At 31.6% G+C, this 144179-nt stretch overlaps 3 protein-coding genes across 12 annotated transcripts; all 3 read right to left on the bottom strand.

Annotated features, from left to right (window-relative positions):
* Positions 1–7655: 7655 nt before the first annotated feature.
* LOC143046000 (transmembrane channel-like protein 7) lies at positions 7656–45490 on the bottom strand. The gene is made up of 17 exons (XM_076218922.1): positions 45357–45490; positions 34889–35276; positions 34013–34064; positions 30273–30354; positions 28078–28346; positions 26367–26686; positions 24894–25038; positions 24260–24421; positions 23568–23728; positions 21933–22077; positions 21022–21119; positions 20053–20163; positions 19409–19484; positions 15698–15828; positions 13179–13346; positions 12594–12675; positions 7656–11735 (listed from the first exon to the last, which is right to left on the bottom strand). Exons 1-17 carry the CDS (start codon positions 45424–45426, stop codon positions 11625–11627), a joined length of 2571 nt encoding a protein of 856 aa, XP_076075037.1. The 5' UTR covers positions 45427–45490; the 3' UTR covers positions 7656–11624.
* A 9789-nt stretch (positions 45491–55279) lies between these two features.
* LOC143045997 (transmembrane channel-like protein 7) lies at positions 55280–86919 on the bottom strand. Of its 9 annotated transcripts, none has more exons than XM_076218918.1 (19): positions 86759–86919; positions 80185–80362; positions 79397–79735; positions 75898–75909; positions 73821–73872; positions 72608–72689; positions 71748–72010; positions 69554–69711; positions 67783–67927; positions 67041–67202; positions 66399–66559; positions 65268–65415; positions 64507–64604; positions 63939–64052; positions 62819–62894; positions 62006–62133; positions 59576–59743; positions 58646–58724; positions 55280–57745 (listed from the first exon to the last, which is right to left on the bottom strand). In XM_076218918.1, exons 2-19 carry the CDS (start codon positions 80313–80315, stop codon positions 57650–57652), a joined length of 2412 nt encoding a protein of 803 aa, XP_076075033.1. In that variant the 5' UTR covers positions 80316–80362; positions 86759–86919; the 3' UTR covers positions 55280–57649. The 9 variants fall into 9 exon arrangements, with proteins under 9 accessions (XP_076075033.1, XP_076075032.1, XP_076075031.1 ...); XM_076218917.1 differs by lacking the exon at positions 86759–86919 and adding an exon at positions 86638–86739; XM_076218916.1 differs by lacking the exon at positions 86759–86919 and adding an exon at positions 83646–83714.
* A 2676-nt stretch (positions 86920–89595) lies between these two features.
* LOC143045996 (transmembrane channel-like protein 7) lies at positions 89596–116395 on the bottom strand. 2 transcript variants are annotated; one of them, XM_076218912.1, is made up of 17 exons: positions 116251–116395; positions 111924–112293; positions 108311–108380; positions 106214–106295; positions 103280–103527; positions 102739–102884; positions 102053–102203; positions 101448–101609; positions 99444–99613; positions 98860–99010; positions 98053–98150; positions 96884–96997; positions 96063–96138; positions 94410–94540; positions 93195–93359; positions 92831–92909; positions 89596–90947 (listed from the first exon to the last, which is right to left on the bottom strand). In XM_076218912.1, exons 1-17 carry the CDS (start codon positions 116300–116302, stop codon positions 90873–90875), a joined length of 2340 nt encoding a protein of 779 aa, XP_076075027.1. In that variant the 5' UTR covers positions 116303–116395; the 3' UTR covers positions 89596–90872. The 2 variants fall into 2 exon arrangements, with proteins under 2 accessions (XP_076075027.1, XP_076075026.1); XM_076218911.1 differs by lacking the exons at positions 111924–112293; positions 116251–116395 and adding an exon at positions 108862–110090.
* Positions 116396–144179: the final 27784 nt, after the last annotated feature.

Raw genomic sequence — 144179 nt, 5'->3', positions numbered from 1 at the left:
TTATATGATTTTGAAGTGCGCGATTTCGATTAATACTGTTTTTTCCTATATTTTCTAACTATAGAAGATTTATTTCTGTATTTAACTCTGCTAACTTGCGTGGGTCTTCTATTTTCTAGAAAGGTTAATTTCTTGAAAGCTAAGTAAATGTGAGAGAACATTTTTTTCTATGTTTGACATACTACGAAACGAAAGGGTACATATTTATCTATTGAATTTCATTTAATAAATACACTAATAGTTCTCGAAGGTACAAGAATTATAATTTAATACGCCAGACGCGCGTTTCGTCTTCATAAGACTCATCAGTGAACCTCATATTTTTAAATATAGTTATAAAGTCAATGCAAACAATCATAAAGAGCATTTAGGACCCAAAATTCCAAAAAGTTGTGCCAAATACGGCTAAGATAATCTATTCCTATGATAAGAAAATCCTTAGTGTTACGAGAAATTTACAGTTTTGTCAACAGGAAATTTACTAAAATGAACATATAATTGATATTCATGTCAACACCGAAGTGCCGACTACTAGGCAGGTGATAACCTCGGGGACGAAACGTCCACCAGCAGTTGCATCGGCCCAGTGGTGTAAATAGTTATCAAAGGTACCAGGATTATAATTTAATAAAGTGTACTGTCGATTTTGATTTGTGGATTGGAAGTTTATGGTATGGGCAATAACTCTACTATAAAAAGTACGAATTATTAAATTTTGGGTTAATTTGTTAACCGTTACTCAAGAGAAACTTCCTGCAGTTCTATATAGGTCATCCCTATGTGGCATACATTTATCATATCAATAATATTTAATTAAAGTGGTTGATCACTTGTATGGAACACATCACATTGTGTGAGCACTTCCTGAATTTATTCAACTAGAGAAATAGAGTTAATTATCCCTCTCTATTTGCCATTTAGGGAGCTACCATTTGATTTTTATGGGGGGGGGGGCTAGGATGAAAAATTTTGTCCTGCTTTTTTTTTAGTTGTAATCTCTGTCCTGCCTTTTTATTTTTTACTCTATTCGGTCCTGCCTTTTTTTTACTAGTTTATCCTGACTTTTTTTACACAAATTGTCACCCTGCCTTTTTTTTTTTAACAAATTTCTCATCCTGCCTTTTTTTTTTAACTCAAAACTCCTGTCCTGCCTATTTTTTTCAAATTTCATCCTAGCCCTCCCATAAAAATCAAATGGTAGCTCCCTTAAAAATAGACTATTAAAGTTCGTTTTGAGAATTTCTCACTTCCGTAGGTGAACATGAAAAAACACCTTCAAATTATTTTGAGATAAACATGAAAAAAGAACATTAATGATGTATCAATTGGACATACAGTCAGCTATGGTGACAGTCGAACCTTTGTTTAAGTAAACAGTTAAAATCAACAGTCGCTAATAAATTGGAAAATAACCGCTTTGATTATTCAAAAATATGATTTTAAAATACAGCTCGTGGTTTGAAATATGTATACCAGATATTGACAGATTTAGTTTGTAACCCGGATTTGTTTTTATCTATCGATTTATGAGTTTCGAACAGCGGTATACTACTGTTGCCTTTATTTTAAACCAAAAATAACCAAACCTGATTTTCGTGGTATACACAACTAGATTCAAAAACACATAGCATATACAAACGATAGGAAACCATCGTGATATAGCATTGTATAGTGTGTGTGACATGGTGTTAGTTCTCAGTAGGTACAAGATTAGTTTTTAGGTATGAAGGCATATATAAATGTGGAATACAAAATGACAACGAAAAAAATCATCCAAGATACCTGGCTAATTATTTAGCGCATTAGACTCAAAACAGGCTGCATTCATTAAAAGGGATAGACGTTTTTGACAATTAAATAAAGGCAACAGTAGTATAGACTTGGTACTGGACATTTTAAGAATCTGTTTTTATGGCTATTCAAACCTCGGGCTCATATGGCAATGTTAGAAATATCTTATCGGACGGATATGTATCTCGAAAATTTCCAAAAAAACATTATCCATTAAACTATCAGAGGTTAAGCCGTGTGATGTGTTGAAGAACTAATTCGAATTTTCGTTTAACAACCATGTAATCCTGACTTTAAAGATTTATAGGTTTGGTTTTCGCAATTTCACATATTTTGATACGCCCCACAAAACATCCGAGATTTCTCTGGCGTCTGACGAATAACGATTTAAGATTAACTTATGAATAAAATTTGTAACATGCAATCAGTTCATCTAGTGAAGTCACGAAAATACCTGCTGGTAAACTCTTTCAGGTTTACTAATGCTGTTTATAAAAAGTAAAATCAGAAAAATTCTTAACTCCGAGGAAAATTCAAAACTGAAAGTCCCTAATCAAATGGCAAAATCAAATGATAAAACACATCAAACGGATGGACAACAAGTCATATTCCTGACTTGGTACAGGCATTTTCATATGTAGAAAATAGTGGATTGAACCTGGTTATAGCGCTAAACCTTTCACTTGTATGACAGACGTATCAAATACCATTATATTTAAAAAGATGTGTGAACAAAACAGACATAATAGGTAAAATAGTCACAATATGGTTACAGCAGTCATCATCGTATATTTTTATGTTGCCTTACAATGGGTGAACTTTGATTTTATTCTATTTTACATGCGTCAGAATAGGCTGAGGGTATTCAACATTTCATTAAGATTTAGACTTAATTTTAACTGAAATAATTTTAATGTACAATTCGTAGACGTTTTGTGAAATATGAATATCACAAAAATTGTTAAGATTGTCTGCTGATATTGGATCACAAAATCAATTTTGTAAACTGCCTGACAACACATTAAGATATTGCTTTAACTCGATATATATATGATTTAGATTCATAAAACTTATCAAACACACAAGGCAATATCAGTTCACGAGCCTTACACCTACATAAGACTCACCATAGACATTTGAAGGCCGTACGGTGACCTACAGTTGTTAATGTCGGTGTCATTTTGGTCTTTAGTGGACAGTTGTCTCATTGGCAATCATGCCACATCTTCTTTTTTTATAATTGGTGCTCAAATCAAAACATTTGTTAAGGAAATCCTCCGAAGTTACAGAGTTCAAAACTGAACAGAAAATGCAAAGAAACTGACACTTTTGATGATAGTTTATGTCAGCATATAAGTACTGCATACTCAACTGGTAATATCATCCTGAACAAAACATCTACCTGAACAAAACATCTACCAGCAGTGGAATCCACTCAGCAGTTATAATATCTCATCAAAGATGCCAGATTTGAGATCTCTATACACCAGACGCATGTTTTTTTTTTCTACATAAGACTCGACAGTGTTATTAAAACAGTTGGTAACCCAAATCAATAACAAAGTTAACGAGCATTGATAACCAAAGATAAACCAACAAATTGCACCAATACAACCATTTATACATGGGTGTAGGCGAAAAAATGTTTCAAATTATAAAGATAATTAATTAGAGTGAACATTAGACTGCATTACAACATATATAAAAGACAAAGTTTGTATTATTTATTATTAAAACATATAAATGTTGCTTGTACTGGTTTAAGCAATATTGATACAATAAGTTTAATACTGTTATATTGATAAAAGATTGGTAAAATGTTAAAATATTAGCCCTAAAAAATATAAACATTTAAAAGCAAATATTGTATATAACATATGTAAAAGTATTTAATCAACAACAGTTTTTCAAGACAAAATCGTAAAGAACAGAAAAAAGTAAAAGTATTTAACCAGCAACAGTTTTTTAAGACAAAATGGTAAAGAACAGAAAAAAGTAAAAGTATTTAATCAACAACAGTTTTTCAAGACAAAATGGTAAAGAACAGAAAAAAGTTACCATTAAAACAATTTATCATGACACTTTCAAAGCTGATACAAGACAAAACATGACAGTTATAAAAGATTGATTATAGTGAAGCTGTTAGGATAAATCCCAAGACTTCTCAATACCACCAACTTAAATAAATGTCAATTCCAGTCGAGATATCCATTACTTTTACTCTTCTCACCAAAATGTGCAAGTGTTACCAATTTGACTAGATTAAATTTTTATTTTTGAATTCTTGCAATAAAGCCTACAATATAACAACAAAACAACAAACCAGGGAGGTATACTATACATGTATAAATATTTCAATATTGCATTGTTTCTATTCTGTTAATAATAAAAAGGTACTAGTATCCATAATTGCATTTTTTTTCAAAATCCTGCTCTTTTGTTAGTAGTTCATCAACAATATCCTTAGCATATAAACACTGAAGTTGTGAGTACAAACTCAGCACATGGTATTTTCTTTTAAATTGGAATATATCTTCACAAGTAATATAAAGGAGTATTAGACATTTCAAAATCCCACTATTTGGAATGTATCTTAACAAGTAACATAAATGAAAATGAGATATTTTAAAATGCCACTATTTGGAATGTATCTGAAAGAGTAATGGCAAATCCCATAATAGCTACTTCAGAATATCATTATTTGGAATGTATTTAAACATGTAATAGAAAGGAAATTTAGATACTTTAAAATGCCACTATTAGGAATGTATGCTAACATTCTAAAAATAATAGATACCATAGAATACCACTATTTGGAATAATATAAAGTAGTATTGTACACTTTAGAATGCCTCTATTTGGTTTGTATCTTAAAAAGTAATACCAAGGAATATTACATACTTTTAATAGAATGCTACTATTTGGTTTGTTACAAATGAATATTACATACTTTAGAATGCCTCTATTTGGTTTGTTACAAATGAATATTACATACTTTAGAATGCCTCTATTTGGTTTGTTACAAATGAATATTACATACTTTAGAATGCCTCTATTTGGTTTGTTACAAATGAATATTACATACTTTAGAATGCCTCTAATTGGTTTGTTACAATTGAATATTACATACTTTAGAATGCCTCTATTTGGTTTGTTACAAATGAATATTGCATACTTTAGAATGCCTCTATTTGGTTTGTTACAAATGAATATTACATACTTTAGAATGCCTCTATTTGGTTTGTTACAAATGAATATTACATACTTTAGAATGCCTCTATTTGGTTTGTTACAAATGAATATTACATACTTTAGAATGCCTCTATTTTGTTTGTTACAAATGAATATTGCATACTTTAGAATGCCTTTATTTTGTTTGTTACAAATGAATATTGCAAATGAATATTACATACTTTAGAATGCCTCTATTTGGTTTGTTACAAATGAATATTACATACTTTAGAATGCCTCTATTTGGTTTGTTACAAATGAATATTGCATAACTTTAGAATGCCTCTATTTGGTTTGTTACAAATGAATATTACATACTTTAGAATGCCTCTATTTGGTTTGTTACAAATGAATATTACATACTTTAGAATGCCTCTATTTGGTTTGTTACAAATGAATATTACATACTTTAGAATGCCTCTATTTGGTTTGTTACAAATGAATATTACATACTTTAGAATGCCTCTATTTGGTTTGTTACAAATGAATATTGCATACTTTAGAATGCCTTTATTTTGTTTGTTACAAATGAATATTGCAAATGAATATTACATACTTTAGAATGCCTCTATTTGGTTTGTTACAAATGAATATTACATACTTTAGAATGCCTCTATTTGGTTTGTTACAAATGAATATTACATACTTTAGAATGCCTCTATTTGGTTTGTTACAAATGAATATTGCATAACTTTAGAATGCCTCTATTTGGTTTGTTACAAATGAATATTACATACTTTAGAATGCCTCTATTTGGTTTGTTACAAATGAATATTACATACTTTAGAATGCCTCTATTTGGTTTGTTACAAATGAATATTACATACTTTAGAATGCCTCTATTTGGTTTGTTACAAATGAATATTACATACTTAAGAATGCCTCTATTTGGTTTGTTACAAATGAATATTGCATACTTTAGAATGCCTCTATTTGGTTTGTTACAAATGAATATTGCATACTTTAGAATGCCTCTATTTGGTTTGTTACAAATGAATATTACATACTTTAGAATGACTCTATTTGGTTTGTTACAAATGAATATTGCATACTTTAGAATGCCTCTATTTGGTTTGTTACAAATGAATATTACATACTTTAGAATGCCTCTATTTGGTTTGTTACAAATGAATATTACATACTTTAGAATGCCTCTATTTGGTTTGTTACAAATGAATATTGCATACTTTAGAATGCCATTATTTGGTTTGTTACAAATGAATATTGCATACTTTAGAATGCCTCTTTTTGGTTTGTTACAAATGAATATTACATACTTTAGAATGCCTCTATTTGGTTTGTTACAAATGAATATTACATACTTTAGAATGCCTCTATTTGGTTTGTTACAAATGAATATTACATACTTTAGAATGCCTCTATTTGGTTTGTTACAAATGAATATTGCATACTTTAGAATGCCTCTATTTGGTTTGTTACAAATGAATATTACATACTTTAGAATGCCTCTATTTGGTTTGTTACAAATGAATATTGCATACTTTAGAATGCCTCTATTTGGTTTGTTACAAATGAATATTGCATACTTTAGAATGCCTCTATTTGGTTTGTTACAAATGAATATTGCATACTTTAGAATGCCTCTATTTGGTTTGTTACAAATGAATATTACATACTTTAGAATGCCTCTATTTGGTTTGTTACAAATGAATATTGCATACTTTAGAATGCCTCTATTTGGTTTGTTACAAATGAATATTACATACTTTAGAATGCCTCTATTTGGTTTGTTACAAATGAATATTACATACTTTAGAATGCCTCTATTTGGTTTGTTACAAATGAATATTGCATACTTTAGAATGCCTTTATTTGGTTTGTTACAAATGAATATTGCATACTTTAGAATGCCTCTTTTTGGTTTGTTACAAATGAATATTACATACTTTAGAATGCCTCTATTTGGTTTGTTACAAATGAATATTACATACTTTAGAATGCCTCTATTTGGTTTGTTACAAATGAATATTACATACTTTAGAATGCCTCTATTTGGTTTGTTACAAATGAATATTACATACTTTAGAATGCCTCTATTTGGTTTGTTACAAATGAATATTGCATACTTTAGAATGCCTCTATTTGGTTTGTTACAAATGAATATTGCATACTTTAGAATGCCTCTATTTGGTTTGTTACAAATGAATATTACATACTTTAGAATGCCTCTATTTGGTTTGTTACAAATGAATATTACATACTTTAGAATGCCTCTATTTGGTTTGTTACAAATGAATATTGCATACTTTAGAATGCCTCTATTTGGTTTGTTACAAATGACTCTATTTGGTTTGTTACAAATGAATATTGCATACTTTAGAATGCCTCTATTTGGTTTGTTACAAATGAATATTACATACTTTAGAATGCCTCTATTTGGTTTGTTACAAATGAATATTGCATACTTTAGAATGCCTCTATTTGGTTTGTTACAAATGAATATTACATACTTTAGAATGCCTCTATTTGGTTTGTTACAAATGAATATTACATACTTTAGAATGCCTCTATTTGGTTTGTTACAAATGAATTTTGCATACTTTAGAATGCCTTTATTTGGTTTGATACAAATGAATATTGTAAATGAATATTACATACTTTAGAATGCCTCTATTTGGTTTGTTACAAATGAATATTGCATACTTTAGAATGCCTCTATTTGGTTTGTTACAAATGAATATTACATACTTTAGAATGCCTCTATTTGGTTTGTTACAAATGAATATTACATACTTTAGAATGCCTCTATTTGGTTTGTTACAAATGAATATTACATACTTTAGAATGCCTCTATTTGGTTTGTTACAAATGAATATTGCATACTTTAGAATGCCTCTATTTGGTTTGTTACAAATGAATATTACATACTTTAGAATGCCTCTATTTGGTTTGTTACAAATGAATATTACATACTTTAGAATGCCTCTATTTGGTTTGTTACAAATGAATATTGCATACTTTAGAATGCCTTTATTTGGTTTGTTACAAATGAATATTGCATACTTTAGAATGCCTCTTTTTGGTTTATTACAAATGAATATTACATACTTTAGAATGCCTCTATTTGGTTTGTTACAAATGAATATTACATACTTTAGAATGCCTCTATTTGGTTTGTTACAAATGAATATTACATACTTTAGAATGCCTCTATTTGGTTTGTATCTTAACAAGTAATACAAAGGAATATTACATACTTTAGATTGAAGAGACATATATTGTCGAAATGTGCATCTGGTGCAAGAAAATTGGTACCGTTAATTTTATTAGAATGCCTCTATTTGGTTTGTATCTTAACAAGTAATACAAAGGAATATTACATACTTAAGAATGCCATTATTTGGAATGCACCACAAAAAGATGGAATATTCATATCTCTAATGCATAATACAATGTGATGGCATTTTCGGAAATGGCAAATCCCATTATCAATGCTAGGCATATTGAAATTGCAAAACTTTATGTACATGTCATCAACCAAGCATGTAAAGACTAAAATTTGAAATTTTCTTTAAAGAATATATACATAAAGTACATTGAAAATATTAAACAATTTATCAATGCCCATACAATGTAAATAGAATGCATTCTTATAAAATAACAAGTGGTAACACACATTCTGTAATGCCACTATTTGGAATGCATCATAAAAAGAGAAAATTAAAGGGATAGGAATAACCTCTTGCAGTATGTATATTTCTCTCCATAATGTTTATAATTTATTTTGTCATGAAAATAAAAATATACAGGTTGAGTTTGGTCTAAATTGTTTATCATAAAATTAGGGATTTCTATTCACTCCTCTATGTTTTATGTTTCAGAAAAGAATGAGTTTTAAGAATGTGAATTGACCTATTTACTTCAAAAGGATTATCTAAGACTATAATCAAAGATTGTTTGAGAGAAAACTTGTGTCTGGATATGAAAAAAAACAAAGAAAAATATGGTATGATTTTGTTATATTTTTTCAAACAGTCTAGAAAATCACAATTTTCCATATCTTAATTAAGATGCACCAATTGCTCCTTTCAGAGTTCTGTTTTTTTTTCATGTCCCAGCTGCTAGGAGAAGATAGCAATAAGTGTCACCCTTGTCCATCTAACCATTTGTATGTCCAAAAATTTGTTTTTGTTCTATCACTTTTGTTTGCATCAACCAAATGTTATGAGCTGATACACAATGTTTATAACCATAAAACACAGATCACGTTCACTGACTCACTTTTACAGTTTTTTAGTTATGTTTCTTTATAACATAATATGCAAGTGGGGCTTAATATGTGTCCCATAAACACATTCTTACAACTAATGACTGCCAAGCACTGGACTAAATATGAAGTCCTTCTGTTTTTGTTCCTAAGTACTACACAAAGTGCGACGGAATATTTAAGTTCATTCTTTTGAAAATTCTAAATGTTGGCAAATAAAATATAGATCTCTGACAGATCTGATAATTACCCACATCTTACAACTTATCCATGTCAAGCTGCTGACAAAAGATGAGGTAATTCTGTTCTGTTAGAAAAGTGTGATAGAAATATGTGTTGGATGAACAGATGGACAATGTAAAATAGTGACAACTTCTAAAATAAAAATGTCAGTTAAAAATCATGAATGGTAGATAGATATAGGAAGAAGTGGTATGAGTGCCAATGAGACAACTCTCCATCCAAATAACAATTTATAAAAGTAAACCATTATAGGTCAAGGTACGGCCTTCAACATGGAGCCTTTACTCACACCGAACAACAAGCTATAAAGGGCCATAAAATTATAGTGTAAAACCATTCAAACAGGAAACCAACAATTTAATCTAAATAAAAAACAAGAAACGAGAAACACATATAAATTACGTAAACAAACGACAACTACTGTACATCAGATTCCTGACTTAGGACAGGTGCAAACATTTGCAGTCAGATTAAATGTTTTAATGGTACCAAACCTTCACCCTTTTTCTGAAACCATAGTATAACATCACATTTTCAACAAGTAACTGACAACTTCTAGCACAAGACTTATGGTAAATCAATGACTTTTAGAAATTACTTAACAAAAATAGCACCAGAGTGGGCATTATCAACTATCCACATGCAGTCAAGCGCTATCAGAAACACCTAGGATAATTAATTTATCTTATGTGGGAAACTGACAAATTCATTTAATTAAAGAAAAAAAAACCTTCAAAAAAATAAAAGCAAAAAAGTATTATAAATAAGTATCTTAAGTAGTTGATAATTATAAAAACACAAACACAAAAAAAAACAAGCAAGATATAAAAAACTCGTTGATAATTATAAAAACAAAAACACAAAAAATACAAGCAAGATATAAAGAACAGCCTTCTCTTATATCAATACAACACAATGTATACTTAGTATAAAAATAAATAGTTGACTATATTTTAATATCACTTATACAATCATCACAACATATATTTTAATATCACTTATACAATCATCACAACATCTATCTTATTATCACTTATACAACCATAACATCTGTATCAGATCTTAATAATACTGAACAAGACTTAAAACATTGTTGAGTTACTAACAATTTTAAACAACCTTTCATCACTAATTTACAAAAGAATACTTTGGAGATAAGACTTCAATGGCACTTTTAAACTAATTGAAATCTAATAGTACACGTTTGTCATTAGAAAGCCTACCTTTGAAAATATAGGGAAAAAATCCAAACAAATAATAAATGTATGGAGGATAACACAACCCCCCCCCCCCCAAAAAAAAAAAATCATGTAAAAAATACCAGATAAATATATCAAACCCCCTCCCCAATAAATACAAACATAACAAAGCAGATCTTCTTTCCATTATAGTTTTTCTCTTATAAGACCATTCTCAAATGGGGCAATAATTTAACAACCCATTTTTACACAAAACTGCATTGATTTTGTATGCGTTGCAACCCATTTCAAAAAGTTTCCTTTATAATGTCTAATAACATAGGCTGTGATGGTCTTATAAGAAGGACTACTATTTAAACATCTCTTAAGCACCATAACATAATAATGCAGTTGTATCACAAAATTGTTCCGATTATTGAAGTGCCAAAAAAAAAAACACACTTTAAGCCTCAACATATATATATATAAGTTATCTGAATCAATTTATTTAATAAATAACTAGTTCATAAAAATCTTGCTAACTATTATTAACAGCTTTATACTAATATAGCATGCTCCAATCACTTTGGAAAGGTAATTCAACATCCTTAATAACTTGTGAAGTATTTATTTAATGTTATGGTATAATTTCCAATGCTTTTATTCTACTGGTACATTCTGTAGACAGCATTAGGAACTTGAACTGTGGATGGGTAAATAATGCTGCTGGTACAACTAATGCTGAATGATTTAAACACAGAGCTCTGATTATCAACAATTGTGGTCTGAATATCACATTACTGAATAGTGTTCGTAGAGTGGTTTCACTATCAACAATTAATTCAGATTCTCAATTCCTTATAGCTGCATACTGTTCGTAGAGAGGTTTCACGGTCAACAATTAGATTTTTAATTCCCTATTGCTGCATACTGTGCATTGAGAGGTTTCACTATCAGCAATGAGATTCTCGTTTCCCTATTGCTGCATATTGTTCATAGAGAGTTTCTACTGTATCTTTCTCTTCCTTTAACAACCTTATCAAATAGTTTTTATCTTTAGCTTCCTGTTCAATTGAAAATAAAATAAGAATGAAATAAAAACGTCAGTTTCAACATTAAATGTCACTTACAAGTATTTTTTTTTTATATGCAAATGTTTAAAATATACAGTGTAACCTGTCTTATTCAACTTACTGGGGGACCACAAAATGTGTCGCTTAAAGTAGGATGTTGGAATACTCAGGTATTGGATTAGGCAGGTTGCACTGTGCAAATATAAAATGATATTCACTTTCAATATTTTAAAGGTAGCTATATTGAAACTAGGTGGAATTGTTTTAATGGACAAAAACTAATGTTTCCTCCTTCACCTCCAAACATCATTCCACTTACAACCTTACAATATACACAATGATACTTACCCAATATTATAAGATACATAGTGACCTAATACAATAAATACAGTAAATTCCATATGGGCTAAGAGTGAAGATCAGATCTACATGTGGCATTTATTGACCCCATATATATTGTATTAGATCACTAGCACACTATGTAACAAATTTATCTTACTGACTATCTTGTGGTATTTAGACAAGTGGCTTATCAAAGTGATCAAGTATTCAGAACCTACTTTGTCTATACAAAAACAATGCCAACAATAACAACTTGTTAGCTATAAATGTATTTTATGAATTTATTTCATTCGTTCATTAACAATTTCTTCATCTGTTGACACCTTTAAGATTGTGGTTTTTAAAGGGATGCAACAACACCATAACCATGTATTGAAATAAGCCCTGCCTACTAACCTACTATGGAATATTCACGGTCTCCGCACAGTTCCTTTTAACCAATCATATTCATAGAAATGTATATAAGGTAGATAAAATTATTTGTACCCGGTTTTATATAATACATACCCAATATAACTCATTTGACAGATATTTTTGTTTTGTCTTTAAACCATTGACAAATATTATCCATGAAGAAGTACATCCTACTCTGAAAAAAGCAACATTGTCTTCTCAAATAATACAAATTCTTAAAAATCAAAACAGACAATACTTTAATATTGGGCCATATCAAACAGTTTCTTGTCTTGAAGATATAAAATAAATAGCATCCATCATTATCATTCTGATGATCTGAGCATGATATATTACTGTGGATATCTGTTTAAAGATAAACCATGAATTAACTTGTTCAATGATGTATCAATTGTCTATAGGCTTGTATGCATACAATGGCAAAACCTCAAAAATTCTGAGATAATTATGCTATAGATATTGTTATAGATGTGTTGCTATCTGAGATAATTATGCTATAGATATTGTTATAGATGTGATGCTATAATTCCAAGAAATAAGATATTTTAAAATTCACGGTTTACCAGGATGCTGTATGAATTTTGTGGGGAGAACACTATTAATAAACCGGTTCAGTTATTAGTTTCAAAGTAATATTTGGCAATATGAAACCAATATTGTGATATAAGAATAACTCACATCAGTATGGCAATAACAATGGACCAAAAACCAACACTGAACAAATAGGAAAGGAAATTTTGAATCCAGTTTGGCCATGTTATGACTTGAAATTTAATGGAATCAAATATAACAGTAGACTCTCCATTGTATAGTCTGTAAGGTCCACAACTTTGGCTTGGTTGTAATCTGTAAAATATGTGAACATTACAATTATATCACAGCACATTATGGATTAATCATAAACTGTAACCCAATCTTAATATCTGGTACTTTTTTTTTACTTTTAGTCCTTTCACAATTTTCAAATCCATAAAATGTAGTTAAATAAGGAAAGATCCAAGTTTAACATGTTCACGACGATTTATATAAGCATAATTTTTCTATTTGTGAAAGTTGAAAAATAAATCACTCATGAATTTCAGTTGGTTTACAGTATTATCAGGACACCTGCAAATCATTTTTATAAAAGGAAACCTTAACGTGACTTAAGGTGGTACCTAACACTACAGGGAGATAACTCTGTAAAATCAGCTAAACGTTTTAATTACGTTGTGTTGTAAAGGGAATGTCAAGCTTCTCAATGATCAAAATAAGTGTTTGTCAAACTGCTATATAACCAGTGTAATTTTTCTGATAAAACGGTTGGTTCAAATTTTTTGAAATGTTTATATTTTTGTAAAAGGGTCAAAGAAAATACTTTGTCAAAATTTTAAGAAAATTAAACGAGTCAAATTAATTTTAGTTAAAGTGTTGGGTACCACCTTAACTGCAGAAATCAATTGAAATTCTTGAAAGATACATTTCAGTTGACCCTTGTATCAAATGTTAAATGACCTTGAATCTTTTTTCTAATGTCCAGAACCATTTAGATGTTGATACTGCTCTATATCTACATCTAATTTGGAGCTAACAAATATTGGAATCTTTCCAACATTATATTTTAGATGTTTTGGTTCAATTTTTATCTTGTAAAACGGAATCGAAAAAAAGACTCCTTATCTTCATTTTTTTTACTTAAAAAATTGAGAAATTCAGATGAGAGTGTTCAGGCAAAATGTAACACAATACATGCACACACATAAAACACCCAACAAATAGCACAGAATGGTCAGAGTTGAATTGAAGTGTAGGCAGAACTTCAGTAGAATTTCAAGTTCAATGACTTCCTCCTCATTTGGTAGAGATATATGTGCATTTGTATTAAAAAATATCTCCTCTTTCAAAAACAAATCTTTAAAGATGGAAAAGAAATCTTTAATATATTTCAATCTAAAGCAAAAAGGTTTATAATCAGTCCTTTATAGATCAAGGTGAACTTTGATATTTCATGTAACAGAAAAAGAACCTTGAAATAGAATATTGAGAAACAAAAATTTGAAGTGTGCAGTAACTTTTTGAAGTATACTAAAGTGTGCAGTAATTTGTTTTAAAGTGTGCAGTAATTCGTTTAAGTATCCTACTGTTTAAACATCTCCAAACTGAAATTTAATCCAATTTAACCTCATAATTTAAAAAAATAAACGTCATTCTTGTGAAAATTGGGCTTCTGATTTTACACTGATCAGATACAGATAAAAAAAGTTCCATGTCTGAATTTAATTGTAGTAAAAGATGATATCAACTCTTACAAAACTAAGGTAGATCTTTTAAGGATGAATCTAATACAGGTATCTAAAAGCATAGGCACGTTCCCTAAATAACATATCATTCATGAAACATAAATATAGTTAACAAAGACATGCATTGAACAGCTTTGTGAAAAATCATGCTCAACTGAACTGGAATGTGAAGTCTTCCAAACAAATACTTTTACCTTTTTTAAAATCCTGAAATTAATTATCCATTTTTTAAAAATCCTGAAATTAATTATCCATTTTTATTATCATATTGTCAATGTAACTTTTTCCCTACCTGGTTGCAATACATAATGTGATTTTCATAACCCTGCAATAATTTATCATTGACAAGAATATTAAAGTATACCTGTCTGTCTTTTGACATTTTTTTCCAATACCAAAAGTACAGATTTTTGGGTTTTCTACCCATTTATATTGCAAAATATAAGCTGCGAACAATTGTACCTATTTGGTAAGTGAGCATATAAACAAACAAAATAAGCTTCACATTGTATCAAGCCACTGATATTCTATACTATCTGTGCGCAGAAAACCTGATTATCTGTTATTCTTTCTATAACTGGTCTTTTCCCACTCCTTTAGACAGTTTTAACAATTAAAGCAAGCTGGATATAGATTAATTGTCTGACCATCCTTTTTTTTTTTTTTGGTTTAGTGATTGAGACCAGATTGAACACATTTTGACAATTCAATGTCTATTCTGTAGTCTTTTGAGTGTCGCTCTATGGTTTTCTACTTAAAATCCCTTTTTATTACAGTATGGGGACAGTAGTCATTCATTTTCCCGACATATCTATTTCATACAAATTTTAAATTATTAAACCAAAAGAATATTTTAGCTCATTTCTCCGCCAATTTTCAAGAAATTTTCACTGCATTCTATTTTTTAACAATACTTACGATTTAATAACATATACTAATGGTACAACAGCTAACATATATGACCACAACAGTACGGTCATAAATAATGATATTGACCGGGATGTTCTGTATGGACGGTCTTCTGGACGACAATTATGTACTAATGTTAACTGAAATATAAACCACCAGGATAGGTTCAATGTATGTGGTAATCCTAGCACGAGAATAACAATATTCTGTCTTGTTAAGAAAAACCTGTAATATTTCTTTAAACAAGAGTGCACACACTGAAATGTCTCGCCTTCTTTACTAATCATTGATATTATGTTGATAGTCCTAAGTATAAAGCTTTATTACAACTGTCACATAAACGTTACATTAACCAAGATAACTAAACAAAGACCAATGAACCATGAAAATGAGGTCAAGGTCAGATGAACCTTGCCAGGCTGACATGTACAGCTAACAATGCTTCCATAAAACAAATATAGTTGACCTAATACTCATAGTTTAAGAAAAATAGACCAAAACAAAAAAACTTAACACTGAGCAATGAACCATGAAAATGAGGTCAAGGTCAGATGACATCTGTCCGCTAGACATGTTCACCTTACAATCATTCCATACAACAAATATAGTAGACCTATTGCATAAAGTATGAGAAAAACAGACCAAAACACAAAAACTTAACTATAACCACTGAACCATGAAAATGAGGTCAAGGTCAGATGAGACCTGCCAGTTGGACATGTACACCTTACAGTCCTTCCATACACCGAATATACTAGCCCTATTGCTTATAGTATCTGAGATATGGACTTGACCACCAAAACTTAACCTTGTTCACTGAGCCATGAAATGAGGTTGAGGTCAAGTGAAAACTGTCTGACGGGCATGAGGACCTTGCAAGGTACGCACATACCAAATATAGTTATCCTATTACTTATAATAAGAGAGAATTCAACATTACAAAAAATCTGAACTTTTTTTTCAAGTGGTCACTGAACCATGAAAATGAGGTCAAGGACATTGGACATGTGACTGACGGAAACTTCGTAACATGAGGCATCTATTACAAAGTATGAAGCATCCAGGTCTTCCACCTTCTAAAATATCAAGCTTTTAAGAAGTGAGCTAACGCCGCCGCCGCCGTAGCCGCCGCCCGATCACTATCCCTATGTCGAGCTTTCTGCAACAAAAGTTGCAGGCTCGACAAAAACCTGCTTCAAATGCAGTCAACTTTTGAAATGTTGACAGGACAGCAATAAAATTTTGAGTGAACATAAAATTGACTCATATGAAAAAGGAAATAAGCCTGAGGATGCACCATGAATAACAGGATTTAAAATTAGAATGGCTTGTCCTGTTGATAGGATTAGACAGTGTACTCTTGTACATCAATCCCAATTATGTGTTTTATTTTAAGTGGAATTTTCGTTTTTTTGTACATACAGTACTCCGCCATAAGTATTCGTAAATCAACAATGGCGGTCACGTCACGGAAGGGTGAACAAGATTTGATCGTCGTCTCCATGTCACAATCGGGATGGCAATGAATCTATATATAGATGATCATGTGGTTGTCATGTGACACGTGCGTGATGACGTCAGAGGCGTTGTAGCCAATGTAAACAAAATGGGTCGCAAGGGAAAAGTCTTGCTGCATTAAATGATGCAGGTTACAGAAAAAGTAATATCGTCAAATTGACAGGCATTAAACAGAGTACTGTTTACAGTTTTTTGAAGAGGTATGAGCACCGGGGTAATATAGAAAACATTCGTAGAACAGGCAGACCAAATCCAGGGACATGAGAAAACTTTTCCATTGTGTAAAAAAACATCGCCATAAATCTTTATCTAAAATTACTAATACTTTTAATGAGAGAATTGATGGACCTTTCTCTAAACGAAATGTTGAACGTAAATTACATTCTGATGGGTTCCACAAGCGGTCAGTAAGGAAAAAAAATTGTATCCGTGAAGTCAACAAGAAAAAACAAGTGGCATATTGCAGGGGGAATTTACATAAAACTGTTAATGCACACTGGAGTAAAGTGATATTCAGTGATGAGTGCAAGGTAGTCATTGGGCAGGATTCTCGTGTCAGTGTCTGGAGAAAGGTCGGATAAGAGTGGCTGACGGATTGTATTTGCCCTCCATCTCAGCGCAAGTATAGTTTAATGATCTGGGGATGCATCACTTACCATGGTGTTGGAACTATTACTGATGTTGAAGGGAACATAAATGCCTTAAAATACATTGACATTATTGACAATAATTTGTGGCCAGTGGTTGTTAGTCATTTTCCAGATAATAACTACGTTTTTCAAGATGATAATGCCCCCGTCCATCGAGCCCGATCTGTTCAAGATTTTTGTAGGGAAACGGGTCTAAAAAGCATGAACTGGCCAGCTCAGAGTCTGGACCTCAATATTATTGAGAATTGTTGGTGGGTATTAAAAAGGAAACTGCAAAAACGTACTCAGAACATAAATAATACCAAAGTCCCAGTGTGAAATTCGTGACGTATGGGACAAATTAACTGTTACTTACCTGAAATCATTGTATAACAGCATTCCTAGAAGGATGTTACGAGTAATGAGGAACAAAGGAAACATTAAGTAATATTAAGGTAGGATTATTTTATTTTGTTACTTGTTCAATAGTCCAATTTTTTTCATGTGCAGATTTACATTGAATGGTGGTCATTTTGTTTTACGAATACTTATGGCGGACGACTGTACTAACATACTATAATTTTCTAATAATTTTGCTATTTTTATCTTTTTTGATGTTGTTGTCAAAGGTTGTTTTTGATGGACCCCTTAGTTTTTCTTTGTTTTTATTACCATTAATAGAATTATTGTTGACTTTTATATCGGAGTCCGTTTATTTAATAAAGAGTTGAATAAATCTTTTCTGGACAGACAAAAACACACAAATCAGCCTGATTTTATTTCGGCATAATTATTTTTATAAGTCAGCCTTAGAAGTCAAAAAAATTCAATGAAGACAGTTAATTCAAGAACTCCTTGTTTTATACCAAGAGTAACATATAGTGCACATGTCATCCATCCCCTCACATGTGTGTTCAAGTGCTGCTCAACATATAAATTTTGTGTTAAATCATCTAACAGGCTATTAATTGAACATGGAATTATTTTCAATTATGGAATTTGCATAATTTCTTGTGTTCAAAATTTTTAATAAATTCCAAGTTTATTTGGTATCATAATCTTTTGAGCGGTTAATAACACTTTCCATGCAATGTATTTTGGTTAGATAGTGTTGTGTGCGGCACAGTACATTCTATTGAAAATATACTATTTTCTTTGTAATAGAAAGTGCTGTGTGCAGCACAGAGCATTTCGGTACAGAATAAACATGGAATTTATTAAAAATTTCAATAACAAGAAATCAAGCAAATTCCATAATTAAAAATAATTCCAAGTTCAAATAAAAGCCTGTTATTTATTATTGTTTTAAATATTTATATATTGTTGATGGCATTTCAAACAAAAGGATGTATTTCAGCTACAATCTCATCAAAGGACAATAGCTGAGAAACATCCTTGAAAGACCATAGATAATCTGTTTATCACTGCTTTCCTGACATAGGCTTATGACATCATACATTCTCTTTCTAATGACTGAGAAAATATGAGATAATCTTCTACCTCAAGTGAAAGATATAAAAAAAATATCATAGAAAAAAATCAAAGGAAAAAGACACAAAATAGTGATAAGTACCTTTTTCAAATAAAATAAAATAAAACATTTGAGAGCTGTCATCAATGGTATCCATGGACAGAAAAACATTCCCAACCTAAAAATAAAAGAAACAATTTGTAAATAGAAATAAGTAATATTATGTATGAAAAGGCTTTTTGACGGACATTTATACAACACCCTGTTATGTTCTAATCATCCTGGGAAAAATAATCACACTAAATAAGTAGCTCATATTGAAAAGTGTTAAATATTTTCAAGGTCAAAAGAATAAAAAAATAAAAACTAATTTCACTAACCATGCAATGAAATCAGGTTAATATTGGTAATGAGAATATGTCTACAAACTTTAGGTGAAGGACTTCAAAAACCAGGAGGAAAAAGCGTCTCCTAAATAAATTTGTGAATAGTTTTCTTTCACAATCAACAATGGTAACTTTTGATGAGGTCTTCAATTATGAAACTACAGAGTCTATTTATATCTAGGAACAGGAAAGACACACACAATCTGATCACACAATTTGATTTGTTTGTTGAATGCTATTGTTTACATGAAACTTTTACAATGTAACTGCAAAACACTAGGATAGGACTCTGTCTACCACTCATTCCAGATTCTTTGTTATTTCAAAATTGAAGATAATTTTTCATTTATACACACTTACCAACATAAGTATTGAGAATAAACTAAATCAACAACATTTCTTGGTAAATCAAATTCTTGTTCTCCCAAAAACTTTACAATTTTGAAGCTTTTCCATCTGTCATAGATCAACCTAAAATTGAAAAAAGGGCACACATATGCGTATTGTTTAAAAATATCAAGTCAAATAAACACATATTTTAATCAAGTGAACATAATTTGATGAAACATCTTTTTCAATCAAATTAACAAATTCTGGTGGAAATTTCTCATTGGCAATCATACCACAACCAGTTTTTTTACAATTTAAAAGTATCTTACACATAGATCACATATTTTTTTTATACTGAAAACAGTAGATCAATTGTTTAAAAATGCTTAAATAAATCTTGAGGATGTTTGCTTGTCATGTTTTGGAAATTTTGTCAGATTTTTGAAATCCCCTGGTTTTATCCATTTGAATGCTTTAAACAATTTTGCCAATGAAATCCCCATTTTTCTTTTTATAAATCTTTTACATGTATAATTATAAGCCATTTCTAAAAGTCTTATAAAATCTTATTTAATTTTTAATAGTTTTTGAGAACTTTAACTGGTCAATGATAAAGCTATGAAAAATCAAGTGAGAACATTTTCCGCCAAAATTACGAATGGCTAATATCTCGAAATCAAGCACATTGACCCCTATATTTTTTTGCTTTTTTGATTCCGCAATTAAACCCTTTAAATATATACTAGTGTCATGGAAAACTATTTTTTTTTAAACTGAGCAGCAAACTACCTTAAATGTATTCAAAATCTAATAAAACTTTTAACTGGTTAACACAACTAAATTAAGTGGTCAAATCACTGTATGAATATGAATATGAATATGAATATGAATATGAATATGAATATGAATATTAATATGAATATAATTATGAAGGAATATGAAAATGAATATGAAAGAATATGAATATGAATATAATTAAGAAATAACAGATAAACTTACTTTCTAGGAAAATTTCCACAAAATATAACAAAAGTAGTAACAATCAAATCCATAAGAGCTAATCTGTACAACTGTTGTCCTATGTAGTTTTCCCAACACTAAAAATAAATAGAAGAAAAATCGTATAAATAAAATAAATACACATAAAAAGTGAAAGGAAAAAGGATATCATTGTAAAAAAATAGCAAAGAAACACATTTTCTTTCATATTTGTTATTTTTAAGAACAGCTGATAAAGTTTTGCATGATGTATAAAATTCATACATTCTGACACTTCCTTTTTTCTAGTATCATATAACAGCTCAGTATTAGTTTAAACATATTTATTTATAGTGGATTGGGAAACAAGTTTTGCAACTTATATTAATCCCTTTCCTCTTTGTGGGTGCGAGTGCTGCCATGTAGCGTCATTAGCCTGCTCTTTTTCGAAATCTACAAGGGTGTCTTTTACGTGCAAGAGATATGGCTCTCTCTTAACACGGGTCAGCCTTTTGTCTTCCTTTTCCGACGGACTATCATCATTTCCTCAAGACTATACTCGCATATGGTGTCAAGGGAGAGCAGAAAATTCAGTCCCTGAAATTTTCATCCAGGAACAGAAGTTGAACCAGGAACCTTTGTGTTAGTTGTCCGATGCACTAACCACTACACCAAGGCTTTCATATTTAAATGTGACATCTACCTCAGTTTATTTAAATGTGACAACAATTAATGTCTTCTAGGACAATTTTCATGAATTTAATTATCAAATAGCAGAAAAATATTCAAACTATATACTATGAAGCCAGCTTAATGAAGCAAATCTCTTGAATTTGATGTATCATATGCCAGTTTTTGTACACCAACCAGGATATCAATTCTTCAGAATAATAAGCATGTAAAAAAACATTTTTTTACAAACTTGATCTTACCTTTATTACAATTTTTTTAGTAAGTCCAGATGAACTGTCCTCCCATCTTTTATTTCCACAGACAGGAGGTGTGTCAACATTTATTATTTCTACATATATAGATGCTAACAGAACCATGGGTGATGCTAATCGTAACAGAATGGCTCTGCATGAAACAAAAAAACATTTTAAAAATACTAAACATGTTACAAACAATTTGTATCAATTTCAGCCATAATCTTTCATCTTGTAACAGTATTAAAACATTTGACTTTTCTACTCTTTACACAAGTATTCCACATTCCAAACTAAAAGACGAATTAGAAGAGTTGGTATTGCTTTGCTTCATAAAAAAGAATGGCCACCGCAGATACAAGTATCTTGTCTTAGGGAGGGATAAATCCTACTTTGTAAAGGATCACTCTGATTCAAACATAAATTTCTCTGAAACTGATATTATCAAGATGGTTGATTTCTTGATTGACAACATATTTGTTACGTTCTGAGGACGTGTTTTTCAACAGACTTTCGGCATTCCAATGGGAACAAACTGTGCCCCTCTACTTCCCAACTTGTTTCTTTATTAGTATGAAGCTGACTTCATGCAGAAACTTCTTAGGAAGGAAGACAAGAAGTTAGCAATATCCTTTAACTCTACTTTCCGCTATAAAGATGATGTTCTTTCACTAAATAATTCAAAATTTGGTGATTATGTGGAACGCATCTATCCCATCGAACTAGAGATAAAGGATACTACAGATACAGTTAAGTCAGCTTCATATCTTGACTTACATCTAGAAATTGACAAAGCGGGTCAGTTGAAAACAAAACTTTACAACAAAAGAGATGATTTCAGCTTTCCATTGTGAACTTTCCATTTCTAAGTAGCAACATTCCAGCAGCACCTGCATACAGTGTATATATCTCCCAATTGATACGATATTCCTGTGTTTGCATTTCCTATCATGATTTTCTTGATAGAGGGTTTCTGCTCACAAGGAAGCTATTAAATCAAGAGTTCCAAATGGTGAAGTTGAAATCATCCCCTTCCCTTTCATGAATGTGACCTACCGAATTAGACTATTTACCGGATTTGTTATCACATAAGCAACACGACGGGTGCCACATGTGGAGCAGGATCTGCTTACCCTTCCGGAGCACCTGAGACCACCCCTAGTTTTTGGTGGGGTTCGTGTTGTTTATTCTTTAGTTTTCTATGTTGTTTCATGTTTACTATTGTTTGTCTGTTTGTCTTTTTCATTTTTACCCATGGCGTTGTCAGTTTATTTAAGATTTCTGAGTTTGACTGTCCCTTTGGTATCTTTTGTCCCTCTTTTATAGTACTGACCCAAAGGCAACTTGGAGATGCTGGGACACCATTCAATAGTAAAATAAACAAAAACAAAAAAGCTAGAAACAACAAAGTCTTCCACTATAGGAACTAAGTTTATACTGCAAGTCAAGCTCTACATTGCTCTGCATCTAGAGAAATTGTGAATAAATTTAACAGACACAATAAAAAAACCTTATCTATGATCAGTTATGCTTGCTGTTAATTAATACCTGACAATCTATAAATTTATTACATTCCTTTGAGACTGCTTCAAATTCCAGAAAAGATATTTTTCAGACTTCTACTATAAAAGTCATACCCACCTTGTTATAGACATTTTGATCTCAGTTTCATGGAGGTAGCTTTCATATAAAGTCAGTCTCCAACACACTTTCGGTACAACAAAATTCAGTACAGTTATTGTTAGGTATGGTGCAAAGCTTATCATTAAACTGTTCAACTTAGACTGGTACATGGAATTTAACTGGAAAATAGATACAAAATATCATGTTAATTCCTATTTATGAACAGTCTTTTTTCTTTATTTCATAAATCAAAATTAGATAAAATCTGCAGCAATTAGTTTAAACTAGTTGGTTGAAGTTATGTTTCTTTTTTTTTAAACTTTCTATTGACACATAGGTATAAACTGCATAAAGAACACATGCAATTTCTGTGTATGGTATTGACAATCATAAAGGTTAGTCTGAACATATATGGTATTGACAATCATAAAGGTTAGTCTGAACATGTATGGTATTGACAATCATAAAGGTTAGTCTGAACGTAATTGACAGCATCTCCTACAGTATGATTTAGGCAAATGTTGGTTCAATTTGTGGTGGTCATTATGATGAAGACATATTGAATTGCAGCCTGAAACATACAGACAATCAAACTAATAAATATAAGGCTTAATTGAACTTTTTTTTCCAAATACTCTTATAAAAAAGCAAATCTGTTTATAGAATTTTTATTCTTGATTCCATAATGTTCATTTTAATATAATACCTACCTGCATCATTTGCTCTGTAACTTTATATATAGCAGCTAAGCTGAGTCCTAATAGGATTGTGATCAACACATTAATGACTATTCTTAAACCATATACCATCAATTTATCTGTTAAAGATCTCCTTTTCCATAGGTCCTTCTTTTTAGTATCCAGCATTTCTGCCTATTCAAATTGACAAATATTTGAAAGCATTAATTAACTTTATAAATAATAAGCTTGATTTACTCTAAATAAATATATAGGATGATAAGTTTTTGCTTATTCAAAGCCAGTCCATACTTTCTCCAACTGTTTAATATTTTTTATATAATCAATGTGTGGTTTATTTGATCTCAGTTCTTCATAAGTCAAAATTCAATTATGACTTAAAATTTACTTGATTTTCTATGAATTTGCAATTATGAAGTCACAAAACAGGCAATTTGCATATTCTTGCTGACAGTAATCCTACCATGTCTTTGCAATCATAACCTATCAAACATCTATAGTTACTACTTTATCTATATGTAAGTAAAGTAATAAGATCCTGTACAAAGCAACAAAAATGTAAGCCACAGTCATTCCTTGCCTACATATACTTGGTCTTGAAATCAGTACAACTATCCTTCCCAGAAATGATTAATGAAAAACTTACAATAAGATCTGTTCTTATACTGGCCATTTTAGATTTAGCATGTTTCTCCTTGCAAATACAGAAATCCCATCCAGCCCACACACGACTACTGTACTTGGCTGGCTTGCCTTCTCTACCATAGGAGGCTTTCATATTCTTAGCTGAGCTACAAAAAATAAAGTCAAGGTAACCACTTTAAAAATTAAAATCTGATAGGTTACTTTTATAAACTTAAAACAACCATTATTCATTGTCATGCTATTGTTTTACTAAGATCAACCTGATTTTCCATTTGTAAAATAGAAAGATATGGTATGATAGCCATGAGTCAACTATCCATTGGAGACCAAAGAGTCAACTATCCACTGGAGACCAAAGAGTCAACTATCCACTGGAGAAATGACCTTGATGTTAGTAACTATTGAAAACTGTCCAGCCCTCAACAATAAGCAAAGTCCATACCACGTAGCCAGCTACAAAAGTCCTGACATGACAAAATACCAAACAGTTCAAATGAGGAAACCAACAGCCTGATGTATAGTTCCAAATTTACATTTCAACTCTTTTCTACCTTGCAAGTGCTATTAAAACAAGAATTTCAATTGTGAGATAATATATTAGTGAATATATCATACCACAAACATGCATTGGTTTACAGAACATGAATTAAAGCCCACACTTAAAAAGATTGCTATTTGAACAAGTATGATTAAACAAACTGACATATGGTTGTCAACATGTAGGGATATTTAGTATCAGGATACAAATTTTAGGTTATAATCAAGTACTGACTACTTTCTTTTAGTTAATAATCAAGCACTGGCTACTTTCAATAATCTTGAAGTTTTCTAAGGTCTGTGTTCCAGTCTTTAGCATAACCTTTCTATTGTTAAATGTGATTGGAAAGCCTGATGTCTGATTCTAATATGGTCTGTCCTATGTACAATATAAAAAACATATAAAAAATCACCAGTATCAGACATCAAAAGTAAACCATTTGACAAATATCCAAAATTTATTTATTTAATTTTTGTTTTCATTCTGGTAACATCTTGTGAGCCTTGATCATGATATTACACTATCTTAATTATTATAAAGTGTTAAAGCTTATATATCACTAATTGTCACATGGGACAAGAGTACATTGTCATTTACTTGGTACATAGCAATGAGATAAGCATTACTAACAGCACTGAATTAATGGCTACTAAAATCAATAGTTACAGAAAGGTCATCAATAATGGTATAGACTGCAGACGTGATGTCATGAACCCCCTATGAAACTCATAGGGGGTCAAGTCACGTGATGGCTTTAAACCAATCAAAACCTGATAATTTACCCGTGGTGTGATAATGAGTACTATTAAGTCTACAAACTGAGTGCTATATGTATTATATCTAATCTGAAAAGTAATTTTATTTTTTAAATCTGTTGTTTTGAACTTATTGCATAGTAGCACCAACATATTTTTAAAGGAATTGACAAATACTTACTTTCTTACAACTTTGACAAAGCTGATAATTAGACATACGCCAACAGCAGAAATATAAGCCACACCCATATTATAATTCAGCTTATAATCACTTTCACCTTCTGTTGTATTAGACTTCTTTGATTCGTTTCCTTCCCCCTCCCCTACTATGGTATAATGTACTATAGCTTCTTTATCTAGAACATCTCCAACATCTCTTTTTGGTCTTTTTGTTGTTGGTATTTTTATATTTATTGACTTATGTTTCTTTGAACTGAATTTATTAAATGTTGTCTTGTTGAAGTATGCTCCATAAAATAAGATCTTTGTTTCCATCCAACCCTGTAATGGAATACAAAATACATGTTACACAGAAATACAAATAAGTACCACATTCTACTATAAATTCAAAAATTATTACGAAACGCACAAATAAGAACTCCCAATCTGATATCTGATACAAATATCTATGTCCAGATTTTCAAGAATTCACATGCATTTTTGTCCTTTTTTTCAAAAATCACAATAATAATTGCAGAGTAATTTCTGAATTACAGTACCCTGTAAAAAAAGTATTATATACAAGCTTAACAAAAACATGTAGGTATTTCTATATAATATCACTTAATAACATATCAATAATTAAAATTGAGGTGGATCATTGCAGGCAGATATTTCCTCAGATAGAATTTTCTTATACTTTGTCAGAACATAGATTTTTCCATGCTTTTCGCAAAATTATAATTAAAAAAGTATGGGTCACCATGCTATTTTTCAAGCTACAAGCCGTGCAAAATTGCTCAAATGTGCAAAGAGATTTCATGAAAAAACACTTTTCTGTGAATAAAAAGAAATTTCATGAGATAGATTTTGAAATAAAGTATGATAAGCTGGGTTTTGAAATATGCGCTAATAAAATATAAAGAATAACAGTGTCACTGACCTCATTTTCTTGCTACAAGTAAAATTTTAAAATTTCTCTATCGTTCCTTTCCTTTTTATAATTTTACTATTTAAGTTATCTCCCCTCAATGGCTAAGTTGTTAATTTGCTTTGAACTAATGTAAATATTTGGTTTTTCATTAGTTAGTCTGAATTATGCAATAAATCACTCATCTTCAATTCCATTGCAATAAACAGTCTAACTTATTAATGAAAATGTAGTGAAAATAACTCTTTCCATCTTTGCTTTGTCAAAATCAGAAAAATAGCTGAATTCCACTTTTAAAACAAAACAAAATAACAGGTATAATTACAATATAATTATTTACATGAGATTACATTTATTGTTATGCAGTTGCTTTTTAATTTGCAGTTGATAGACATTTCATTTTTGTATTTTCATTGTTGAACAGGGTACTTTTATTGACAGGAGAAATAAATATGAAATTTTTTATCATATTTTTAAAGTAATGAAACAGTAAATGCACACAAACTATTTCATAATGTTGAAAGTGAGTTTTATGTTATACCAAAAAAAGGCCATAGCTTTCTGAATCAAACAAAAATTGGCAAGATTAAATTAATCAGAGGCAGATTGAGGGTGGGGTGCCCCTTCTGGAGCTATATGTACAGATAATATTATCACTTTTAATATGTCCCTCTCCAAACGTTGCTTACTTTTAAAACTGGCCCCCTGCTTTTTTAAATCCTGCATCCGCATCTTCCAGTTTTATTTAATACATGTGCACATGCATTATTCATTGTAATTTTTAATCAAATACAAAACTTACAGTTCCTTCTAAGAAATCCAATATTTTGTCAACTGTTGTTAGCTTCCGTGTAAAACCATCAATATAAATTTTATACTTTTCAGAACACTTCATTGTATCTTTATACTCTGTAATATTACTGACAGTAAGAGATTCTTCAAATTCCGACGGTAACATTAAACTTCCTGGTATGATGACAAAGGCAAACATAATAATGGAAAGGTAGATGTTCAAGAAAAATAACCAACGGATAAATTTAAAGTATGTCATGATTGCCATTCCATACCGACCTGAAAAGACAAATGTATACATCTGAAGTGTTATAAAAATTGTCCTTCATGAAAAAACAACAAAGCATAGAATGACTTAACTACAATGGCTACTGTTGATTCCTTTATGTGTACTTACTATCATACATGTAAATTATGTGTACTTACTATCATACATGTAGATTATGTGTACTTATTATCCTACATGTAGATTATGTGTACTTACTATCATACATGTAGATTATGTGTACTTACTATCATACATGTAGATTATGTGTACTTATTATCCTACATGTAGATTATGTGTATTTATTATTGTACATGTAGATTATGTATACTTATTATCCTACATGTAGATTATGTGTACTTACTATCGTACATGTAGATTATGTGTACTTACTATCGTACATGTAGATTATGTGTACTTACTATCGTACATGTAGATTATGTGTACTTACTATCATACATGTAGATTATGTGTACTTATTATCCTACATGTAGATTATGTGTACTTACTATTGTACATGTAGATTATGTGTACTTATTATCATACATGTAGATTATGTGTACTTATTTGTACTTACTATCGTACATGTAGATTATGTGTACTTATAATCGTACATGTAGATTATGTGTACTTATTATCCTACATGTAGATTATGTGTACTTACTATCATACATGTAGATTATGTGTACTAATTACTATCATACATGTAGATTATGTGTACTTATTATCCTACATGTAGATTATGTGTACTTACTATCCTACATGTAGATTATGTGTACTTACTATCGTACATGTAGATTATGTATACTTACTATCCTACATGTAGATTATGTGTACTTACTATCGTACATGTAGATTATGTGTACTTACTATCGTACATGTAGATTATGTGTACTTACTATCGTACATGTAGATTATGTGTACTTATTATCCTACATGTAGATTATGTGTACTTATTATTGTACATGTAGATTATGTGTACTTATTATCCTACATGTAGATTATGTGTACTTATTATCATACATGTAGATTATGTGTACTTATTTGTACTTACTATCGTACATGTAGATTATGTGTACTTATAATCGTACATGTAGATTATGTGTACTTATTATCGTACATGTAGATTATGTGTACTTATTATTGTACATGTAGATTATGTGTACTTATTATTGTGTACTTATTATTGTACATGTAGATTATGGAAACAGTACATTTTAGTGGATACTTCAATTGATGGTTTTGTCAAAGTCTGCATACAGGGACTATAGAAAACTTGTACTTAGTTGAACATTCAAGTTTGTGGTTCAACTTAACCTGCAAAATTGGTATCCCTTGAATAATAATGAATTCAAAGTAAACTGAATTAGATGTATATAAACGGAGATATAAGGATACTTATTTTTTTTTAAATATGTAATTAAATGCAGTTCATGTATTTGCTTGCTGTTCTGAATTATTATTTTTTTATTTTCTTGTGAGTAATTTCCTAACAAAAATCTAACATATCTTGATGTGCCCTTTGGTTGCTTGGTTTCTTAATTTTACAGACCTGTGCTAAAAGCCGGCATGAGCTTCTAATGAGGCAAGAATTTTTACTCCATGTTGAAGTCCTCTTAGTGATAATGAAATGGAGGGCAAGAAACCTTTGTTGCTGTTTATTTCCTATGAGTTGATAGTTTTGTGTGATTGATTTATACACCAAAATCTTTCTATTCTATTTTTTAGGAGTACAGTACCAAATAAAAATAGATTTCTTAATTTCCTAAAGAATTTGTCTACTTCATATGCTTTCACTAAAAAAAATTTGAATCTCTACAAAACATCCATTTTGGAGTTTATTAAATTAGTCATACAACTTTTCTGTTTCATTCAGGGATAATTGATTTATACCTTTATGATCACTACTTACAGTTTAATGACAATCTTGATAATCTTACCTTCTACCTCTCTTATAGAAGCTGTCCATAAGGTAAATTTTTCTTTTAAATCTTCTAATTTCATTTTGAATCTTTCCCATTTCTGTGGACACAATCAGTATACATTATTTTCATAAGACTCTTTAAGATAGACTATTTATCATATTCTCAATTGCTAGGGAATAGGAAGAATATTGAATTTGTCATTTTTATGCATAAATATTTTTCTAACAATGTATCTTATTTTGTCTTTCAAGAATGACCTATTTTGTTTGGAATCTCCACATTCAAAGCAGAAATTGCTTAACTGTTTTGGTATAAGAAACCCCATTTAACACTCAATAAAAATTCCTGAATAGCAGGTGTTCATTTCTTATCGAAGAGTCTGTGCATTGAGTTAGGTTGCATTTTGTCAAGCAGTTACTAGTAATGGAATTAATAACAGTGGGATTCTACCTTCTGAAATATAAAGCTTTATATGCAGCCCTCAATGGATTGTAATCCCTTTGTCTCGCATTCTGTGACAAAAACTAATAAAAATTTGTAAGGGTTCCGTGGAACCCAGTGTCTCGCCTACTTTTGCTGATAATCACAGACTCAACAAAAATGACGAAAAAAATCTATAAAAATATTCCTCTTGATACTATCTTTTGATTGAAAAAAGCTTGGATAGTTTCTGAATCTTATTAATATTTTAAAAACTTTAAGAGCAGACTGTAAATAATGTTAACTGGAAAAAAACTAAGTCCATATATAAGTGAAATACAGATAAACAGGTACAAAATTTTAACAAAATTTCCTTCTAGATACTAGCTTTTGATCATATTAAAACAAGCTTCTTTCCAACTTTAGTACAAATCCAGGATAGTATAAGAAAGTTATTAAAATTTTAAAAACTTTAACCTCAGAGTGAATGTATTGTTTCCTGGCAGAAAAACAAAGTCCAGTTATAAGTAAAATACAGAAAAATGGAATTTTATTTTTACAAAATTTACTTCTGGATACTATCTTATGATCATAAATATGCTTCTGTCCACGTTTTGTAGAAATCCAGGATAGTTTAAGAAAGTTATCAAAATTTCAAACACTTTAACCACAGAGTGAATATTTGTAGACGCCGACGACACCAACAACGATGGAATTTAGGATCGCTATGTCCCACTTTTTTGACTAAAGTCAAAGGCACAACAAAAAGCAAAGAAAAAACAGAAACTTAGATACATCATGGTTTGTTGCAATGAGAGGGGGGGGGGGGGCAATAAGGGTCTGTTAACATGTTAACAACACCTCAATTTTAGCAAAAACAGTTAACAAAAAATGCAAAAAGTGCTGATAACAGATATCAAAGTGGGTTGAAAACAGTTAACAACTTAAATTGATCTCAGATAACAGCTAACAACACCTTGAAAAGGTCCATAGCAGGTTAACACAAAAAGGTATTGCCCCCTCTGCAATGGTAACCTTTCTTGTCTATAATTTGTTATTATTTCTTGAACACCTTCAGGCTAGATCATGTAAGGTCAAATTTAAGATCATGTTTGAACACTTTTAGAACTAATTTTATTCCAATACAGGACTTATGTCCCTACTCCTCTAGTTGGTGACCCATCCTTCAACTGTTATCAATAATCTTTGATTATTAGTAGGATATATTAAGAGAACTTCTACAAAAAACATATTAAACAGAAGTTTGGCAAGTGTTTAAAGCTAGAGGCTCTAAAGAGCCTGTGTCGCTCACCTTGGTCTATGTGAATATTAAACAAAGGAAGCAGATGGATTCATGACAAAATTGTGTTTTGGTGATGGTGATGTATTTGTACTTCTTACTTTACTGAACATTCTTGCTGCTTACAGTTATCTCTATCTATAATGAACTTGGCCCAGTAGTTTCAGTGGAAAATGTTAGTAAAAGTTTACAAATTTTATAAAAATTGTTAAAAATTGACTATAAAGGACAATAACTCCTTAGGGGGTCAATAGACCATTTCAGTCATGCTGACTTATTTGTAAATCTTACTTTGCTGTACATTATTGCTGTTTAAAGTTTATCTCTATCTATAATAATATTCAAGATAATAACCAAAAACAGTAAAATTTCCATAAAATTACCAATTTAGGGGCAGCAACCCAACAACGGGTTGTCCGATTCATCTGAAAATTTCAGGGCAGATAGATTTTGACCTGATAAACAATTTTGCCCATGTCAGATTTGCTCTTAATGCTTTGGTTTTTGAGTAATAAGCCAAAAACTGTACTTTACCCCTATGTTCTATTTTTAGCCATGGTGGCCATCTTGGTTAGATTGCCGGGTCACCGGACACATTTTTTAAACTACATACCCCAAAGATGATTGTGGCCAAGTTTGGATTAATTTGGCCCAATAGTTTCAGAGAAGATTTTTGTAAAAGTTTACTAAGATAAATTTACAAAAATGGTTAAAAATTGACTATAAAGGGCAATAACTCCTAAAGGGGTCAACTGACCATTTCGGTCATGTTGACTTATTTGTAAATCTAACTTTGCTGAACATTATTGCTGTTAACAGTTTATCTCTATCTATAATAATATTCAAGATAATAACCAAAAATAGTAAAATTTCCTTAAAATTACCAATTTAGGGGCAGCAACCCAACAACGTGTTTTCCGATTCATCTGAAAATTTCAGGGCAGATAGATCTTGACCTGATAAACAAAATTACCCCGACAGATTTGCTCTTAATGCTTTGGTTTTTGAGTTATAAGCCAAAAACCGCATTTCACCCCTATGTTCTATTTTTAGCCATGGCGGCCATCTTGGTTAGATGGCCGGGTCACCGGACACATTTTTTAAACTAGATACCCCAAAGATGATTGTGGCCAAGGTTGGATTAATTTGGCCCAGTAGTTTCAGAGGAGAAGATTTTTGTAAACGATTACTAAGATTTATGAAAAATGGTTAAAAATTGGTTATAAAGGGCAATAACTCCTAAAGGGGTCAACTGACCATTTCAGTGATGTTGACTTATTAGTAAATCTTACTTTGCTGAACATTATTGCTGTTTACAGTTTATCTCTATCTATAATAATATTCAAGATAATAACCAAAAACAGTAAAATTTCCTTAAAATTACCAATTCAGGGGCAGCAACCCAACAACGGGTTGTCCAATTCATCTGAAAATTTCAGGGCAGATAGATCTTGACCTGATAAACAATTTTACCCCGTCAGATTTGCTCTAAATGCTTTGGTTTTTGAGTTATAAGCCAAAAACTGCATTTTACCCCTATGTTCTATTTTTAGTCATGGTGGCCATCTTTGTTGGTTGGCCGGGTCACCGGACACATTTTTAAAACTAGATACCCCAATGATGATTGTGGCCAAGTTTGGTTTAATTTGGACCAGTAGTTTCAGAGGAGAAGATTTTTGTAAAAGTTAATGAAGACAGACGACGGACGCAAAGTGATGGGAAAAGCTCACTAAGGGCCAGATGAGCTAAAAAGAGGGGAAAAAAAGTGTTGAAAGAAGTTTCCTCAGCATTAGTTTACAGTTAAATTGATGTGTGTTGATTGACAATGAACAGGTGGAGTTTTGCTTTGATTACATAACATACTGAAATTTGATTGGACAAATGAGAGTATCATTGTCTCAATTCAAATTGCAATTTTTAACCAAACTTCCACACAAACAAACATCATTAGATGCAAACATACAGAATTACTGTTGATCATATTATTGAAGATGGGTTCTAAAAACCTGAAAAACAGAAATTATCATATATTTACCTTTGGTGGTTTTTTATCTTTTATTGTCCTGTATGCTCGAAAAGTGGCATTTCTGAAACAGCGGGAAAAAAACATTTGATGAAAAATAAATATAATGTGCAACAGTGTAATTAAAGCAATGAAATGTAACGGTTTTATTTTATTCATGTTTCTATGCCACATAGTTTATCATTTAACCCTGAATACACTGTGAACTATCTAAAGAAAATAGTACTTCAAACTTTTGATGGGGCTTAAAGAAGGTAAGGATACGAACAATGCTGTCATATTCACAAATTTCATCAAATTCAACTATTATCAATAAATAAAACTTATAAGTGATAAACTACTCACTTTAAAACATTTATTATTGTAAACATGTGTTAGCATAGAAATCAAAGATGAGGGTTATTTTCATGAATGTTTCAAATCAAATAATCAAATTGGGACAAACATATGTCAAAACTCGAAGGCAAAAAATTCAAATGTGAAAATAGAAATTCAAATACATTTGTTGAAGTTATTAAAGGAATATGACTATGTTCTTTTAAAGTATTTAAGTGTCATATTAAGTCCATTTTGAATATTGAACAAAATTATGTAACATGATTTGGCATCTTTGAATTTTGTCACATACATGTACATGGCAATTGTAAAAGAAAAAAAGTTTAAAGACATTAAAGAAACAATCAGACTAACTAGAATGGATGGAAATTAATTTTTTTAAGTGTTAACCCAGCCAACAGTGTACATGTGTATATGATCGATACAAGCAAACACGTGAAAAATAGTAGTGGCCAGCCTCAAATTTCAGGTGCATGGGCTCTGGCGCCCATGATTTGTTTATATCCCTGCTACTAAAACATTGACAACAAAAATGATCTAAATAAAATGTACCTAAAAGATGTGACAAAACTACCAATATTCTCTCTGACTGATTTCTGTCTTCTGTATAATCTTTGTCTTCTTTCATGTAGAGGTGGTGGTTGTTCTGGTGGCTTAGAAACCCGACAATAAACTTTATCATGTTGACGTATTGTTCTTCTCTGATCCAATTTCAGATTGCTTGCCTTTTTCTTTCTAATCTTGACACTTGGTAAACTGGCATGGATGTTATCCAGGGATGACATTCTCCAATCAGCCACATTCTCGTAACGTTTATATGCATTATTGTTGAGAGTACCATTTTCATCGTCTTCTTCTGGAACATCAGGTAAGATAACTCTGGAAATCTCATTATCTTCATTTTCTACTGATTCAACAGTTATTTGGGGAAATGATTCATCTATAAATGAGAGATTTCACAGGTTAATGGTTAATATTTAAAAGTAAATGAAACTAAATGGAATCATACACAATTGTTTTAATTAAACACTTATTAAAATAACATATATAATAATTCAATGTATATTTTACTTTACTATATTAAATATTATTCATATTTTCTTCTAATTATATACGCAATCTGTTTAATTTATTCATTCAAATAATGTCAAACTCTGAAACTAATGAATGCATCCATTTATATATAAAAATTTATCAACACATCTCAGGTATTTTTAAAATAAGCATTCTTTTAATAAAATTGTGAGTTTTAGATAAATACATTTTAAGACATCATATTTATATCTGAATTAACATTCTACCTTTTTGCTGGTGACATTAATATTAAAACTAATGTTAATGACTTCCAGTGTCATATAATTAATAGACTGAATAAAATAAAGTACAAATGGATGTTTAGACTAGTCATCCAACTTATTTAAAGGTTTTGGAGTTGTTAAACAAATGTTACAAATTCTTCTATCATTATGACTTCTAATAAGCATGATAAGAAACTGGAAATTTTCATAAAGAAAATGGGGCCCTAACTACCCAATGCTTGGATTGGAACAGATAAAAAGTCTATATTAACCATAAATGTAGCTTTAAAGGGAGGCCTGGCAACCCTGGCCCCCTTTTAAATCAATCTGCTAAAAAAAATACAATGTAGTATTTATTGTACTTTATCTGACTGTTCTGACATGTCTGAACAGTTTCGATACATTTTTTACATGTAATATGAATTCATTCTAAAAGAAAAAGAAACTAAGTATAAAATGTGACATACCAGCTGAGAAACCACAATTGAACATATCTAATAAATTCAATCCAAATATTTTATGCATATAATTTTAGAAATTAACCAATTTTCATGTTCATCAATATGTCATATTTATCAATCAAAATATACAAGTACATTAATTACTATATGTATCATCGATGACTGAGGGCTAAAATTCAATGCATTAATCATATAAAAAGAAATAAATTTGGAACCAAAAATTATTGTGTTATGGCTGTATGGTATATTGATGTAATTACAGGTCAGTTAGACAAATGTAAGTTAGAAAATAAAATAATTTTCTAAATTTCTGAAATTCTTTTTTTCTTCCTGCATTGTTGATTCATTTCTGAATTTGTTATTTCGTTCATTTCATCTGAGTTTTTCAAAATCTATTTTAATACCTACCAGATTATAATATTTAAATATTTATGATAATGGAAATAAATTTGCCTTATATTTTTAAATTATAAAAATTCCTAAAGGAGATAATGAAATTTCAACAGATGAAATTTGGTATTTGAATTTTTTTTTATTGAGATCTAGATCTATATATAGCATTAGAAATAATTGAGAAAATGAAGATTTTAAGTAAATAAAGAGATTTTAAAACCTTAATTCAATTTTTTTTGATAGAGAGAAATTTTTAAAAATTGTTAGCATGATATAAATATGGGGATTAGGGGGTGACCTATAGTTATATGATGCTTTATTTTCAAACATAAACATGTCAAATTTCCTTAAAAGTAACCTGGTGACCTGAGGCAATTTTGAAACATGACCTTGTGATCTAAAAGTGTTCTCTACTGATGTCCCCAGATTATATGTTCATTGAGGTCAACAAAATGAACTGACCTTAGAATTGCAAAATTTCCTGACTTTGAGTATACATGATATTCAAAGGAGGTTTGATAATTACATTGTAGATGCCATGGGATTACAAATGTACTAAAAAATGCAGCAAGGTGCTGAAGTTTGAATTAATCAGTGGTTAACATTCTGTCAATATTTACATTGAAGATGCCATCATGTGATCACAAATGTACTAAAAAATGCAGCAAGATGCTGAAGTTTGAATTAATCAGCTGTCAACAATATTATATATACTGCTTTAGGTAGACAGGACATAGGAATTATAACACAACAATGTTTTATGACTATAATAAAATACAGGAAAGGATAATAAGTGAGATTGAATTTGTTTTTCTTGAGTACTCACTGTTCTTGTGTAGTAGATATTTGGCCAGCAGTAAGCGGTAGAGCTAGGGAAGTACTTCTTTAAGTCAGTTTGTTAGGAGTGCTGACTTCAAATAGAGAGGTCTCTGTTTCAGTTCTAAAGGAGGTAATGTGATTAGGTAATGAGAATAACAGTGCTCTCCAGTTACCATAGCCTCACCGGACTCAATTACACGATTTTTGAACTGTGATTAATATTTTTTTATGTAGACTACTTTTCTTGAATTGTTTGAATGATGGCTGTCCATTTTGCATCATATCCCACATAAATTTTTATTCACGTTAGGATACTTTGGTAAGGTTTGCGTAACCTAGTTTTACGGGTCAAGAGTGCCACATATGGACGCATTTCCGAACAGCACTGTATTGATATATCTTGCAGAAGAAATCAATGACAACAGTCTAGATTGATAAAGCATACATTAATCTTTATCTCAAACACATTTTCATAGGAAAATAAGATGCACAAGTTTGTTTTTTACTTCAATTACTTCAGCAGTGGTTGCAGACGAAATGTCGGTCATGTGTAAAGGAAAGATTTCTGATTTTTTTTCGTTTTTATGTAAGATCCTCCTTTATAAAAAGAGCACTAAATTCAAGTTTATCCATTTCGGTGGTGTTCTTATCTTCCTCTATGAATTTATTTAAATAGGTCAACATTTCTTTTGGAGTTCTCTGCACTTTTCAATAAAATTAACATAATTTCTTTTGACCATAAATATGGTCACAAGAGTCTAAATCAAAGCGCTGTAAGCGCTGAAGGCAGTTAACCAAAAACCAAGGCAACCGTCATTATGAAAACTGTGGCAATGTTGCCTCAACATTAAACATTCATATATAGTACATTCATGTTTATCTAATCATTTATTTATTAAGGCAAATAATTTATATGTTATCAAGGTTTCAAAAGCAATCCATGTATCAATGTATATTTTTTATAGTGTGTCTGCAGTGGTACAAGTTCCCAATGATTGCAGTTGTTCTACTTGGTAGTTAACCTTGGTTTTATTTGACTGCTAGAAGTTCAATTTGACTTAGTATGAACATGTAATAGTATGAATGGACTGGTTTCCCTGGAAAGAAAACTGAGTTTGTGTTCTATAGTACAAAAGTTATGAGACACGAATCAGACAAATGTTCACTACAACAGGGATCAAAGATGAGGTCTGACTGACTTGCCCATAGTAAATGTAAATGATTTGTTATTTTGTCCCATACATATGAATATATATAATTTAGGGGTGGGGATCTCAACGGTTTTTAAGTTCTCAAACAGGTAGGGGTAGGCAGAGGATTTAGGGGGCAGGGGCCCGGCCCCCCCTTTTAGGGAAAAAATTTGGTTGCTTATATAGGGAATCACTGAAGCGTGACTGGAGCGGGCCCCTCTTAGGTCAGTCAGTGGGCCCCACTTATGAAAATTTCTGGATCCGCCACTTGGGGTAGGGTGACCCTAGGGACTTCCCCTACATTTCATTTTATTTGTTATATTGTCCCATACATGAATATATATGGTTTAGGGGTGGGGATCTCATTGGTTTCCAAGTTCTCAAACAGGAAGGGTAGGGTGACCCAAGGGACTCCCCCTATATTTCATTTAATTAGTTGTATTGATCCATACATGAATATATATTGTTTTGGTGTGGGGATCTTGACCGTTTCCAAGTTCGCAAACAGGAGGGTTGGGATGACCACAGGGACTTCCCTTATATTTCATTTGATTTGTCATATTGTCCCATACATGAGTATATATGGTTTAGGGGTAAGGATCTTGACCATTTCCAAGTTCTCAAACAGGAGGGTGAACAGTGACCTCAGGGACTCCCCTATCTTTCATCTGATTTGTTATATTGTCCCATACATGAATATATATGGTTTAGGGATGGGGATCTCGACCATTCTTAAATTCTAAAACAGGAGGGGTGGGGTGACCCCTAGCGACTCTTCCTATATTTCATTTGATTTTTCATATTGTCACAAACATGAATATATATGGTTAAGGAGTGTGGATCTCGACCGTTTCCAAGTTCTCAAACAAGAGGGGGTGGGGTAACTCCAGGGACTCCCCCATATTTCATTTTTTATTTATTATATTGTCCTATACTTGAATATATGCAGGGGCGGATTCAGACGGGGGAGGGTTGCGGGCTTGCACCCCCCTTAAATTTGCAAAGCATGGGTTGTTCTCAGCTTAATAAAGAATATTCCGATAATTTTACCTCAATTTTTTTTTAGCCTCGCTCTGCTCGGCGAAAATTTAAGTTTGCACCCCTCCTAACCTAAAATCTTGGATCTGCCCCTCATATGGTTTAGGGGTGGGGAGCTCGACCGTTTCCAAGTTATCAAACAGGAGGGGGTAGAGTGGCCCAAAGAATGCCACCTATATATCATATGATTTACTTACATTAAGGTATATATAATATAGTTGCATTATTTGTGAAAATAAAGAATGAAACTTTCAGCTACTTTAATTGACCCTTCAAAATTGAGAAAAAAACAAATAACCCCTCGAAATTGCAGTAATATGTTTACACTTTAAAAGCATCTCACATGCATTATCATCATTTATCATTTATAAAGAAAATTTAGACTGTGACCATGAACATGTATATTGTTAGATATACTGTTCCCAGCTGTCACGTTGTATTGGATTTTTAAATTAAAATTTATCAAAAAGTAATTTTTAGTTTCTGAATAAAATATTTTTCTGCTTTTTCTTTCTTTTACATATATCTTTTGGTTTACAATACTAATGTTTATATTCATTTACCATGCATAGATGTATTTTTTCACCTGCTTGGATTTATTTTGTAAATGATCGTCAAACCCGGAATTACCCTTATCCGCTTCCGGAATCGGATCAGATTTTGTAAAATTTTGTCTTCACGGCCGCCATTGTTATGTGTTTACAATGTTGTTTTTGTCAATCAGATACGATTTTACTCGAATTTATACAATATTTGTCGGCGATTTTCTGTATAAAGCTAGCGGTTGAACAAAATGAACATCACCGTCACGAATAATAATGATAAAAATAAGTTTTTAGCTCGTTTAATTGGAGACTTTGGTGAACATGGTGAAAAGGTTTGCAAAGTAATTTCTTATTTTCTTTCAAATGTAAAGCGACTACGTCGGGCGTAGCTAGAAACCAACTATCTTAGTCGAAATTCCGCTTGCAAAAGTGGAAGGTCGCGGACCTCGGACCACCGCTAATTTGCACACCTGCCTCCAAATTGAAAAGCTACGAAAATTTCTTTTTCTAATTTGAAATTGCCGCCAACAGCATGAACAGTTGAACTTATTATATAATAGACTACTGACGTAGTTGTACTACGTATTGATGACAAACAATATTCCTACGACTTTTGTCATTTGGGAAATCTAAACTGCTTGTCTTAAGAGATTTTCGGCGATTAAATATTTCATACAATTGTTCTTTGACATCTTAGCTAAAAGCACAAGTCATAATGAACTACACAAGGATTCTTAATAAGCACTACTTCCTATGTGTAACTTTAAAACTTTTGGATAAATCGACGATCATTTAAGGTTTTTCTGGTCATTTTTTTTGTAATTCAGAATAAAAAGTATTAAAAAAGTGTTCAATTAGTTATATATAACATAGTAACAAGCTAGATAATAACAATGGCAAGTATTTCAGGATTTATTAGGTAGAACACAAATCTATGGTGCTCGCATAATGCAGCTTAACTGCATAAAAATGTCAATTGTGGGGTTATTACCCCTGCAAAATGGTGTCCTGAAAAAATCTTGTCTTTCAGGATATCCCAGGAAGTCCTGGGATATCCTGAAAAATCCCAGCACTGGTAATTTTGTAAATCCTGAAATTTCAAGTGTCCCAGGAAGTCCCATGAAGTCCTGAAATCTGTTGTCCTGATATTTCAGGAATTTCCAAGACTTTAAATTTGTTTCAGGAATTTCAGGGATATTTCAGGACTTACAATATTTGATGAACACAAGTTTATCCTGATTTTTCAAGAACTCTTAGGACTTTAGATTATTAACAGGAATTACTGGGATATTTCAGACTTTAAAGATATGGGTTTCTTTTCAAAACTTAGTCTTTTTTTGCAATTTGAATTCCACTTAAGTATATTTACAATTCCATTTAAAATTTAAGTTCCAAGAACTGTTTGTGCACAGTTCAACTTGTATATGATCATATTGATGAAAAATGTTAGAACACAATTTTGGAAAATGCAAAACTCACATATCACAAATCATGTCACATGTCCCAAGCCAAAATATGAGTAACAACATGAACAACGCAACATGATTTTTTTTAATTAAACATTATTTATTTTCAAAGCCCAATATTAAAGACATGATCATACAACCATAGATGTAATACCCAAGATAATAGATTAAATGTAAACAGGTTAAATTATATAATTGCAAGTATCTAAATGAACACACAAATAATTTTCATGCTTTAATTCTTTATCTTTGAAATGTGAGCCAGAGTGAAAGAAATGTATAAATGTGCCATCTGGTTAATACTTATTTTAGTGTAGACACTGGACAGGAAGTGTGAGGCCAAATACAGGGGATCACATATGGCTAAATTATACATTTTCTGCAATTACTATTATAACCTTTAACATTAAGATGGTAAATAAACAATAAATGGATATTTTTTTATTATAATATATATGTATCAAATATTCAAGATAAATTAAATTTATTCAACCAGGGAACCTTTCAAAGAAAATAGAAATTTAACTCCTTAAATAACCCCTGACACAATTAGAATTTGAACTTGGACAACAAGCAAAGATGTCTAATATATCCTAAACACAAAGTGAATGCAGATAAATGAAATTAACTAAGTTCCAACAGTTCTATATTTTAACATTATATTAATAGTGCAGATGTTTTCTTCTGGTGACATGACTTTGATTTTAAGGAGCATTAATTTGATGATTTCATGCATTTTGGATAATATCTTTTGGTAAGTACAAATACATTAGATTCCACCATTTTGAATATGTGCATGTTACAATAAGAGTAAAGAAAACAGTTATAGAATGTTTACATAAGATCTACTTTCATCACAATCATAAGGAATTAGCAATACATTGTTTTTACTTATAATGAAAAAAATATTTAAATTGTATAGGTATGCTTTTAATAATAATATAAAAACTTAAACATAGAACAGTGAGAAAACTCACATTAAGATATATACCACAAACAGTTTGCTGCAATATCTCTGAAATAAGTTGCTTAATTCATTACTAGTACATGTTTAATTTTACAAATTTTAAATAAATGATTGAGTAGGGGGAAAAAATGCTAAAAATAATTGTCAGGAGATATTTTAAAGTCTATGATATATGAATGAATCAAATGTCCTTAATGGCAGGGTACATTTATACACAAAATATATACATGTATGTACTCATTTAAATAAAGAAAAAAGCATGTTGACTTAAACAAATCTGACATACTAATGCATGAGATTTGGTATATAATTTTTTTTATCAAACTTTAGATCCAAAACTTTTGTTTTGTTTCAGATTTACTGTTAAAGACCAGCAGCTCTGAGTTATAAAAAAAACTATAGTGAGGGCCAAGATACATTTATGTGACCAGCTTAAACTAGTCAAGACAAGACAGCTTTTTGGAACATTTGAGAGAATAGAAGATGATAACAATGAACAAAACAGTGACTGTACTATAGAAAATAAATTTGTTTTCAAGTAATTTGATTTTAAAAATGCCATCAAATGTGCTGTGAAGAAAAAAGTCGGAAGAATGATCGAATACTGTCTTTTCATAGATTAAAAGGATAAGAGTCCATGTTATCCCCATGGCTTTTTTTTGTTGATTTTTTGGTATGTCTTGAAATATCCCAGGACATCCCAGGAGTTCACAGGACAATATTAAAATAATTTACATGTAAACAAGTCCTGAAAAGTTTTTTAAACCTGGGACTTCTCAGGACAATCCTGGGATATTTCAGGTTTACTAGTCCTGAAAAGTCCTGAAACCCTGGGACTTCTCAGGACAATCCTTGGATATTTCAGGTTTACTAGTCCTGAAAAGTCTTGAAATGTCCCAATTGGTTCTATGCTTTTAGGATCAGGACTTCCTGGGATATCCCAGGAAATCCTGTTCCAATACTCTTCCTAAAATTCCTGAAAAGTCTTGAAATTTCATTTCAGGAAGTCCTGGGATATCCCAAGAAAATATCTCAGGAAATCCCAGGAAGTTCTTGGGATATCCTAGGATATCCCAATAGATTCTTGCAAGGGTAGGGCAAGATAAAAGGCTTCACCCATATGAACAGAATCAGGAGATATTTTTCTTTCTATATATATATTAACAAAAGAAGGCAATATGCTCTTACCTTTATTTTTTTTTATATAACTTGCAGGCCAGATTGCTGTTCTTATAATATTTTCAGAATGATTTTGTCATCGTCATCAACATTCACCAAGTGCACATAAATTGTATTATCATGAAAACAAGGGGATTTTAATAGGGTTTTTATTTATAAAAACATTTATTGATAAATATAAATGAATATGATCTTAGAGGGCAAACATTGGAAATCGTTCGTAATTGTGTCCAGTCGTAATTGCGTCCTGTGGGGCTACATAAATTTGGCACACAACTATAACTCAAAGTGGTTAGAGAGGAATTTGAGTCAAGGCACATGTACATGTATCTGTTGACTGTTGTGAGAGTATGGTATGATGACTCTTGTGATAAAATTACTTCACTTTGTACAAGTAGTGATTGACTTAGCCAGGGGTAAGAGGTTGAGCTATTGATGCCATATAATGGCCCTGCAACATAGTCGTACTCATTCAAAGAAAGTGATTCTTAAACTCAGTTGGTAAAGCGCTGACTTGAAGAGGATACACTGTGATTTTTGTAATATAAATCCTTTTAAATATAGGAACTACAAGTGAAACTGCGAGCTACTGCTCACTGATGATACCCCCGCCGCAAGTGGATAATATTAATAGTGTAAAAATATACAAGTGTTCGGTAAACAGGAAGTTGTCGAGTGATGAATCTGAAAACGCATCACACGGTATAGCTGACTTATAAAAATCCTGAAACCAAATTTCAGAAATCCTTGTATTGTAGTTCCTGAGAAAAATGTGACGAAAATTTTTAACTTGGTTATCATGTGTAAAATCATACAAGTGTTCGGTAAACAGGAAGTAGTCGAGTGATGAATCTGAAAACGCATCACACGGTATAGCTGACTTATATAAATCCTGAAACCAAATTTCAGAAATCCTTGTATTGTAGTTCCTGAGAAAAATGTGACGAAAATTTTCAACTTGGCTATCATGTGTAAAATCATACAAGTGTTCGGTAAACAGGAAGTTGTCGAGTGATGAATCTGAAAACGCATCACACGGTATAGCTGACTTATATAAATCCTGAAACCAAATTTCAGAAATCCTTGTATTGTAGTTCCTGAGAAAAATGTGACGAAAATTTTCAACTTGGCTATCATGTTTAAAATCAGACAAGTGTTCGGTAAACAGGAAGTTATCAAGTGATGAATCTGAAAACGCATCACACGGTGTGGCTGACATATATAAATGTTGATACCAAATTACAGAAAGGGTGGATGTGTAGTTCCTGAGAAAAAGTGACGAAAGTTTCATGGGAGGGACGGACTGACTGACTGACGGACGGACTGATGGACGGACGGACTGACAGACAGAGGTAAAACAGTATACCCCCCCTTTTTTAAAGCGGGGGTATAATAATAAAATTGAGAAAGGAATATATCATGCATATGGGATGCGTTTAATTAATGAATTTCATAAGTGACTTACCATATCCTTGTAACAAAATTGCAATGTACTCTTTGTGCACATCGAGAAAAGGAAAACTTGAACCGAAAAACAAATAAGTACAACAATGCTTATGCTAACACTACATGTACCAAGCCCAAGGGTATAGTATTTAAAGCTTGACTCATAAACTGTTAAGTGATTCACCAACGTTTCTCTTGTTTCTGATATGTAAACCTACCGTTTTTCTTCAGTAAAGGAGAATAGACATCATCCTCTATGTCTTCTTCCTTATTATTGGACGATGCCATTTCATTGCTAGTTATATGATCAGTTATCTAAAAGTTGGAATAGAAAAACAAAAACAAAGTTTCCTTTTTATAATAATGAAAACGATTCCGGTTTTTTCGGGGTTATAAATCCGGAGCGAAATTATTAGCCTGGGGTATTTACTAAGCTTGCTATATTAAACAGGGGACCCTCATTAAACATGCGTACTATTTAAACAGTCTTGTCAATCTTACTGAAATATCAACTGTACTTAAACAAATTGCAACAAAAATTAAATAGGGCTAATTCACAAAGTCAATAGATTTATACCCTATCAACTACAGTATATATATCATGCAGAAGTCCGACAAAATCGTATACGTGATCATTCTGAGACATAATTATATGCCGTCTGTTAAAAACCATGAAATATAGTAATTCCTTTTTAGTCAAACAATTATTTTGGGGATTGAAACGTTAATCTTTATTGAAACTGAGACAACTATATAACAGGTTGGAAAAAAAAGTAGTTCCGAGTCTTAAAAATACATCTAAAAATATGTTCATTGTATCTCGGAGACATATAATACCAGAAGTCCATTCTAGTAATGGGACTCTGATAATACACATATGTGTATATTCTCTCTGATTGTATCTATGATGCCATGTGCGGATCCCGAAACTATTGCTAGGAAATGCCAGAAACAGCATCTACACCAGAGACCAAATTGTTCGCGGATGACAGCCTACTCTTTCGTACCATCACCAACCAAGCTGACAGTGAACTACTTCAAAAGGACTTAACAGCATTGGAAGACTGGGAAAACAAATGGCAGATGACTGAGTTTTAATGCCAAAAAATGCCTTGTCATCAGAATATCCCCCCAAAATAGACCAGTGATACAAACATCGTACCACGGCTACACGGTCATACTCTAGACACAGAGGAAGCAAGTAAATATCTTGGAGTAACCATCAGCAACAACCTAACATGGGATAAACACATAGACAATACAGTAGGCAAAGGAAACAGAACATTGGGATTTATAAGTAGAAACCTTAAAGGCTGTACAAAACCTGTAAAGGCAGCTGCGTATGTATCCATGGTAAGACCTGCAGTGGAATACGCAAGCACAATATGGGACCCAACCGCCAAAAATAAAATCAAGGCAATTGAACAGGTCCAGAAAAGAGCTGCACGATTTGTGAATAACAACTACACAGACAGAACACCTGGCTGTGTCACAAATATGGTTAAAAATCTTTAATGGGAAAGTCTAGAAGAACGGAGGAAAACAAATAGATTATGCATGCTATTTAAGATCCAGCTTATAGATATAGACCGTCACCAATATTTGACACCGAATGATAACCGGACCAGAGGTAAAAACCGCTTCTTCCAAGAAAGAACAAGTACAGACACTTACGGCCAATCTTTCTTCCCGAGGACAATCAGGGACTGGAACAACCTACCAACAACAGTTTCAGCGACCAACACCGTTGAGGGATTCAGAGCTGCCCTGAAGGCATGCTCTGAAAGGAAGTAGGAAAACCCAGTTGTAGATAATTTTAATTGTATATTTCTGCTTCAAAACAAGTCGGCGAGAAGGGATGCTCAATTATAGTACCCATTGGAAATCTAGCTTCAAAGCAAGCCGGGGAAAAGGGATGGTCAATTAAATTACCCATGGGAAATCCTGCTTCTAAACAAATCGGTGAGAAGGGATGCACAATTATAGTCCTCATTGGAAATCATGATTCAAAACAAGTCGGTGAGAAGGGATTCACAATTATAGTACCCATTGGGAATCTGTTTCAAAACAAGTCGGTAAGAAGGGATTCACAATTATAGTACCTATTGAGAATCTGCTTCGAAACAAGTCGGTAAGAAGGGATTCACAAATTATAGTACCCATTGGAAATCCTGCTTCAAAACAATTCGGTAAGAAGGGATTCACAATTATCGTACCCATTGGGAATCTGCTTCGAAACAAGTCGGTAAGAAGGGATTCACAAATAATAGTTCCCATTGATGATCCAGCTTCAAAACAAGTCGGTGAGAAGAGATTCCCAACTATAGCACCCATAGGAAATCCAGCTTCAAAACAAGTTAATAAGAAGGGATGAACAATTATAGTTCCCATTGGAGATCCAGCTTCAAAACAAGTCAATAAGAAGAGATTCCCAACTATAGTACCCATAGGAAATCCAGCTTCAAAACAAGTTAATAAGAAGGGATTCCGAACTATAGTACCCTTTGGAAATCCTGATTCAAAACAAGTCGGTAAGTAGGGATTCCGAACTATAGTACCCTTTGGAAATCCTGATTCAAAAGAAGTCGGTAAGTAGGGATTCCGAACTATAGTACCCTTTGGAAATCCTGATTCAAAACAAGTCGGTAAGTAGGGATTCCGAACTATAGTACCCTTTGGAAATCCTGATTCAAAACAAGTCGATAAGAAGGGATTCTCAATTATAGTACCCATTGGAAATCCTGTTTCAAAACAAGTCGATAAGAAGGGATTCCCAATTATAGTACCTATAGGAAATCCAGCTTCAAAGCAAGTTAATAAGAATGGATTCCGAACTAAAGTACCCATTGGAAATCCTGATTCAAAACAAGTCGGTAAGAAGGGATTCCGAACTTAGTACCCATTGGAAATCAAGCTTCAAAACAAGTCGGTAAGAAGGGATGCACAATTATAGTAACATTTAGAAAGTCTGCTTCAAAACAAATCGGAGAGAAGGGATGCTCAATTATTTCTACATTTGAAAATGCCTGTACCAAGTCAGGAATATGACAGTTCTTGTCCATTCGTTTTTTATGCTTTTTGATATTTGAAACTGCCATGTGATTATGGACTTTCCAGATTGATATTCCTATAAGTTCAGTATTTTTGTGATTTTACTTTTTATACCACCCATTGGAAATCCTGCTTCAAAACAAGTCGGTAAGTATTCCCAACTATAGTACCCATTGGAAATCTAGCTACAAAACAAGTCGATAAGAAGGGATGTACAATTATAGTTCCTATTGGAAATCCTGCTTCAAAACAAGTCGGTAAGAAGGGATTCCCAATTATAGTTCCCATTGGACATCAAGCTTCAAAACAAGTCGATAAAAAGGGATGTACAATTATAGTTCCTATTGGAAATCCTGCTTCAAAACAAGTCGGTAAGAAGGGATCCACAATTATAGTTCCAATTGATGATCCAGCTTCAAAACAAATCGGTAAGAAGGGATTAACAATTAAATTACCCATTGGAAATCCTGCTTCAAAACAAGTCGGTGAGAAGGGATTCACAATTATAGTTCCCATTGAGAATCTGCTTCAAAACAAATCGGTAAGAAGGGATTCACAATTATAGTACCAAATGGAAATGCAGCTTCGAAACAAGTCGATAAGAAGGGATTCACAATTATTGTACCCATTGGAAAACCAGCTTCAAAACAAATCGGTCAGAAGGGATTAACAATTAAAGTACCCATTGGAAATCCAGCTTCAAAACAAGTCGTTAAAAAGGGATGTACAATTATAGTACCCATTGGTATACAGACTCTGTTGTCGGTAAATATAAGTCCGTCATTTTGATGATATCAGCCTCGATGTATTTATTCTTTGAATCAGCTAGACGTGCGTTCTTTCACAAAACCAAGGGAGAAGACAGCACAATTACCTTTCGATTGTTCAACCAAGATACATTTTATTGTGCTGGTCTTTGTGTGTAAATGTACTCTCTGAAGTCTTACCTGCATTTTGACGAAAATTTTTATGTATTTCGACTTGTCTAAATTTCCTATAAATTGCATTTTTTCGTCCATGCATGTTGCACATTACAAATATAACTTTATCTCAGAAGCACATATCTTGTTTTGATTAAACGTGAGCCGAGTTGATGATACTATATAACTTAATAAATTGTTTTGACATATTTCATATTACAAGTGGCAAATACTTATGTCAATCCGGTGTATGTATATATTTTATACGACAGAAGTGATGACCTTACCATCATTTTTAAACTGAATGAAGAAAAGAACATGATCAAAATACTGTTATGACCGTATTGTAATTTTTCATGTAAATTACGGCCTCCAGGCAAGTTCAGTTCCTTAAATGTATTTTTAGGAAATTGAAAAACGTTGTCATTTTATGTACCGTGGTGCTTTGTTTTTATGATTGATTGATTAATTATCTGGTGTTTAGTTTTACTTTCATCACTGCTGGCTATTTCGAGGTGACCAGTTTTTGTTGATGAATGTGCTGATGACAATTTTCCAATACGTGTACTCGAGTACCAGTGAGCACTACGAGGACATAATTGCAGGATACAGACAAAATTGAACAGTCAATACTGATTTTACAATGTGGCAACATTTTTTTAGATTTATGGCGATTTAGTATTTGACTTACGGCTCGGACTCGTGTATCTATCGTTTGAGCTCATACGAAGACACATATGATGTACCATTGCAGACAGTTGCACGAAATAATAAAACAAGATTGCGCAAGCTGACATGTCTCTCCTTCTTTACTAAACATTGATATCATGTTGATAGTCCTAAATACGAAGCTTTACTACTACAACAATCACATAAAGTAACAATGGTCTACGAAAATGGGGTCAAGGTCATATAAACCAAACGAGAAATACATGTATACCTTACAATCATTTATTACATTAAATTTAGTTGATCTATTGCTTATAGTTTCTAAGAAACAGACTTGACCAAGAAAACTAAACACTGACCAATGAGCCATGAAAATAAGGTCAAGGTCAGATGAACCATGCAAGGTAGACATGTACAGCTTCCTTCCTTCAATACAACACATATAGTTTACCTATATTGCTTATAATTTAAGAAAATCAGACCCAAACACAAAAACTTTCCACTGTGCAATGAACCGCGGAAATGAGGTCAAGGTAAACATAAACCTACGAGACTGATCATGACATATACATCAGAATATATTTCCATACACCAAATATAATTGACTAATTGCATATAATATTAGAAATAAAAGCCCAAAATTCAAAAACTTAACTCTGATTATTGAACCATAAAAATGAGACCAAGGTCAGATGACACCTGCCAGTTGGACATATACACCTTACAATCATTCCATACACCAAATAAAGTAGACCTATTGCTTATAGTATCTGAGATATAGACTTGACAACCAAAACTTAACCTTGTTCACTGATCCATGAAATGAGGCCAAGTGATTACTATCTGATGCGGACCAGGGCCTAGCAAGGTTATCCTATTACTCATAATAAGAGAGAAATAAATATTACCAAAAATTTAAACTATTTTTACAAGTAGACACTGAACCATGAAAATGAGGTCAAGGACAATGAACATGTGACTGGCGGAAACTTAGTAACATAAGGCATCGATATCCAAAGTATGAGGCATCCAGGTCTTCCACATTCTAAAATATGAAACTTTTAGGAAGTTAACTAACGCCGCCGTAGCCGCCACCACCGGATCACTATCCCTTTGTCGAGCTTTCTGCAACTAAAGTCGCAGGCTCGACAAAAAAATTCTGTCAAATTATCCTGATTTTTAACTGTCATCGTTTTACTTATTCAACATCTAAGTATAGTAGGCTTACTGAAAATTTGAACTTGTATCTTATCCACTGATTACACAGACATTTGTCGTGTAGGATGCACATCCGATATTGCCGGTCTGTAGATTAATTCATTGTCAGACTACCGAGATAGTCGATGATAGATTGTTACAGCAAGTTTATCTACCAAACGAAAGCCAATGCAAAGATGGAGCCATTATATTTTACAATCCCAAAATACTTAGGAACACTTATATAAACACCTGCAGATGGTACATCTAAAGCTTTTTTTTAATTTCATACACCTTTCCATGTTTCACGATGTCATCTAAAGAAAAGTAAACATTTGGTTTAGTCATTTTTTTACATAAATAAGGCCGTTAGTTTTCTCGTTTGAATTGTTTTACATTGTCTTATCGGGGCCTTTTATAGCTCACTATGCGGTATGGGCTTTGCTCATTGTTGAAGGCCGTACAGTGACCTATAGTTGTTAATGTCTGTGTTATTTTGGTCTTTTGTGGATAGTTGTCTCATTGGCAATTATACCACATCTTCTTTTTAACCGGATTTTTGGGACAAAAATGTCGGTTATTGATTTGGGGATGTACGGCGGGCGGCCGGGCGGGCGGGCGGGCGGCAATCAAATGTTGTCCGTGCATTAACTCATGAACCGTTCAACCAAAGCTTTTAAAATTTTAATATGTTGTTACTGACAACTAAATGAAGGTCAAGTTCAATAATGGCGATTTTGACTTTTACCATTTAGGAGTTATGGTTCTTAAAAGATTGAAAAATGAAGTTTCCAGTCGTGTCCGTGCATTTACGCATGAACTATTCTACCAAAGCTTCCCAAATTTTAATATGTTGTTACTGATGACAAAATGGAGGTCAAGTTTAATAATGACGATTTTGACTTTTACCGTTCAGGAGTTATGGTTCTTGAAAGATTGAAAAATGGAGTTTCCAGTCGTGTTCGTGCATTTACGCATGAACTGTTCTACCAAAGCTTCCCAAATTTTAATATGTTGTTACTGATGACAAAATAGAAGTCAAGTTCAATAAAGACGATTTTGACTTTTACCGTTCAGGAGTTATGGTTCTTGAAAGATTGAACAAGAGTGCACACGCTGAACTGTCTCGCCTTCTATACTAATCATTGATATTGTGTTGATAGTCCTCAGTATAAAGCTAAGCTTTAATACAACAGTCACATAAACTTAACATTAACCAAGATAACTAAACAAAGACCAATGAACCTTGAAAATGAGGTCAAGGTCAGTTGAACCATGCCAGGCAGACATGTACAGCTAACAATGCTTCTATACAACATATATAGTTGACCTATTACTTATAGTTTAAGAAAAATAGACCAAAACACAAAAACTTAACATTGTGCAATGAACCGTGAAAATGAGGTCACGGTCAAATAAAACCTGTGCGACTAACATAAAGATCATAAAATATTTCCATACACCAAATATAGATGACCTATGGCATATAGTATTAGATAAAAAGACCAAAACTCAAAAACTTAACTTTGACCACTGAACCATGAAAATGAGGTCAAGGTCACATGACATCTGCCCGCTAGATAGGTACACCTTACAATCATTCCATACAACAAATATAGTAGACCTATTGCATATACTATGAGAAAAACAGACCAAAACACAAAAATTTAACTATAACCACTGAACCATGAAAATGAGGTCAAGGTCAGATGACACCTGCCAATTGGACATGTACACCTTACAGTCCTTCCATACACCGAATATACTAGCCCTATTGCTTGTAGTATCTGAGATATGGAATTGACCACCAAAACTTAACCTTGTTCACTGATCCATGAAATGAGGTCGAGGTCAAGTGAAAACTGTCTGACAGACATGAGGACCTTTCAAGGTACGCACATATCAAATATAGTTATCCTATTACTTATAATAAGAGAGAATTCAACATTACAAAAAATCTGAACTTTTTTTCCAAGTGGTCACTGAACCATGAAAATGAGGTCAAGGACATTGGACATGTGAATGACGGAAACTTCGTAACATGAGGCATCTATATACAAAGTATGAAGCATCCAGGTCTTCCACCTTCTAAAATATAAAGCTTTTAAGAAGTTAGCTAACACCGCCGCCGCCGCCGCCGCCGGATCACTATCCCTATGTCGAGCTTTCTGCAACAAAAGTTGCAGGCTCGACAAAAATGGTGTTTCCAGTCGTGTCCGTGCATTTTCTCATGAACCATTCAACCAAAGCTTTTGAAATTTTTATATGTTGTTACTGATGGCAAAATAGAGGTCAAATTTAGTAATGACGATTTTGACTTTTACCGTTCAGGAGTTATGGTTCTTGAAAGATTGTAAAATGGCGTTTCCATTCACGTTGTTGCATATACTCATGAACCATTCAATCTAAGCTTTTCAAATTTTAATATGTTGATACTGATGACAAAATGGAGGTCAAATTTGATATTGACGATTTTCACTTTCACCATTCATCAGTAATGGTTCTTGTGATATTGCCAGGACACAAATAAATATTAATAAATCCGGTTTGCTGTCGTTGTGACAGCCTCTTGTTTATATATTAGTCTACAAATGCATTACTGCAGTTGCACTCAGAATACAATCACATTCGTCGATTGGTATCACTATATTTTAGTGGACGTCTTGTAGGTCTGTCAGTAATCATTTGTGGACACTTTAAGATGTGCATTCTGATTTAAATCGAGAGACACTAATATAAATTCAGAACCCCAAAAGAGACTGCTATTTTCCCCCTATTTCCACCTCAATTTTGTACTCCCTGTCAGAAAGGGCAATTCGAAGACACATTTGCTGTTTTTTTTATTCAGTAGAGACTCAAACGAATATTTTAAAACGTTTCTGTCAAAATCTGATTTTTTTAGGGGTTGCATCTGAAACATTAACTTCCCACCAAAGTTTCTCGATTCTAATGCAAATTGTAATATGAGATTTCTGATTCTAGTTTTCTAGATTTTGAATTTCTGAAAGTAAGACCTCATTTCACTACAGGATAACAAACGATCATAAGTCCTCAGTTCCCTACAGAATGACTTATGACCAGAAGTCCTCATTTCACTACAAAATGACTTATGACCAGAAGTCCTCATTTTACTACAGAATGAGTTATGACCAGAAGTCCTCGTTTCACTATAGGATGACTTATGACTGGAAGTCCTCTTCTCACTACAGGGTGACTTATGATCAGAAGTCCTCATTTCACTACAGGATGACTTATGACTGGAAGTCGTCTTCTCACTATAGGATGACTTATGACTGGAAGTCCTCTTCTCACTACATGATGACTTTAAACCAGAAGTCCTCTTCTCACTATAGAATGACTCAGACCAAAAGGCCTCTTTTCACTACAGGATGACTTAGACCAGAAGTCCTCTTCTCACTATAGGATGACTCAGACCAAAAGGCCTCTTTTCACTACAGGATGACTTAGACCAGAAGTCCTCTTTTCACTATAGGATGACTCAGACCAAAAGGCCTCTTTTCACTACAGGATGACTTAGACCAGAAGTCTTCTTTTCACTATAGGATGACTCAGACCAAAAGGCCTCTTTTCACTACAGGATGACTTAGACCAGAAGTCCTCTTCTCACTATAGGATGACTCAGATCAAAAGGCCTCTTTTCACTACAGGATGACTTAGACCAGAAGTCCTCTTCTCACTATAGGATGACCCAGACCAAAAGGCCTCTTTTCACTACAGGATGACTTAGACCAGAAGTCCTCTTCTCACTATAGGATGACTCAGACCAAAAGGCCTCTTTTCACTACAGGATGACTTAGACCAGAAGTCCTCTTCTCACTATAGGATGACTCAGACCAAAAGGCCTCTTTTCACTACAGGATGACTTAGACCAGAAGTCCTCTTCTCACTATAGGATGACTCAGACCAAAAGTCATCTTTTCACTACAGGATGACTTAGACCAGAAGTCCTCTTCTCACTACAGGATGACTTTAAACCAGAAGTCCTCTTCTCACTATAGGATGACTCAGACCAAAAGTCCTCTTTTCACTACAGAATGACTTATGTTTAAAAGTCCTCATTTTACTACACAAATCTAAAGACCAGAAGCCTTTATTCACTACAGAATGACTTATATTTGTTCACCTGTACATTTAAACTCAATGAAGATTGGTAAGTCACAAATGATAATGTATCAACAGGGTTGGTCATTGAATTAATCAAAATACTTCAAATACATTTACTTCTCAATAACAACTTCACCAAAGAGAAAATTATAAAAGATATGAAATTGAATAAGACAGCATTGTTATTAAGTTTTTAATAGTTTGATTATAAAACAATACTAACAATGAACTGTGGAAGACAAAGTACATTTAAAGTTAATTAGTAAAACACTAAAATTTTACATTTATAATAAATAGGTCTGTTAATCATACAGTATATTGCATACAAGTCTTTGTAAATATGTACTATAATCTGACCTTACAGTGAATACTGTAAATCAATGCATTATCACAATTATCAAGGATACCAAAACTACACAGGGTATCAAACTTATTCAAAAAAGTTCGTCTGCAAAGCATATTTGTAAATTTAAACGAGTAATTTAAAATAAATCAAACACAGAACATTCGTAAATACCAAAGAAGATAAGAAAAATATAATCTCTTTTGTGTAACAGCAGAATTTATATCACAGAATTAATCTTTTACTGCATAGCAATTTTTGAGTATTTGTAAGAACAGTTTTCTATTGATCAGAGGTGGATTTAGGGGGGGGGGGCTTTTCTGGGAAATTTTTGGTCGATTATATAGGGAATCACTGAAGCATGACCAGAGCAGGCCCCCTCTTAGGCAGTCATTGGGCCCCTACTTATGACAATTTCTGGATCTGCCACTGTTAATGTAATTGGAGGAAGAGTTATTTCACTGTGTCACTACTCCCACGCAGCGACCAAACATAAAAAATGAGCGAGTGAGGAGATTTAATTTTAATTAGATTGCCTTAAGACTACAGTGTTATAGAAGTTTCAGGTCAACCAGTGGTCAATCAATGTGGTAGCCTAGGAAAATAACAAAAAATCAAATTATTTAAATTATGTATAAAAACTATTGATGATCAGGTATTCTTTAACTGAACTGTGAAACCTAATTGACCTTGACCTTGATATTTAAAGAAAATGTATCAAAGTCTGTTTTTGTCATTTTTTAAATTTGCAAAACTTTTGTTCCCCAAATATGTAATGAGACTAATAATAAATATGAATATAAGTGTATATTATACTACATGTACTGACAAACTCATATAATGCATAAAATAATTTAAAAAATGATGTAAAATCACTTCATTTGGCAGTCTGTTGGGCTTTGGGTTATTGTTTCAAGTGATTGTCTAAAACCATGTATGTCATTGATATACGTTTTAAAAAGAGGAGCCGTCTTGTGATTAAATCAAACTTCAGAAATATATAAGATAACCAAGCAATTGAAATTGACAATGTCTTTAATAAACCAATTTTAGTTTAAAGAGCCATTTTGATCCTAGCGTTATCTGAAATGTCTGAAGAGAAAAAGTTGAAGACCTAGTGATATGTACAGATATTTATCAGATGTTCTCCTTGTAGGGATTCAATAATGTTCGGAGGTTTTTTTTGCAGAGTAACTAGTATTAATGTAACCTATCATTTTATATAAACTATAAGAAATGATTTGATCTACTGAACATTCAGACAAATGACTGAAAATAACTTATTGTACTGAAGCAAAGTATGGTTCCTGACTGCCACTGTGAAAACCACTGGGAGTATGTCTGAAACTGAAAACACCTCACTAATTTACTGTCCAGTCTTTAAAGACAAATTCAGATAAAACTGAATATTACAATTCAAATGTGTAGAAGGTGTGTTAGATATTGGAGTATATATCAACAATTAACCATCAAAATAATAACAGTTTTTGAGATTCATTGTGCTGTACTATATCACAATAAAATTTAAAATATGTTTTTTTACATTATCACATACATGAAACCTGTTTATTAAAACACAAGAACTTTAAGCCTCTTTTGAGTTGCACATGCAATTTCAAAACATAAAGGCAACCATTCACTTATGTTTACTCTTCATCAAAAATCAAGTTTTGATGTAAATGGGACTTTTGGAAAGGTTTATTCAGCACTATTTCATAAAGTATAATACCCGGTATATATATGATAATCGCATTAAATATAACTCTTATTCAGTGTTAATCAATTTTCAATTTCGTGTGCAAGTGTACCGGTATATGATTTCTTTCTTTTCTGATAAAACTTTTTGTTTCCATAAACTTATATAAAACAACTAGATAAATGTTTAACATTTCTGAGTACAAAATAAACTATGAAAGAAAAGGTAATGTGTTCTCAAAAACTGAAAACTATGAAAAATGGAATCTGACCCACTCTCAATGATATGTTTTATATTGTTTAATCTTGAATTACTCAAACATGATGTGAAGGGAAGGCATTTTTCCATTCACTGCATTGTTTGAAAACTTCCATATTTTTTTTTCTCTAGACAAATATGATGTAAAAAGTCAGAAGAGATTTCAATAATACATGAACAAATCTTGCTATTTTGATTGGTCAATATTTTCCTTTTTACACAAATCTTATTATAGAACTTAGAATGTTGGTTTTATAAGGCAGCATTATGCAGAGTATTCTGATTGACTTCTGTACTCTCTAGGAATTCTGTTACTCTGTCCATGAGGTATCTCTTATCTTGTCCTTCCTGAAAAACAAGTTTTATTTTATTTAACAACAAGTGTGGACACAGATCAGTGTGGATAGTTTGACATGGTGTTTTCTGTCAAAAACTGTTTTCTCTCTTTGTGTGTGTTTTAATTAATCATAGTAGGAAAATTCTCCAGATAATATAAAATAGAGTAAAAAAATTAAAGACAATTGATAATCAACTAAAATATACCTCTGTTTAGAAAATATAGAATAAAGTAAAATAAATAAAGACATGAAATGGATATCAAAACGTGTCAGAGAATATCGCTGGTCCTCAATGCTCTTCAACTTCGTACTTTATTGGGCCTTTTAACATTTTTTGATTCGAGCGTCACTGATGAGTCTTTTGTAGACGAATCATGCGTCTGGCGTATATATAAATTTTTATTCCTGGTATCTATGATGAGTTTATTCAGAAAGTGCAGTCTCCCTCGCTATTATCTATCAAAATACAATCAAAATATTTTATAAAACAATGTGTGTTCATAAGTCAATACTTTTTAATACATAACAAATTTCATGGGGCTTTATAAAGGGAAAACTTATGGTAGAATCAAATATCAATTCAAGCCCTCATTATTAATTTGTATTGTGATAGGACAAAGACAGCAATTCTTCTGACTGTGGTTTCCTTCAGCAGTTGGTAAAAATTTCTAATCAGTTAAACATTTTGGTTTGACAAAACAAATTGCAATTCAGTTAGAATTTTGAATAAACTGCAATAGGTGGGGATCAACAGTCAGGTCATAGTAACATACATATATTCATTCTAAGACACAGAGTATTGAAGATTAAGGTAGACAATATCCCCAAAATCTTATTTAAAAACATAAAAATGTCATACAAATAAACCCGTACCGGCAGTGTACCAATAATCTTATCTATTATATCTTACCAGTTTTAGTTGATGTTGTAGAATTTTTTCTGTCTTTTTGTATCCTTGACCTAACAACCAGTAATAGTACATCAATAAACTGTAATAGAAAGTGACAGTTCATTATCGTACTTAAAAAATAAAAAACACTCCAAAGTCTGTTTGATATAAATTTTCAAAACTGCACATTGATTAAATTTTGTTCATGTAATTTCAAGCCATATTCCTATACATTCAGAACATCGCATTGTACATTTTTAGATGTTCATTAGAGAAACAGATTATAACTTGTGAATAGTTTTACATTTGTCTTTAATAGCTGAATATGTGGTATCGATTTTACTCATTATTGAAGTCATATGGTGACCTATAGTTGTTAATTTCTGTGTCATTTGGTCTCTTGTGGACAGCTGTCTCATTGGCAATCATAACTCATCTTCTTATTTTTATATAACACTCTACCCCATTGACTTCAATGTTAATTACCTCTTGACAGCTTGATATTAAAATTTAAAATGCTTGGTAAACCCTCACATTTCAAAGTTAAAAAAATTACCAATCTTGAGTGATAAATATTAGAAGCAAGGAGGTGGTGTTGTTTAATCTATATCCATTAATCAGGGGGAAATACAGGAAGGGCTAGATGACAGGTCTTCATTTCTTTATATATAAATAATTTTTCCCTATTCTTTTTCTTTTTTTGTCAATTTTCTCATTTCTATATTTTCGCCCTATTTTCCTATTTTTTATTTTTTCTCTCTATTTTTTGGTCGACTTGGCTTTTATTCTCAATTTTGTTAACCCATTCCAATTCCTCATTCATGTACTTCAGTGTTGATCAGAAACTTACTGCAAATGCATCATTTATTTCAGTATTGACTGTAAAATTTTAATTAATATATAACAGTATATTGTAATATTTACTTAGTAGTAATCGCTATACTAACTTACCATAAAGCTATAATGACTGGCACAAAAAATCCAACAGTTCCAAGAAAACTGAATATACCTCTTAAAACTCCTGGCCAACTAGCTACTGTATATGATACTGTATTAAACATAACAACATTGGCATCAGCATATAGCCTGAAGGGACCACAACTCTGGCTAGGCTGCAGACTGTGAATGGAATAAATTAGATACTGTATTTAACATAACAACATTGGCATCAGCATACAGCCTGAAGGGACCACAACTCTGGCTAGGCTGCAGACTGTGAATGGAATATATTAGATACTGTATGAAACATAACAACATTGGCATCAGCATACAGCCTGAAGGGACCACAACTCTGGCTAGGCTGCAGACTGTGAATGGAATATATTAGATACTGTATTAAACATAACTACATTGGCATCAGCATACCGTCTTAAGGGGGTTCGCGGGTCTAAATCATTTATATAGGATTTCTCTATATTTTTCTATAAATGAACTTTATCTTATAGTTAATAGAAAATTAAAATAAAAAAGTGGGGTCACCGTTCATTTGCGCTCACAATCTGCCTTCGAAAGAAGCTTACATTTTTGTAAAGGTGGTTGAAGTAATAGGAGAAATATAGGTAATATCGAAATAAAAAAAGAAATTTATTACAGAAATCGCTCAAATTTTACAATAATTTAGTTTAAGTACAGCTTATGTGGAAATTATATTAAAAATTATATGTCACCGATGATTTAAAAAAGATATTTCAATTTTAAAGCCAAAAAAGGGCATTTTTCCACCAAAGGGAGATAATTTGGAACTTTTTCAATGATGTACACATTTTAAATGTCATCTGGGGCCAACACGAATCGATTGTTTTGAATGATTTTTGTACCATATGATAAAGTAACAACTGCAAAAGGTAATAAATAAAATTTGTAGTGAAAAACAAATGTTTAATTTTTTCTGAAATTTTTATACCCTCGAGCCTCCTTAAGGGCCAAAATTTGGCATGGAAATTCTGAATAGGGAATATATTAGAAACTGTATCATGCATAAAAACATTGGCATCAGCATATAGTCTAAAGGGGCCACAACTCTTGCTTGGCTGGAAATTGTAAAGGGAATAAATACGATACTGTTTCAAATTTAGGACATTGTGATCAGCATACAGTCTAAAGGGATCAAAACTCTGGCTTGTCTGGAGACTGTAAAGGCAATAAATTAGATACTGTATCAAAATTTAAAACATTGTTGTCGCTGGCTGGAGACTCATACCTGCCAACTGTCACTATTTGCGGGGGATTTCCCCCATGGAGACTCCCAAATTGAAATTTTGAAAGAGCATTTTTGTCCACAATTTTAAACAAAACAATTAATTTTACAATGACTATAGGCTAGTAAAAGTATGAAGAAGCCAAACAACAAAATTAAAATGTATTTGAAGGCCCCCTTGAAGTTTTTTTATGACTATGACAGCCATCTTGCACGCAAAACCCCCATGGGCATTTTGAAAAGTTGGCAGGTATGGAGACTTATTAGGGAATATATAAGGGGGGTGGTAGGAGGGGTCCTGATCCCAAAATCCCGGGCTTAAAAAACACGAAATCCCGAGGTCCAAAATTTAAATAAATTTATATCCCGAAATCCGAAAAAAGAATTCCCGGATCCCAAAAGGGTCAATCCGGAAATCCCGAGCTTAAAAACACCCAATCTCGGAGTCCCAATAAAGTTCCTATCCTCCCTCCTATAAGATAATGTATCAAACATAACAATATTGGCGTTAGCGTACATGAAAAAGGGCCACAACTCTGGCTTGGCTGGAGTCTTTATAGGGCATAAGTTAGAAACCATACCACTTTTCTTCTTGAAAAAATTAACATAATATTGTGGGCCAAACAGGGTTGTTACCAAACATACTCATTGATTGTTGATGCATTAGAAGATGAAGTATACAAAAAAATCTTATCAAAACTTTCTCCCTATTGAAAATGAAAGCAACATTTATCTTACTATCTTCTACAAAATTCATTGGGCTTTTCCAGGATTTACCTTCATCATGGACACTTTAACAAAATCATTAGAAATGTATGGTCCTAGATGGCCAAAAAGGGACATAAAAGAATAGCCACAATTTAAAATTATTTTAAAGGTCAACTTTGCCCAAGGAGTTGGAAACTTGGAACATTGGCTTCTTAATATGTTTTTAAAGTAAAACTGTTAAATTATCAGACAAACATTTTCAGTAATTTACTATGGAAAATATGATTTACTGAATGTAACAATATTCTCTATCACCTCATCCAGTAAAGTGTCTACAGAAGAGATTAAAGTCCATGAAAACAGTACCCCCCCCCCCAAAAAAAAAACAACAACACAAATGTATTTGCATTACATGATTACAAGCCTTAAATCTTTCAAGTATTAGCTAGTATATTTATGTTTATAATTAAACTTACCGGCCAACCATATACCCTATAGGTGCTGCTGCAAACACGAAGGATAATAATAGCACTAACATGAATAATGAATTAGATCTAGATGTACGATATGGACGCTCTTGTGCTTCGCAATACTTCAATAAAAACTGAAAAATAGAAGAAAATTTAAGTTAACTCAGTAATCATAGTGTGTATTAAATCTTATTTCTATATTTACCGCAGGGTTTGTTACTTGTGCTATGTGGATGCAGTAGAATATGTCCCAATGCTTGTAGTATATGCCCTTATATTTTACAGTAAGCATTTATTGCTTGTGAGAGAGTTGTCCACATATTCCTTTTGTTCTACTTCTTTTACTGTAAGTGTAATTTGGTCTCTTGTAAAGAGTTGTCTCATCAGCAATCATACCACATCTTCTTATCTTTATATACAGATTAATCTGTAAAAGTTTTGTTCATAAAACTTAAGCCAATACAAAGTAAGAGATTCCAAATGGAATAATTAAAATCACAATGGGATAGTTAAAATCATGATAAAAAGAAACCAGACAATTCCTGCTTTAAAAAAAAACAAAATAGAAAAACAAACAAAAGTCTTTATAACAGTTCATTTAAGCAACATGACACGTTACCAATCTTTTCTCTTACTCCTGAATGCTGAGCGCTTAGCTGAGAAACAGCAAATACCAATTTGAAAGTCTATGGTTTAATCTGGCCAGGGTTCAAACCCACAACCTCCTGCACTTGAGTTACACGCTCCCAAAGTGGCAATATGAAGTATAGTAAATTACCACTATTGTATAATATATATTATATATGTACCTATACTTACTTTTTTAGAATAAAAGAAGATTAAAATTTTCAGAAATGTCATAAATGGAATTAAAGGACTAAACATCATTCCTAACCTAGAAAAGAAAATATATATCTATCATAATGTGTAAAGTAAAATATAACTTGTAATGTCATTTGAATTCTTAAATATTCGTATTTTAAATAAATTGCATTATTTAAGAAGCAATCAATAACTGATAAACTTGTCATAAATCAAATTATAGCTGAATATCAATGGATGGAACAAAGAAAATAATTTAAAAAAAATTGGGAATGTGTCCATGGAACACAGATGATGCCCCTGCTTTTATATTATGTTAAAAAGGACATAACTCAAAATCTGTTAAAGGGTCATCACCAAAATTCAAACTGGATCTGTGTTTTGTGGTAATAAGCATTGTGTATAGATTTCAGAACATTTTGTTGAGGCACACTTAAGTTTATAGAGAACGGAAACGAAAATTTCAGCAATTTTTCCATTTGTAAAGGGCATAACTCTTGAATGGTAAAAGTGACACCCCCAAAATTCAAACTTGATCAGTGTTTTGTAGTAATTAACATTGTGAATACGTTTCATATCATTTGGTAGAGACAAACTAAAGTTAGAGAACATGGAAACCAATTATAGGTAGTTAGGATGGACACACTTAAGTGCTCACTGATGATATTCCTGCCGCAACTGTATAATTTGAATAGTATAAAAATATGTAAGTGTTTGGTAAACAGGAAGTTGTTGAATGATGAATCTGAAAATGCATCACACAGTGTAGCTGACTCATATAAACCTTGAAATCCTTGTGATGTTGTTCCTGAGAAAAATGTGACAAAAATTTTTAACTTGGATGTCATGTATAAAATGATGTAAATGTTCGATAAACAGGAAATTGTTAAGGGAAGAATCTGAAAACACATCACATGGTATAGCTGGCTCATATAAACCATGAACCAAATTTTAGAAATCCTTATGATGTCGTTCCTGATAAAGATGTGAAGAAAAATATTGATGGGACGGACAGACGGATGGACAGACTGATGAAGAGACAGAGGTAAAACAGTATATCCTTCCCTTTTTGAAGCAGGGGTATAATCATGTATAAAAAGGCAAAATAGTTACTTACCAACATATATTTTGTGAGTATACAATGTCTACAACACTCTGAGTCAAATCAAATTCTTGAGGACCAACCATCTTGATGACTTTTGACTTGTCCTTGAATTTTCTATACACTATACTGTAAAAGAGAAATTTATGTTAAAATGTTAAAATTTACTAGGACTGCATAATCTGGAAGGTAATTCTTTGTCCAACTTTAATCCTCTGTGTCTTAAATCAGTAAAGGTGTCTCAATAAATTGCAATGATGTGAATTAAAAAAATGTATAATAATTTAGTTCAAGTATAAAATCAATGATGTACAAGAGAAATAAATTATATAACCACCAAAAGGTGAAGAATGTAGGGATCTAAGTGGTGCCAATAAATGACATTGATCTTTTAAAGTACCTTTATTTCTGTAGAAAATCAATATTTTTAGATGTTTTACACTTTCTAAAAATTAAAAGAGCTGATTCAGTACAAACAGGAAAAATGTCAACTACTAGATTATAGATTGAAACAGCAAAACAAACAACCTGATGCTATTTTTTATTCGATTTGTTCTAAATCTAAGGTGATTCTATATCTTACCTTCTGGGAACATTTCCAAAGAATAAAATACCACATTCTACAAACAGATCCAATAGGACCAACTTGTACACCTGTTGTCCTACATATGTCTCCCAACACTAAAAATAAGGGAAATATTTTAGATTTAGTTATAATACTTTTCCGTTCATGGACTTTCTTTCAATTATCTGTGTATTGCTATAAGTTGAATATTTGTCTTTTTCTGTACAGCTTTTATTATTGTTAATGTCATTTTACCTTTAAATATGTTATATCAAAATATCTTGTTTAAGAAAAAATGATTTGTTTGTCCATTGATATGAAGCAATTAAGATGTCTCATATTGACTTTTTTTTAAATCTATAAATGTAGCAAATTTATGATATATATTTCAAACTAATAAATCATCTTTGTTTAGCAGTTATTTTATCATTGAAAAAAAAAACATCCACATATTTTCCCTATCACTGTAATACACAATAGTTTGACCCAAGATGGTTTTGGTTGTTTTGTTTAGAGCCTTTGACATCTCCCTTTGACCCTGTGGATGATAATCTATTATTGTCATATTTCCCATTTGGTTATCTCCCTTAAAGGGAAACTTACTTTGACGATTTTGACATCTCCCCTTATTCCTGACTGTGGCTGATCATCTATCATTGCCACATTTACCACTGTGTTATCTCCCCTGAAAGGACACTTACTTTGACATCTCCCCTGTGGCTGACCATCTTTTATTGCCACAATACCTCCAAGTTATTTCCCATAAAGGAAAAACTTACTTTGACATCTCCCCTGAGTCCTGATCCTGTGGCTGACCACCTCACATTGCCACATTTGCCACTGGTTGAGTCCTTTGATGTGACAATCAGTTGCTGATACAGAATAGCTAGGAGAACTATTGGTGAAGATAGACGGAGCAAAACTGATCTGTAAGATGAAATATAATGTTTCAAAAGAGATTTGAACATGGGTAAACTACCCCCGGTATACTGTTTCCTTAATGTTTGACCATTCAAAAAATGGCATTCAGACGGAAATTATATAAATAGATTATAACATGATCTTTTCCATATTAGCTCTGGTATAATTAGGGGACTCCAATATGAGCCTGAGGTGCTAGCTAGCAGCTCATATGGATTGAGGGTTGATATAAGGGCCCATATGAAAAAGAACATGTTATCTTTTTATCACATATCATACTGCACCCGTTCTATCAGAGCAGTCAAAGTGCATTGACTGTATATCTCTATGTCATATACAGTCACTGACCCATATCACTTTTCCTCATGATTATTTAAATATAGATGCTGGAAAACTATTCATAACAACCTCTTCAACCTTTCTTTGTATCCAATATAAACTAATGTGTTTGTTCCATATATCGCGATAAGTGTTAATGTTTTTTTTTTAAAACACATAAATTATAATGTTTTATGCTTATTGTTGATATTTTAGTCCATACTCAAGAATTTGTTCACCATCATTTCAACAGATCACATTTTAATGTTTTATAATTTTATGAGGCCTTTTAGACAGGGGATTTTGCCCAATATTTAAATCTAATAAATAATAATAACACAATAAAAACAAAGCCTCGCATTTCCCTGTTTCTAAGCCTCATCCTTATATTGTTGAGTCAATAAACAAATTCTGCAGTCATTTTTATTAACCTTACTTGCCAGTCATTGTTGTTATAAAAACTTATGACGTCATAAGATAACAGGGCACCATAACCAGTTATTTGCCCTGGGCAGGAATATGACAAGGGCAATCTGTAGTTATTGCATTTGCAAAACACAATGTTTTCGTAACAAATATTTAATAATACCAGTTATACTCTAATATAAATCTATCTGACCATATACATTTAAAAAAATAAATACTAGTAAATGGATATTCTGATAACTCACCTTGCTAATGTTAATTTCAGTTCAGTTTCATATTTATACATTTCAAACTGTACCAGTTTTTGAAAGAGAATAGGTACAGCCAAATTTAATATGGTGATCGTTAGATATGGCACATACTGAATAATCAATATAACTATCTCCTCAAATTCTTTCTTCTGAAGCTGAAAGTATATTAATAGAAGAAGTAACAATAGAGAACAATGAAAGGATTGTTCATATGGTGTAAAAATAGACCATAACATTGTCTTCACAAATCATTACAAAAATGTATATTCTTAATAATCAGATATTAAAACCTTTTGGTTACTTTTGTACTGTGTTTAATAGTACTAGTGTATTTGTGTACTGGTCAAAGACTTGCAACAGTCAATTACTGTCACCTGGCATTTTGATTTAACGGGCACAATACGTGTAGTCGGACTAGTGTTTCAGACAAACACTTTTTTCTTACTTAAAAAACTCTTTTCAGTTTATCAAATTATAACAAGGAACTGCTGAGTTTTCCTAGTTTTTAATATGTAGTAAGAAGAAACATATCTGAACAGTCTCAAGATCTCCTTTGTGGAAATTAAGCAAATGAGGATCTAAAGCATATCATATACCTCAGTAATATTATGCCTGACTGGTACCTATATGTTTTACCTCTATCATCTGTTGAGCTGTATAAGCTATCAATGCTAGAGAGCCTCCCAGTAATATTATGACAAGAAGATTGATGACAACTCTCTTGAAGTATATTGCACATCTATCACTAAACTCCTTCCCATCCCAATCTATTGTTCTTTTCTGTTCTTTTAAATCTGCCTATATTTAATATCAAATGTAATTCATGTCAGTAGTTGTACATATACTGGTATTTGGTCTGGATCATATATAAAACTCAAATGTATTAGCTTTCTGTATGCTTAATCTTTTCTTGATACCACTCAATAATAACTAATTGAAATTAATGTCCAGCAGCTAACATTACATGCAGAGTTACGAAATATGTTAGTATCATAGTTCTTGCTTCATATTAGATCACAAGGTAACACTAACAGTTAACATGACTAATAAACAACCAATACAGAGATTCAGTTATACTCATAAAAAATAAATAGAAATTAAATAATTTTCCTAAATAAAGGTTAAGTTTTTAAAGAAAATTTTCCTCTTGATGAATGTGCTTCAATTTTATTTCCATTAAACCAAATACTACCTAATATGTTAATTCAAAGTTAAAATGTTCATGTTATGTTTTGATTACTATTATTTGTCTGTTTGTCTTTTTCTTTTTTAGCCATGGCATTGTCAGTCTATTTTTTTATATTTATGAGATTGAATGTCCCACTGGTATTTCCCCCCTATTTTGTAAAGTGTCCTGCTGTATAAACAAATTACTTACCGTTATTTCAAATTTAATGCCCACAGATTTGACTTTAGCATTTTTCTGATTATTGATACAATAATCCCAGGCTGCGAACACTTTATTTGTATACATAGCTACTGATGATTCCAAACCTAATGATACTTTCGCACTTTTAGATGCACTGAAAATAAAAAGCACAATGGTATTTAACTAATAGAGAATTTTAAATCATATGTGAGGGTAAGAATATTGTGAATTCATGTATTTTCATAGATACCAATTTTCATAGATATAGGAAGATGTGGTATGAGTGCCAATGAGACAACTGTCCATCCAAGTAACAATTTATAAAAGTAAACCATTATAGATCAAGGTAAAGCCTTCAACACAGAGCTTTGACTCACACCAAATAGCAAGCTATAAAGGGCCCCAAAAGTACTAGTGTAAAACCATTCAAACAGGAAAACCAACTGTCTAATCTAAATAAAAAGGAAAAACCAGAAACACTTATGAACCACATAAACAGAAGACAACCACTGAGCATCAAATTCCTGACTTAGGACAGGTGCAAACAAATGCAGTTGGTTTATACATTTTAATCGTACCAAACCTTCTCCCTTAATGCAATAGTATAACATCACAACATAGATAGACACAGCTGTAAAATATCAATTGGAATGACTTAACTCATTAAAAAAATTTAGTACAATAATTTACAAATGCATATCTTATTTTGAGGTTTTGCCAAAGTTTGCTTTCAATCTAATAGAAAATACATACTTTGGTTGAAAATTTAAAATTGACATTTACCCATACCCACCAAAATTTGTTACCCAAAATAATCTTGAATCAACAGTAAATTAATGAAATGAAACAAACAAACATCTCAAAAACATCTTAACTTTTTAAAATCAAAATTGATGGATGGATGTTTAAATTTGATCGGATAATTGTATAACCATAATCAGGAGAAGAACAAGTTAATGCCATATAAAAATATACACTGCTTTGTATTAAACTTCATATTACTCCATGTAAAATTTTAGAACAGAAACATATGCCCTTAATCCACCTCTTCCCCATTGTATTTACTCCTTTTTTTATATAGAAATTGTTACTGCAAGAATGACAAATTGATCATCAGGGTCAATTATCTGATTAAAAACTAGGATAGATAGAAACTTTTTATGCCTGACAAGATCTATCAGTACAAGATATGAAGATGGCTGAAATTCCTTTTATGCTTTATAGCCTTTTACTGATGATTTTTACCAATTATATCCTAGTCTACAATGGTGGAGAGTGGTCATTGTTGAATATGTAAATAGAAATAGGTGAGTGACACAATCAAATTCTGTTTTTTTAAAAAAAATTTTTAATTCTTTTTATTCCTGTTGTGTTTGAAGATATTTCAAAATCAGAAAAACTATTTATTTTCATATATATTTTTTTCATGTTGTTATTATATAATGGTGGACGTTTCGTCCCCGAGGGTATCACCAGCCCAGTAGTCAACATTTCTGTGTTGACATGAATATCAATAATGTGGTCATTTTTATAAATTTCCTGTTTACAAAACATTGAATTTTACGAAAAACTAAGGATTTTCTTATCCCAGGCATAGATTACCTTAGCCGTATTTGGCACAACTTTTTGGAATTTTGGATCCTCAATGCTCTTCAACTTTGTACTTATTTGGCTTTATAAATATTTTGATATGAGCGTCACTGATGAGTCTTATGTAGACGAAACGCGCGTCTGGCGTACTAAATTATAATCCTGGTACCTTTGATAACTAATTACTTACTTTTTAACAATAAGAATGAAACAGATGATAAAACTACATCCAACAGCTAGTAAATAGGCTAATGACATGTTATATATTTTCTCTGTCTTTTCTATCTCGCTATAATATGTCTTGTTGTAGTATACACCATAAAACAATATTGTTCTCTCCATCCAGCCCTGAAATATTTAAAAGATATGATGACTAGTAAAAGCACACTTCTTAAACTTACAACACCTAAAAAATGCATTTGAAAATAACTAATCAGCTTTAAAACTGATGCAATGTAATAAGGGGTATTTTCATTCAGTTTAAATTTGGCGATGCTTAAGTTCAGTCATTTATGAGGGTAGTAATGCCCTTTACTGTCAGGCGTCAAATGGCCATTTTTGGCGACCCTTAGCATCAAATTGATTAAAATTTTACCATGATTCGTCAAAATATCCTTATAGTGATTCGTCAGAGGTCTCAAAAAATTATCATCAATGTTATTTTATTTTAAAAATTAACGTGATTCGTCAAAATCATTTCGATTTTTTATCATCTAAAAGAAAGTGCATATTTTATTGTCATGCACCAAAAATTACCGTTAACGTCATTTGGCAAGAATTTTTACCGTTATTTGTCATGAATGTACCCCCATTACCACCCTCATTTATTGTTCTTGATCTGAACTTTTTTGAAAATAGATTGGTTTAATGTGATGGGGATATTTCACAATGTAATCGTAATCATGAAATTAGAATTTTCAGAATTTTAATAGTACTCAGTGGCATGTTTTCTTGTCAGAAATAGAAAGACTATCTACAGTTTGTAATTGACCATTAGTTTTATAAAGTCACATGAAAACAAGTAATTAAAGCATCCTTCAGTGAATTACAGAATCGTATGTAATGTTTATATCATGCAGATAAAGTGACAGATACCACCAAATAGAATGAAATTCAAAACAGTGTGGCTGTGGCCATTGATTGACACATTAAATTCATCCATTGACTGGGACAATTTAAGTGAACGTTTGTATGTAACGACTACTTCTCACTATGTACTTTTTAAAGACACTTAAACTATGGGGTCACCAAAGGTTCTCAACACCTTAATAAAGTAATTCGAAAAATTAATCAGAAATAACACGATGTTTTGATTTATATCAATTATATAAATCAAAACATAAAGGTTATTCCTGATTAATTTTTCGAATTATTTTATAATTAAAGGCGTTAAGAAACCTTTGGTGACCCCACAATTTAAATGTCTATCGTAGGTACGTCGTGAACAGTGGTCGTTACAGACAAATGTTCACTTAAATTGTCCCAGTCAATGGATGAATTTAATGTGTCAATCAATGGCCACAGCCACACTGTTTTGAATTTCATTCTATGTTTATTTACATATAAAATTTTAAAGAAAGCTGTACACATGGCTGTGTGAATTGGATACTGTTAATTAAAAATAAATTGCATGCATTTATCATGCAATTGCTTAGAAATGTTTATGTTGTACTTAAATTAGGTTATGTTTTTCTTGTTTGAATTATTTTAAAATTGCCGTTGCAGGGCTTTATATAGCTGACTATGCAGTATGGGCTATGCTTATTGTTAAAGGCAGAACAATAACTGATAGTTGTTAATTGTGTGTAATTTTGTCTCTTGTGGAGGGTTGTTTCATTGGCAATTATACCTCAAATTCTTTTTTATATACAAATGTGAGATTAATTATTGCAATTTCAGGAAATGCTGCATACAAATAAACTCATCATAGATACCAGGACTAAATTTTATATATATGCCAGACCCGTGTTTCGTCTACAAAAGACTCAACAGTGACACTCGAATCCAAAAAAGTTGAAAAAAGCCAAATAAAGTACTTAGTCGAAGAGCATTGAGATCCAAAATTCCTAAAAGTGTTGCCAAATACAGCTAAGGTAATCTATGCCTGAGGTAGAAAAGCCTTAGTATTTCAAAAAAATCAAAATTTTGTAAACAGTTAATTTATAAATATAACAATATCAATGATAATTCATGTCAGCACAAAAAGTGCTGACTACTGGGCTTGTGATACCCTCAGGGAAATAAATCTCCACCAGCAGTGATAGAGTTCATCCAAATTAAAGTGAAAATTTTGATATCCAATCATGTCACAAATGTTACAATAATAAAAACATTGCAAACATGTATGAATAATAGAACCAAGACATTTTATTTTAGATACTTACTGTCCCTTGAAGAAAATCAATAACCTTTTCGTCTAATGACTCCTGACTGGTAAAATTATCCATGTAATGTATATATTCTTTTGTACAGTCAATAGAATCCTGGCTATTATTAACAGATCTTACTGAGTCTTCATATGATGAGGGTCCTAATACTAGAAATGGTATGGTTATCACACAAAATGTTATTATCATTGTATAAAAATTTAACCTCAGCAGCCATTTTAGGAATTTGAAGTATGTCATCACTGCAGTTCCATATTCACCTGGAAAAAATATGGAAATGAGAATTAAACATTAGAGAGGGAACCAGACATAAAATTCACACACATAAAAAACCCAAAGAAATATAGAGAGTTTGTTTCAAAATTTCAGTTTTTTCATTATTTGTCCAGAAAAAATATGGAAAGTTGAATCAGACATCATGTGACATCAAACCAACAAAAAAAACCCATCCAAAAACACACAAATGAAGAAGCATGTCAGAAATTGTCAATAATTGTTTCTAACTAAAACATACTTTGTTTTAAGCTTTCAATACATGAAACCCACATTCTTTGATATCTTTATAGACTCACTTACAAACTAAAGGATACAGTAAATGAGTGGTAAGCCAAGTCACCGGTTTTATCTATAATTCAAAGAAAATGTACCAAATCTTTGCTCAGGTGAAAATTTAATCTACTTCACAAGAGTAGGAAATTATACTGTTGGCAATATGAAACTGATTTTCACATGAAAAAGATTTTTTGTTTGCCATGACTATATAACATTGGATTTATAACAATCATATAACAGTTTTGATTTGGTCAAAATCTTTCTCAAATCACGTGATGTTCATGACATATTTTCTGATAGTTTACCTTCAATTTCTTTAAAGGTACTGTACCATAGCGAGATTCTGTGTGAAAATTCATTGTAGGATCTCTTCACATTTTTCCATGTCTGTAATTTATAAAAAGTTCATCTATTTAATAAACACAGACAGAGTGACAAACTAAAGTAATTTCTGAAAGAGTAAATGGAATTTCTAATACTGTGGATTCATACTTTTTTTGTGTGATACCATACCTGCCAACCTTTTGGGCAAACAACATTTTAAAGTGAAATATATGACCTGGTTATTCATTCATCTTCACCTTTTTTAACGACTCTGAGCATACTCGTGACAGAGTTGTCAAGCCACAACTGCAGATTTGAAATTTTCTCTTCGAGAGAAGCTCTACTGTGATAGTCGACTTTGGTATATTTTTACCCCTTATTGATAGGATTTCAAAACTCCTGTGATCTAATATCCATTAAGGATGTTTGCTTGTCATGTTTTGGAATTTTTGTCAGATTTTCGGAATCCTGTTTTAACCATTAAAATAATTTGCCCATGAACCCCATTTTTCTTTTTATAAATCTTATTTATTTCTTAATAGTTTTTGAGAACTTTAACTGGTCAATGATAAAGCTATGAAAAATCAAGAGAGAACATTTTCCCGCCAAATTTCCTATGGCTAATATCTCGAAAACAAGCACATTGACCCCTTTATTTTTTTTCCTTTTTTGATTCCTCAATTGATCCCCTATCAATATATACTAGTTTTTTTGGAAAGTTATTTATTTTGAAACTGAGAAACAAACATCCTTAAAATACAATTTTTCCTCGATTGATGAATATTGGTATCCAAGAAAATAAATAAAATCTTCAGTACACAAATTTTTCAAACCAATATATATGACAATGACATGGAAGTCCAGTATCTTGTTAATAAAAGATTTTTTCACATGCTGACTTTGCTGAAACCTAAAGAGGACCTCGGATGGTCTTAGTTGTTCATCTCTAAAGTGATCACTAGCCTGTCAACTTTTACATTGTCAGTTTGAACAGTGCTTATATAGAGAGGCACTTCAGGTTTCTCCATCAATAAAAATTACCTACCATTGACTAAATATGCCACATTTCAAATTTATAAGTACCCTTTCCTTAATATCATATCATCTAAATGGATATAGCAATTTTTAGTAATAATGAAAAAATTGTAAACATTTTTGAATATAGAGTGTTCATTTTTATAAATATTCACATACCTTAGATCCTTTGCTGTGTCTAAGTTTGTTCATTTTTCTCAGTGTTGAATCTCTGAAAACAAACAAAATATATTAAAATATCTGCATAAACTTTGTATATTTGTAAAGTATATCTTTGTTTATATATTTAATTTTCAAGATATTCTTCAGTGTGAAACAGTATGACAAATTCTAATATTCAAATAACCATTCTTATTTTATAAAGGTTATTCAAACATTTTTATGCAACATGATTGTGAAAATGTATTAAAATCTTATGATTGTAAAATAGAAGTATAAGTATACGAAAATTCTATCAGAGGAAATATAAACTGATGATCCGCCTTTTATATTTAGAAAACTCCTATTTGGAATTTATAGTAACACATCATGTCATATCTTAATAATATCCCTGAAATTTTATCAATTCTGTTAATTACAACATGAAGTAAGCTGTTATTTTTTTTAATGGCAGACTTGTATGTTAAATTGAACAGAAACAAAGAAACAGCTTATCTGCATATATGATTATGAAAAAAAATATTGCTGAAAGTCAGTGAGGCAAAGGTCATACAACATACTGGAACCAGGGAACATTGACAACATTTATATATCACAATATTTAAAAACAATTTCTAAAGATGAAAATGAGGATGATTGTATAGACCAGAAACATTTAACTTAAAATAACCTTAAAATCAATGAAAATAAACCCATCATAGATACCAGGACTGAAAATTTATATTTGCACCAGAGGCGCATAATCTGTTTACAAAAAGACTTGTGAATGATGCTGGAATCAAAATAAAGTTAACAAGAATGTGTCCATAGTATATGGATGCCCACTTGCACAGTCATTTTCTATGTTCAGTGGACCCTGAAATTGGCTTTAAAAATCTAATTTGGCATTTAAATATGAAAGATCATACCTTAGGGAACATGTGTACTAAGTTTCAAGTTGATTGGACTTCAACTTCATCAAAAACTACCTTGACCAAAAACTTTAACCTGAAGCAGGAGACTGACGAATGGACGGACAAACAAACAGATGCAAAGACAAGAAAACAAAATGCCCCTCTACTATCTTAGGTGGGGCATAACTCTACTGTAGTAAGTGGAACATAATTGGCCCAAATAAAGTACCAAGTTGAAGAGCATTGAGAACCAAAAATTCTTTAAAGTTTTGCCAAATCCAACTACGGTAAGGTAGTTTATTCCTGAGGTTGAAACACACAATTAGTAAACTTACAAAGCAGCCGCATAAAGAAACATTTCTAGTCATAGTTATTCAATTGTTGGTCAATTGATAATATATTGCCTTTTCTCCAATGTTTTAGGCAATGTTGATGACAATTTTGCTTTAATAAACAAAGCTGTGGGTATGACTAAATGATTGTTTGTTTGAAAATGTTTATATCAAAGACACTAGTTTGTTGTTAAAAAAACCAACATTTGCACTGTAATATGTAATATTTATGATTGAACATGTTTACTATTTTGAATGGATTTATTCCACCCTATTTTCCAGATAGACGTATCTATGAAAATAAATCCTATATAGCACTGTTAACTATTGGAATGAAATAGATAATGAATCACCACTCTGTATGAGGAACATATTTTGAAAAAAAAAATGGGAGAAAAAAATCAAAATTATGAAGCATGTTCCCTGCAAATTCATGCAAATCAGCTCTGTAAGCAGGAACCTAAATAATCTACATTCCTACTGTTATACAAACAGCAACTCACTACATAACAGGTTTCACATATAAATGAAGATGTGGTATGAGTGCCAATGAGACAACTCTCCATCCAAGTCACATTGTATAAAAGTAAACCATCACAGGTCAAAGTATATGGTACTTTACATTCAGACTTTTCTTTATTGAACTTTTTTCAAAGAAATAAAAAATTGGTTTTCAAATGTTTTAGATTTGGTGCCTCAAATTTAGATTCAAACATGAAGAAATAACTTACTGTATCAAAATTGCAATAAAGTTCATGTCCAATAAATTTGATTTATTTTGTAAACCTGTGATGTAGCTACAATAAAAGCATGTCTAGAATAAGTTTGTTAATTCATTATCACGATACTCACTCTCGATCCTGCCTGTTAAAAATAGGGCATTCATATACAAACATGCAATATACTATCAAAGCTATACTACTTTACAAACCAATCTTACAAAATGCCTACGACGAAATTCATCTCCCATGCAACTATCCATGCATTTTGTTAAACTTTTTTCCCAGGACTGCGCTAAGAATTCTAATAACTTATTTAATGCGTTGATAATTATCTGCAAGTGCTTTTTTTTAAACATAGTTTTACAAACAGCAACCTGCCACACAACAGGTTTCTCATGTGACCAACCATGCATGACCCTCATGGGTATCCAAGGTCATTGCAAAAAAATACCTTGTCATTTCTCATGTGATTCAGTTAACATTCAGACTGTTCTTACTATTTAAGGGGGGATCGTATACAAACATGCAATATACAACTAAAGCTGTACTATCTTACAAACCAATGTGAACAATATGCTCACAAAGTTTTTCCTCATATACTGAGTGACTTTAAAAACGCAACACTCATTTTGTAGATTTTTTTTTAACCAAGACATGTTTGATCCTCATACAACTATTATTCATGCTTATCATACTTCTTTCTCTTTCGAAAGAATAAACATCTGACTTACCTGTGGTTATTGAACATACTGGATTATTGAGATCGCACGAATTTCAGAAAGCAAAATTTCGAGCCAATAAACGATTTTTCTTTGTGAAACAGTTCGTTCAATCCTTGGCCATACTTAACTAAAAAATGTTGCATCTCCCTATTGCCAAGACTGAGGAATAAAAAAACTGAATCAACCCATTAGAATGCTGCAAACGGGAAAAAGGTAATGTGCTGCAACTAGACAATTTGACGTCAGAAACTCGTCTTACTGTTCTTCCGACAATGATACCGGTAGACGGGATTTGTTGAAGACCATCAAAGACAAGATCAACATGTAATGTCAATAGAATTTGATTACACAACGTCATTAGCGAGACAGATCAACAGCCCCAACTTCAACTGCTAACCAAATTGATAAATGAAATTTTGCACAGATTTATGCCATAAATGTTTCCCATTAACTGAACTGCCAAAGAAACGACTGCAGAAAAACATTAAGAGTCTTAAAGTTTCAACCGCATAATTGCCAAAACCCATTGAAATGGGTGGAACAAAGGCAAGATCAGAAGGTGCAAAACCAAAGAAACAAAACAACAGAAACCAAATGGCCAAACAGAATTGGTTGACCTTTCTGACAATCATTTTGGCGTTTGTTACAAGCAGTCATTGCTTTCGACGGTGACATGTCTATTGGTTAGGGGAAAACCAGGGTTTCAGTGTATACCACAATATTTAAACATTGAAAATGTCGTAATCAATTCAACTTTTGAACTGCATTTTTTTTTTAAACATTGGAGTAATGAAATAACTTTCTGTTCATAAGTTTGTTTACAAAAAATTGACTATTTGAAAATGGGAATTAAAAAGAATAATCTAGTGTTGCGTTTCTAAAGTCGGTCAGTATATAAAAACTCATCACTCATTTTTTCAAATGATTCAAAAAATTTCTTTTGCACTTATTCTTTTAGATAAATAGTCCTTAGAATATCTGATAATAACCAAAACGTACCGGTAGTTACTTATTGCATTACTAATTACTTCCCCTTTAAACTTACCAGGAAACAATTGTTTTGTCAAAACTATACAATATTTCCTATTGTAGAAGTTATCATCACACATTTCCCTAAAAATGACTTGGTAATGTGTTCCTTATTTTATGAACATATAGCTATGGAAACAAAAATTATATTACAAATAATCAATAAACAGGTAAAATACAATTTCTTAAGATATGATTGATTGAAAAAACTAGCTTGACCAAAGCCTTTAACCAAAAACTTAAACCTGAAAGTGGACAAACGGATGGACAAAAAAATGAACAGATGAACAAACGAACAGACACACAGACTGAAAAAACATAATGCCCCTACGTGGGGCATAAAAAGTTAAAGCAGTTAAGTTGTTCGAAACTGATATTACACATATTCCTTAGAAATAGAATCAGCTACATGGCAATCTCAACATCGTGACATTGAAACTTTTCAAGTACCAGTTTGATACTACTTATTCACAGCTTAAAGAGTCACTTACTGTATTTTTAAAGTAGGAATAATTTAAGTGTTGGAAATTTTATCTTAAGTATATCAAACTTAAATGACTCTTAAAATTGTATATATCTCTTAGGTGCATTGAGGTTGATACTCGCACTAAAGATTCATAATGTCCTTTGTAAATTGCATGTATTTTTAAGAGATACATTTGTATGTACTAGCAGTCTTGAGGCTTGTATAAATACAATGCATAATCATAATGTAAAGTTATATAGACAATAACTGTTTAGTGTCTTTAAATATCAGCTGTATTTGTACGAGACTAGGAAACAAGGTGTATGCGAGCTTTTAGCGAGCTACTACACCTGTTTCGAGCCGAGTACAAATACAGCTGATATTTAAAGACACTAAACAGTTATTGTCTTTATCCTGCAATTAATTCTGTTTATTGTTTGTGTTTTGAAAGACACAAAAACTAACATATTTAATTAATTAATTTGATTAATATTTAATTTGTAATCCCTTGAGGCCCGCGTAGTAATATCAAAATCACACATTACGCTGAAGACGGGTTCGCAAAAAAAGAATCTCGAATGGTCAACAATAATACATCGCTCAAGGTGTATAATTATCTATTTTAACATAACAACTAATTTCAACAGTAAAAACAAATAACTAAACAGTGTCAAATTTGAAACAGAAGTGTACGAGTTGTCCTACGCTTCAGATTTGAAATTCACTAAACATGCATGCTGAAATTGACATGGTTGATTTTGTAACACAATCATACACATTCAAGTTTTGAAATCGACAAGTGTCATCGTCATTGGAATGCAACTGGAATACACATTCTGAGGTCACACAGGTTCAAACAATACTCAGTCCGGCAGTGGGCGGAGCTTTAAAGCGATATCTGTATAGTATACAGATACAGCATAGCGATATCTGTAGGGCTGTATCTGTATAGTAGGACACCCAATTGCAGGATAAATTACAGTACATTGTACATTGCTATATGTGACAAATGTCCTAGCATGCATTAGTGATATGTAAGCCTTCTATAACACTACATACATAGTATTGTATGTGTTTTAAACATTATACAGGTGCATGCTGAAGGATGCAAAACCAACAATTTAAACTTAACCAATAATTTAAATTTTAATTCTATAGCATTTAATCAGAATGTAGAGAATCAGGATTGTTAATCAGTAGAGATAAATAAGAAATAATTATTGCATTGAAGAGTGCATTATCACATTGTCAGAATTACTTTTATTTTATAAAGTTGAAAAATTAAGAATATTTTGTTTTCATTTATAACCTTAATTATGATTGGTCAAATATGTTTTCCAAACATCAATGTGATCAGGGTAATTTATTGCAATATGCAACTTTATATCCAAATTACAAATGAATATATTTACCTCATCAAGGTGGCTAAATTTCTGGCAGTGACATCTTCATTGTTTTTCATTTCAGCATATCTTTCACCAAGGGTCTTTGTAGTTTTTAATGACGAATCTTTTTGAGAAGCATTTCTCTCTATTTTTCTTTCCTTTAAAGTTTTGGATCTTTCACATCTTTTGGATCTAGTTCTTTGGAAATATTGGTCATCATCACCATCTAGTTGATCCAGTTGATCCAACTTGTCAAATATCTGCTCCAATTTGATAGACTTTTTACGATTACGTACAACCAAAGTTTGAGGTTGACTAGAACTTGCATCAGGGACATGATCATAACCCATTATTGAAGTATTATGGCTGTAAATACACAATGGAAAATTACAACCATATCTATATTATACAAGAGTGCACATCCTGAAATGTCTCACCTACTTTACAGATCATGGTTGAATTTATGTTCAACATCATCATATAAACAAAACATAGAAAAGTAAAAAGTGCATAACATGAACCTTACCAAAAACAGTATCGAAAAGTTACCAATAGTTTCTTATACATGCTATATCAATATCATTTGAACTCTGATGGATTTCCGTGTCATTGCAGGCAATCATACCACATCAGGGATTCTGAAATTCTCTACACTTGCAATTGATGTTTTGCTATTTTCCTATGAAGGGAAAAATATTGATATCCAATTAATGTCTAAATTGCATGCTAAATAATTTCTTTGAAACAGTTATGTACAAGTATATATCATAACTGATTTTCTTCAGTGTTTGCTAATGTTTTTAAAATTTGATTACCTTGGATAATCATGATAATCCTCCATTGGAATGACCTGGTTACCACTGGTTTCCCTTCTGTGGTGTCCATTATTGTATCCTCCAATGTTTGGTTCTTTATCATAACCTAAATAGGAATCATGTGGTTCCATAGTGTCAGGTTGTTTTTCTTCTTCTAGGAATTGGAAAGGATCATTTTCTAAAAGCATAACCAATAAATTAGACAGATTTTTTTTTCATTTGCCTGTGACAAAAATGTTCCTTTTTGTATAGTTGAAAAGCTTGAGAAATGATGCAAACAAGATATAAAAAAGAAGATGTGGTATGATTGCCAATGAGACAACTATCCACAAAAGACCAAAATGACACAGACATTAACAACTATAGGTCACCGTACCGCCTTCAACAATGAGTAAAGCCCATACCGCATAGTCAGCTATAATAGGCCCCTGAATAAGACAATGTAAAACAATTCAAACGAGAAAACTAACGGCCTTATTTATTTTAAAAAAATGAATGAAAAACAAATATGTAACAAATAAACAAACGACAACCACTGAATTACAGGCTCCTGACTTGGGACAGGCACATTCATAAATAATGTGGCGGGGTTAAACATGTTAGCGAGATCACAACCCTCCCCCTAACCTGGGACAGTGGTATAAGCCCTGTTAAAATCCCTTTTTCATTTTTTTTTTTCAGATCTTAAAATTTAAATAAAATATCCTTGTCTGCTTGTGATGCATCCATTAAAAAATACTTCCATTTTCCATCTTTCTTTTCTATTGTTACAGAAACAATAAATTAATATTCCTTGATCCAACAGTATTTGACATAAATATGGAAAGTTAACTGATTAAGTCATTAAAAAGCAGTGTCCAATATATACACCTGGAAAAAAGTATTGCAACACCAAATTGAAATTGAATTAAAAAAAACACTCATTATTTTTTTGTGATATAATTTGGTAAAATAGAACTAGTTAAACATTATTTAAGTATCACCTGAGTTTAATCAATAAATATCGACTCGATAAGTTTTTATCTGCAAATGCAGCTACTGTACCCGTAAACAGCAAAAAAGATGTTTTGATCCTCATTGTTTTCAGCACTTTAAATAACCAAGTTTTTAAAATTATGTGATTGACACCTTATAATGGGTCCTTGACAACTCTTAACTGCAGCAAGATGGCAGATTATTAGCATAAGAGAAGCAGGGCTGTCGCTGTAACAACTGCACGCATTGTTGGTCATCACCATGCCACTAAAGTCGTTTTGAGAATAAAAATCAGGCAATAAACGCTGTAAAAGACCTTCTGAGATAATGAAGACCCCCTATTCCATTTGCTAGAGAAATTCAAGCATAATGAAGGTTGGTCAGAAGGAAACCCATTGCATACAAGACAATCCTAAAATGAGAGTGGTGGCCATACAAGAGCCTTTTAACAAGAACTGTTCGAGATCAACTCATCGCTACTGGTTACAGTGCGATAATACCATTTCGGAGACCTTTGCTAACGAGCAGACTTACAGTTTTCCGTATCCAATGTAGTGCAGAGCTCGCCAAAGTTGGAAATTAGCATCGTGGAGGAAGATCCAATGTTCAAATGGAATTTGGTTCATCTTCCTTGGCCCGATCGTAGCCCGGTTTTGAACCATATTGAGCTTATATGGGACACTGTTGGGCGGAAAGTGAGCGAAAGGACACCCCAGTTCAAACACAACATGAAATAAACAATTCCCTTCATCAGAAATGGTTGCTGCTACCTTAGCAACAAATTAGTCGATTTATGGCAGGAATCAGAAGACGTTAAGATGCGATTATCCGTTTGAATGGAGGCTGCGCACAAAGTACTAATTCTTTGGCGTATAACGATCAACCATGATGTGAACAGTCATCTGAAGATTAATTTTGAAATGTCTGACATTGTAAAGTTCGACTACAGTGAAACTTGTCAAATGCGTTTTTTTGTACAAAAAACACTTCATTTTGTTATTGAAATTGTGGTTATATAAATCATTTTTTTTTAAAACATTTTTTGTTCGTTTCAATGCCAATGTTATCGTGAACTATGTTTCCATAATATTATACACATATTTTATTATATTCCATAAAAAAAAAAAGAGGCTGATTTTTCAAATTTTAAAAAATCAAGGTGTTGCAATAGTTTTTTCCATGTGTATATATAATGCCATAGTAATGTTTTGGTGTCATTTATTTTAAAGCATGCACAAAACCAATTTTATCATTGAAAAAGATAAACTTTATGTTAAATTAGTATTTGCAGGGTTAACTTTAATATCCTGTAGTGGAAAAATAGGTTTTGCCTGAATTTGAAATCAAAATTTGATTTCCCTGTTCTGTACTATGTTGTACATATATGCAGATATGTGTCCTATTCCAGCGAATAAATATACTCTTGTCAATGAAGATTCAAATAAATGGAGAATGCGTCTATTGGACACAGATGAAGCCCTGCCTACATATCACATATATGAAGAGGCATAACTCCAGAATGGTAAAAGTGAAGCCACTTAGTTTCAAACTTGATCTGTGTAATGCAGTAATAAGCATTGCTGTATATAAGTTTAATAACATTTGGTTGAGGCAAACTAAAGTTAGAGAACAGAACCAATTTTTGGGGTGTACACAATGGACTGATGGTACAGACAAGGGTTAGACTTCATACCACTTTTGTGTAGTGGTGGGCATAAAAATGGAAATTCTCTTTCACATTTGTTGAAAATTTAATGAACCATATTTTAACACTCTGATTTGTTCTATTCTTCTTAACTGGAGTTAACCTGTTAACCAACATAATGACTTCTGGTCTGTAACAATAGAGGATTCAAATTTTAGCCTGTTCAAGGCATATATATGTTCTTTGAATTTGACCTTATTAATGATAGGATGGTCCGTTTTCCTACTCTGGTTCTTTTGCCAAAGAAATATTTGATATCTCTATGTGGAATACTAAGGTATAAAATTCTTGGTTGTCAATTAGTGGTGGTAATATTTTTTGTTTAGATTGTTTTTGGTTAGATCATTTAAAATAATATAGTCACATTTACATAAAGATGTTCTCTCAGTGAAGTTGAATGAAAAAAGGCACTGAAAATTACATACATTCCTCTTTCATGCAAAATCTTTAAAAAAATCTACATTAAAGATAAACATTTACTTACTTACATATATAAATCAAACTTATCATCTATCCATTTGAATGTGTGGTCATAAACCATGTCAAACACTTCATGAACTTAAATATCTTATTTGAGTTTGAATGTCCTGAAGCTATTTAAATGGACATAGTGAATTGAATTAAAACTTATGTACTGGTCAAGCATAAAAAAATGTGTGTATGTACAAATACCTGGATTTTCACCTATCAAAGGTGTACACACATCTATCCCATTTTCATCAGAGTTATTTACAATACTAGCCATGTTTGTTTACATCCTGAAACGTCAAATTCATTTTACCTAATTTCTCAATATGAACTTTCCTATTTTGCCTTACAGAAGAGTCCATTGTTTAATTTTGGGTGAAATTGCATTGTCTCCCTTACTTTCTATTTTAATTTCCTAATGATAGGAAACTTTCTTGTACAATGTATATATTTTCTAAGACTCATTTTTACTGTAGCAAATTGTGTTCAACTAGCAATGCTGTTTAGAAAATAAGTAAGGGAAATATCTAATGGGTAAAAACAAGACAACTTCAGATAAAATTAGTTAAAAAATTACAGAATTTTTACTAAAAAAATTAAACTTCAAAAAGTGAAAAGAAAAAAAAACCAAACCATTGCCTGTGATCATATATGAAAACCATCTAATATGAAAAGTAGCTTGTTTTAAAGTTATATCAGATCATGAAACACAAGCCCCTTATAACTCTAATATCTCTGCTTTATGATTAATCCAAAATCATCAAAGTTGGAACCCTTCTTTTCGCTGGGTTGGGACCCTCCCCCTTTAAAAAATGGCTGGTGCATTAACAGTATGGGGTAAGACAGATAAATATGATGAATTAAAAACAATTGTAGTTAAAATGAAATACAAATCTTTGCATGACCTTTACTATCTACCTAGCTTCAAATTCAATATTAAACACTTGGTGCAACCTACAAGTGATATTTGAAATTTTAAAGAATAAAACTAAAATAAAATAATATCAGTTTGATTAAATTTTTCATTCACATATTTTTATATCAGTAGAGGGCTGATGGGCTGATCCAACCATTTTAAATAAGTCCCCATTCAAATGCATTGATCGTCCCAAATAAAAGGGGGTTCACACCCCAGAACCCTCCCCTGGATCTGCCATTCAGATATAGCTAAAATAATGTAAAACTTTTTAATATTCATTCACAAAAGGGTAAAAATACAGCTCATAGTTGTTTCTTTGCCTTACCTTGGTTATACTTCGACTATTAACCAATGAGATTACATACATAAACATTCATATTAGTTGTCACCTTTAGTTCAATACCACCTTATTTATGTTTTTTTTGTCTAAAACTACTCTTCAAGTTTACTTACTGTATTTTATCTTCTTTTTTATTCCTCAAAGTTGAAATGTTCAAATTGTCCTACCGTTCATTTCCTTGTATCATAAATTGTAGTTTTGTTTAAAGAAATGTTACCAAATTGTAATTCATCAATTTTTACATAAAACCTATTGATCCAACACAACAATGAAATAACAGGTGATATTAGCCTATCAGTTTTTTGTAAAATAGAATTTCATTTTATTTAAAATATTACTTTGCCAATATTTTTGTAATGAATACCCTATAGATCTTACATTAATTTCCATAATATCCTGTCAATCTATACTCAAAAATTTACAACAGCTGCATGCAGTATTTATTGCTTTATAAATAGCAATATTTTTTAGGATCAAGATTTAGTTATGCTCCTTATTTTATACTAAATTGAAACAAAAGAAAATAAGATTACTTTCATCCTGTCTTTTAATGGCTTCATTTGTGAAATAATTCAGTATAAGGTTAGGAATACTTGTCTTTTTAATTATTAGAGTTATCTCCCCTTTTCTCTTTGAGAAAGGCATTAGAACATGTATTTTCTTAATAAAATATGCCAAAAATATATATGTATTTAAAACAAAAATATGTTTAAAGAAATCAGTCAAAATTATAAATCATAAACTGGTGTATAAAATTCTAGTTGAGTTTTCTATAAACAACCCTTTTCACATGTATTATATTTTTAAAAGACAACATTATATATGATTTCGTTTATCATGATTACAATGAATTTATAAACAATAGGCATTCTGAGTACTTCCTTCCTACTGATCATATAGTGAATTCTACTTTTCTGAACATCATTGTCAAATCAATTGTACTTTGTATAACTATTTTACTGTCTCAAATTTCAATATGTAAGTTTTTCATAAGAGATACTTCAGAGTAATTTAAGTTGGTCTAAAGTACTTTCAGTAAGTAATTTAAGTTGGTCTAAAGTACTTTCAGTAAGTAATTGCTTAGTACTTAAAGAACTATAAACATGAGAAAGTAATACTTGTTCAACATGTCCATATCAACAATCTGCAATCAGTTCCACTTTTCAATTCAAGCTTCACAGTTTTGAAGAAATTTTATGCATGTTCTTAAAAAACACCTCTAAATTGACATTATACATTATATATCTTATATGTTTGAAATAGAAGTTCCTTTACAACATTAGTTCCAAATAGAAGAAACATGCTATATATTCTTTTCCATTAATAGAGCAATTTTACAGCAGGGACAGATACAGCCATTTAAAAAAAGGGGGTCCCAACCCTGGATAATAAGGGGATTAAACCATATGTCCCAATTCAAATGCATTGATTCTCCTCAAAAAGGGGGGTACATACCCCCAAAACCCCACCCCCTGGATCTACCAATGTACAGTATCTGTTCCTTACAGAATAAAAGGAATAGAATGTTTGCTCCAGCAGAAACAGATTTTTTTGCAATATTTATAACTATCCAGGCGAACTTTTGTTAGGCGGAACAATTAATTTACGATGACATATGCAGATAATTTATCAAACAAGAATTATCAACTATTTAGTTTATAAACCTTATCACTTGATGTACTGGTAGCCAAATACAATGACAAATCATTCAATCAAGAAAACATCTTTATAGGATTGTGTTGGGTGTCTTATATTAGCACTTCATGTCACCAATTCCACTTATTCTGAGCTGTACATTACTAATTACCCTTCCTTAATCTAACAGTTTTATAATCGAAACTTAAACCAAACAATTCACAGTATCAGGCAAAATAAAGGCAGGTGTATCAACTGTTTATCCTAATATGAAGCAGTTCATATTAGTTGTACGGTATAAAAGTTTAAACAGTGTGTTAATTCCAATAGCCTGCTTTCACTTTAAAATTTCCCACCAGTTTGAGCATTAATAATTAAAATGATAATATATAACATAGAAACATTCCTTACCTTTAATCATCCAACTCTATATCAAGGTATTCAACAAATAAAATTTAAATCTATGTTATATTAAAGTTCATTCATCGTGACATTAAATTCTAAATAAACTCATACAAAAGCAATTACTCACCACTTGTAAATATGAAAATAGTTCATGTCCTTTTCTTGATCACGTTGATTATTTACACCGATATGATATTGATATTTTCGATAATTATGATTTGAATATTACTTCCTAGATATTGAGCTCTACCTAAGGGAGGCAATAGCAATGTAAACCTTTGTTGTTGTTTGTATTGATTTCAATAGGATCAATTTTTCCACTGTCCTTGGATTGAGTTATTAAATCCAGGTAACAGGTAATTGTTAGGGGACTTACTTTCCCTGTCATAACAATAAGAACGAAGATAATACCAAACTCTTGAATAGGAAATCGTTACTTTATATTTGATTTGATGTGTGAAAGTTTATAAACTACTTTGTAATAAGTCAGAACATTATTTCCTCAAGTCAATATACCAATATTGTTCATGTGTTAGTCCCAGCTCAAGTCAAATAAATTTTTTGTCACTTAATGATAAACAAAGGTAAGGATCAACCCATTCTTTACCCAATTCCTTAATACACTATGGTTGAAATATTGATAAAATTTCTGATAACGATGATTAAACAAAGGATAATGATAAAAAAAGGTGAAGAAATATGTTAAAACATACACACCAATGCATTAAAAAGGGGGATGCAAAACAGTTGCTATAAGCTTGGCCTTAAAATCAACTTTAGAATTTAAATATAGGACATTGCATGGGTGAAAAAGCAGGCCTGAAATAAATTGTGAAGAAATCTAACACTAACAATACTTTAAATGGCATTGCTACAATGGGTTTTATGATGTTGAGTTACACCCCTATCTACAATGTATTTATTCAAGAGTAAATTTATCTTTACAATGTCTTAAAAAAATAAATTGTTGCAAATTATTCACTCAGAATTACTTTTATCATTAAAGTTTCATATCTGAATATATTAAAATACATGGAACTGCTAAAGATTATGAAACACATTCTCATATACCTAAGAATTGTCCTCTTTGATGCCCTATATATATAAAAGACTCTCTAATATGTGTATGCAAGCTCATGTATGCATGTATGTATAAATCTTACCTAATGTTTGCTTATGGATTATAACTTTAATGGGACTAATATATTTAAAAACTAGTGTTTTACAGTCTATTATAGTTTGTCTCAATTGAGAAAGCAATCAATATTTAGTTGATCTGTGTGTGAAAATTTATTTTCACAATTAGAGTTTAAAAAATGGATTTTGAATTGTAAAATTTAATTAAAAAAAAAATACTCTAAACTCAGAGTTAACTTAACTTGGATAAATCAAATAATTAACATTAACACATTTTGTTGTTTCAATGCGAAGGAGATAAAATGTTTAACAAGAAATGCTACCTTTTAATCAGAAAAGTAGGAAGAAAAATCAACATCACATTTCCAATTTATCACATGAACCTAACCCAAATAATCCTGTTGGTCTATTCTGATCATTACATCAATGTCTATTAACATAGATATTGGGAGACAGCAACTGAGGGCTTGAATTATTTGATTTAACCAAAATCATGTCCTTCCCACTTGATATCCATAACACTGTTTTGCTGTCCTTTATAAGTCATGAATCCATGTACAAGTTTTAACATTTTGTAAAATGTTTAAATTTCAGCTCTTAAACTTGTCAATAAAAATCTAGAGGTTCAAACAAATATATATATACATATTGTTATATTTCAGGTAAGATGTAGGTTTGAATACCTTCCTGTGAATGTCTTTAAAAAACAACATTAATTCATACCATCATTGCTTTCTATGTTTATTTCCGCAATTTCAAGCATTTATTGGATCTTGTCTTAAGTATGAACTAAGTAGCAGTCATTTCATGTTCAAACATTACCTTATCTTGGCTTGTGCTGAAAATTGAACACACCGTTAATTGAATACAAAAGTACACTGGTTCCTTGAAGTTTGGTAGTACAAAAACAGCCACTTCTGATTTGAGCAACAGGTAAAACATGCTTTCACATTTCCATTACATATATCAAATATTGTTTTTTTATTCAAAAGAAACTTTCCAAAAGGGTTTTCCACTGATTTTAAATGTTTTGGCTCTTATTTGATACCAACATTTCCCCCCAAAGGTTTAACTCTTTTACAAAGTTACAGTTGTGCATTGTAACTAGCTCTTTTTTCACATATGTACTAACTTCTTGTAAAAAATAAGAAGTTGTGGTATGATTGAAAATAAGACAACTCTCCACAAGAGACCAAATGACACAGAAATTACCAACTATATTTTATATTACCTACAGACTTCAACAATGAGCAAACACATACAGCAGACTTCTATAAAGAACCCCGAAATGACGAATGTAAAACAATTTAAAAGTGAAAACTAACTGCCTGATTTATGTACAAAAAAATGAAGGAAAAACAAATATGATAAACAGCAACAAAAGACACCACTGAACTACAGGCTCCTGATTTTGGATAGACACATACAGAATGTTGCAGGGTTAAACTAGTTTGAAGGTAGCAACCTTCCCTAACCATGGGCAGTGGTGTAACAGTACAACATAAGAAGACGCAATAAAAATCAGTTAAAAAGGGCTCAACTCATCAGATCGATCCAAAACAGAAATACATCAAGCAAAAACACATTCAGAATGTGGCAGGGTACTTATACATACAAAAACGACACTAAGTACAGATTTGAGAGTACTGACAGCTAGTTCAAAGCCAATAACAACTTATAAAAAAAACATGCATCTAAAACTAAAATATTCTTAATGACTGGGCCTAATTTAGTGGTTCTATAACTTAATAATGAGGCAGAGATGTTCCTATTCATAATAACCTGACTGATTACAATACTATAATATAAAGAAAAAGTAAGCAGAGAAAAGTCAAAATATAATTTATTAAATGCTTAACAAACAAATCACAGACAAAACCAATATTACACAAATGAAAAACATAAGATAAAAACTTAACAAATGATATAAAATTAAAACAATTTTACCTTAACTGTTGATTGTCAGGCTAGATAGTGTAAAACTCTCAAGAATCACAGATAAAACTTTATACATGTGTACTAAATGCAATTTCACAAACATCAAAGGTAGTAAATTCTTAAGGTTATGTCTTTAGGCATGTAAAAATATTTAATTTTTTTTAAAACATAGATAACAATGATTAATATAGATAAAACGTATTTTAAAAGAGACTTCAAATGTGTATAAGTTTTAATTTAAAATGTTAAATAGTGGGTTCATTATTAATTGGGGATACTCATTTTCACAGATTTCATTGGTAAAGCCTAAAGGTGAACCATGAATTTAAGTGTTCAACTAAAACAAATTTCCTATTGGCTTGTATACAGAATTTGTTAGAATCTTGAAAAACATAAATAATTCAAAATCTTTAAAAACTAGTTCTACTAAAATGAGTATATACACAGAATGCAAAAAAAATGATACGAGAAACATAATCAAATGAATGAACTACTATTGCAGTTTGAAATACCGTCTGTTTGTCTTTTGAGATCTTTCTGACGGAGAACAAATTATTTTTTGATTTTTTTTTTTATAGATTATGGTTATTAATAGTATTTATTTTTTAAAGTTTCAAGCTCTGCTTTTATGTATACATTACATCTGAATCAACAGCATACACTCAGAGTATGATTATTGCTTAAATTCTTTACCTTCATATTGAATTTGATCTAGGTGAGGCTCTATGTAAAAGTCTTGTTCTGCAAACCTCACTCTTAATCCTTTGTGTATTTTTTCTGCCATAATTCTTGAAAAAATAGTACCTGCACTTATGTATAATTAAAAAAAATCACAAATAATCTAATTTTCGAGTAATTCATCAGAAGAACTTGACTGTTAATCCTTTGTGTATTTTTTCTGCCATAATTCTTGAAAAAATAGTATCTTCACCTATGCATGATTTCAAAATTCACAGATAATCACTTTATTTTTTTTTGAGTTAGTCATTAGAAGAACAAAATCCTATTCGTCTATCATTGTACTCCGCTGTTTGATGTACGATTCACATTAAGATGTAAGTTTTGAGTTTACAATGGCAGTTTCCTCTGTTAGAGCACTTGGAGAATAAAAATGAAAAACTTCAGTAAAACAAAACAAAACATTTTGTCATCCATTTTGTCATCCATTAAGAATTAGTTGCATCTAAGTGTTCTAGGATTTCATTGAGCTGAGCTACAAGGAACTGCTTGTCTCTTCCTTCCTGTTAAAATAGAAATGTATCAATATCAACAAGTTCAATCTCTAAGACAGGAACAAGTACTTGTTTCCTCTAATAAAAAAAAAGTTAATTGTAAATAATTCTATGAGTTTTACTCCTTGTTGAAGGCCATGCGGTGACCTATAGATAATAATTTCTGTGTCCTTTGGTTTCTTGTAAAGAGTTGTCTAATTGGCAATCATATCACATCTTCTTTTTTTCTATCTAAACCTGACTAAACCAAACATGAATTTGATAACTCTGGTGAACTTTCTTTATGCAAAATAAATAACAAACAAACAATCAGGAAAAACTTGGTTAAATTGATGTAAGCTATTTTAAAACATTGACCGTTGAATACAGTATTAAGACTCCTGTTAACTTTTCTTTTAATCTTTTATTTTGTAAGGTCGACCATTTAATTTCTCTTATACTTTTATGATACTGTCACTAATATTTCATTGTACATGTATTATAATCATTTGAGTTGAGTACTCCTTTGGAGCTATTGATATGGCATACATGTGATTTTTCCAGCGGGAGTCAAAATCTCCTGCTTTTAAGACCCTCTTCCGTCCCTCCCGTTAAAATTTAAAATCTTTCGCTTTTTGAAAATGTCCCTATACAACAATAAATTAAAGATAATAGGCAATTACCTGTTGATCAACTAGCTAGTGTAAGACACCAGCCTGGTTGATTAAAAGTGAAATACTGACAAGGATTAAATTGACTAATTGTACAAGTTTTATAAGCAACGATTTATTTGATGCTGTTGAAAACATGGAACATTTACTGAACCTCAAAGACAAATGAAATCAACTCAAATATGATATTTATGGCTTGTTATTTTATCCCAGCCAATGGAATACCTATATAAGTATAGTTGTCTTGGACTATTTGAAAATTTGAGAATTTGACAAAATGCAAACTGTATTTTATCACCAAATACCCCAGCAGCAAATAAAAGAATACCAAATATCTAGCCAAATTCAACTCTGCCTGGAGATCTGATTTCAAATGGTGCAGATCCAGTACCAAGGGTCAAGACCATGCTTACCACACTTCATGCAAAGCTGACTATGGTAGCCCTAATGACTTGACCAAACTTATGGAGACAGCTACCAACCAGCAAGCCTACAACTCTATCCATTTAACACCTTCTGCTACAAGCATGTTCAGTAGTGGTACCAAAGTTGACAATGTAGCTTAATCAGAGATACATTTTGCCAACTATGTATGATGGCTGATCACTTTATCTTGAATTATACATAATGAGTAAATATTTGAAAACCCCTTATCTTCTATTTTTATCAAGTAAAAATGAATATGCAGGTGTTTAAAGGTATGGAATTATTGTTCTTTTAACAAAAAAAAGGAAGATATGCAGTTTAAACACACAAAAAAAACATTGTGTACGTTGATAAAAAAATCTCCAGTTATGAGACCCAAACTCCAGCTGAAAATTTCCAAATCTCCAGTTGTGGCTCGACAACTCTGTCACATGTCTGATATGGAGAGCCGTGGTGTAGTGGTTACCACATCTGACTTATAACACAAAGGTTCCTGGTTCGATTCCCGATCTGGGGTGAAAATTTCAGGGACTGAATTTTCGGCTCTCCCTTGACACCATTTGCGAGTATGGTCTTGAGATGATATTTTGTCGGTAGGAGGGGGACAATAAATGGCTGACCCATTAAGAGAGAGCCATATCTCTTGCATGTAAAAGACATCCTTGAAGATTTAAAAAAAGAGCAGGTTAATGCCACTACAAGGCAGCACCCGCAAAGTGGAAAGGGATTAATAATATAACTTGTTTCTCAATCCACTCTAAACAAATATGTTTAAACTAAACTTAGATGAAATAGTAATGCTTTTGTGTAATTTACCTCAGTAAGCTCTTCTTGTAACAGTTCTGCCTGTCTCTTACTTCCTTCTTTAGATGCCCAGTAACCATACATTATAGAACTGAAATAATACACAAAATCCCTACATTCACATCAAAACCAAAAGCAAAAGAGCAGACCCCCAGTAGCAATACATTATAGAACTGAAATGTTACACAAAATCACTACATTTACATCAAAACAAAATGAAGAGCTGTAATAACAATATTTACTTAATTATGCTGCAGATAAAAATTTCTTTATTTCAAACTTATTATATTTTCTACAATGTAGTATGAAAGATTGGAAATACAATGTATAGTTATATTCTCTGTTTATATGTAATTATTCAAAAATATTAAATTACCAGACTACAAGAATTGCTGGAATGAGGAAAGCTGTTGATCCAAGCACTCTGAAAACTTTGACTGCTGCTGAAGGCCAAGTTTGTATTACGTTAGGAATGACATCAAAGAATACAAAACCTCCCATGTACTGTCTGAATGGCCCACAACTTTGGGATGGGGAAATACTGAAATAAATATCAATATATAAACTGTCTGAATAGCCAACAACTCTTAAACTCTCTGAGAGGGGGGCCACAGCTATAAAGAAATAGTAATATTCTTAAAAATAATATGTCAGATGAGAAAATTAAATCAGCTCCATATATAAATTATAAATGCCAAATTGATATGGTAAAAACTTTAATAATGCCTTACATATGTTACACATAATCAGTCTAAATGGCAAACAACATTTTATTTTTAGGTAAAAAACCCTGAATTAACACAAAACTATCAATTTCATTTTTTTTTATTATATTTTGCCCATATTTGCATTTAAGCACAGTATAATTTTAATGCTTTTTATATTTGCAATGAGCATAACCAAAATTTTTTTTTTATAGATGAAGTAAAAATTGTGACAAGGGAGATAATACAAACATTTTTACCAGAATATTGTGACATGGGAGGTAACTGCACTTTGAAGAAAAACATGCCATACTGCAAGTAACAAGATTAACAACACTAAAACATAATTTTGCTAGAACATAGAGATCTTTAGTTAAACTGCAAATTTATGAAGACTGTAAATAAATATCAATATTTCTTTAACATTGAATTAATGATAAATATTGATTCTACCAAGTGCTGCATTAATTGAAATTAAAATTAAAATTTTGAGAGCAAAGAAAAACTGTATCTCATGTTATACTTTGGTGGAATTTGTGTCTCTTATAGTTTTAAGACAAATTGTTGGCAAACTTTGTATCTTTTTTCACCAAATTTAAAGGAAAGCAAGAAATGATGACATAATCTTATAGGGTTTTTTTTCTTGCTTACAATGACTTCCACAATTAACTGATAAAAGATGAATTCAGACCAAAAACAGTTACAGTTCAGTTTCCTAATAACAAATAATCTTCCAATAATAGTAAAATCTTAACAGATGTTCAGAAATAAGCTGTGAAAAGTATTTTTTATTATTAAAAGCTGTTCTTATGCCTATAATTTGCATCTATAGTCTGCATTAAGCGACAACTCATTATAACACTTTATAGTATATATTTTATACCCACCTGCCTATAAGATATGCCAATGGTATTGTGGCCAGCAGAAATGAAAGGAATAATACAGCAGCAAACAAAGAGTTAGATCTAGAGGTTCTGTAGGGCCGTACTGGCTGAACACAGTTTGTCAATAGGGATATCTGAAAAAACAAAGAGTTAGATCTAGAGGTTCTGTAGGGCCGTACTGGCTGAACACAGTTTGTCAATAGGGATATCTGAAAAAACGAAGAGTTAGATCTAGAGGTTCTGTAGGGCCGTACTGGCTGAACACAGTTTGTCAATAAGGATATCTGAAAAAACAAAGAGTTAGATCTAGAGGTTCTGTAGGGCCGTACTGGCTGAACACAGTTTGTCAATAGGGATATCTAAAAAAAACAAAGAGTTAGATCTAGATGTTCTGTAGGGCTGTACTGGCTGAACACAGTTTGTCAATAGGGATATCTGAAAAAACAAAGAGTTAGATCTAGAGGTTCTGTAGGGCCGTACTGGCTGAACACAGTTTGTCAATAGGGATATCTGAAAAAGTATGAAAATCTTGTTTCTAGTTGCTATGAAATCTTTAATAAAAAATTTTTGGAGGGGGGTTATACTATGTTTCAAAAGTGTAAAACTATATTTAGGTTCTGAAACTTGTGTCCTAAGTATAGAATTAAACATTATAATACAATTAGTTAACAATGTAGCATTTATACATAGATATTAGAAGGTGTGGTATAAGTTCAATTCAATTTAATATTTTATTTTATTTATGTCTCACCTTATGTATAAAATTACACAATACATTTATAAAAGATACATTTTGTATACATTAGCCAATCTGTACAGATTTATGAGAGACGATAATCAACTAAAACAATATGTATATGTACATAATAAATATTAAACCTGAATGGTAAAATTATACAACAAAAGTATTCAATTATTATTTACAATATAAAACTTCTCGGGGTCTTTTAAGAATAAAATTACAGGTTTTGGCACATAGTCTTATAATATCTTGATTTGAAAATATAAAATACCATTTTCTGACAATCTGCATAACTATTAAAATGTTCATCAATTTTAAGAGACTCAGTAAAAAGAACTTGTCTAAGATCATTATAAACAAGACAATGTAAAATAACATGATATTCATCTTCGACATTATTAAGACAATTAAAACAACATCTCTCTTCCAGCGGCAAATTTTCATACCTCCCAGTTTCCAGTCTAATAGGAGCCACCCCACATCTAAAATTTTGCAAAGACGCTTCTTTCACAAAAAGGCATTAACAGCTTGCAGTAGTTTTCAACAACATAATCCTGGTTAAAAATATTATAGGTTCTCAATTTATTACGCCCATTTCCCCGTCTTGAAGAGGATGAAATAACAATACTTTTCCATTCTTCAATATAATTATCAAACATTCTTGACATGACTGTATCAATAAACATATTTTTATTAATATAAGTGGCAATGAGACAAAACTCTCTATCCAAGCCACAATAAGTAAAAGTAAACCATTATAGATAAAAGTACAGCCTAAACACACTGTCATTTATATATATAATTAGTCCCATGTTGAATCAATGTGTGTTGTTTATATTAACATAGCAGTATATTTTGTTCAGTTAGAGTAATAAAACAAATCATAGATTTTGGATACATTGATGAAAACATACCTTTCTCACATAAAAGAAGATAAAACATTTCAGGAATCCTAATATTGGGGTCAGTGGACAGAAAAACAGTCCCATCCTGCAATATACAATAGTTATTATACATTATGTATCAGAATGGGAGTTTTCATATATTACAATTTAGTCATCTAGGAACCTGTTGTTCAGTAGTCGTCATTTGCTGATGTGGTTTATAAGTGTTCCCTTTTTTTTTTTATATATATAGATTAGACCGTTTGTTTTTCCCAGTTGAATGGTTTTACACTAGTCATTTTTGGGGCCCTATATAGCTTGCTTTTTAGTGTGAGCCAAGGCTCCCTGTTGAAGACTGTACTTTGACTTATAATGGTTTATCTTTTACAAATTGTGACTTGGATGGAGAGTTGTCTCATTGGTACTCATACCACATCTTCTTATATCTACCTAATCACATTATTTGCAATAATAATAACCTTGAAATAATTTCTGAATTTACAGTACATAATCATAAGTTACCAGTTGATTAGGTATTTTGCTTTATGTCCATACTAATGTTTGTAATGTTTTAGTTATTATATTACACTAAATATTTTACAAAAAAACAATTTTTCACAACTCCTGACAATTGAAATATCTATTGATGGTTCAAATGGTCTAGGTATTTTCAGTCCCAATTCAAATTCTGATTTTATTTTTAGAGACCCTTGCTCTCAGGTATGAGGTCAACTTACAAGAAAGGATAGAATCTTAAATGTATGCTATTTTTTTCTTCAAATTACAATATTCAATGAGGCAGATGATGTTTTTTTTTTGTAATGTAAATTTTTTAAACATTGTGTACATACCAGCACAAAGTCTGTGAATAAACAATATCTAATACAACTTTAGGTAGATCAAATTCTTGTTGTCCTACCATGTTCACTAGCTTGTTTGTATTGTGAAACTTCTTGTATATGATTCTAAAATGAGAAACAAAATAGAACTTTACAGGAAAATGCACAATTGTGAAACCTAAATCATCACATCATTGAAACGTAAACAAACGATGAGAAAATGTGTAATAAACCTCTTTTTTTTAACATATTTTTCAGTAAAATTATTATTCAATTTCATCAAAACCTATCTAAATACGTTTTTATAAATAGAGCATGTTACTAGTTCAGTTTGCTCAGTTCTTTTACGGCAATGTATTGGTGCGATTATTTACAGGAACAGCAAATATTTGCCTTCACCAGAGCACTTCGATCTTAAAGAATTGCCATATTTGTCCTATTAGAATAGAAATAATTCACGGAGGCTTGAATCTATACTGATTTTACATTGAAAATCATCTCCTTAAATTCTCCACAAATCTCACAGTCAAATAATATAATCCCGCACTTGATTTGAAAAAAAAAAACAAAGGAGTAAGTTCGGTAAGGGCCATATTTGGCCCCAATTATAAAGTTCATAGTTACCAGACAATAAATGCTTTAAGTTGCCTTAAAGACATGTGAGAAAGTTAAACAGAACTGTTTTTGTCAAAGTTTAGTTCTAACACGTTGATTTTTACATCCCAAAAAGGTCAAGATAAGGGATTTTTGTGAAATTTGACAAAATCAGCTGGATTTCAACCAAATAAAGGACCAGGAAACATAGAGCGCAGGCGTCGACAAGCTTAATATTCAAATAAGACATGTGAAATGTCTTCACAAACATTATTTTAAAAGATCTTTGTTGTCGACGTATGCGCTCTATGTTTCCTGTCCAATAATCTATGGAAATTTACCCATTTTCATTGATTTTTTCTTGAAAAATCAATATGAGTACAACTTGTGACGTCATAATGAAACGCAGAAACGTGAAATTTTCAATAAAATGGCTTATATCCTATCTAGTCAATGTATTAGCTATAATTTATCGTGATATTGGTAAATAAATCCGAATTTGAAATTTACGCTAAAAAAGGGGGCCATTTTAGGACCTTATTGAACATACTCCTTTGATCATTAGACAATACATAATCTTGTCTTACCTTCTTGGAAACTCTACCACAAATGTAATGATAACACCCACTAGAAAGTCTAAAATGATCAATTTGTATATCTGTTGTCCTACATAAGTCTCCCAACACTGTAAAACACATCAAGAATGCAGGTTTTATATAAAAAATAATGTCACAATATATATTACATGTAATAAAATATCTTTTATTCACATTACTGTTTAAAATGGGTCAATTACCCAAATGCATCTCAAAGTGAGGAATACAAAAGAACACAATTATTGTAAAAAATCTCTAGGCAAAGCTTTTATTTTAAATAAGTGGCTTAAATATATAAAAACATAAAAACTGTGGGATTATCAAATCCTTAAAATGGCTGAATTTCCGAAGAATCTCATTGTGTGAAAAAGGGACTTTACATTTGGTGAAGCATCTGACAATGTTCCTTTTAGAGTTTTCTAAATTAGGTTAAATTAAATCTTGCATGGATCCCAAAATATTTTGCCACAAATGTAAAAGTATATCATCTTCCAAACCCACCAGTGATTAAGAAAATGTAATACAATGGATTCATTTATTTTCGTGGGTTTGGATTTTTCGTGGATTGAGGAAAAGTTGTATTTTCGTGGACATTTGATTTCACAGTTTTGCCAATCTCTGCATTAGTAACAAAGTCTATAGAAAATTTGTAATTCGTTGAACATCTGAATTCGTGGTTCACCTGTTCCTACATAACCAATGAAAATTGGTATACAAGGAATAATAATGAAACCACAGTAGCCTATTACTGTATGAAAACTGTTTGGGATATTTGATGCAATGAAAAGTAATATAAACCTTTATACTGGTTGTGCCTTGCTGTTTTGGATCAGTGACTTCCCATCTTTTATTTCCACAATCTGACCTATAACTGTCAGCAGGGGAAGCAACGACACGGTACAATGATCCTATCAAAATCCCAAGTGAGGCTAATCGTAGTAATATAATCCTAAAAAAGAAAATTATCCAGAAATTATTTTTTGCAGAAGTGCATGTACAAGTTTTTATAACACTGTCACACAAAGAGTATTTTTTTCCAGAATTCCAAAGTTACAAATACAATTCTAAATATGAAAATTCGTTCCAAGTGGTGATAACATATAGAAGGTTTTGCAATATTAAAAACTTTTGCTGCTAGAAAAATAATAACTATGAATTTTCATCACAGATGGAATAAAAACAGTTACAAAATTCTGCTATTAGTAATCATTTAACATATTCACAATTTTCTGTAGGAGTTAAAAATTTTGTTGAGAGCCAAGCATCACAAAAAGTTATGCATTGATAGTGCCAACACCCTTATAACTTTCAGGCTCTATGTTATAACAAAGTTGTTCACACTTTATCTGATATGACTAAATCAAGGCACTCTTTGTACTTACCTTAATAAAGTTATTCGAATCTCAAACACAGGTGTATAGTCTTCGTATGTCACCAGCTTGTTGAATATCAAAGGTACTATCACATTCAACAGTGTTATAGTTATGGATGGCATATACTGAATTAAGGCTTCCACAATCACATTGCCTTCAGAAGAATCATTTTTTTGTAGCTGTAAAACAAAGTAAGATATTCAAGAGTATGATTGAACAAGAATGTGTCCCAAGTACATGGATGCCCCACTCGCACTCATTTTCTATGTTCAGTGGACAGTGAAATTTGGGTAAAAACTCTAATTTGGCATTAAAATTAGAAAGATCATATCATAGGGAACATGTGTACTAAGTTTCAAGTTGATTGGACTTCAACTTCATCAAAAACTACCGTGACAAAAAACTTTAACCTGAAGTGGGACGAACGAACGGACGAATGAACGGACGAACGAACGGACGAACAAACAGACGGACGAACGGACAGAAGAATGGACCCACAGACCAGAGAACATAATGCCCCTCTACTATTGTAGGTGGGGCATAAAAATAGAGACAAATGTGTTCATGTAAAAACTCTACATAGTTTAATACTTAGAAGAAAAAAATGGAAAGCATCATTGAAAACGAGAAAAAACAAACTGAGCATAGTTCTCAGATTAGTAAGGTTGTCATTCCTATAAAAATATAAAATATGGTTGCACAGCGACATTTTGTAGGTGAGGTTTTGTAAAAATATCGTAGAAATACAAACTATACAAAAAAAATAAAACAAAATATAAATTGTATCCATTGTGTAGGCATGAGAAAGGCTATATTTTTTACAAGGAAATAATTTGCTTGGATTAAGATATGGAAGAGAAGCTGCACAATGTTTATGAGATCTCAACACTCCCCCTATACCTCTAGCCAATGTAGAAAAGTAAATGCATAACAATATGCACATTAAAATTCAGTTCAAGAGAAGTCCAAGTCGGATGTCAGAAGATGAAACAAAAGAAAAATAAACAAAATGACAATAATACATAAATAACAACAGACTACTAGCAGTTAACTGACATGCCAGCTCCAGACCTCAATTAAACTGATTAAAAGATTATGTCTTCATCATATGAATATAATAGACTTTACCAACTGTCAATGATAACGTATATCAAATTCTAACATGATGTGCTTCTTTCTCTTTGCAAACAACACTGTGATAGAATTATCGATATATCTATACTAAGCGCAGACTCAGAGATAAACATAAGAATGGATGTTACAATATACCTCCCACGTACATCCACACATATCTGAACCTATTTGCAAATGCTATGCCCATTTCATTGTTTTAAAAATTGCAATTGAAAAAAGGCTATAAATATTTTAATTATTCTTATTTGAATGCATAACAAAAAGAATTAATGCACAAGAGAGAAATCCCAAAATATATTTTTTTTTTTTTTAGTGAAAGTCCATTTATACTTTTGCAGTAATGTGACTACCATTGAAAATCAAATTGTATAATATTTCATTAAAATGGATTTTTGAGGTAGGAGTTGTTTTATTTTCTATTCTATAGCATTTTTTGCATATTTAATGATTTCAGCAAGTCAACATGGCAGCTCCTAAGTTACGAAATATCAACTTTGGATTTGACTGTAGCTTACAAGAAAAACATATATATAATAAATGGCAAATATTGTGTTTGAATTATGCATATTTTTTCTGGCGGTAATTTACAAAATAATTCATGCAAGCCATAGATTTATTACAATGTTTTAGCTTTATATTACAAAAAGTAAAAAAAGAACAGCCACACACACAGCATACCCACCATCACTTTAGTTTTTAATGACCATGTTTGTCCTATTAGAATCAAATAATTCATGGAAGCCATAGATTTGATGAAATTTATACATGACCTGGTCTTCATTTAGGATTAGAAAAGGACTTGCATATAAACATGGCCTACAGAAGAGGCATTAATCTGAAAAGGGAAAAAATAGCATTCCTTCTTTTAACAATTATTACCTCTAACATCTTTTCATTAGTGTAGAAGATAAGGTACAAAGATCCACCCAAGGCAGCTACAACAAATATATTAACAGCTGTTCTGATTAGGTAAAGTTTGATCTTATCTTTCAGGGTAAGACTTTGCTTCCTCCATACTAATCTCTGTGTGTCCAAATCTCCCTTTAATGAAAAATATAACATGTAGTTTCATCTTTCATTGCATTCTATATATAAGCATATAAGGAATTAGTATTTTATCTTGATAATTCAAACAGCTTACAAATATTTAGAATACACTATACATTAATTTAGGTAGCGATTTACAGAGGATACACAGGAATATATGAACCCTTGAAGCATTGTATGAGGAGAGACATCAAACAATGAAATTAATCTTTTCCCTATACCTTCATGCAAGTTACTACATAATAAATATATCCAGCAAATGATTGCTTAGTGTCAATCACATCTTGTAAAGTTGGACATGAATTTCAGAAAAACTAACCAAATTTTCTGCTTGTTTGAATTAAATGTCTAAATTTAAATTAGTACTTATCAATAAATTGAAGTTCATGAACACTGTAATTCTACCCTTCAATCTGTATAGCTTCTTTTTAAAATACCTGTAACTCTTGAAGAAAGTTTTGATGTCTCCTTTTAGCAGCTTTATTATCATTTATACAGAAATCCCAACCTCCACAGAAAACTTTGTTAGTGTACTGGTTTACTGTGCTGTCTTTGTTCATAACTCCTTGTTTTATACCTTTCCCTGTACTAACAAATAAATATCAGTTTACTTTTTAAGTTTATCTAGATTTGTTTTTGTAATTGATAGATATCTTAAATTGAGTGATGTGTTTGGGGTTGGTTGCTATTTGTCATAATTATTTTTAATTATTGTTTAATTATAAATCAGCTTGTTGGCTTTCTCTTTGGAAATGTTTCACAATTATAAAAACCTTTCATATCTTATGGAATATAATAAGTTTTGCTCATTGTTAAAGGCAATAAGGTGACCTGTAAATGTTCAGATAGTGTCCTTTTATCTATTGATATCTGAATCATTTGTAATAAAACTAAACCTCCTCATTTTTATGTCAAAGAATCTCCAATCATGACATCAAAATTTTATTATTTTTAAAATTGAGAATACAAGACTTATGTCAAAGGAAGGTCCTGACTTACCAGTACATGTATAAACCCCAATTTGCCTCAAGAATAAGCAATATCTACATGGCTCAACTTTTGACTAGAATACTTAAGGGAGATAATGACTAAGAAATATCAAAGAAAAAAGAAATGCGCTTACTTTCTTACAATAAGAAAGAAGCTTATTAAGAAAGATCCTCCTGTGGCTAACAAGTAGGCCAAACTCATATTGTATGTCTTTTTATTCTCTAACAATGTCTTGTTTTGATAAGCACCATAAAACAGGACTGTCTGCTCCATCCAGCCCTGCAATATATACCAAATCATATTAGCAGCATGAACAGTATGTGAACAGGATTGACGTATAGAATAAAAATTGATAACTTGGTGGTTCTTGGAAAGATTGTGTTTCTAAATCATTTGTTTCCTGTGTAGTTGTCTGTGGACTGGTGTATTTTTCTATATTTCTTTTGTCATGGTGTGATATGTTCTTTTTATAAATCATGGTTTCAACTTCTTCCTTGGTATATTCTTTCCTTTTTTGTTTGATGAAGATGAGATTTCAATTGTTCAACTATTTGATCTAAAAAAAATATGATATAAACATACTACATGTACCACTTAAATGATGGTTTGAAGGGTGGTTAACACACAAGTGAAAAAATTATAACCCAAGACGAAGTAAAAACTAAATTACTTACAGTTCCTTGTAGGACATCAAATATTTTATTTCCAATATTCTCAGTATCTGTGAAATTTTTTATAGATTTTCCATACTCTTCAGTACATTGTATTGTTTTATTACTAATGGTGACATTAAAAGGGGAATCAGTCAGGATCAAGTGGGGAACCAGTGTCACACACATCATAATAACCATCATGTAGAGATTCATAAACATCAACCATCTAATGAAACGGAAATAGTTCATTATAGCCGTCCCAAATCTACCTACAAAAAATACATATATATATGTCTCATTATAGCAGTCCCAAATCTACCTACAAAAAATACATATATATGTCTCATTATAGCCGTATCAAATCTACCTACAAAAAATACATATATATGTCTCATTATAGCCGTCCCAAATCTACCTACAAAAAATACATATATATGTCTCATTATAGCCGTATCAAATCTACCTACAAAAAATACATATATATGTCTCATTATAGCCGTCCCAAATCTACCTACAAAAAATACGTATGTCTCATTATAGCCGTCCCAAATCTACCTACAAAAAATACATATATATGTCTCATTATAGCCGTCCCAAATCTACCTACAAAAAATACAATATTATATATGTCTCATTATAGCCGTCCCAAATCTACCTACAAAAAATACATATATATGTCTCATTATAGCCGTCCCAAATCTACCTACAAAAAATACAATATTATATATGTCTCATTATAGCCGTCCCAAATCTACCTACAAAAAATACAATATTATATATGTCTCATTATAGCCGTCCCAAATCTACCTACAAAAAATACATATATATGTCTCATTATAGCCGTCCCAAATCTACCTACAAAAAATACATATATATGTCTCATTATAGCCGTCCCAAATCTACCTACAAAAAATACATATATATGTCTCATTATAGCCGTCCCAAATCTACTATAGCCGTCCCAAATCTACCTACAAAAAATACATATATATGTCTCATTATAGCCGTCCCAAATCTACCTACAAAAAATACATATATATGTCTCATTATAGCCGTCCAAAATCTACCTACAAAAAATACATATATATGTCTCATTATAGCCGTCCAAAATCTACCTACAAAAAATACATATATATGTCTCATTATAGCCGTCCCAAATCTACCTACAAAAAATACATATATATGTCTCATTATAGCCGTCCCAAATCTACCTACAAAAAATACATATATATGTCTCATTATAGCCGTCCCAAATCTACTACAAAAAATACATATATATGTCTCATTATAGCCATCCCAAATCTACCTACAAAAAATACATATATATGTCTCATTATAGCCGTCCCAAATCTACCTACAAAAAATACATATATATGTCTCATTATAGCCGTCCCAAATCTACCTACAAAAAATACATATATATGTCTCATTATAGCCGTCCCAAATCTACCTACAAAAAATACATATATATGTCTCATTATAGCCGTCCCAAATCTACCTACAAAAAATACATATATATGTCTCATTATAGCCGTCCCAAATCAACCTACAAAAAATACATATATATGTCTCATTATAGCCGTCCCAAATCTACCTACAAAAAATACATATATATGTCTCATTATAGCCGTCCCAAATCTACTACAAAAAATACATATATATGTCTCATTATAGCTGTCCCAAATCTACCTACAAAAAATACATATATATGTCTCATTATAGCCGTCCCAAATCTACCTACAAAAAATACATATATATGTCTCATTATAGCCGTCCCAAATCTACCTACAAAAAATACATATATATGTCTCATTATAGCCGTCCCAAATCTACCTACAAAAAATACATATATATGTCTCATTATAGCCGTCCCAAATCTACCTACAAAAAATACATATATATGTCTCATTATAGCCGTCCCAAATCTACCTTCAAAAAATACATATATATGTCTCATTATAATCAGTCCCAAATCTACCTCCAAAATATACATATATGCCAGCATCAGAAAATAGTTCATTATAGCCGTCCCAAATCTACCTGCAAAATATAACATATATATGTCTCATTATAATCAGTCCCAAATCTACCTACAAAATATACATGAATGCCAGCATCAGAAAATAGTTCATTATTAAGCTGTCCCAAATCTACCTACAAAAAATACATATATATGTCTCATTATAATCAGTCCCAAATCTACCTCCAAAATATACATATATGCCAGCATCAGAAAATAGTTCATTATAGCCTTCCCAAATCTACCTGCAAAAAATACATATATATGTCTCATTATAATCAGTCCCAAATCTACCTACAAAATATACATATATGTCAGCATCAGAAAATAATTATTTATAGCCCTCCAAAATCTACCTGGGAAAATATACATATGTTCAGCGTAAGAATTGGTCTAAAAGGTTTAAAACTAAATTAAACGAATACAACTGATCAAATAAGAAGAGTAACTGGAAAAAATAAGAAAAACACACCATTTACATATGTTATTCATCATTTTACAATATGAGACATAAAACATGTAGTTAGAAACTCAACTGCTTTTATTCCTGAACGAAACACTTTTATTGCAACTTATTGAAGTAAGTAAATTCCATTATCTCCCCTTTAACAGTGAAGATAATATTACTTTATGGCTATCATTAGAAAGTGTTTTGTAACACTATGAAATCTCATTATTATCTGTCTAGTTGTTAAGAGGAGTATAACAATTTGATGCTAATTTCTCTAGGCAAGTCTTAAAAAACTATTAGATATGTTGGTACCACATGAACACAAACTGACTACCTGTAAGCCATCATTATACAATGTACTCTAAAGTACCAAAATTCAGATAAATTTGGAAATGTGAGGTAATACCAATGGCAAAATATCTGATTTTTATGTAAAATTTAAGTTTTAAACATCAACTTTCATTCTATTAAAGCATTTATTTACCTTCTACAGTTTTGAAAGAACCTGCCCAAGGCTCCAATATTTTTGCAATATTTTGAACTTGTTGTGTAAAGGCATTCCATCTCTAAAAAAAAAGAAGAGAAAAGTTATTCTGAAGTAGTTACAAACAAAAACATAACAAAACTACTTTGTTTTTTTTACAGGTAAACATGTTTTGTTCTGGGATCTACAGTCAGCAAAATGTAAACCAATTGTCTCTCACCAATTATTGCGAACCCAATGAAAGTTTACCAAAGAGAAATCTATCAATCATTGATAAATCTACCTGAATAAAAAAAATATCTGCTAAATAGATAGAAATAACATGGGTTCGCAATAATGTAAAGGGAGATAATTCAACTATGTAAGTCATAACATCATAGATTTATCTCCTCGTAATATATAAAATTGAGAATGGAAATGGGGAATGTGTTAAAGAGACAACAACCCGACCAAATAAAAAACAACAGCAGAGGGTCACCAACAGGTCTTCAATGTAGCGAGAAATTCCCGCACCCGGAGGCGTCCTTCAGCTGGCCCCTAAACAAATATATACTAGTCCAGTGATAATGAACGCCATACTAATTTCCAAATTGTACACAAGAAACTAAAATTAAAATAATACAAGACTAACAAAGGCCTGAGGCTCCTGACTTGGGACAGGCGCAAAAATGCGGCGGGGTTAAACATGTTTGTGAGATCTCAACCCTCCCCCTATACCTCTAACCAATGTAGAAAAGTAAACGCATAACAATACGCACATTAAAATTCAGTTCAAGAGAAGTCCGAGTCTGATGTCAGAAGATGTAACCAAAGAAAATAAACAAAATGACAATAATACATAAATAACAACAGACTACTAGCAGTTAACTGACATGCCAGCTCCAAACTTCAATTAAACTGACTGAAAGATTATGATTTCATCATATGAACATCAGGTACAATTCTTCCTGTTAGGGGTTTAGTATCATACCATCATAACATATATGAGAAGAACATAACCCGTGTCATGCCAACAACTGTTTTTAGAATAAATGCGTTTAGTTCCGATGCAAAGACCTTATCAGTGACTCAATATTAACGCCAAAATATGCAATCTTTAATGACTTGACAACAGTATCGTAATTATATCCCTTCTTAATAAGTCTATTCAAAGGTTTTGTAAGTTTCTGAGGTGAATACTGACACCTTTGTGCTTTATAAAGAATATTTCCATAAAACAATGGATGTGAAAAATACCTGAACGTATTAAGTCTGCATGTTGAGCTATATTTACGAATGATGTCTTTATACCGATGATAAAATTTAGTAAATGTTTTGACTAGTTTGTGATATCAAAAACCCTGGTGTAATAATTTTTCAGTAATACATAAATTTCTCTCGTTAAAATCTAAAACATTGTTACATACACGAGCGAATCGTACAAGTTGAGATATATAAACACCGTAAGATGGTGACAAGGGAACGTCACCATTTAAAAACGGATAATTAACGATAGGAAATGAAAAATCATCCCTTTTATCATAAATTTTAGTATTCAGCTTTCCATTAGTGATATAGATATCAAGATCGAGAAAAGGGCAGTGGTCATTGTTAGTATTAGCTTTATTTAAAGTAAGTTCAACAGGATATGTATAGTCTTTTGTTTTAGCCTTCCTATAACTGTTCAGAGGACATCAAAGATGGAAAAAAAACCAATAAACCTAGTATTTCAGCTTATTCATGAAATATTTGAATGATGAAATTGTCATGATTTTGTTTATATGAGGCTTATTGTATATAAAAATAAGAAGATATGTCATGATTGCCAACTCGCCACAAGAGACCAAGTTGTGTAGAAGGTTAGCATCTATAGGTCACTGTATGACAATCATCAATGAGAAAAAACAATAACTAATAACAAGCTATATAATGTATTACTTCCAAATATCATTTAATGGTTTTAAGTTTCTGAAAAAAAAATACTCATTAAGTTAACCTATGGTAATGAAATTCACAATTTTTAATATGTTAGGGTATGTCAACAGTTTTCTTAAAAAAAAAAAAAAAAGCCTTGTTTATTGGTTGGAGGTTTGGTAGAAAAAATGTTCTAATTCTGACCTGAGTCTGTCTGTGTCTCCATCCTGCAAATCCTTTCTCAGTAAATTCAGGCTCTTGAAGAATTTTCTCTCTACAATCACAAATACATATAAAATATAAAATAAGAGCAACAGAAATTATAATGAGTGGTCAAAACATAAGTAAAAATTCCTGAAAAAAACTAACGTAAATTCAGAAATTTATGTGTGCCTTTATAATAGTATGATTGTGTACATGATTAATTTTTACATTTGCAGGAAATGGTACATACAAGTTATGCTATAAAAATTTTAAATGCACAGTTATGTTTTAGAGAAAACCTCTCATTATTCACAGAGATAAAAGTATAGCGAAAATTTCTGAATTTACAAAACCATCATCAACATAGCTAAATATAAAATGCATACATGTCTACAAAAAGTAAGAACAAAACAATTAAAAATCAGTTCAACAAAAAATAACACATAAAACACTGATGTTTGCTTCAAAATCTGTTAAATAAAAGGATTTTATCAGGTTGACATTTTGTAATATTAGGCTTCTTATCTAAACAGCAACATAAACGAACAAACCTAAAGATATTTACAACTCCATGTATTGTGTCTTGTTCTTCTAACATTTGTTTTTTTTCTTTGAGTGTCACTACACTAACTCTATGGCTAGGAACATATCCTTCTCTTATGACAGATTTTCTTTTGACGGTAGATCTACGATGTGAGGCTGCCCTTGATTGTCTGTCATTAATAGGAAAAGCCTTTTTTCTAAAGACATATGTCTTTTTTCCATCATCCAGGACAATATGAGAGTTTTCTCCCCTTTCTGGATGTCTCATCTGCACTAGATCTTCTGAGCAATCAAGACTGTCTGATTTATAATCACTTTGAACTTCATGGTTTTCAAAGGCATTATTTTCAATCCCATGTCTAAAAGACTTTTTTCTTTCATTAGCCTTATCTATCAGGTAATTCCTGGGTGAGATGTTTTGTACAAAATTTCCTTCATAATCTGGTCCCTCTTCTACTGAATCATAGATCTCTTCATTTAGGCTTCTACTATTACTATCAATGTGACTGAGGTTTTCAAATGTTCTGCTCTGATCTGATTGATAATTGTTTGCTTGACCTGTGATGTAATCCCTATCCTGCAAGGACTCCGAATGTTTGGGATACTGAGCCGAATGTCTTTTCTCTCTGGTTTCAAAATGTTTGGGATACTGAGCCGAATGTCTGTTCTCTCGGGTTTCATTTCTTTGTTTACTTTGGAAGTCATTAGAATTATGATGTCTGTGATCATAATCAGAACTTGCATTAGTTGATCTAATGAAATTTTCTGGATAATTCTGTTCCATATCATATCTAGAGGACCTTTCATTTCTACTGTTATTTCCTTGATTAAAATTCCTGTATGAGTTTCTATGGTGTCCATCATCAAAATCAGGAGAATTGGTCTGATAAGGTGCATCATAAAACTCTTCAGGATAGTCATTTAAATTTCCATTATAATATGCATCTTCACTTTTTTCATATGATTGTCTTTCAAATCCAAAATCTCTATGTAAGTTCCCTTCAAAATTCATACTTGAATAACTGAACGTTTAATAGATTTCAAATTTCTGATATCCTTGTCCCTTACACTCAAACTGAACAAGTTTTGAGAAAATAATCAAGTTTAAGCAAAGTACATATATCAAGCTTCTTCAGACCCAATACAAAAAGTCCTCATAAATCAGTGTCAACAGTTTACAGATATTTGAAATCAAATTTTTACAATCGATAAAAAATAATTCATTATGTAAGAGACCAAACAACCAAGGTATGCTTTGAGATCGTAATTTTCACATGGCGATTGAGCATGATCAGCCTTTATAAGTGTAATTTATAGTACATTTCTACTGATAAACTGCTATCTTTCCATACAAAACAATCAACCTTTAAGACTTAAGACAGTCTTTTATCTGCAATTCAATTATATACTTACCTTTTGTATTATGAGAAAATTGAAATTGATATCGGGGAGAATTAATTATCCATAATTGAACCTTTTATTTGTAAATGCTTAGTAACAGCAGCACAACCAATCCCTGTCATTAATCTTTTTGATAATTTGTGGAAGAGACTAGATTAAAAAAAAAAAGGGTCACTAGAGCCAAAAAATGCTTTGATGAAATTATTTTTTATTGCAATTGCAGTCAGGTATTTTTGTCTATTTGGAGATCTTGATATGCTGATCTTTTTTTGCTGTTGAAAGGGCCACTTTAACTTTTATTGTTTTCAAGACAATTTCCAATAATAAAGAATTTTGGGAATATAAGGGAATTCTTCTAACAAGGAGTCAATAGAACATTTCCTTTATTTGATAATATGTAGATCTCATTTGTTGTTTCCAGTTTTTTCTATCTATTGTATTTTTTTAGATTAAAGCCAAAAAGTTTAAACATTGTTTAAGAGAAATAACTCCTTGAGGCGACAATTCATGGTTTGGATTATGTTCATCTATTTGTAGATTGGTTTTTCAGATCATATTTGCTGTTTGTACAAAGAAAATACAGCAGCCAAAAATGGTTAAAAATTATGTTTCAAGGGAAATAACTTTTCTCAAAAATGATTGAATATTTCGTTATGTTGATAGATTTTTGCTTGTTGCCTACATCATATGTGTTATTAGTGTATTTATCATTTTCACAAACTTTATCTCAAAATTGGAAAAAAAAATCATGTTCCTACAGATTTTTAATCAAAATAGTATGTTTTGTTATGTCTCTGATTTTGAACAGTATTATTAGATAAAAGCTATAATGAAAATTGAAAAAAAAAATGTAGTCAGCAAAACCAACCAGCAAAAATCTATCAACATAACCAAATATTCATTAATCAATCTATTTTTTGAAAAGTTATTCCTATAAGCTGTATTGCTTCTGAATAAAGTATTATTATTATAGGATACAGTATCCAGAAAAATAAAATATATAATCCTCATTACCAATATAGTTTGAAAAGTAAACAGTATTTAGTAACTGCTTTAACTATGAATGAGGCCATATATTAGTTTAGAATATTTACTTTTGGAAAAACAGCTGCTAAGATTGTCCTTAGATTACCTATTGACAGGTGAGACAACTTCCTGGTTTTATCTTTAACGACCTCTCTGAATGACCTTCAAATTATATTAGTTTATATGAACAATGTATAAACCTTGTGTCAACACTAAAAATATTAAAATTGATGATAAATCAATATCCAAATAACAGTTAACTAATTTTTATCCAGGGGAAATAACTCAAATAATAAAAACTTTTTTGTAGATTTAGATTTAGGTTTTCTTTCTGAAAATTATGAATGGTTTGGTCATACTGCTTTTATGTCTACAAATTTAAAACTTAATATTCTTCCACTCTCAAACTCCTACCTTCTTATTTAAATATATTGAGTCTGAAAAAACTAGTGAATTTGTCCAAAAATAAAAATTGGATTAAAATCACTTAGTAAGGACAATATAATACCTCCTTAGAAGTCAATCAATGGTTTTGTCAAATAGGCATTTCTAGTACTAGTATCTTGAATTGCTATTCTATGTTATTGGTTAACTCATTTATTTATCAGATCTTTATTAGATTTAATGATATACTAGTACCTACTTGAATTTTCTCTTGATATGGATAGGTGCAGTTATACATTTGATACTTTCTCTTCTTTCCAGCAAATCAGCTCTTTCAATGGGATTACCTCCAGTACTACCAAAAGAGGCCAATGACCTGCGTCTTCTCAAAATTTCCTGCTGAATTTCCTCTTCCTCATCATCTGAATCCTGCAACAATCCCGGGATAGTACATATTGAGGAATGTCTAGCTATATGCTGAAAACTTTGTCTTCTTTTTTGTGCTGCTTTGCTGGAAGCTGCAAGATGTGTATCTGACAAAATGCCTCGTTGACTTGGTAAGCTTGACAGAATGGCAGCATGGCTTCCTCGCCTCCATCTTAGATCCTTTTCTGGAATTTCTATTATTTCTGAATAATAAAAAGTACAAGATACTTTTACTACAAAAAAGAAATCTACATAGGTATAATGTGATCACATGATAAAAGTTCCTCTTTTACATTTTTTCTCTCTTTAAAACAAGTTTTCTATTGATATCTCTTATCATAATCTTATTAGAACAAATCTTTCAAAATTTGGACTCCAAAAGAAAAACAATTGTAAGATATATTTATTCTGGGTGAACAAATAGAATGGAAAAGTTGTTTCTCACTAGTCAAAGGAAAATACTGGTTCTGAAAAATACATGTGTACAAAATGTATGTATGATGTTATCACAAAGGCTCTGACCGGTTACAGTCTTTATTTACATTATATATCTAAATATTGGGATCTATTAATGTACCAACTTTCAGTACCATACCGTACAGAAATTGCTAACAAAAGCACATAAGTTTCACATGTGAAGCACATGAGATGCAAGTAAGAATTGTATGCAAATCAGGTTGCTCATATGTGCAGTTTGGTAGTTCATATGTGCCCACAAAAATCTAACATAATGCTCACATGTGCAATTCAAACCTCAGGTGAGCTTTTATCATCCATGTTAGTTTTATGTTAGTTTTGTACTTTGAAAAGTTTTTCCATTCTTCTAACCATTCAAAACTAACCTACATCATTGCTCATATGAGCTTTTTCAAAATGACATGCCCAGTCATGTACTTCCTGTAAATTCAAATTCATGAAAAGCATGCAATAAATGGAGGTAGATGGATATGGAAAATGTTAAGTCCTATATTGTGCTATTTGAAGAAAGGAATTGTTGAAATCTGATAAAACCAGTGTGGCTGTGGTTAATTAAATTTGTAAGTTATATCATTTCTATTTCATTATTTTCATTTTTGTGTCAGATTTTGAAATATATTACAATTTTAAGTCCTTTATGGGAATATAGGTTGCTTCAAAATAAGTACTACATGTGTGACGGGATTGCTTCCCTTAGAACATTTGGTAGATACTTAGTCAGCCGTAAGCGGTTGAGCTAAGGAAGTACTTCTTTAGCTCAGTCGGTTAGCGCGCTGCCTTGTAACACAGAGGTCCCGGGTTCGAGTCCCGGTGGAGACAAGCAATTTTGTAATGAAATTCGTGCTCTCCGGTTACACATGTATAAAGATTTTTTCTTTTAAAACTTTTTGAAATACAGTACTTATTAATCAAAGACATTCATTGTGTACTAACTTGCAAGTCCCTCTATTAGTTTTATAATGTATATGTTATGTTTTTAGTCATGATCATGATTATTGTTTAAATAAAAAAAAAAGAAAATCATATGAAAATCATAATTAACTGACAATAATTAAAGAATAACTCTTTTAACATGATGTATCAGTTATTTTATTTTCAACTGAATTATTTAAAATTTTCATTTAAATTTGAAAAAATATTCCTTTTTTAAAGCAGCCATTTTGTTTTGGTCAACTATCATAAATATTCACGAGTGCAATATGTGAGCAACTGCTCATATGAGCAATCTAATAAAATGCACATGTGAAACAAAAGATCATATGAGCAGTTGCACGTGAGGTTTTTAACATGCAAATTAGGTTAGTTTCATATGTGCAATTTTTTTGCTCACAAAATGCTCACCTAATTTGCATGTTAAAAAACTCGTGTGCAATCATGTTAGTTTCTAACGTAAGCATCTTATGTTCAACTTATGTGCAACATGTTAGCACTTTTTGGTAAGGGATACAACAGATTGTGACGTAATGATAAACAGGTACTAAAGACGCATACATTTTCTCTTTGACCATATGGGCAAGCAAAGCTAATATATACAACTTAACAAACTTATCTGTATATCAAAATCAAGTCTGAAACACAACAGTATTTCAAAAGCATGTAGGAGGATATATAACCAAAAACTATAACATTTTGATTTCAGTAAAGATGAAAAAGTTAAAAAGTATCAGAAAATGTCAACTGAGACACACAAAGTGTGTGTTGAAAACTCTTAGATTCTTACAGAATGTTAGGTTGTTGTCTGTGATTCCTCTCTATCTGTTATCTATTGTGACACTGACTATTAAGAGCTGGATTTAGTCCTGACATATCATAGAGAAGTCAATAATTGTTAATAAATGGCGATGATAGACCTCACTTTTTGGTTTCATATTGCATTTAATAGCAAGTGTAGAAAAATTACTTAAAATCATTTTTTATTAATCAATCATTTGAATTTAGGAAAAATGTCCTTATAAATGAGTAATATGAACAATTTGAAGCTATAACATACAATATACTTATGTCAGTAGCCTATTCTTAATTAACCTATATATATTGATATATATTTATAACTGCACATTTCATTGTTCGAAATATGCCTATTGATATTCTATGTAGTATTGTTTAATTGCTGCATCATTACTATTTGTATACGAGTTGCCAATTATTGTAATTGAGTTTGCGCCAATAAAAAATTTTTGTATTTGTATTAGACTATTAGGTAATTTACTCTTGAAATTAAATATACTTAATCAATTATGAGATGACAGCTTTTTATAATATAATTTTAAAAAAAAATAGACAATAGACACTATTTTTGATTTTGCAGTTAATTTTTTCATGGTACATGAACATGTAAAAGAAAGGCAAAATTTATTATCTATATAATAACCTAAACCACCTGATTTATGTCCCCTCATAAAATTTTCATTTTTTAATAATTCCAAACATATATAAAAAAAAAAGTTAGAATCAATACCAGGAAATTATTTAAATGCCTTCACTGAAATTCAATTTATGAAATTGACTAAAAATGCTTTCATAATCCAATACATTAATTCATTACATTATCTGAGTTATCTCCCCTCATAAATCTTTCTTGAAAATGAAAGACCTAGAATAATCCAGGTATGACTATAAAGTTACGGACAGCCTGCTTAGTTTCGATAAAAAAGTTACGGACATCTTATGCATTTTTTAAAGTTGACCTTGCGCTTTAGTGAACTCTATATTAACAAATTTATGGTAATTGTTAGTCATTTATTTATTCAATAATCCTATAAATATTTACATTTTGCATGAAAAACGTCGCAAAAGGTACATTTTGTATGAATTAAATATCAACGAGTTTAGAGTCCGCCATCTTGGGCTGTGGGTAACTTAAGTTACCCACAGCCGTTTAAGCAGTGACTATGACTCTTGCTGGGACAGTTTGGAAACCCCTAATTTTAAAACATTGTAACTTTAAAATTCTTTCACAAAAGTCTTGTGTTGTTCATATCCAATGACCTAAATCAATTTGAGTGTTTGCTTCTTAAAAAGAAACAGGTAAATATATAACTAATGAATAAAAGATGATAATGGACATGGAATGGTAAAAGTTTCTCTAAAATTTCCAGTTAATTTGAATGATGGATGTCCTATATGTAAAAAACACATATAACTTTTGAGTATGTCTAACAGTGGCGGATCCAGGGGGGGGGGGGGGGGGGGGGGTTCCGGGGGGGTGCGCACCCCCCTTTATTTTTGCCGATCAATGCATTTATATCGGGACATATGTTTTGCACCCCCCCCCCCCTGCACCCCCCTTTGCCCTGGGTTAGCACCCCCCCCCCTTTCGAAAATTCCTGCATCCGCCCCTGTCTAATATTTGAAGCTAGTTTTGTATAAATTACAGATTTTTTTTTTATAACTGATACCAACATTATTACCCTTTCTACTTTCAGCAATGTTCGAGTATTCAGCCAAATTATTATGAGCCCAGCTTTGAAAATTTGTTTTAATCTTTGCCATTCATTTCCATTGGCACATTCCTAACAGTAAGAGATCTTTTAAAGTCTTTAATTTGTTGCCAAAACCATTTATTGTTAATGCAATATTGCTATAAATAAAGTTATCTTATCTTATCTTTAAAATCAAAATCAAAAAAAATAATCTCAGCAAAATTTGTACCTAAAATGTAAATGTAAAAATCAATGAAATACCTTCTCCTGCAAATATCACTGATTTCCGCCTAGATGTTGTTACATCTGTCATGTTTTCTGTTTATGACAAATATGTCAAAGCTATCAATTTGGTATCCGAAATAGTAATAAATCATTCAACAAGCTCATGAAAAATTCACGTTCTACGTCATTTTGGACAAAGAATATACTTTCCAAAACAAGACTGGAACGAATACGCAGTCTGATGCGGTACAGGCTATGTTTTTTGCCTTTCATTTGACACAAATATCTTTACTTTCTCCAAAGTACAGTTGTATAGACATGTGACAATTAAATTCACATGCCTAGCATAAAATATTGATACATTTGAAAAATAGAGATAAAAGTGGTTACCCAGGAGATTCCAAGGCTGCATTCAATAATTAGTCGTATTTTGCATAACGATATACAAATTTATTTACGATAGGTTATGATCTGTTACAAAGATCGCAAAATTAAAAGATACTTCAAGTTGCCCTGTTTACAAAATGATGCTTTAAATGCGTTCAAATTTTCGTTTGTTGCCAAACATTCCAAAAGTATAATGAATTAAACGCCGATAATTCATTAAGATAAGTACATCCTGCGTAAAGAACAAATACGGGAATCCCTCTGAATATTTTACCTCTAGCAAATTCAATAGGAATTAATTTATGTGTTCAAAGTTCCAAATCTACAAAAGGAAGCAATATTTTTGTCATCTCGAAGACTGAAGTCAGCATCAAAATCACTTAGATTGTTTAAGATTCTAATATGACGTGCTTCTTTTGCTTTGTGAACAAACCCATGCTCTAAATCGAATAAAATGTGTTTGCATATGCGTATATTGACTTCTTCAGAATAATGAATTTTATCAAATTATCATTCACTGAATATATTTCCTTTACTTTTAAAACACGTTCATACTCTTAAATGGTGCATATGATGTTACTAATTCATTTATTAAGACTGTAATGTGTTGCATTCCGAAATTGACATATTTGACCTAGATACGACAACCATTTATGCTGGCTGTCCAAATCCCTCCTCTAAAAATCACAGTGCTAGCCGTTTCCTTCTTTACAAACAAAGAACGGAGCCTGGTTCACGGAAGAGCCTACACAAACGCTTTTACACTTATACTTATTAGACATAGAAATTACCTTAAAATTGTCCTATTCAGAATCGAAATAATTGACATGCAAGCTATACTTTATTATAGTTTTATCATGGGTAGACATTATATTCGTGTTATTTTAGCCCTCACTTTCGCAAGGGCAAAAATAATCACGAATATAATGCCTACCCATGTTAAAACTACAATAAAGTATTTCTTAAATGATACCTCAGTGGTTTAGAGCTTTAGGAGACTTCTGTAAATTACCATCAAAGTGACCATGCATGGTTGTCTAAACTGGTCAATTAAATCTTAATTTAACAGAACAACCAGTTCCTAACAGTAAAATATTTACTGTTCCATATATTTGATAGTCCACAATTATCAAGCACTGATTTCTTTATTCTTACACAAAGTTTGCATTGTAACTATCGGTAACAAGATTGTATAGAGTAACAGACTATTTACAACCTTTGCGTAAAATCTGGATTCAGAATATTTTTTTAAGGGAAAATAAACCCATACCTCCCTTTTTGAAATTAAATTGCCGATCCCTAATTTTAAAATAGTTCGTAATGTGATAACAATATCCAGTGTATGGTATCGACCGTGTTCTTAATACATTACTGATGTTGCTAACTATGGATTTACGTTCTATAACAAATGTGTAACCATTCCCCAGACTTCGCATCCGTCAAATAGTTCTAGTTGATATCCAATTTTCCAATGATGTAATCTTTTTTTTTAATCGTACATAGCCCTTGTTAATCGGATCTAATTTTTTTTCTCACTTTTTTTTTTAGCCCTTCCTGCTCCTTAAAGCAATACACGAAGATATCATGGTAAATTCTTCAACAATATCTAACTCAATGTCATCATATAAATCAAAATATCATTCTGTAGAATAAAAAACACTATATTATTTTGATTTTGTGAGCATTGACTTTCAATTGCAAATAGTAGTCACCTAAATTCCCAAAAATCCACATTTCAAAAAAAATCTAGTTCTATCTTTTTTTCTCTCAAACGAATGAGACTAAATGAGGCCATGTTCAGTCCTCCATGCACAAATTATAGTTGACTTATTGCCTATAGTATAAGAAAAGCAGGATATGCAGGAGACAAGACTTGAACACGAAAATATAACCTTCATCACTGATTCATACCGAAATGAGGTTGAGGTCAGGTGAGCCCCCAGACTGCCTGACGGATATGAAGACCTTGAAAGGATGTCACATACAAAATAAAGTTATCCCATAACTCATAAGTGAGTAATTCAAATTACCAAAAAAAAAAATGCTTTTTTTCCAAGTACAATGTAGTTATATATATAGTTATATATTTATATGGCAGAAAGAAATTTCCTAACATAAGGCATCTGCATACAAGGTATAAAATATCCAGGTCTTCTGACTTCTGAAAGATGAAGCTTTACACGAATATCATCAATTTCCTATGAATAGTTGACACACAAATAACATACATCATATAACCTTTAGATTTTGATATCGGTAATAAGTATAGTAGGATGTTTTATAAGTAAAATCACAAAAATACCGAACTCCACGAAAAATTCAAAACAGAAAGTCCTTTCAAAAATAGCAAAATCAAAAGCACAAACACATCGAACGAATGGGAAACACTGTCATATTGCTGACTTGGAAATCATGTATTGAAATCATGCTGCGTTTACATTTTATATGCTTGTAGCTTTAACCATTAGCATAATTTTTATCATGCTTATTATTAGCTAATTACAACATTGCTTATATAACATTTTTGTTTACGTATTATTTTAGTTGCATTTTCTTTCTTTAAAAAAAAAATTGAGGATGAAAAGTAATTTTGAGCTTATTTATAAGGATAAAAAATAAAATTAAGGTTCGCACTGAAATTAAAAAAAGACATCTTTAACAAATTTTCTGAATCAAGTGTTGACGGACTTATAACGAACAAACAGAGATAATCTATAATTATCGCTATTTTGTGCTTTTTTTTCTTTGATTTTTTTTGTGATAAAAGTTTTTCATATCATGCTACTCGCTTGAGATAGAAAATTATCGCTAGAAACCAAAGAGGCACATTGCGTTGTTAATGAAATTGACATGAAATTGACAGCGTCGTCATTGGTAAAATAGCTATAAACAGATTATCATTGGTCATCTCAACTTGATTTCATTTCTCGCTTTCGCCGTACCGGCTCAAGCGAGAAAATCAATCTCGTTGAGATGATCAACGATAATCTATAAGAAATACATGTCAATACGCTGGTCAAATACAAAATATCCGCCGAATGAAATATATAGACAGCAGCTTGATATCAGACAGTAGACTACTTACAATATCGTCCTGAACATGCATTAAATATTTCCAACTGGACGTTAAACAACCAACACTCAATCAATCTACTTACAACTCAATCCACTTGTTTTGCAATAATTAAATTTAATTTTAAAATATAAGAATGAATGAATGAATGAATGAATGAATACTTTATTTGCAAGAAGCATATACATGCTATGGCAAACGAAAATATATACAATATATGACAAACAAAAGACAGCAGAGAACAGTAGTTACAGAGTATACAATAATATTATGACAATATATGCGATCTAATTTTCCAAGCTGCATTTAAATAGTTACATAGTTTTACTGTCAGAGATTTCGAATGAGCTTGTAATAAATTATCTAACTTGTGCCGATTTGGCCAAGAACAGTAGAATAAAGGTAAAAATTCTATACGCACAGATCTATACGCTGGACATGATAAAACAAAATGATACTCGTCCTCTAAAACATTCATATTACAACACATACAAATTCTGTTTTCTCTTTGAGTATTTAGATAACGACCAACTTCAACATTTAATTTAAGTGTGCCGCTACGTAGTTTTGTTAATATAGATACATTACAATGAAAATCTAAGTATTTTTCAAAACCAAATTCTAGTTTATATCGTTTATAAATACAAAGTTTATTACATTCTTCTAAAGCTGTATTCCAGCTTTGTAAAAATTGATCTTTAATACGTGTTTTTATACAATCAAATGATAATTTACTAGTATCTTGTGAAATCCATACATCATAAAATCCAAGGTTACATAACAATTTTTTTACGTTAGACGCCCAATTAATTTTACCATTATTTGCATCTTTGTACAAAAGTTTATAAACTTCATATACAATATGAGGTTTATTAGTTACAATATGAATCCAATATTTCAGGATTTTATATTTTCTCAAAATATGCAATGGCAGGTGCCCAAGTTCACCATATAAAAAATTTGTAGGGACTTTTTTACCAAGTTTCAAAATAAATCTACAAAATCTTTGATTGTTTGATGTGTACACAGTACAGAAATATAAAGTTACACATATATCGTTGATTATACGTCAACTCAGTAATCATCAACCTTTTGGCATACAGTGAGATAGACCAATTGAGGTACATTGCAGTTTTATCACAGAATTTTAAAAAGACATATTTGAGCAAATTTTTTGCATATACCATCTTAAGTTTTGGTGAGTCTTTATTGGTGTCATGTGATTGCTTCTGAATTCCTGTATTGTTTTATGAACATTTAAATCATACCTCAACGGAGGTAAAATCAACGAAATAAGGGATATTGACGACTTGTTTTCTTAACCATGTTAAGTCTGCATCAGTTCCAACTTTTAAGATTTTTTAGTTGAAATTGATAGGATGAGACAACAAAACAAAAACAAGATTTAGTAGATGAAAACTAAGAACATAAGTAGGAGAAGGAGGGTCGTATTGGTTTTGAAGTCTCGCTTACAAAATACAGCACGAACTCAGAATCAATTCCATGTCATCTGACGAAGTCGTCACCAAAGCTTGTCATGGTAAATACAAAGTGATGCTCCAATATCTCCTTTTACTTTTTGGGGGTATTAAAACTGTATATACCTCGATTGGTGCATCTTACTTACCTCCTTTTACTTTTTGGGGGTATTAAAACTGTATATACCTCGATTGGTGCATCTTACTTATCTCCTTTTACTTTTTGGGGGTATTAAAACTGTATATACCTCGATTGGTGCATCTTACTTGATGTCAAATGGTGTATTATACCTGAATTGATGTCAAATGGTGTATTATACCTGAATTGATGTCAAATGGTGTATTATACCTGAATTGATGTATAAGTACTATATATACCATGGTTTTTACGAGTTAACATATTTAAACAAACGAATCCGAAGGATGAGTTTGTTTAAATATGTTAATGAGTAAGACACATGGTATATAAAATTTGTAATATAAATAAAATGATTGACAGCTTCAAGACCTTCAACTTATATTGGAAATTGATCACGTTGCAGTTTTATCCAATGAAATGGAAGCTCGCGCAAGTCACTTTTGCGCCTCGTGTTAGTCTTCTGTATATTTCATGTAATAGAACCCCTGAATTTGCAAAAAAGAAAGGAAATGTCGGATTTTCCCGATTTTTATTTAGTTTTACGCGCCGTCTATGATTGTTTCCACAGGTAATTTCATAATGTCATCAGACTGAGGTAAACAGAAATATAGGATTCCAGCGACAAGGATTAAATAATTATTCCAATGACGGTAAGAATAGTTTTTTGTTTTTGTTTTCAAGGTATCAAACAAATTAATCATATTTTATAGAATTTTTATCTCATTGAAAAATGCATATTTATACATTTCTAGTTTTCGTACAAACTGCTTTTCTTCCGTTGTTTGATTAATTCGATTATTAGATTATTTATTAAAACACAATTTAAATGATAAAACACTGTATTTAAATAGTAGCGGATCCAGGGAGCGTAGATAGTGTACGTTCCCCTAAAATCATGTTTTTTCAGATATTTGTAGCCTATATTTATTCCCTTTTCTATAGGTACCCCCTTTTATAAATCGATATTAAATTGGATTTTCGCAAAGGAAATGGTAGTTTCACATTTCATTTTTTTTTCACAACTAAAAGAAGAAATATTTAGTAAATGTTTCCAAAATTAGGGAAATTCGTTACAATCCTTTATAGTTTGAAAAAGGGTTCACATAATTAATTGCTTATTGTTATAAAATGAAAACAAATGAAGATCTTGACCTTTTAGTACGTTTAACAGTTTCCTAAATATATAAGAGGCGGATACATTTAAAAAAAAAAAGGTGGAGCTTCAGCCATGGAATAACATGAAAATGAATATGTTATACCATGGCTGAAGCTCCGCCTTTTTTCCTTTGGATTCTAGTTGAGTTGCATATTTAATTAGCAAAGTATGGTACAACATCAATTTGCATATAATATACCATGGTTTTCCCTCACCACACTTTTTAATCAAATTATTTCATAAAAACATCAAAGCAAAAAATCCAATTTATGTTACAATAAGATTTATTCCTATGAAGAATAAATCCGGTTATCGGAGGAAAGTGGGCTTACGTTTTGGGAGTTGTCCCGCTTTGCACACGTGGTGGAACTTGTTATGTATTATGAGTCACGTTATGTATTTTAACCTTGATAACTGTGACGTCATCATTCTTTCTTTACCACGTACGATACAGCAGAGGGAAGACGCAAAAAATTGGGTTCCGTATGAACTAACTAATGTTTGTTTCAAAAGTTAATAATATTTCTTTGATTTGGTATATGAGATGGATGTCTTTCAAAAAATCTCTTATTTTACTGAAAAGGTTCGGAAAGTTTGAAAGATAGAAAAAGCACATGGTTTTGATCCAGTATAAAATAGTGTTAAAGATTTTATATCTTTTGTTGTTTCTTCTGTAAAGAGTTTCTAAATATTTCATTGTAAATTTTAATTGTTGGTTTAATTTAGTGGAAATCATGAATTATATTTCCAAAAATAGAAATTTTAACAGACCCGTAATTTCAGATAAAAACTGCGCACATGGTTTTAAAGACACGTGTCGCATGGACGTCTGCGATTTTAAAACTATCGTTATATGAAATGTTTCATCTGCTACACAGCAAGCAATTTAAAGAGAAACCAATAATGAATAAATGTATGAAGTTTATAAAATATATATATATATATTAAATTTGCGAAAGCAAATTTACAGATCTAACATTGTTGGGTTGATGTTTAGACGAGTTGTATATATATTATAACTTTTCAACGGTCGTTTCACTAATATTATTGTAGTAATTTTTCAGTTTTAAAAACCAAACATCTTATGGAAATGGGGAAAACAGTGCGTATGTCACAAGGCCCTCTAAAAGTCCCTTATAAATGCATCCAAAGGGTACAGCAGAGGGACGTACCGACACCGTTGGGAAACAGATCTAGCAATGTCGTTGGACAGCATACTTCCACGCAAGTTTTAGCTACATGTATGATGACTCCAGAACTTAGGAATGAAGTAGTTCAGATTGTCAATGCCCTTATTCACTCTCCAGCTTCTATTAGTGTTACATCTCCTGACTCAGTCAATGAAAGGCAACAATCGAATACAGGTATAACACAAAGTTCTAATATTTGCCAACAACTAGTGCAAATGATAATCTATGTTTAAATGTTTCACAAAAACTCGGAACAAAATAATTAATGGTGAATATGTAGATTTAGGTATATTTCTTTATTACAAATTCAGGCACAGAGAAATCAAATTCTCTAACTGTAGATACAAATGGACAGCTGATTATCCAAACTAAACTAAGTAAAAAGATTACTGATATTAACACATGGATAGATGCTTTCCTTATTTACATAAGTATTTATGTTGGTGTACATTTAGAAGATACACAAAATATTTTAACATGTATGTATTCGGTTAAGTTGGGTGCAAGTCGTTCAATATTGGGCCAGGTTCGAAGGACTATAATCGTCTAAAGAATGCTAGAAATCCAGCTATGTCATGGGCTACTGTTGACCAAGAACTTTGGCTGTTATATATTCATACAGTGCAGCCAAATGCAACTAGTTACATGTATGGGGTTAATATGGTTAACACTAACAGGAAATGTTTTACGAGTTCCATAACATAGGTGCATGTATGTTACCACAATGTCGATACATTCACAAATGTTTGAGATGCAATTGTCCCCATCTTGCCATAAATTGTAGGGTCCCTCAATATGAGAATGGGTAATTTATGAAAGATATGATATTTTTGTTTGTTTTTAGAACTTTTCCCAATACTATTGGCCATAGTTATATTATTTAAGTTCAAATTGAGGGACAAACAAGTTATGTTTCACATAGATAACTGTTCTTTGGTTGCTATTTAAAATAATCAGTCGTCAAACTTGACACAAGTTATGCAGTTGGCTCGACTGCTCGTATTGCAAACAATGGTGTATAATATACAATTTAACAGCATGCATTATAAAATTTTCAATTTTTCCAGTGCAAAATTTACAAAATCTCTCATCAGAGGATATTGTTGGTCTTGCATACCTACAAGTTTCTATTGCTAATGAGTGTGCACTTATTCTTAATTTAGTGATAAATAAAAAGTTAACCACAGTTTCCATCTTTTATCTTAGATAGTTCAAATTTTATTTTATTTTTGTAGAAATCTTCTAGTTTCTGTTTGAACTTACTATTACAATGCGTGTTAAAGGGCATTCCAATATATTTCATTAATTCAGATAATTTATTTTCTCTGTACTAAGTAGATATTTTCATAGGATTGATTGATTGTTGGTTGTTTAATGTCCAGTGGCAAATATTTCAGTCATATCTATCAGGACGAATATTTACAGTGTCTGTAAATTGTGTCATTTTAGGATAATTTAGTTTGTATCAAGCGGATACATTGTTATGACACAGTGTCTGTAAATTATGTCTTTTTAGAATAATTTAGTTTGTATCAAGTAGATATTTTGGTAGGACACAGTGTCTGTAAATTGTGTCTTTTTAGGATAATCTAGTTTGTATCAATTAGATTCATTGTTAGGACATAGTGTCTGTAAATTGTGTCTTTTTAGGATAATTAAGTTTGTATCAAGTAGATTCATTGTTAGGACATAGTGTCTGTAAATTGTGTCTTTTTAGGATAATTAAGTTTGTATCAAGTAGATATTTTGATAGGACACGGTGTCTGTAAATTGTGTCTTATTAGTATATTTTTATATGTATCTATTAGATCCATTGTTAGGACATAGTGTCGGTAAATTGTGTCTTTTAAGGATAATTAAGTTTGTATCAAGTAGATATGTTGATAGGACACAGTGTCTGTAAATGTGTCTTTTAAGGATAATTTAGTTTGTATCAAGTAGATATGTTGATAGGACACAGTGTCTGTAAATTGTGTCTTTTAAGGATAATTTAGTTTGTATCAAGTAGATACATTGATAGGACACAGTGTCTGTAAATTATGTCTTTTAAGGATAATTTAGTTTGTATCAAGTAGATACATTGATAGGACACAGTGTCTGTAAATTGTGTATTTTAAGGACAATTTAGTTTGTATCAAGTAGATACATTGATAGGACACAGTGTCTGTAAATTGTGGCTTTTAAGGATAATATAGTTTGTATCAAGTAGATACATTGATAGGACACAGTGTCTGTAAATTGTGGCTTTTAAGGATAATTTAGTTTGTATCAAGTAGATACATTGATAGGACACAGTGTCTGCAAATTGTGGCTTTTAAGGATAATATAGTTTGTATCAAGTAGATACATTGATAGGACACAGTGTCTGTAAATTGTGGCTTTTAAGGATAATTTAGTTTGTATCAAGTAGATACATTGATAGGACACAGTGTCTGCAAATTGTGTCTTTTAAGGATAATTAAGTTTGTATCAAGTAGATACATTAATATGACACAGTGTCTGTAAATTGTGTCTTTTAAGGATAATTTAGTTTGTATCAAAGATACATTGATAGGACATAGTGTCTGTAAATTGTGTCTTTTTAATTAAGTATATTTTGATTTGTATCAAGTAGATACATCGATAGGACACAGTGTCTGTAAATTGTTCCTTTTTAGTAATTTTGATTTGTATCAAGTAGATACATCAGAAACATAGTGTACAGGGCTAGTGGCTTTCGAAGCGTCCCGTAAATTGTATAATTATGATATCATTTGGCCACCACTTTTACAATCACTTAAGGCACTTTTATTGCATGTAACTATATTTATTGCTTATATGTCACTTGAAACGAATTAAAAGGGTTTATAGGACAGCTAAAGATCACGTTGCAAAATTTTGCTAATATTGTTATCCCATTCTCAAAAACGGATCAATGTTGTCATGGTACATGTATAGAAGTAACAGAAACTAAACTAAAATATTGTCTAATTTAATTATTGGTTAAAAATATGAAATGCAAAGATCAAAGGTTAAAGTCCCCTTATTCTCTGACTTTGGTGACAAGTACCAGTGTTCATGTGTTCTAAGTTTTAAAGGTTTGAATACATGTAGGAATAATGGATTCAGTTTCATTTTGAATCGGAGATATGATAAAACCATTAAGCATGAATAAAGCAGCCACAAGAATGTACACCTTTGCCGCTTAGCTATATATACAATTGGGAGGTTGTTATATAAAATAGCCTGAAACATATAATAAGCCCGGTATATTCACATCTGACGGCGTTACTTTATCTCATGTGGGCAATTGGTTTTTCTTATTTCATTACAGGGTAATTTAAATATAAATATATGTGTGTGGTCATTTAAAAGTACGGTCACGGCGGGTGTGTTGTGTCGCTACCGCATTTGTGGCGGTGGTCGAACTCAGTGTCCAATAACTCTTGGCATAGCCACTGAATTCGACCATGTGGCGAAAATAGCGACACAACATCTACAAATATATTATGCTTCTTATAATGGAATTATGTATCCGCTGAGCTTCTGTTTCCCAGGGCCAGCATCCGATATATTTTGGAAGCAATAATGTTAATAAGGATATTATATTGATATATAAGGAAATGACATTATAAGGAATAACAATGAGGTGGAAATAAGGAATAAGAATAATGTGGAAATAAGGAATAAGGAATGGACAATAATGTGGAAATAAGGAATGGACAATAATGTGGAAATAAGGAATAAGGAATGGACAATAATGTGGAAATAAGGAATAAGGAATGGACTATAAGGTTTAATTATATATACTAGGGACTTGCCAATTATGTTTCTCGGCAGTCCCATTCTTTGTCAAGCCGTGGCCGTACAATTTTGTACTTTTGCCAAATAAAATATTTCTTACTTTATATTTGTATGTCATTTGGCCCCACGTTGTCTCAGATAATAAACCAATTAATTAATGATATTCCTGACCTGTTATACTATCTTTGGTCTTGCTGAACAAAACGTCTCCACAAAAATAATTTCAGCTCTCCCTCTTCATTTTCACATAGATTCTATCTAAATTGTTGAAAACCGCGAAAATGAGGTCACAGATTTGACATTTATATTTGTTGACTGTTAGTGTTTGTTCAGTTGTTTAAGAGAGAGGCAAATTATACCAACAATGCAATGGGACACTCAAACTCGTTAATAAAAAAAGTCTCAACTAAAAATTCATTATTCGGAAATCCATACTAGACATGTAATAATGAGGACCTGTCTGCTTGCGAGTAGTGTGATGTGCACAAAAAATCCAAAGAAATTGTAGCTATGGTGATTAAAATAAAACAAGTGTGTTCACTATACAAAGGTTAAGCTTGTTGGTTCTCCTTGGGTGGTGATCTTGGAGGAATGACTTGAAGGTCACAATATTATGGTGCAAGCACAACCGATTCTGACAGAGTGTTCCAGGTGGTAACTGATCTGAAGGGAAATGATTGGTGGTATATGTTGATTCTGCAGTGGTGTGGCAGGAATATCAAACTGCGGTTGTGTCTAGTTCTTTTTACAGTTGCTGGCGTTGGGATACTGGTATAGCTATTATTTGGTGGATTACTTAGCAGAGGCAGATTTAGGGGGAGGGGGAGAGATTGATTTTAAACCACACACCATTTAAAGAATAAATTGTGCTTGTTTTTATAAGTTTTAATTTTAATATGTTTGACTAATTTTAATTTCTATTTTGACAGATACAATCATATTGACACGAACAACACAGAGGAAAATGAAGCTGTATACGTTCTTTTTTCTGGTGGCACTTTCTTTTGTTAGTAAGTTGTTTAATTTTATCGAGCAATAATAAACAAAACTATTCGACGATGGTACACAAGACGGATAACATTCAATTATCAAAATAAAATCATAACAAAAGTATTTTATAGAATAAATTTATGTTATGAATTTGGTTGGTTCGGAAATTATGTTTTACCATAACGGAGATATAAATCTCTGGTCAGAAGAAATGACAGTCGTAGTAAGTTTAGAGGACATTATATATAGGGTTATACATTTTTGCTCACAAGAGATAACGTCGTGAGTCTGTCGAACAGTTGTTTTTATAGTGATTAAGATGATAACACAATGTTGACTGCTGTACCCCTATTTTTTGACATTTTTACCTATTGTGTCTGTTTGTTTTGTTCACGCATCGGTGACATTATAATGGAATTTGATGCGACTGTCATACAAGTGAGAGGTTTAGCTAGCTATAAACCAGGTTCAATCCACCATTTTCTACATTTGAAAATGCCTGTACCAAGTCAGGAATATAACAGTTCTTGTCCATTCGTTTTTGATGCGTTTTGTTATTTGATTTAGCCATGTGATTATGGACTTTCCGAATTTATTTTCCTCTGAGTTCAGTTTTTTTGTGATTTTATTTTTACTTTTAACACTTTCTAAATACCTGTCTATTATTGTGAATTCATTCATTCGTCATCATCAATCAGTCTCCGTAAAGGTTCTCATGACCGGAAAGATGACAACCAGACAGATTAGTACTAGTGTTGTGTCAGTTCCTTTTTATTGAACACACCAATTATTTGTCCATATATTTAATCCTTGAAATTTGTTAAACAGAAAATGATTCAAATAAGTTCAGATAGAAAACTACAATCTAGAAATAAATAAATGAGCAGTTGTTGGATACAGTCACTGTTCCTGTACACTATCGAAAAAACAGATGTCCGCGCAACCACGATTTGATTTCATGCCATTTCACGGTGGGTATGGTTGTCCTGCGAGAGAGCGTTCTGTGCTGGTGATTCTGTCCTGACGGGTGCTGGTGATCAATGAAAAAATGTAAAAGACGAAAATGATGATTTTTGACGTTTTCTCTCATAAAAATGGAAGGAAACAGTTGAAAATTTTCAATTTTGTTTCTTATGGGTTCATAGGCAAACCATTAAAAAGTTGATCCTCTAAACTGTTTCAGTAAGCGTAACACAAATTGCTCATTTTCAGAAAATCTAGAACTGAAAAACTAAAACAAAAATGCTTATGGAGTCCGCTTTCTATACCCAAATCCAAATGACAAAATAATTTTGTGAAAAAACAGTGCAATTTAGTAAAATTTTGCATTTTCTCAGTTTATTCATGTCCTGATACTGTGCTGGTGGGTCCTGTCATTGTGCTGGTGGGTCCTGATACGGTGCTGGTGATTTTGGGTAAAAAGTTTGTCATATTTGAAACAAATGTTACAAAATCAATAAAATTTAGCTCATAATTGTATTCAATCGGATCTGTGACTCCTATTTTTACCTTTGTGCATCCATTTGGCTGTTTTATATGATAAATCGTAATTATATTACATAAATGGGCAACATCTTCCGTCCAATATCAGATGAAAATATATCTAATTAGAATAGTTTTATTTAAGATATTAAATGCCCTTGAATTGATGATTCTCTACATAATATGTTAACTTAAACAGTTTTAAAAGGTGCTTAAAATAAAGCGACATTTGTAAGAGGGGGTCTCATATTGACATTAAGGTTTGACTGGTTTATTTCAGTTAAATATGCGTTTCACACACCTCTCGCAACTCCATCCAACCAACCCCCTCCTCCTTTCCTCCTTCATTGGTACAGTGGTGTAACAACACAACAATTTATCACATGAATTAATAACATTAAGACACAAATTATTGAACAACGCATACTCGCAGCTACTGAAAGCTAGTTCAAAGACGCATTTTCAACTAATACCGGTAGATAAACCAAATTCTCTCGGATACAAATATCAATCGTACCGATCATAAAGTTCATATTTTAATGTTTGATAATTAAGAACTTTAAAAATGTGCAGTGAATCTTGTGCTCATAACAGTTATTCCACAACTATGTATAAATCAGACAAATATAAAGGCATTTGGAAGATACAAAAAAAAAAAAAAAAAAAAAAAAATGCCAAAAAACGTCTCGAAAGCAAAACATATTTTTTTTTATTTCCATAATGATTAAGTATTACTACCTTCAATATTGGTCCTATAAACGGAAAACTTAATCTTTAATTTGAAAAAAAGTCTTGTATCGTTTCTTTTGTTGACTAGTATATTACCAATAATTGATAAGTTCCAGGTCGACGGGTTCAAACAGAAAGATTTTGAAAGCAGAGAAAACTGCATCTTATAATCGGCATGACTTTATCAGATGACACTCCCAATACTAAAATAAGGCTTACGCAAAGTTATATACTTTAATTCGTTCAAGGACCCGCGATATCACGGGTGTGTTCTAGTATCTTATTAAGATTGTTTCTGTTAAGAATATATTTCAATTTTCTCAGAAAAAAAATCTGTTTAGGGGAACTACAGCAAAGGCTATCTATATGTACTGACAGTTATTAGAAAAAAGTAACACCCAAATGTTTGTGGTCATCAATCTTTTTAATAAATTGTCCATTATTTCAGTAGAGTGTTTAATATGCACTTGCACTGCACTATTATTTATATAGTAGAAAAGAATGATATACAAATACATAAACATTATATATACATGTAACTGTAATATACATTTATTTATTCTATAAATAACAATAAACCAGAGTATACTGAATTGTATTACTACAATATAAAAGTTATTACGATGAGGTTGAACTCTGTGTCATTAATTTATCATCCAAGCCCAGAAAAAGAAATTATATCTGTAAGCAAACCTCACTTTTAGGTATAGAGATGTTATTTTTTTATGAGACAAGTGGTTGTCGAACCATCCACAGGAACATGTGGTCATCCGATGTTCAGTACATCAGTACTTTGATTTTAACTGTTATCGGTTTTAAAAGTTAGATGTAGGTGTATAATTTTGTGGGTTTTTTTTTGCATTTGATATACTTGGATAATGATACTCAATTGGTAGTATGAAGCTACGAGATATTTTAATTTTTGAAATTAAAAGCACATTTATATATTTTAAACCGATTTCTGTTGGTGCAAACAAGAATAAATTCAAGTGAAAAAAAACGTACACGAAAAGATAAAATATTGATTTTAATTTGCATATCTGACCCTTCCCTCTCCCTATCCGGCAAACGTTCTTTTTTTTTGGGGGGGGGGGGGGGTAAAAAGGGGCAATCATTTTATCGCATTTTACTTCCAAGGCGTTTTTTAGTTTTTTGAGTCCTGAAAACACATATTAAATGGGGAAACAAATTTGATATATCTGGCTTTAGAATCGATATTTTACAAATATATATGACGAGTTATATATATATATATTTAGCTGATCTGTAACAATAACATCTTCATGCCTTATATATCATGTACTGTAGTACGCCGCTAGATTAAAACTGACGTGGAAAGGTAACACATGCCCACCGAAAGCTCTTTTTTTGAGAGCCCAGGTGGTCGTGTGGTCTAGCGGGACGGCTGCAGTGCAGGCGATTTGGTGTCACGATATCACAGTAGCATGGGTTCGAATCCCGGCGAGGGAAGAACCAAAAATTTGCGAAAGCAAATTTACAGATCTAACATTGTTGGGTTGATGTTTAGACGAGTTATATATATATATATATATATGTTTAGACGAGTTGTATATACATTATGTACACAGCCATGTATCACCATCATTGATGGCGATCCGATGGATACATCTGTTGTAGGGTTGTCACTGACTCAGACGTACTTATGAATATAATTATTTTCTGTGACTGTATCTTACATTAATTTGTAGGATCCTTTACTATAGATAATTTAGCTGATCTGTAAACAATAACATCTTCATGCCTTATATATCATGTACTGTAGTACGCCGCTAGATTAAAACTGACGTGGAAAGGTAACACATGCCCACCGAAAGCTCTTTTTTTGAGAGCCCAGGTGGTCGTGTGGTCTAGCGGGACGGCTGCAGTGCAGGCGATTTGGTGTCACGATATCACAGTAGCATGGGTTCGAATCCCGGCGAGGGAAGAACCAAAAATTTGCGAAAGCAAATTTACAGATCTAACATTGTTGGGTTGATGTTTAGACGAGTTGTATATATATATAACATCTACACACGCTTAAAAAACACGTGTCTCATGTCTATCTCTAGATTATCCTTCCGTGACAAGGTAACACTACGACTATTGAAGTTATATTTTTATATAGCGGATGTGGTCGAGTGGTCTAGAGCGCTGGACATGAGGCTAAGCGATTGGTGCTGTAGTGTATCAAAGGTGTGAGTTCGAATCCCGCTGAGGGACGAACAAAAAATTGTCAGTAGAAAATCTAACTCTAACACTGTTTGGAGTAATTTTCAGACTTATATATATATATATACATGTTAATGTAATAATACAAAGAATTCACTGTATCAAAAAATGAAATAAATGCGTGAAGTGAAATACCTCAGTAACGAGTCATTACTACAGCGAAGGTGTGTTTGGCACACAAAAAAGCCTCGTGATATTACCAATATTAAAAGTGTATTTCTGAGTCTGGTATTTTTTCCGTTCACTCATTTTTCACTCATTTTCAATTGAAATTATGGCATATTTTAATTTTTATTCATCTTTGACAACAGACTTTCTTTTGGAATTATAAAATGCAAAACTTTAAAAATGTTATTTCTGTAAGTGTAATTTAGGTTATCTCATCTTCATTCTCCGACAAATTCTAGTCTGTCCTTCCATAGAATAGTCCTATATTTTTTAAGTGTTCTATCGAACTTTCGAAAATAACTGACAACTGTTTAGACAAAAATTTTATGTTGAAAAAATCAACATCAATTTTTAGAATTTCAAAACTACCCCAAGTCACTGTTCCCTCCCTCTTCCTACCCCATCACCCCCATCCCAATAGAAAAGGTAAAAAACCGCAAAACTATAGTCATCCTTTTAATCAGCACTAAATTGCTTACAAAGAAATCTGATTTTAGCTGCTGAAGACACAACTCAATTCAATTCAATATTTTATTTAAGTCTCATCTCTCAATAATATATAATACAACATTACATTAAATGTAAAAATATATAAATATAAAAAGAGAGCCATTCTGTACAGAATTACAAGAGACTATAACAGTAAAAATTATATAAAGAATGCATCTATTATAAAACATATTGACACTAACATTATTTACAGTATAAAACATTTCTACGTCTATTTAAAATAAGATTACAGGCTTTGGCACAGCTACGAATCATATTATTATCTGTAAATAAAAACACTAATTTCTGTTTATCATCATAAGACATAAAATCACTATTAAAATGTGTTGCTTCATCAAATATTTTTTTTCTAAAATCATCATACAAAGGACACGATAAAATAACATGGGCTTCATCTTCTAAAATATTCCTACAATTATCACAGACTCGATCTTTTAAAATTAATTTTTCAAATCTCCCCGTTTCTATTCTTAGTGGTGCTACACCACATCGAAATTTGGCAAAACAACTCCTTTGCGAAAATGGCATTGGAATTTTACAATAAGTTTCCGTTTCAAAACTGTTCTTAAATAGATTATATGTACGAAGTTTGTTACCACCTTTACCAGATAAAGCTTTCTCTGATTGTAAATTGCCTTGCCACTGTTCGACATATTTACTAAACATTTTAGACATAACAGTATTGACAACTGAGGTACTATCAACATAATCTGTAATGATACACAAATGTTCTGCATTATACTCAGAAAACGTTTTCCTTACATAAAAATTCCAATTTTTTATACACTTATGTTTTTTACTCATAATGTCTGCCCATATGAAATTTTTTCTGTTTAAACGATCAGAACTCATATTGTTCAAACGGCACCATAGTCGAATTAAGCATTGCCATTGTTTTTGAAAGATAGGTATCCACCCCATATCCCTTGCAACTGCAGCATTTAGAGTATATTTACCCACTCCAAGAAAAAATCTGCAAGCTCTATTATGGATGGCATTTATAAAAGAAAACTTTTTGCAACCCCAAATACCAGCACCATATTCAACAATTGGAAGCACCAAACTCTCATATAATTTTGAAAAGACATTATGAGTAACACCACCTAAGATTTTGCACTTGGCTATAACAAGGCCCAGTGCTCTATTTGCAGAAGCTGCAACAGCTTTAGCAGTTACATTATAATCTAAAAATTCACTTAAAACTAAACCTAAATATGTATAAATAGTAGAATATTCAATGATATCATTCCCACATTTAAATTCAACATGTGACTTATCAACAGAAGGTGTTCTAAAATGCACAATATTACACTTTTTGGAATTAATGGTCATACAATTATCTCCACACCATATATCTAATGCATTTAACAGAATTTGTAATTCTTTTTCATCGTTTGCAAGTAAAACCACATCATCAGCATAAAGCAAAATACAAACTTTTTCATCATCAATATCAATACCACACTCATATGATTTCAAGAATGAAACTAGGTCATTAATATATAAATTAAATAACAAGGGAGATAATGGGCATCCTTGCTTAAGACCACTGTTAACATTAAACCATTCCGATAAATGGCCGTTTAATCGTACTGAACATAATATATTTGAATAAATAGACTGTATAGCAGCACAAAAATTTTCAGCCACCCCCATTACATTTAACTTGGACCATAGTATATTTTCTATTGATGGTATCATATGCCTTTTTAAAATCAATAAACGCACAAAAAGTAGATTTACGAAGCTTCTTTCTGACTTCAATTATGTTTGTAAGAGAAGACAATTGGTCTATAGTGCTTCGATTTTGACGGAAACCATTTTGTTCGTCGACTAATATGTTATTGTCATCTATCCATTGCACAAGACTATCGTTTAAAATATTACAATAAAGCTTATAGGAAACACAAGCTAATGCAATTTCTCTGTAAGACAAAGGGTCGCGCGGATCTGTCATGTTTGCTTTAGGTATAGGATTGATAATAATTTTGTTCCATAATTCTGGCGTTTTTTTGAACCTAAAGCAAAATTCAAATAAATGGTACAAAAACAAGGTTGAGCAATTATTTTGCAAAACTTCAACTGGTAAATTATCAAAACCAGCAGATTTGCCTTTCTTTGCTTTGTCAATAACACTAGCTGTTTCAGCAAACGAAATGGGTTCCGTCAATAAAAAGTCATTAAAAGTATTTTTCGTATATGCATGATTTTGCGTTTCAGAAACCTTGGTTGAAATCTTTTGATTCAACAAATTACTATATTCCGACTTCCATTTATCTAAATTTGAATTAACATTCCCATCTTGATCTATGACCTCCATGGAAATTACTGACTTCCGGTTTTCCGCTACCCCAATTTTACCATTTTTTTTCCAGAACTGCTGTTGGTTTCTTTTTGATTCCAACAACAAGTCCTGCTGCATACTAAACCAATACTTTCGCTTACATTTTTGAACCTCCCTGTCAAAATATTTTCTCTTCTGTACATAAACCGACTTCAATCCAGAAGCACGTGAACTATTATTAAATTTATTCCACGTTTTTTCGGCCTTGCACATATCAACCCATAACTTGTTTAAATCATCATTCAACCAAGGTTTCTTGATTCTATGTTTCTTGTTTGTAAGTCTACTACCACCTATACATACAGTTTTGCATGTTAGTTTGTCATTCATTTCACCTTCTACAGTTTTACAAAACGATGAAAATATATCATTTACACAACTTTGTTCTTGTTTAATCATATCAAACTTTTCTATAAAAGAATTAATTTCTAAATATATATAATCAGTATTCATAAAATCCGTTGGTATGTTCTTACAATCATATTTATTAAAACTAGACAGTTCTAATTCTTCTTTTTTTAGCAATTCTACTGAAATAAATGAGCTCAGATCAAAGTTTCATTTAATCAATGAATGATCAGAAATCAACTTTAAATCCACCCCTGATAAATCATAGCCCGCCAAGGTCACCAGGTCATTGGCTCTTATCACTGCAAAATTGCTAAATAAATGTAAATAATCATATGGTACAATACAATAGTCTACCACTGAACAGCCTTTTGTTGATACACATGTATATAATCATTGTTAACAAAGTTTCTACCATTAAGTCACAGGCACTTGTTTCTGTCAATATGGGGTTTACTATCCATACCCATATGTTTTTTTGTACTGGGTATGGATAGTAAACCCCATATTGACAGAAACAAGTGCCTGTGCGTTAAGTATACAACAGTTCACGCTAATTATAAAATCAAGTAATGTGTTACTATAAGAATTACATTTAAAATCAACTACATCTCTTGGACATAGATCATCGACACCAACAATATAATCGTTTTCATCTCCACATCTACTATTAAAATCTCCACAAATCAAAAATGGACCAGAATTTTGATGCTCATACACCTGTGTAATTAGTGTGTCAAAAATACATCTTTATCAACACATGATTCAAACGCACAGAATCAAGGCTGAGATTCATTTGGTTGAATAAAAAGAAAAGTATCTACAGTATCGTACAAATTTGTCAGAGAAACATTATTCAGGATGCTTAGATTACACTTAATTTATTATTTTAAACTCATCTAAGAGGTCTCCAGGCTCACCTGAATCTGATTATTTGCCTTGATCAACTTTGTTTTGTGTCTGATTTGTACGAAACATGTTAAATCCTCGAGCATTTTAGCGCCCGGCCCAAGTCAGGAGACTCTTGGCTTTGTAAGTCTTGTACATGTTTTTATTTAAATTTCAGTTCATTGAAATATTGATAACCGATAACAGCTTTTTTAATCATTTTAAATGAGAAAACAGAAAACAATAAATTAAAAAATTATGGTTTATTTTTTTCATAATAACAGGAAACATAGTCACAATAATGTCTATTTTAAGAATGCAGATAACAGCTAGATATAGTCAATTACAGTTAAGCATCAATGATCTGGAATATTTGCCACTTTTGACTTAAATATAAAGGCACAGAACCAGGACATAGGAGCACAGAACCAGGACCGTTTTTTAAATCACCAGCACAGCGTCAGGACAATTTCGTTTAGCGAACTTGCACGACTTTTGCAATAAAATATTGTTTTAAAATGCTTTTTATGGTACTTATGACGTATCAGAGAAAAATTAAGCAACAAAACGGTTGTGTTATTGCCATTCTGATACAATGTAAACAAACCCATCAGCACAGAATCAGGACCCACCAGCACCCGTCAGGACCGAATCACCAGCACAGAACGTTCTCTCGCAGGACAACCATACCCACCGTGCATTTCTGCTTGTTCACTCCATATAAGACTGTTTATACCAAATAATGGTAGTTGTAAAAGAGAGATTTATGCGCACTGTTTCAAGCGGCTGCAACGTTAACAATGTATTAGTTTGTGAAGCAAACATTTAGATGAATATGCCGAAATAAACAATGTACACAGTAAATAAAGGCAACAGTAGTATACCGCTGTTCAAAACTCATAAATCCATGGACAAATAACAATATAGGGGTAACAAACTAAAAGTGAGGGAAACGCATTAAATATAATAGAACAACGACACAACATTAAAATGTAACACACACACACAGAAACAGACTAAGCATTAGACAAAATCCTTTGAGAATAACAAATATAACATCAAAACCAAATACATGAATTTGGGATAGATAAGTACCGTGACATGTCTTATAGTTATATGAATTCACACTCAAAAATTAGAGAAAACAAACGACACATCGGAAACACAACGTTAAAATGTAACAAACACAGAAACGAACTATAATATAAAAAAGATACACACATATTTGATAAAAAAAAATACCAATAAGGGTTTTTTTATTTATCGAATACACTCGATATCAAAGACAAATACATAAAACTTTTTGATAAGCCTAAACAACGGAACAGTCACAAGAACATTAAGAAAAAATATATATAAAAAATCTGGCATTTTACACACATTCAGGATTAATTCAAGCCAGTACTATAATACCTAGTGGATGTTTCATCGATACCAAACTCTATCAATGAAATAAATTTTATAGCAGCTTCATTTTTAAGATCTTGAATAAGGAATTATTTGACAATTATAGGCAATTGCGCCTCGAAATGAGCAATTGAACAATGAAATACGAGAGCATGTGTGTCTGAAACACCTTGTAGATTTTGAGCATAACGATTATACTTATATGCTGGCTAAGGAATGGTATTTGAAATACTAATATAATTCATTCCGTCTTTATATTTTAAAAGGTATACGGTTACCCGAATCAAAAGCCAGCGAAGAAGCTACGTGCTTTCTGTCACTCGACTGTGGATATATTAGACCTCCGTGTGTTGCGGAATGCCGTCGAAGGGGCTGCAGTTCAGAAGGGGCAACTTGCAATGCTAACCGAAGTTGTTGTTGTCTGAATTGTGTCTAACCAATATCTGATTAAAAAGTTTTTCTTTACATTTGTTTTTCCATTTTTAATTGTTAATTGTTTTTTGTTGGATGGGCACTTTTACTTTTTATTCACCTAGGTATTGCTTTTCCGGTGGCGACAGCGATGATGCGTTAAGAATGGTTAAGTTTTAAAGTCAGTTTGCTAGGAAATACTTGCCATTGATCTCTGATATTTTGTATAAAGTTGTAAGGCTATCAGTGCATATCAGTTTGGTGGGTATGTCAAAGCCCTGCTCCCATGTCAAGATCCAGCGACTTTCAATTAATAAGGATCTTTCAATGTTTAGTTTTCCGCTCAAATTAGTCTGATAGGAACTACAGAGATCAATGATATTTTCTATAAAGTTGCTTTGCTATCAATAGATATCAGTATAACCGCTACTAGTATTTCGAAGCCCTGCTTCCAGGTCAAGGTCCAGCTACTTTTCAACAAATAAGTTTTTTTCTCAATGTTAAGTTTTCTACCTTTTGTGACATTGTAGTTGAATAGGAATCATATGTCATAGATCAATGATATTTTCCATATGGTGGCTTTATTATCAGTACCTCGACTCTGAATTATTACAATGTTGCTGTCCACCAGATTGTCTTTTATCAAATTATCTGCCGACAGGCGATACATGTCTCTGTCTCAAAAGTTTATCTTATCACCTTACGCTCTTTTACAAAAGTATTTGATACACCAAAGGATGAATGGTGAATATACATATGGTTATTGTTGGTCTTTTTTGTCGAACTGGTCGTAAAATCCAGGATAAATTGGGTGTCCGTTTGCTTGTGCAGCGTGTATAGATTCGCAGTCACCTCTGGTCAGAATGTGGACGGTAAATCTGATGACTCGTGTAAAGAATGTGCCACGCTATCTGCATGACAAAAACCCTTGCAATAACTCTTTATGGGCCTTATAGGTGAGCTGTTGCAAGGAAAATAATTCTATTCCTATTCAATATATCTACATTCCAGTGGAAATTCAAATTTTCCGACCTTCATCCCGGGCGGCCCCTATTCAAAGGATTTACTTTTTGTCTCTTTTGTTAATTTGTTCTCGTCCTGTACATACATAACAAAGTTGTCATTGTATGTTAAGAGAGGACGTACAGTTTCTCCTTTAGACATTTTCAAACCACATAAATGTTTAATTAGTTAGTCGTATGGTGCTTCAAATTAGAAAAACAAATGTCGAATAATGTTTTATATACTCGAATGGCTGTATATTACTGCCAAAACAAGTCTTATTGTAAAACTAAATAATCGGACTAACTACGAGACATTTCGTTAGAACGTTGACAACCGTATAGCGCAAGTAACACATGTGCACATGGTGGTATATACTGTTAATCGATTTCGACAAAAATATTTAATGCACTAAATTTATCATTCAACAAATGTTATGACAACATTTGATTTACAAATGAAAACGAATGGGGAAATATAGCTGTGTTATCGTAATTACATTATCATAACAGAGACTATTTGTCTGCCTTTGTCTTTTTTCTTCATCAATTTGTGTTGTGCTTACTGTTCATACAAAATACAAAACAACAATAACAAACAATTTTATTTCCTGTGTGGTAAGAAAAAGTACTTATTTGTGGTCTATGTAAGTTTTCTGCCCACAGTCCAATAACTCAAAATGATTCGAGGCAATTGGAAACACATTGGAAAGGCCACCACTGATTTGTCGATATATATTCATTAATAATAGATATGCTGATAGAAATATAACATCTGTATGATTGTGAAAGGAGCTATTTGTTTATGATTCATAGAAACACATTTAGGTACATAATGATCTAATACGTGAAAATTTTTTAGTACAACATAATCATAATATCGCTTTGAAGCTTTATCAACAACAACAACAAAATAACCAATACAAACAACAAGAACAAAGTAAAAATCTCGATTTTTTTTTAAAAGCTATACATGTTTATTTCCTCAAATAATATAGCTAAGGATAACCTGCTTTAATTAATTTCTACATTTCACAAACATTTTCAATTGATCGTAATCATTCCTGCAGGAAAATCAAAACCAACTAAACGACACAGATAACCATCAGGGAAATCATAATCAACAGACAAAGATGATAATAAGCGGAGGAAACCCTAAACACAGCCGCCAGACCAAAACATATGTGGGAACCTGTGACCAGATTATGGCGTGTAAAAATTCTGCAACAGAACCTCTAAGAGTGACAACATTTAAATTATAGAGACCAGACAGCAGGTAAAATAGCATTTCAGCATAACATCTAAACTCGTTGATATTTAATTCATACAAAATGTACCTTTTGCGACGTTTTTCATGCAAAATGTAAATATTTATAGGATTATTGAATAAATAAATGACTAACAATTACCATAAATTTGTTAATATAGAGTTCACTAAAGCGCAAGGTCAACTTTAAAAAATGCATAAGATGTCCGTAACTTTTTTATCGAAACTAAGCAGGCTGTCCGTAACTTTATAGTCATACCTGGATTATTCTAGGTCTTTCATTTTCAAGAAAGATTTATGAGGGGAGATAACTCAGATAATGTAATGAATTAATGTATTGGATTATGAAAGCATTTTTAGTCAATTTCATAAATTGAATTTCAGTGAAGGCATTTAAATAATTTCCTGGTATTGATTCTAACTTTTTTTTTTATATATGTTTGGAATTATTAAAAAATGAAAATTTTATGAGGGGACATAAATCAGGTGGTTTAGGTTATTATATAGATAATAAATTTTGCCTTTCTTTTACATGTTCATGTACCATGAAAAAATTAACTGCAAAATCAAAAATAGTGTCTATTGTCTATTTTTTTTTTAAATTATATTATAAAAAGCTGTCATCTCATAATTGATTAAGTATATTTAATTTCAAGAGTAAATTACCTAATAGTCTAATACAAATACAAAAATTTTTTATTGGCGCAAACTCAATTACAATAATTGGCAACTCGTATACAAATAGTAATGATGCAGCAATTAAACAATACTACATAGAATATCAATAGGCATATTTCGAACAATGAAATATCAACGACAGCCGTTACCAACGCCGACTCTTGGTAGTATTTCTTTGGACAGTGTCAGTGATTAACCTGAAATGGCTAAAATTGACTAATGCCCTGTTCCACGACAAAATACGGCTACCACGGTTTTGTTTAACCCAACAGCCGATTGAAGAAATCAGGTTGTTCTATTGGACCATTATGTTCCTATGGTAAGTAAGAGTGCACCACATGTCAACACAACAAATGTTCTTGACCCTGTAAGTGCAAATATTCCAGTTAAATTAAAGAAAAAAAATGGACTGGAGAATATCTTGATTTACAGGTTTTACCAAAGTTTGCTAAAGACTTGGCTACAGCAGTATTTGAATTTGGATTTTCCAGTAAAAGAGGATAACTTAACAAATACTCTTCAAAAACAGAGCACAATTACAAGTTTTGAAATCTTCTTTTATTTTCTTAAAAATGTTGTATTGAAAAAATGGCCTATAAAGTAGTAACCTCCTCAAATAGATGTGTAATGTTCGATTTGTTTCCACTAGATAGTATGGCTTGATATGCCTGCTAATGGCCTCGTTTGGAAATATTCATTATACATAAGATATTAAACCTATTCGGCTAATAAATTTTTAGAAAACATTGATTCATTGTAATTACTGTATTTTAGAATAGCCTTTACGAAAAAAGTTAAAACAATCTTTTTGGGCACCATTTGTGCCAGGTGTTATGAAATAATAATATGCATTGAAGCTTTCATTGCCTACTAGTGAAGCACAGACTTGCCAAAAATAATGTATCGGCGTTGGCTTGTACGTTCATCCTGCAGAACCTTGTCTGTTGCAACAAATGCATACTGTGGTCATATTGTTCCAAATTCATTCTGTATCTTATTTATCTTTCAGAAACAAAAGAATCTGAATTTATGTACAAACAAACTATTCTTTGTTCGCGTTTATATATAGGTATATAAGAGATATTAAATGAAAGCAGTTTCGTATATATGATTGATTATTATATTCTTTTCAAAACCGATCAAAAGACCTTTGTGTCACGTTCGATTGTTGTTTATCGATGTATTCCTCACGTTTTTCATATAGAGATTAGCTTATAAAATCAGGATACAATTTCAGTTGCAATATGCCTGCTTACATAACCTCGTTTAGAAAAATTCATAATGTATACATATAACCCTTATTCAGCGTACATAATTTTTAGAAAAATAATGATTCATTGTCATTTGTTTTAAATAGCCTTTTACGAAAAAATGTTCAACAAAACCCTTTTGGGCATCATTTTGTACCAAGTTTTGTGATATGATATTATGCGGCTGTATTTTTAATTTTTGATATACACTTCAAAATGGTATATATAAGCTAGAAAATAATCGAAACGTGAACAGCTATAAAGACAGCTTTCAGAAGGTCTGTATCGTTTATTAAGCATATTAGGGTTTGTTTCTTTTGTGTGTAACTTTCATTCGATATCCTTTTTTGTTAACATTTTGGATTTGAAAATATTTATTATGGTCAGAAGCAGAATTGAATGGACTGATTTTTTTTAAATGTTATTATATAATTTTTTTAAAATTTCCAAAAAAGATACAGTGGTCCTATTACAATTAATAAGTCTCTTTATCTGAACAGTAGTCCATATGTTGATGAGGTGCAAATTTACAAGACTAAAAAAATTAAGTAGTTTTTTTTATGGGGAAAAATCCTACTTAGAGTACAGAGTTTGTATGTACAGTCATAATGTAGGTTACATGTGAATTCTATTGGAAGAAGACGAAGCAGGCCGTTTAGGACTAAATTTCTCACAAAAGTCTTATTAGCCTATGCTATTTTGTCAACTTTTTGTTATTTTTCGTTTAAAATACATGATTAACAATTATTTGGTACATTCTGGTTATTAAACAATATAAAGAGAAATTGAGATTTAAAAAGATCTGCTTTAATATGTAAAAATCTTTTATTTTACCTTTGCATATCTTTGAAACGTTCTTAGACTAAATCCGAGAAACACCAGAAAACACTTTGGATGTATGGAATTTCTAAACTATATTGATATCAATACTTATTGAAGGTTAGTCCTCAATGGTATCATCTTTGCGAGATCCATAGACAGTGATATTGTACTGGCATGATTTCTAATTTACCATTGATAAAATTGAGGACCATTGTTTATCACTATTAACATGTAT

The sequence above is a fragment of the Mytilus galloprovincialis genome, chromosome 9 (genome assembly GCF_965363235.1).
Source record: "Mytilus galloprovincialis chromosome 9, xbMytGall1.hap1.1, whole genome shotgun sequence".
Classification (NCBI taxonomy): domain Eukaryota; kingdom Metazoa; phylum Mollusca; class Bivalvia; order Mytilida; family Mytilidae; genus Mytilus; species Mytilus galloprovincialis.
This window is presented reverse-complemented; position numbering and strand designations above follow the sequence as displayed.

What these genes read in the sequence shown, in the direction of transcription:
- LOC143045996 (XM_076218911.1), bottom strand. Translation starts at nt 109,865, where the DNA reads ATGAATTTTGAAGGGAACTTACATAGAGATTTTGGATTTGAAAGACAA. An exon ending in ACTTTCTTCAAGAGTTACAG is followed by an intron (nt 101,610 to 102,052) that starts GTATTTTAAAAA and finishes TTTTCATTAAAG; the next exon opens with GGAGATTTGGACACACAGAG. An exon ending in TCTTCTTTTATGTGAGAAAG is followed by an intron (nt 94,541 to 96,062) that starts GTATGTTTTCAT and finishes TTGTTTTTTCAG; the next exon opens with ATATCCCTATTGACAAACTG.
- LOC143046000 (XM_076218922.1), bottom strand. Translation starts at nt 45,426, where the DNA reads ATGGCATCGTCCAATAATAAGGAAGAAGACATAGAGGATGATGTCTAT. An exon ending in TCCTTTACTGAAGAAAAACG is followed by an intron (nt 35,277 to 45,356) that starts GTAGGTTTACAT and finishes TCTCATTTATAG; the next exon opens with ATGAATCATTTCCCCAAATA. An exon ending in TATTCTCAATACTTATGTTG is followed by an intron (nt 19,485 to 20,052) that starts GTAAGTGTGTAT and finishes TTTTATTTTTAG; the next exon opens with GTTGGGAATGTTTTTCTGTC.
- LOC143045997 (XM_076218913.1), bottom strand. Translation starts at nt 83,609, where the DNA reads ATGGCTAGTATTGTAAATAACTCTGATGAAAATGGGATAGATGTGTGT. An exon ending in TACCTTTAAAGAAATTGAAG is followed by an intron (nt 72,011 to 72,607) that starts GTAAACTATCAG and finishes TATTTTTTCCAG; the next exon opens with GTGAATATGGAACTGCAGTG. An exon ending in CTGAAATTAACATTAGCAAG is followed by an intron (nt 65,416 to 66,398) that starts GTGAGTTATCAG and finishes TTCATCTTACAG; the next exon opens with ATCAGTTTTGCTCCGTCTAT.